The sequence below is a fragment of the Xenopus laevis genome, chromosome 6S (genome assembly GCF_017654675.1).
Source record: "Xenopus laevis strain J_2021 chromosome 6S, Xenopus_laevis_v10.1, whole genome shotgun sequence".
Lineage (NCBI taxonomy): Eukaryota > Metazoa > Chordata > Amphibia > Anura > Pipidae > Xenopus > Xenopus laevis.
Genome location: NC_054382.1, coordinates 125,552,576 through 125,674,471, shown reverse-complemented (window position 1 = coordinate 125,674,471; position 121,896 = coordinate 125,552,576). Strand labels below are relative to the sequence as shown.

Below are 121,896 nucleotides of genomic sequence, written 5' to 3'. Positions count from 1 at the left end.
AGACTTATTAATATTACTAACTGGGCAATGGGCAGAGTCCCCCCTCCTCCTATTTCCTCGGGAACCAAGGGTTTCAAGCTGGGCCACATTCATATGCATCCTGGGCCGCATGTGGCCCTCAGGCTGCAGTTTGGACACCCCTGATTTAAACAATATTTAATAATATACTGCCATAAATGAGCTGCTAAAACAGCTTCTGTTTTTTTAACCAGTAAATAGTTACTTAAAATCATTATCCAATACAAAAAGTGATAAAAATCCTTCGTTGGGTGTGATCTAAAAAGTAGCTATTGCTTCCCCATCTGTGATCCATCAGTGATGATGTCATGACTGTTACTGAATCAGTTACTGAATCAGTTACTTGTGAGCAGCCGTTATCTAGTTCAGTTGTCAGTCGGACAGGGAGAGAAGAAACATGTCGTCCAGCTTTTTCCTCATTTTTACCTTATTTTTTGTATTTTCACTAACAAGAGCATTTCCCATCAAAACACTAAAAGCAGGTAGGGAGTCTTTAGTGTTTTTTTATTAATTATCATAAATATTACCCAGATATTATTTTGTATATGATTTGCAAGTACAGTGGGAAGTCCTGTGTGTGCTGAATATTCCTCCATAAAATGCAATACAGGCATGGGATCTGGAAACCCATTATCCAGAAAGCTCAGAATTACAGAAAGGTCATCTCCCATAGACTCCATTTAATCCAAATTCTTAAGAATTATTTCCTTTTTCTCTGTAATAATAAAACAGTAGCTTGTACTTGATCCCAACTAAGATATAATGAATCCTTATTGGAAGCAAAACCAGCCTATTGGGTTTATTTAATATTTACATGATTTTCTAGTAGACTGAAGGCATGAAGATCCAAATTACAGAAAGATCTGTTATCCAGAAAACCCCAGGTCCCGAGCATACTGGATAACAGGTCCCATACCTGTAAATGTAAAGTGCTGGGATTTTATCTGAGTTTGAGTAAGGATAGTCCTTACAAATAAAAGTAACTGTAAATAAACTGTTTTTGTTTTTTTTGATAACCTCAGAAATATAATCTTGTGTTTGACTTGTGATGGTGCTGGTTTTCCAGTTGTTGGTGTATAGGGATGTTTTAAAGAAAGATTTTTAATAGAAAACCTTATTTACCTTCCCTTTATCATTTAGAATCTGAATCTGCTGTTTATGTGATAACTGAGCCCTGTGTATTTGATCTTCAGGCCACTTGTGTAATTGGTAAGTGAGTTATTTCTATATGAGTTGCTTTAGTTCTGTTACAAGAGGGGGGTTGTGGGTGCACTCCTAAGGCCATATAAAAAAATATATAAATACAATAATCCTCACACACATACACACACAAGTGTGCACTTATATATACAACTTTACTTTTCCTTCATTATAGTCTCTTCACAATCACATTTTTTTTTTTAAATGGGTGTTGGTCTGGGCAGTCTCCCCTTCAAAAGCCGCATATGCAGGTGGCGGGGGAGGATCTAGTCCAGATTGAAACCAAGGTTTTAAATTTTGATCACAGGTAAACAGGTTAGGGACCGCCGTATGGGGTTTACCTTGACGTGGTATGGTGGCTTACCAATTTTATGATCATAACTTTGTAACAAAAAACCCTGTTTTTCTCTTTTTAGACAGGGGATTATTGTATTTAAATATTTTTTATATGGCCTTAGGAGTGCACCCACAACCCCCCTCTTGCTTTAGTTCTGTGCCTAGAGAAGGCTGGAGCCCAGGCTGAGAGTCAGTCTTATGTTGCCCTATAATATTACAGGGGGATATTTAGCCTCCAATCGGGCTTAGTGCTCTGTTATTTACACCCTCTATGTTCCAAGCTTGTCCTTCTGGGCAAATATACTTATTGGGGTTTTATTGACTAATGTTCTCTGTCTTTCTGCAGCTGAAACAAAGCAATTCCTGCAGGAGATATTAATCATCTTTATAGTGAGCGGACTCCTGGGACTACCGGCATTTGTATTCTATTGTGTCTGGTGAGTTCTATATATGTCACATCCCATATTTAAATGAAACAAAAGGGCTGGCTCTATGTATATCTCTGTATTTAAATATATCCCATCACTGACTGTTAAAAGATATACTGTGTAATATACATTTCAAGTCTTCTAGGCTGCATGTATCACTAAAATAAAATATATTTTATATATATATATATATATATCTGGAGAAACTGCACATCACAGGTCTTATACAAAATGTAAGTATTTTTATTTTGGCACATACTGATGGTTTGCTGCATCTTCAGCCTTTCTCTGAGTACAAACATTGTATAAAAACACTCTACTAAATATCCAGTTTGGCGTGAACCTCCAGTGACGTGTATATATATATCTATATCTATACATACCTCCAGAGAAGAATCTGCACTTGCAGGACTTAAAAAAACGTCACTTTATTGTAGAGCAAAAGGACTGATGTTTCGACCCTCACTGGACCTTTCTCAAAGTTTGAGAAAGTCTCTCACTTTGAGAAAGTCCTGCGAGTTTCTCTGGAGCTATGGATAAGTGATGATAATTCTGCACCCAGGCGCACCAATGAACTTTATCAAGAGTGCCGGTAACTCTATGAAATATATAATAATAAGCGCTCGCACTCTAATCCAGTCTTAATCGTCCGAACTCCCAAATCCTTCACAAAATATTCTGCAAATTAGGGATGGGAAGGGGAACATTTTTTTACTTTCTTGTTTTGTGACAAAAAATCATGCAATTTCCCTCCCTGCCCCTAATTTGCATATGCTAATTAAGATTTGGATTTGATTCAGCCGGGCAGAAGGATTCGGCCGAATACTGGATTTCCTATTATCCCTATTATCTTATATAGCATTTCACTTCCAGCCCCAATTGGTATTTCGATTGATTTCTATGTTTATAGTACAATCTGTCAGTGCATCTCAGAACAAGTCCAAACAACTTGCTGCCATACAAGACAGACAACTTTACAATTAACGACTCGGTTTATATAGTAACTGAGGCAAAGTTTCCCCCTACACCAATAAATAACAGATCAGCCAATGAACAATGAGCTTCTACTGGTTCAATTCTGTTGCTGAAAACAATTTCTCTTCTTTGTAATATCAGGAAAATCATTAAGAAGCACAAGAAAGAAGAGGATGTGGAGAAACAAGAAAACTCTAATGTTTTATGTAAGTTAAAAGTGGGCAGTTTCCTTATGAAGGACAAATCTCATTTTTATTTCAGTGTGACGTGTTCATATATTGGGGCAAGACAAGAATGATTTCGATTGAAAAACAAGCGGCATTTGCACTTGAAGCCCTTAAAGGGATTATTCCGTTTTAGCTTAACTTTTGGTATGATGTGAGATTCTGAGACAATTTGCAATTGGTTTTCATTTTTTTTTATATTTGTGGTTTTTGAGTTATTTAGCTTTTTATTCAGCAGCTCTCCAGTTTGCAATTTCAGCCATCTGGTTGCTAGGGTGCATATTACCCTAGAAACCATGCATTGATTTGAATAAGAAATAGGAGAAGCCTGAATAGAAAGGCAAGTAATGCAAAGTAGCAATTACAATAAGGGGGTTATTTATTGAAGTTCTTTTCATTGTAAAATCAGAATTTTTAGTGGGAAAAAAAACTTGAATTTTTCAGAATTTATTAAACCCTGAGGGTGTTAAAAGTCAGAATAAAGAAGTACTCCAAATCAGACCTGCCGAGTTCATGTAGAATTCAATGGGGTATATTTATCAAAGAGTGAAGTTAGAGATCGCCACTGTCCTCTAGAATGAAATTCCGCCTCTCTCCATCATTTCTATGGGATTTTTAAAAGCGTATTTATCAATGGGTGAAAGTGAAAGTTCATCCTTTGATAAATACACATTTCAAAATCCCATAGAAATGATGGAGAGAGGCGGAATTTCATTCTAGAGGACAGTGGCGATCTTTAACTTCACTCTTTGATAAATATACCCCGATGGGAGGAATCCCAAAGATTTCCTGATCTGCACTGGGTTTCATGCAATAATCCGAAGATTTTGTGGAATTCAGGCAAAAATTCAAAAAAAAAAAATCTGAAAAAATGCGTATGATTCGAATTTTTCATGAAAAACCTGTGTGGATTTGGCTGGAGTAGCTTTCAGAAAATAATGAGATATTTTGGGATTTTAATAAATAACCCCCTAAATGTATGGCCTTACAGAGCATCTGTTTTACATGGAGTCAGTTACCCCCATTTCAAAGCTAAAAAGAGCCAAAAGATAAAAGCAAATAGTTAAAAAAAACTATAAAAATCAAGTCCAACTGAAAAGCTGCTTAGAATTAGTGATTTTATAACATACAAAAAATTAACATAAATATAAACCAGAATGCTCCCTGTAAATACTTTAGCGTGTCTCCTATTACAGGTATGGGACCGGTTATCCAGAATGCTCGGGACCTGGCGTATCTTTCCGTAATTTGGATCTTCATACCTTCTACTCGAAATTCATTTAAACATTAAATAAACCCAATAGGCTGGTTTTGCTTCCAATAAGGATTAATTATATCTTAGTTGGGATCAAGTACAAGCGACTGTTTTATTATTACACAGAAAAAGGAAATCATTTTTAAAAATTTGGATTATTTGGATAAATTGGAGCCTATGGGAGACGGCCATTCCGTAATTCGGAGCTTTCTGGATATCGGGTTCCGGGTTAAGGGATCATATACTTGTATATCGATATCACTGTGTATCAGTCTCAGCAAATAATAAGTAAAACTCTTCATTTGCAGGGGAATCTCCCACTGAGAAGCAAACTGTCATCTTAATGCCAGGTAAACATTTTCTCATACGTCATTTTGTGCCTGACTTTAAATCTTAGTTTAATATAATTGCTTGAAATGAATGTGCATGTGACAATGACCTGATCTCCATACCTAGCTACTAAATATAATCAGAAACGGATAGCACACCCAATTAAAGGAAAATTGATTTCTTACAAAAAAATAAAAAATTTAACAAAAATTAACAGAATAATATTTGTTGAGCCCAACGCGTTTCGACTTTAGGGGTCTTCCTCAGGGGCACAAATGATAAAAGGATCAAAAAAGCATTTTTTTTTATCATTTGCACCCTGAGGAACAAATGCGTTGGGCTCAGCAAATATTATTTTGTTGATTTTTGTTATATTTTTCTTTTTTTTGTAAGAAATACATTTTCCTTTAATTGGGTGTGCTATCCGTTTCTGATTATATTTAGTAGCTAATTTTTGAGACCCTGATGGGGAGTGTCCTATGGACATTCCTATTGAGGTTGTGCTTAGTGATGGGCGAATTTATTCGCCAGGCACAAATTTGCACCGAATTCCCGCGATTCGGCGCCAGCGAATAAATTTGATTTCGCCGTTGCATTTTCACCAGAGAATCAAAAAAAACGGACACCGGCGGCGTTTTGTGAATTTCTCACCGTTTCGCTGGAAATTCGCAAATTTTTTGGCAGAGCAAAACGCCCCAAATTTGCCCATCACTAGTTGTGCTCCGTCTCTCCTAATTCTGCTGATCTCCATACCTGTCTGTTAAATACAATGATTTGTTTCATTACACAAATAATTCATTCATTAATTCATTTATTTATTTCAATATGGAACAAACGATATAAGGGAATAAATCTCTTGGCCCCAGTAATAAAAGAGTAATAAATGTTCACAACATTGACTACAGGTAAGGGATCCATTATCCGGAAACCTCTTATCTAAAAAGCTCTGAATTACAGAAAGGCTGTCTCCCATAGACTCAGTTTTATCCAAATAATCCAATTTTTGTAAAATTATTTCCTTTTTCCCTGTAATAATAAAACAATAACTTGTATTTGATCCCAACTAAGATATAATTAATCCTTTTTGAAAGCAAAACCAGCCCATTGGTTTTACTTAGGGGCAGATTTACCTAGGGTCGAATATCGAGGGTTAATTAACCCTCGATATTCGACCATCGAAGTTAAATCCTTCGACTTCGAATATCAAAGTCTAAGGATTTAGCGCAAATATTTCGATCAAGCGATCGAACGAAAAACTGTTCGATCGAACGATTAAATCATCCGAATCGTTCGTTCCGAAGGATTTTAATCCATTGATCGAACGATTTTTCTTCGCCCCAAAAAAAGCTACCAAAGCCTATGGGGACCTTCCCCATAGGCTAACATTGACTTCGGTAGCTTTTAGGTGGCGAATTAGGGGGTCGAAGTTTTTTCTTAAAGAGACAGTACTTCGACTATCGAATGGTCGAATAGTCGAACGATTTTTAGTTCGAATCGTTCGATTCACAGTTGTAGTCGAAGTAGCCCATTCGATGGTCGAAGTAGCCAAAAAACACATTTGAAATTCAAAGTTTTCTTCTTCTATTCCTTCACTCGAACTAAGTAAATGGGCCCCTTAATGTTTAAATGATTTTCTAGTAGACTTAATTTAAGAAGATCCAAACTATGGAAAAGATCCGTTATCCATAAAACCCCAGGTCCTGAGCATTCTGGATAACAGGTCCCATACGTACTTTACAAGAGGGGATATGAAATGTGTGAGTGTTTATTATTTCAAATGCACTGTATATAATAAAGATGTAATGTGTAATTAATACATTATTATAAGGGAAAATTCCTGCACTCATTTATATTTTCTAAATTGTAGCTACAGAAATAAACACAGAAATAGTTAAAGCTGAGGAAGCGCAACCTCACGTGAATGTGATCTGTGAAGAGCCGGAGCAGAAATCTATTGAGCCAAAGAATGAAAAGTTAATTGGGAACATCAAAAAAGAAAAGAGGAAATATTTTCCTTTTCGTAGAAAAAAAGAAAAAAGAGTAAATGAAAAGAAAAACAAAAAGATAAAGAAAAGAGCAAAGTGGTACAGAAATGAATGGAAATGATCGTCCCAGAGGCAGAGGAAGGAATATGAGCTTTTGAGACTGTGATATTCTCCAATTGCTGCAAAAATAAATAAATAACTAAGATGTAATATCTTAATAAATTAGCCTCATAGTGTCTGAGGTTTTACTTTGCAGGTTACATTAGGTGCACAGTTTTATAATACAAACAGTTATCGTATACAGTGGAAGCCTTATTTTACGTCCCTGCATTGTACATATTCCTGGATATAGGGTTGACGCCTGTCTGGTTTTGACCCGGACAGCCTGATTTTTGAAGGACTGCCTGGGTCCAATTTCCTATGATTGATGTGGCGATCAGCCAATCAGTAATCGTCACATCATCGCTCATCCCCTAACATCACGGACCCGCCTCCATTATATCATGGCTCTGCCCCCTTCCCAGAGTTCCATGGGACAGAATGTGGCAACCCTACCTGGATATGATGTATTTTTCTTGCGGCCCCACGCGCGTGGCCCCCTGGGAAAGTCAAATCAGGGTTCCATTGTATTTTTCAAGAGGTTGAAAGGACAAATCATACCTGATTTACTTTAAAAAGTACTCCTTGGGTGTATTTTTTCTGCTAATTTTGCAGAGAATTATTTTTATTTCATCCATAGATAAATATTTCTTGATTTCATTTAAAGGGGAACTATTGTTAAGCATTAGCATACTGAAGAAAGAAACTTTCTAAATAGAATCAATTAAATATTCTGCATTGCTTCTGAAATAATCAAGTTTATCTTCACTATTCCTCTCTCAGCATCTGTTTCTCTTCATTCTCTCTTCATGCAGCAGTTGGGTGTCAGATAGTCATTGACAGTAAGATCCAATATATCTTATAGGGGGGCTCCTTTCCTAGCAGATGAATTAGGGCTCACTCAAATAACTGATTCCAGTACAAACAAGATCTAACAAAATAACTGCCTTTTGCACAAATCCCACATGTAGAGAGACATGATGTCTGGTGAGTTTAATAGAGTGAGCTCTAATACATCTTCTAGGCAAAAGGAGCCCCCCTATAAGATACATTGGATCTAACTGTCAATGAATATCTGACACCCAACTGCTGCATGAAGAGAGAATGAAGAGAAACAGATGCTGAGAGAGGAATAGTGAAGATAAACTTGATTATTTCAGAAACGGCACAGAATTTTTAATTGATTGTATTTAGAAAGTTTCTTATTTCAGAATGAGAAAGCTTATATTACATATTAATTTTAACGATAGTTTCCCTTTTAAAATACAGACACTGGTACTCCCTAACTTCAAGAAAAGCATTTTAGGGATCTCACTTTGGACTACAATACTATGTGCCTACATTCCAGCTGGGACGGTCCTCTGAGATCTATGGGGAAACCAGTTATAGTTGAAAGAAAGCTGAAAAGTTCTCATTAGCGGGGCAAGATTATCTCAGGCTTTTGTCCTTGATTCACTTATTATGAATCCATTGGTTATGGACTTTGAAGCCAGCAGAGAAAACAGTATTTATTCAATGTAAATATATCCAGGCTTACAGACTTAGGTTTCCACTCTACAGACAGAGGCTCATTTTTGAACACAGGGCAATATAGCCCAATGCACAGCAGCTACACACGTATTCAGACCCCTGACCAGTCCTTGGATTTTGCTAAATAACAAATCGCACCCGAACATTTTATTTTCTGATATTTTCAGTTCAAAACACTGAAACACTTAATTGGTTTTATTATGATAAATTGTTTTACGTTAGGAAAAAATAAGAAATAGTAGATCAAAATGTGCTATTTGCAAATATTTTGAATCCCTGTGTTATCAAAGCTTTTATTTTAAAATTAAATATAATTGCCCTAACAAGAACAAATGACCTTGCAGTTGCACCCCACCGCTGAATCATTCACATACTTGCCCCAGTTTCTGGGTAAAAAGCCCGTGGGCAAGGGATCATTATTCAGGTTGGGAATCTGAAGGGTATCGGTGAAACTGAACAGTCAGGGGCATTGCAAGAAAGGAGCAGATAAGGTAATACAAATGTAATGCTACAAAACAATATTCATGGCTGGAGATCTGTTAGTCAGAGCTGGGCCAAGCCGGCTGGGTTGCCTTGGGCGCCCCCCACCTCACGTGCGCTCCTTAATGTACCTTCGCAAGCTATCAGGAGGGGGCGCCAAAGAGAGCACAAAGGGGCAGATTTACTAAAGGGCGAAGTGACTAATGCTGGTGACGATTCACCAGCGTTACCGCTTTTAGGCACTTCGCCGATTTACTAACAGGCGCAGGCGTAACTTCGCTAGCGAAAGAGAGCTCATTCGCGCTCTATCGCCAGGCGAATTTTTGCTCTGGCAAATGGACGTTACTCCGCAAATTCACTAAAATTTTACTGAACATTACCTCTTTTGCCAGACTTGCCTTCGCCAGCTCAGACCAGGAGAAGTGCATTGAAGTGCATTGATCTTCCTCAATCTTCTGTTACTCACATCATATTTTTAGTGGAAAAATGTTCTAAGTCCTAAAAAACGCTGGCGTCTTTTCCTTTTTTCAGAGTGATAGCTTACAAAAGTCCTTACATTTTTTGGGGGTAACTGGGTTCCCCCATACATTTTCTAACATATGGAACATTAACTATACAGTAGGCTCATGTGTAGGGCATTATAAAAACTCTATTTTATTTATTAAAGGGATACTGTCATGGAAAAACATGTTTTTTACAAAAAGCATCAGTTAATAGTGCTACTCCAACAGACTTCTGCACTGAAATCCAGTTCTCAAAAGAGCAAACAGATTTTTTTATATTCAATTTTGAAATCTGATACGGGGCTAGACATTTTGTCAGTTTCCCAGCTGCCCCAGTCATGTGATTTGTGTCTGCACTTTAGGATGGAACTACTTTCTGGCAGGCTGTTATTTCTCCTACTTAATGTAACTGAATTGGTCTCAGTGGGACTTGGCTTTTACTATTGAGTGTTGTTCCTAGATTTATCAGGCAGCTGTTATCTTGTGTTAAGGAGCTGCTATCTGGTTATCTTCCCATCGTTCTGTTGTTAGGCTGCTGGGGAGGAAAGGGAGGGGCTGATATCACTCCAACTTGTACAACTAGTACAGTAGTAAAGAATGACTGAAGTTTATCAGAGCACAAGTCACATGACTAGGGGCAGCTGGGAAATTGACAATATGTCTAGCCCCATGTCAGATTTCAAAATTGAATATAAAAACATCTGTTTGCTCTTTTGAAAAATGGATTTCAGTTCAGAATTTTTCTGTATTAGCACTATTAACTGATGCATTTTGAAAAAAAAACATGTTTTCCCATGACAGTATCCCTTTAAGGTCCCCTGGACTTGAGTAATGTAATGTATTTGCTGCAACATATACGTCCATTCAACTTTAAATTCCCAGTCGTATGCAAATTAGCCTGAGCAAAGAGCTCTAACGAAGCGCTCGGCATAATTGAACGCTAGGGCATCCTCGCTTTGATTGCCGAAGTAACGCTAGCAAAAGTTCGCCAGCGTTCGGCGCCCTGGACGCCACTTCGCATTTTAGTAAATTGGTGTTGTCTGAGCGAATTGTAGCGATGGGTGCGGTCGTCGCTGGCAAATTTCCGTAGGTTAGTAAATACGCCATAGTGTGTGTGGAAGAGGGCCCGAACAAGGGGTAAGTGGTTGGAAGAGGTACATGCTCAGTGCCCCCTTCATCTTTGCACCCTAGGCACGTCCCTCTTCTGCCTACCCCTAGTTCCAGCCCTGCTGTTAGTTCAATCAACCTGAGGTAGAGGCTATGTTAAACCAGCCAGACTCTTCTAAAAAGTTGTCCCCTTCACAATTATCTGTGCAAACAAGAAGGATGCTTTTGAGAGATGCTAAAGAGACACCAACAATTACTCTAAAGGGGCTAAAGAGTAAAATAGTGGAATCTGGGGGAAAAGGTGTATCAAGACCTCTGCATGGTCCAGGGCCCAACATGGCTGTGGCTTCAAGCCCCCCCCCCTTGTTAACTCAAGAGCCCCTGTCCCAATGCCACACCCAACCCCTTACCTCCTTCTTAACTCTCCACCCGAGGGTCCGGTTGGAGGAGTGAGTCTGGATCCAAGTGGTGCCCATGAAGGTTGGGGTCCACCATGTTTTTTCCCCAGTGTTCCACCAGCCCAGTCTGACACTGAATAGCGTTGATTATCACCCAGTTTGATAAGAACCCTGTTAATACCTGGTTACACACTAAAGGGAGCTTCAAGTGTGGTTCGACTAAATGTATTACGTGCAAATATATTTCTCTAACTAAATCTTTTACTTTTTACTGCAATACTAAGAATGTAATTTATTTCCTCACTTGCGAAAAAAATGTAAAAAACAATACGTAGAACAGACTATTCGCAAATGAAAAGACAGGATCAGAGAGCATATACTTCTTATTCATAATAAAGAATCCCAAACACCTACTGCCAGACACTTTGAGGAATGTAATAATAGAATTTCTTCCTTTTTGAAGGTTATTGGTATACAGTGGTGTGAAAAACTATTTGCCCCCTTCCTGATTTCTTATTCTTTTGCATGTTTGTCACACAAAATGTTTCTGATCATCAAACACATTTAACTATTAGTCAAAGATAACACAAGTAAACACAAAATGCAGTTTTTAAATGAGGGTTTTTATTATTTAGGGAGAAAAGAAATCCAAACCTGTGTGAAAAAGTAATTGCCCCCTGAACCTAATAACTGGTTGGGCCACCCTTAGCAGCAATAACTGCGTTTGCGATAACTTGCAACGAGTCTTTTACAGCGCTCTGGAGGAATTTTGGCCCACTCATCTTTGCAGAATTGTTGTAATTCAGCTTTATTTGAGGGTTTTCTAGCATGAACCGCCTTTTTAAGGTCATGCCACAACATCTCAATAGGATTCAGGTCAGGACTTTGACTAGGCCACTCCAAAGTCTTCATTTTGTTTTTCTTCAGCCATTCAGAGGTGGATTTGCTGGTGTGTTTTGGGTCATTGTCCTGCTGCAGCACCCAAGATCGCTTCAGCTTGAGTTGACGAACAGATGGCCGGACATTCTCCTTCAGGATTTTTTGGTAGACAGTAGAATTCATGGTTCCATCTATCACAGCAAGTCTTCCAGGTCCTGAAGCAGCAAAACAACCCCAGACCATCACACTACCACCACCATATTTTACTGTTGGTATGATGTTCTTTTTCTGAAATGCTGTGTTACTTTTACGCCAGATGTAACGGGACGCGCACCTTCCAAAAAGTTCAACTTTTGTCTCGTCGGTCCACAAGGTATTTTCCCAAAAGTCTTGGCAATCATTGAGATGTTTTTTAGCAAAATTGAGACGAGCCTTAATGTTCTTTTTGCTTAAAAGTGGTTTGCGCCTTGGAAATCTGCCATGCAGGCCGTTTTTGCCCAGTCTCTTTCTTATGGTGGAGTCGTGAACACTGACCTTAATTGAGGCAAGTGAGGCCTGCAGTTCTTTAGATGTTGTCCTGGGGTCTTTTGTGGCCTCTCGGATGAGTTGTCTCTGCGCTCTTGGGGTCATTTTGGTCGGCCGGCCACTCCTGGGAAGGTTCACCACTGTTCCATGTTTTTGCCATTTGTGGATAATGGCTCTCACTGTGGTTCGCTGGAGTCCCAAAGCTTTAGAAATGGCTTTATAACCTTTGAAATTGAACTCAGGTGTGATAAACCACAGTTAGGTTATTTTTTAACAAGGGGGGCAATCACTTTTTCACACAGGCCCATGTAGATTTGGAGTTTTTTTTCTCCCTTAATAACGTAAACCTTCATTTAAAAACTGCATTTTGTGTTCAATTATGTTATCTTTGACTAATAGTTAACGGTTTTTGATGAGCAGAAACATTTAAGTGTGACAAACATGCAAAAGAATAAGAAATCAGGAAGGGGGCAAATAGTTTTTCACACCACTGTAGATGAGGTCATCCCTAACATAATGGGGGGGGGGAATATTCATTTAGAATTACTAAGGATAGAAACCAAATGGAAATTCTATTTAGGTACGAGACAGCCGCTTGGTTTAAATTTTGATGTCTCCTGTTATATGTTACTGCCATATTCCTTGTTTTCCTCAATTAAGTCATTATTGTACCTTAGCCTTGGGGGTGGGTTTAATTTTGCTCCATTGGACATTCCATGATTGGTACATTGGTAGCTCCACCCATACCTTTCCCATTGGCTTGTTCTCCTTTAAATCCCCCGATTGTCGTACCCAGTGTTCAGCCTATGACTTTGTGTCCTTGGAGACACAAAACGCGTCAGGCTGTTTTTAATTTTGGAAAATAAAATGTGATCTTTTACTACTTTTACAACCCGGGACCTGCTTTTCGACCCTGTGTGTGGTTTGGTTTGTGCCAGCCTGCTTTGATGTTTCCTGGTGCATATCGTTGACCTGTACAGAGATTCGGCATGGAGACTTACCTTCAAATGAACCAATCTGGGGTTCTTCAGAAAGCTTGACCGTGACTCAGTTGCTGTGCGGCTGAAAAGGATTCTGCAAAATATGGGGAAATGCAGCAAGAGTCCATTTCAGCTGCTAGAAAACTTGAGTTTGAGTCATCTGCAGCACAATGATCCCAAGCACAGGGCAACATTAACAGAGAGGCCCAGGAACAAAAAGATGAATGCGCAACAATGGTCTTCTTGAGTATCTGTGGCCCTATTTGAAAAGTGAGGTGCACAAGTGTCATTGGCTGAAGAACCTGGAGCAAATCTACCTGGGCCAAAGAAGGCCAATTGGTTTCCCCTGCCTTCCCTTACTTTCACTTGCACTCTGAGCTTGTAGTCACTGCTTGGCCACCCAACCACGCTGGTTCCAGTACTTGAGAAAGGGATGCAGGCCGAGCTGATGGCATCCGCTGAACATTTGTCTCTTTATACAGTTGTGCTCCGAATAATAGCAGTGTGTTTAAAAGTGAATGAAGCTGAAAATCCTTATAATAGGTTTTGTTTCCATCCATGCAAATGCACCGGGAACACTGCACATTATATTCCAAATCACAACATGTATCAAATTTGTTTTATTCTTTTACAGAAAGTGAAGAAAAGGGAATATTAGGCTGTTCCAGAAAATATCAGTCCCAGCATTCTTCTTTACAAACGCAAACATTCACTGAACTGAATATATACAGTGTCGGACTGGGAGTGTGCGCACAAACAATACGCCACGCATGTGTGTACTGACGTGATGCCGTGCGCGCACACACAGAAACGCGGCGCGCCGGAGCAGCAGCGGGGCCGGAGGGGGGGGCCCCCAAGCCCCTTAGTCCGACCCTGAATGTGTGTGTGTGTATATATATATATATACTGAAATGTTTCAAGATTTTGCTTTCCTTTGAATGACTGAACTAATATTGAGTTGTATAATCAGTGTTTCTGAGAACTGCAGCACATATGTGTTACAAGGAGTCCACCAACTCCCAACAACAATTCTTCTGCATTTCTTGCTTTTGACTCACAAACACCACAAGTTTTCTATTGGATTAAGGCAGAGATCCCCAACCTTTTGAACCTGTGAGCAACATTCAGAAGTAAAAGGAATTGGGGCGCAACACTAGCATGAAAAATGATCTTGGGGTGCCAAATAAGGGCTGTGATTGGCCATTTAGTAGCCCCTATGTGGATTGGCAACCTACATTGAGGCTCTGTTTGGCAGTGCACCTGGTTTTTATGAAACCAAAACTTGCCTCCAAGCCTGGAATTCAAAATAAGCTCCTGCTTTGAGGCCACTGGGAGCAACATCTGAGGGGTTGGAGAGCAACATGTTACTCACGCGCTACTGGTTGGGGATCACTGGATTAAGTTGTGGGGATTGGGCCACTCCATTACATCAATCTTGTTGGCGTGGAACCAAGATGTTGCTCATTTACTGGTGTGTTTGGGGATGTTATACAAATATGTGACCAGTATATGCTAAGTTTAGATGCATTCATTAAATGAGCTTACCATTATGTACGGTGGGCCTGGATGCACACGCCCTAGACCTTCAGCATGGGGAGTAGATACCAGGAAATTTGAAAAAAGGCTGGCACAGGCCTGGACCCATGAAGTAGTAAAGCCAGAGTCAGATTGTAAAAGGATTAAAAAAGCTTACATTTTATTTTCCACAATTAAGAACCATGGCCTAACGCGTTTTGTGTCTACCAGGGACACTTAGTCATAGGCCTATGTGACTATGACTAAGTGTCCCTGGTAGAGACCAAATGCGTCAGGCCTGTGGTTCTTAATTATGGAAAATAAAATGTAAGCGTTTTTTAAATCCTTTTACAATCTTCATGGGTTCAGGCCTGTGTCAGCCTCTTTTCAATTTCCCGTTTGGGGTCGTTGTCTTGTTGAAACCCTCATTTCAAGGGCATTTCCTCTTCAGCATACCATGATCTCTTCAAGCATGTGGATGTATTGAAACTGATCCATGATCCCTGGTATGAGATAAATAGGCCCAACACCACAGTATGAGAAACATCCCCATATCATGATGCTTGTGCCCCCGGCTTCACTCTGTACTGTGACTTCAATTCAGTGTTTGGGGCTCGTCTGACAAACTGTCTGTGGCCCCTAAACCCAAAAAGAACAATCTTATTTCATCAGTCCACAAAATGTTGTGCCATTTCTCTTTAGGCCAGACAGTGTGTTCTTCGGCAAATTGTAAGCTCTTCAGCTCGTCTTTTTTTTTTTTTTTAACAATGGGACTTTGCGGGGGCTTCTTGCCGATAACTTGGCTTCACATAGTCGTCTTCTAATTGTAACAGTATCACAGGGAACTTTACTCCTTCTTTCATCTTCCTGGAGCTGATCATTGGCTGAGTCTTTGCCATTTTGGCTATTCTTCTGTCCATTCCAATAGTCGTTTTCTGTATTCTTCCACATCTTTCAGGATTTGGTGTCATTTTAAAGCATTTCAGATCATTTTAGCTGAGCAGACAATAATTTTCTGCACGTCTTTATTTGTTTTCCCCTCTCCCATCAACTTTTTAATCAAAGTTCTCTGTTCTGAACAATGTCTGGAACGAGCCATTTGACTCAGAGAGAAATACACTATAACCAGCAGCACAACATTTGCTCCTTCCTTAAATAAGGACTGGAATTGACTCCAGTTTTGTCACAGAATGAATAAGCTCACTAAATGAACTCCACACTGATATTATTTGGAACAAGCTATTATTATGTGGAACACTGCTATTATTTGGAACAAGCCTCAATGAATGATTCAATGACACAGAATCAGCAGCAGGTCATGACTGTTGGGTTTCTATTTCTCTACTTCATCTACTAGTAAATTATTTGCCATATAGAAATATAATTTCTACCAAAAACAGTGATTGATCAGGTTAGTGATGTCGGACTGCTGTTATTCTGAACACAACTGTATATTTTGGTGGTGCGGCTCTTTTTAACATCCGCAAGATCTCGACAGCCATGAATATGTGACTAGTGATTGGACAGAGCACAAAGCTGCTAATGAAACTAAATCACAAACTGAAATCGATCCATTAAACTGTTCCCTTCTTGCTCATTTATGTCACTACGTCTCTGATCTTGGAAAGAAGAGAATAACTTTGTTTTAGAAAAAAAAAACCTTTTTATTCAAACCTCCTATCATATCTGTGCAGTATACCGAAATAAAGATATTCCCCACCCCCCAGACACATCTATTCTTATTTCAACATATACAAATTCATTTTTAGAGGGGTTTAAAAAAAAATTCTGAAAGTGCACTAACTGGATCAGTGACGAGACCTAAAAATGAAGGGGAGGGGCAGAGGGATTGTTTGTTTCAGAGAAGACTCCTTTATAATGTTCAGTCTGAAAGGGATCCCCCCCCCTCCCACCAATTAAAATGCACATTTACTAAACAACCTTCCTCATCATTTCACTTTTCTTCGTTAAATGTAAATGTTCCAAAAATTCTCAAGCTGCATTTTTTTTTTTTAGAGGTCCATTAAATTTTCAGCCAAGCAGAATAAAACGAGTCATCCTCTGAACACAGGAGAGGTGCTTGTCGAAAAAGGAGGGGAAATCCCTAAACCAGAAGTTGAAGGGGGAGAAGGGTCATTGCTATATAAAACTGCAATCACAACTGGAGTTTCTCTTCTATGAAAGATAAATTCTTGGATTTATACCAACCATTAAAGGGATACTGTCATGGGAAAAAAAAATTCAAAACGCATCAGTTAATAGTGCTGCTCCAGCAGAATTCTGCACTGAAATCCATTTCTCAAAAGAGCAAACAGATTTTTTTATATTCAATTTTGAAATCTGATATGGGGCTAGACATTTTGTCAGTTTCCCAGCTGCCCCAAGTCATGTGACTTGTGCCTGCACTTTAGGATGGAACTACTTTCTGGCAGGCTATTTCTCCTACTTAAGGTTGGGGCACACTGGGAGATTCAGGGGAGCTGCTAATCAACCTCAACTGCTTCTCCCTGTCAGAAAAATCGTCTGCGGCATGGCACTCGCAGCGCATAGTTTTCCGAAGTCGTCTGAAGTTTCTTCGTGAGGCAACTTTGGAAAACGAAGCGTCGCAAGTGCCATGCCGCAGGCGATTTTTCATTCTAGCAGGCGGAAGACAGGGTGAAGCAGTTCGGGGAGATTAATCACCTAAAGAACAGGCGATTAGTCGCCAGGCGACAATCTCCCATTGTGACCTTACCCTTAGGGTTAGGCAACACAAGCAGATTCGGGGAGATTAGTCGCCCCAGCGACAAATCTCCTCTTCTTTGGGGCGACAATCTCTCCTCGTGAGGCAACTTCGGAAAATGAAGTGCCGCGTGTGCCTTCCCCCAGGCGATTTTCATTTTAGCCAGCGGAGGGCAGGGGGAAGGCAGTTCAGGGAGATTGTCGCCCGAAGAAGAGGAGATTTGTCGCTGGAGCCAGACCCACTGTAACTGAATCAGTCTCAGTGGGACCTGGATTTTACTATTGAGTACTGTTCTTAGATCTACCAGGGAGATGAAATCTTGTGTTAGGGAGCTGCTATCTGGTTACCTTCCCATTGTTCTGTTGTTTGGCTGCTGGGGGGGAAAAGGGAGGGGTGATATCAGTCCAACTTGCAGTACAGCAGTAAAGAGTGACTGAAGTTTATTAGAGCACAAGTCACATGACTGGGGCAGCTGGGAAACTGACAATATGTCTAGCCCCATGTCAGATTTCAAAATTGAATATAAAAAATGTGTTTGCTCTTTTGAGAATTGGATTCCAGTGCAGAATTCTGCTTGAGCAGCACTATTAACTGATTGAAAAAAAAACAAAAAAAAAAAAATGTTTTCCCATGACAGTATCCCTTTAAGAGGCAGTGGTCCCACAATTGAATGGACGGACCACAAAGAAGTAAAAATATATACACAGGCAGGGGCAATAGAACAAGTTAGTGGTCACTATTTCTAAACAATTCCATGGTTAAAAAAGAAGAAAATAAAAATGCAAATGTATAATCTGTCAAATAAAAAGGGGAACCCGACTTGTTTTTCAATTATTTCAGAATTCAAAATGATTCCAGGATTAGCACAAAAAAAAAAAAAAAAAAGAAAAAAAAAAAAAAAGAAAATGTACAATGGTCTTCTAGAACATAGTTCTTTGGCAAAAAGAACTTCATTAGAATCCAGGAATTCTGGGTCAGGGTTTCACCAATAATCTTGATTTTTTTTCTTTTCTTTATCAGTTCTTGTAGGAAAATATATCTCTATATTATCTGCAAAGACTACAACCATCCCAGATACTGGACAGGATCCGATAACCTGAAAGAGAAAAAAATAAATAAAAAATCGGAATTATCTTTTAATCATTTCTAGACACTTAGCGGCCCATTTATCAAAGGTCGAATATCAAATTTGTGTTAATATACACATAATTCGATCAAATGGGTCCGACCTAAAATTTGGAATCATATTCAATTCGTACAAATCAAATTTTTCTCTAGAAAAAAAACCTTGAATGTGAGGAAGGCTATTAACATCTCCAAATGGCTCAACGGACCTCTGATATTAACTTGTACATGAACTCGGCAGGTTTTAGGTGGTGAATATTAGAATTAGGACTGTTTCCACGGTCGAGATGTGATAATTTTACATTCGAATAGAGGGGTTACAAAACAAATGTGTGAATTTTTGAACATGACAATTCAAATTGTCTATTCGACCCTTGATAAATCTGCCCTTTTAAAAATATTTTACTGAGAAGCAATGTATGTGGAGTATGTGGAACATGAAGATAATTTCATTTGCGTGTTTCTCAGATTTGGCATATTATGGTATCTACTGAATTTATTTCGAATATGCAAAATTATTGAGACCCCTCTAGTCAAATTCTCTGATTTTAATGAACATTCTAGGCTGAATTGTTATCCAGGAGCCATCTTTGGCCCATTTCTTCCAGAAATATTTGCTCCATGTTGCTCAGGTAGAATTACTTTTTGTCAGCTGTATTGAGCACAAACGCATTTTAATGATTGAGCTGCTCCAATGATAAACTACTCTTGTATTTGGGATGATTGTCCTGCTGCAAGATGAACGTTCGTCCAAGTTTTAGTTTAGACTGGAAAGGGTTCTCATGGCAGCATTTTACACAAACTATTCATGCCCTTATCTTATCCCGTTTAGACTATTGCAATCTCCTCCTTACTGGTCTTCCTGACTCCCATCTCTCTCCCCTCCAATCTTACCAGGATCCTCCTGCTCTCTCCTAAAAGAGAACCTGCTCATCCCCAACTAAAATCCCTCGCATGACTGCCTGTTAAGCAAAGGATATAAACTCCTTCTATTAGAAAGGATATTACTGCAGCATCTCTTTGTTGCAAAAGTTGTGTTTATTTGGTCAGTAAACAACAGGCAACGTTTCGGGCTTAATCTTGCTCTTTCTCAAGCTTGAGAAAGGGCAAGATTAAGCCCGAAACATTGCCTGTTTACTGAGGAAAAAACACAACCTTTTCACTTTTGCAACAAAGAGGTGCTGCAGTAATATATTTTCTACTATATGTTTTGCCCCTGGCAGACCCTGCCCGAAAGGGTTTTGAAAGGTGGTTGAAGCACACACATCCTTTTACTACTTGGATAAACTCCTTCTACTAACATTCAACGCCCTTCACTCCTCTGCTTCTCACATTTCTTCTCTTGGCTCATTGGACTTTCCTGGTCATCTTCTCTGCTCCTCTCAGAGCCACCTTCTCTTCACACAATCCACTGCCACCTCTTCTCTCAACCCCTTCTATTTTGCTGCTCCTCGAATTCCATCCCTTCATTCCTCCGCAAGGAATCTCTCAATCTCCTCGTCTACCATTTGGAGCACTAGAACATTAGCCTAGTCCTGTGCCTACTGACTATGCCTTGCCTTGTGCACTTTTCCCCTCCAATTTGTGCCTGTGTGTTAGCCTCCCATCCACTTAGACTGTAAGCTCTACAGGGCAGGGACCTCCTTCCCACTATGTCTCTAACCACAGATCACTTAAAGGGATACTGTCATGGGAAAACATTTTTTTCCAAAATGAATCAGTTAATAGTGCTGCTCCAGCAGACTTCTGCACTGAAATCCATTTCTCAAAAGAGCAAACAGATTTTTTATTTATATTCAGTTTTGAAATTTGACATGGGGCTAGACATATTGTCAGTTTCCCAGCTGCCCCCAGTAATATGAATGAACAGTGCCACCTGCTGGTCATTTTCCCACCAGTTTGACCACCAAGTGGTCAAGGAAGTTGTCAGGAGAAAGAGGCTGCTTTGATGTTCTTCTGCTTAGGAAAGATTTGAGAAAGGTTTCTAATTTTTTATTAATATAGTAGGAAAAAAATGTCATTTTCAGACTTGCACAGGGCTGCATGAAGCGAAAAAGAGCATTTGGGGGGGGGGGGGGGTCAACAATAACCCTATTATGAAGTTTCCCTACTCCACTCCATCCTATAGATCGGGTAAGGCTTTAGGGGAGCCCTAGTAATAAATATACAGGTATGGGATCCGTTATCTGGAACCCCTTTATCCAGAAAGCACCGAATTACGGAAAGCCCGTCTCCCATAGACTCAATGTTATCCAAATAATCCAAAGGCTTAAAATTGATTTCCTTTCTCGATTTAAAAACAGTAGCTTGTACTTGAACCCGACTAAGATATAATTATTCCTTATTGGAGGCAAAACCAGCCGATTGGGTTTACATAATGTTTATATGAACTGGGGGAATGTGGGGAGAGCAGTGACAGGAAGTAGGAAGTGCTGAATGGAAAGTGAAAGTTGTTGCCTATGGCATAGAGGAGGGGCAGACAATATTTGATTGACATCTGAGAATTTTAAAAAAGTTTACAACTATGAATGCTTAAATAAAAAAATAATAATTTGGGTTTCATATTTAAGTTGAACAGGACCTTTATTATACAGCTTTTTATGTCTGGGTGACAGGTCCACTTTAAAGCACTAATTCAGAGTTCCAACAAACAGTACCAAAACCTCCTGAACCTCTTGCCCTCTGAGTAGCTTTAGGATTTCTTTCTACATATGGCCTGAAAAAAACACCTCTGCTTAAACCAGGGGGAGTTCCTCGGGGCTCTGTATTGGGTCCACTTTTATTTAACTTGTTCATTAATGACTTAGGGGAGGTTATTGCAAATAATGTATTTTGCAGAACTATCCAGCCCAATTAATTCCATCCAGGATGTGGCACTTGCAGCAGGATCTTGACAAACTGGCAATCTGGGCAGCTAAGCGGCAGATGAGATTCAATGTTGATAAATGTAAAGTCCTGCACCTGGGATGTAAAAATATCCACTTATACCCTTAATGGGACTGCACTAGGCAAATCCATTATGGAAAAGGACCTTGGAGTCCTTGTAGATGATAAACTTGTCTGTAGCAAGCAATGCCAGTCAGCAGCATCAAGGGCAAATAAGGTCTTGAGCTGTATTAAATGGGGCATAGAGTCACGGGAGGAGGGGGTCATTCTTCCACTGTATAGAGCACTTGTAAGGCCCCATCTAGAATATGCCGTACAGTTTTGGTCTCCATCACTCAAACAGGACATTATTGTATTAGAGAGGGTACAGAGAAGGGCAACTAAGCTGGTGAAAGGTATGGAAAATATTAGCTATAAGGAAAGACTGGCCAAATTGGGGATGTTCACGCTGGAGAAGAGGCGCTTAAGGGGTGATATGATAACTATGTATAAATATATATAAGGGGATCATATAATAATTTCTCTAATGATTTATTTACCAGTAGGTCTTTCCAGCTGTGACAAGGTCACCCATTCCGATTAGAAGAAAGGAGGTTCCAGCTAAATATTCAGTAGGGGTTTTTTACAGTGAGAGCTGAAATCAGTGGTACAGGCCGATACCTATAGTAGATCACGTCAGCGCACTGCCAAGCTTTAAATGTAGTGGTGCTTCCTTCCTCCAAGACTTCACCGCAAGTCTTCAATATAAGTACACAGTCAAAGGAATGAGGAGAGCAATCCAAAAGCAGAGTAACTGCTACAATGTGATTTATTAGCAACTACAAAACACTTATAAATCACATTGTAGCAGTTACTCTGCTTTTGGATTGCTCTCCTCATTCCTTTGACTGTGTACAGGCTGATACATTAGATAGCTTTAAAGGAATAGTTCAGTGTGAAAATAAAAACTGGGTAAATAGATAGGCTGAGCAAAATAAAAAACATTTCTAATATAGTTAGTTAGCCAAAAATGTAACGTATAAAGGCTGGAGTGACTGGATGTGTAATACAGTAGCCAGAATCCAACTTCCTGCTTTTCAGCTCTATAACTCTGAGTTAGTCAGTGACTTGAAGGGGGGCCACATGGTACATTTCTGTTCAGTGAGTTTGCAATTGATCCTCAGCATTCAGCTCAGATTCAAAAGCAACAGATATGACCCATGTGGCCCCCCCTCAAGTCTCTGATTGGTTACTGCTTGGTAACCAGGGTAACCAGTCAGTGTAAACCAAGAGAGCTGAAAAGCAGAAGTAGTGTTCTGGCTATTATGTTACACATCCAGTCACTCCAGCCTTTATACATTACATTTTTGGCTAACTAACTATATTAGAAACATTTTTTATTTTGCACAGCCTATCTATTTACACAGTTTTTATTTTTATACTGAACAATTCCTTTAAGAAGGGGTTGGATGGTGTTTAGCAAGTGAGGGAATACAGGGTTATGGGAGATAGCTCATTGTACAAGTTGATCCAGGGACTGGTCCCATTGACATCTTAGAGTAAGGAAGAAACGTTTTTCTCTCGGAGGCCAATTTGAGAGGCTTCAAACGGGGTTTTTTTTTGCCTTCCTCTAGAACAACTGGCAGTTAGGCAGATTATATATAGATTTAAAAGGTTGGACTTGATGGGCATGTGTCTTTTTTCAACCTAACTTACTATGTTACTATGTAACATTAAAGAGGACCCCTTTCCTCTCAAAATATGTATTTCTTCCCATCAGTTCAAGAGGATAATATGGACACTGCTTGTTAGAGATCAAAATATACTTTATTATTATCATCATTATCATCATCAAACGGGCTTATCCCTATCAGCACAATCAGTTACAACAGAATGTGCAAGAACATTACCTTGACTAACCATCATTATCTTAATTAGGCGTATCTTCTGGAGTGTCCGCTGCTGCCTGTCCCCAGCTGTCTGCACCATCAGAAATAGCCTCATCATCTGCCAGAGGTCCACCGGCCCAGTCTTTGCCTGTGAATTCATTTTCTGTCATGGCGTCTTCATCTTGGCTACTGCTCTCCATTTGATCGAATGCTGCTTGTTGCTGCCATTCCACAAAGTATACTCTTATGTCATCTGGACTTATCTGTAACCTTGAACTCAAGAGCTCAATGTCCTCTTCGTGTAACTGGTTGTACTCTTGGAAATACCTTGTTAGAGTGTCCTTTCCGACCTCGGTGGCTGAAATCATCTTTATGTATTTTCTTCTCTCGTCTAGAGAGCGCTCATAATGTTTCCTGTATTGTTCCATCCACCTTAGGCTCCCCGTTTTTAGAACACACCTATTGTCCTTAAACCACTTCACTATTTCAGTCCGAACAAGACCAGTCTGCAATGCCAACTGGTCGTAGTCTTGTGGGGAAGGCCACTGGGTTCTTGCAAATGTACTTTTTAGTAAATGGAGCTGTTCCTGCTTAGACTTGCATGGTGCTGTGGTTTCTGGCCAAGAACCAGATACATTTCCCCTTTGAGGAGAAGCCCCATTCATGGGCATGGTATCATTTTTGTCTGAGCCCATAGAATCCAACACAGCTTGCTCCATGGAATCCCTGATTTTTCTTCTTTCTGAAAACCACAAGTCTAATTCTTTTCGAGTCATTTTAGTCTCAGCTTTTAAATGATCCATTTCATTTTGAGTTGGATACGAACTTTTAAGAAAACTGCTTTCGAGACAAGCAAGCTGTTCTTCCGTCGTCTCGGTGACCTTCTGAGGAGTGAGGTCTCTGTATGGATGGTAACCCCGGGTAGACCTAGATGTTACTTTGTCTTTAGCTATGGATTCACTCGTGATATGAACTATTCCTCTCTGACTCCTGTATCTATGATCACTGAACCACTTTTTAATTTCACTTCTGGACAGCCCAGTAACATCAATTAGTCTATAGATTTCAGTGTCGTCAGGAAACTGGCTTCGAACAAAACTGGCTTTCAGCAACCCGATCTGCTCCTTTGTCTTTTTACGTTCATTTAGCGGTGTGGCATTCAACTTGGGTTGAATTGCTGGTGGCTTGTGTGTAATTATTTGCCGTTTGGACTCTGGTGTGTCTTGTTGCATCTGCTGTTTTTGGGTTTGATTAGAAATAGCACCAGTATTAGCTGAAAATGGATGGACAGTTGCAGCGGGTGAATTGGCCACCTGAGTAAAGACTAGCCCAGTTTGACCAATTATCTGACACGGCAAAGCAGTCTGGATAAGAGGCTGAGAGATTTTCGTTGAATTGGTTATGGGGGTTGGTAAGACAGTAATTGTTTGGGGGACAGACTGTATAGTGCCATTGAACATTTTTGTCCTTGCCTCTTCAACTTCCTCCGGAGACCAGCTGATGCCATGTTTTAACCGCTGAGTAGCAAACCATATTCGAATCTGTTCCTCTGGGTGTTTGGACACAACAGTCAAACAAGACAACTCCGCTTGGGTTGGGTAAGGAAATTTATTGAACGAGTTGATCAAGGTCGTGTTTGTGTCAAGAGCAGAATTGTATTTGGTGCTGTTCAGAGGCACTGGGACTTTTGGAAGAAGGTTAATATTGGGCGGAAGCTGAACAAAAGGGGAAACGTGAGTCAAAATATCCCCACGCAGGTCACTGGAAATACCATTTGTTTCTGTAATGTTGCTTCCATCATAAAAGTTATTGTGCAACCTTGTTGCTTTCTTACCCTCCATCCGTGCTTTTCCGAACTTCATCATTGGCATTTTGCTTACGGAAATCCCGGACGGGCTGTCGTCACCGTCAAAGTTTTCCTGAGCAACGCTGATGTTAACGCTTCCCTCGATCGACTGCTCTAGGATAGTTTGATTATTGCGTTTCATCAACTTTAATTTGAAGTTGTTTTCGCCGGGATGAAATTTCGAGTTGTGATCGGACAAGGAGTCGTATTTTTTGGTTGTGAAGTTACATTCGGCGCAGACATAAAGTGGGTTGAGAATTACGTTGGGGTGCTGCATATCAACGTGTTCAGTAAATTCATTGAGATTTTGGGTGACGTAGGGGCAGTATTTACACTCATAACCCCCTTGAAGTTTTTTGGATTGATTTTCAGCAGAGGGCTTATCGTTTTCCGTTTCCTTCACAGGTTTGTCTTTGTCTCCTGACCAGTCGTCATTTGGGTCTGGGCCAGGCGTGACAGAGTTTTCGTCGACATTATCGAGATCGTTGTCCTCCTGGTCGATAATTTCAGAAGCTCGCACCATACACGGGGTGGTTGACTTCCTTTTGCTAGCCATGCTGAGGATGGACTAGGAGAGTCTGCAGTAGCTGGATGCAGAGTTAATTCACTCAGGTAACAATAGTCTTTAAACCCCGCAGGTTTTCCAAGGCCAGTGCTGTCTGTTGCTATGTATCAGCATAGGGATGGATTTAATTGTAAGCCTGCAAACCAAATAAAAAAGGGAAGAATTAAAAACATGCAAATTTCCACATAAACATCAGCTTTCAAATATGATATAGTGAATTCTAATACAGGTAAGGCACCGGTTATCCAAAATGCTTGGGACCGGGGGCACCAAATCTCTTCTTCGGGGTGACAATTTCCCCAAACTGCCTTCCAACGGCTAGAATGAAAAGTCTCCAGCGGGATGGCACTTGCGGCGCTTCATTTTCCGAAGTTGCTTCACGAGGAAACTTCGGGCAACTTTGGAAAATGAAGCGCAGCAAGTGCCATCCCGCTGGAGACTTTTCATTCTACTCGGTGGGAAGGTAGGGAAAGGCAGTTCGGGGAGATTGTTGCCCCGAAGAAGAGGAGATTTGTGACTAATCTCCCCGAATCTGCCCGTGTGCCCTTACCCTAAGGGTATTGGCAGAGGGGGAGATTAGTTGGCCAGCGAAAAATCTCCCCTATTTCAGGCGACTAATCTTACCAAATTTCTTCCTGCCGGCAAGAATACAAATCGCCGGCGTGATGGCATATTTCCGAAGTCACCCAAAGTTGCCTCACGAGGAAACTTCAGACGACTTCGGAAATCGGAAGCGATACGTATGCCATCCCGCTGGCAATTTCTATTCTTGCTGGCGGGAAGGCATATCGGGAAGATTAGTCGCCCCAAGTAGGGGAGATTTGTCGCTGGGCGACCAACCTCCCCATCTGCCACTACCCTGAATAGTAAAAATCGTTGTCCCACTGCGACTCCTTTAGTTTCATTGAGTAGGAGAAACGACAGCCGCCACAAAGCAGTTCCATCCTAAAGTGCTGGCTCTTTCTGAAAGCACATGACCAGGCAAAATAACATGAGATGCAGCTACACACCAATATTACAACTAAAAAAAAATATATACCTGTTAGTTCAGGAAAGAAGTTTTACATGGTAGAGTGAATTATTTGCAGTGTCAACAGTGTAATTTAGAAATAAACTGCACCATAAAAATCATGACAGAATCTCTTTAACAAGCCTTCGCTTACAGAACTGGTTAAGAGGGAGGAAAATGAAACCAATTCATTTTTGAAACCTATATTTAAGGGAAAAAAAAAAAAGAAAACAGGGAGCAATTTAAAAATTCGCCATTTGAAAATGCTAAAAAGTGTTTTGAAGGTGAACTGTCCCTTTAAGTAGCAAGTAGCTAAATAATTCCTCCCCGTGCCAGCTTGATCACTATGCATACAATTAGCGGCTAACGACCAGCTCCACTGACAATCAGCAGAAATCAAAGTGTTGTTACAAATCGTTAAACCAGCGGCGCAACTAAAGTGAAAAGAAGGGGGGGGCATTGTCTGCCGAGGATAATGTCATAAAGCAACAATTGTAACGTCTTCAGAGTAAATGTGTCGGTGCAATTCAAGCTGGTTTCACATGTAAGAGCATGCAAGATAACGAAATTTCCGATTTGTGGTTTCCAAGGAGACAGCACTACCGAGAAGCACCTTTATATAGCGCTGAGGTTGAAAAAAAAAAAAAAAAAAAGACTCGCAGCCATTGAGTTCAACCTGAAAATGTTTCTTTTTGCTCTAAAAAAAATTCTAATGTGGCTGTTGGCTGACTTTGCAAAACATGAATAATTTCTTACTGGAGAAGGCGGTTCTACTCTGTATTTGAACATGATGGTACAGGTATGGGATCCATTATCAGGAAACCCATTATCCAGAAAGCTCCGAATTACAGAAAGGCCTTCTCCTATAGACTCCATTTTATCCAAATTTTTTAAAATGATTTCCATTTTCTCTGTAATAATAAAACAGTAGCTTGTACTTGATCCCAACTAAAGCTGGCCATAGACGCAAAGATCTGATCGTACGAATCGAGGATTCGTACGATTTTCGAACCGTGTGTGGAGAGTCCCGACATTTTTCGTCCGGCAGAGATCAGTCGTTTGGTTGATCGGACAGGTTAGAAAATTTCTGTCGGCTGCCGATAATATCTCTGCGTGTATTGCCGATCGTACGATTTTCAGTGGGAGACTGTCACTGGCTTTGGTTGGACATAGATATCGTACGATTGCTGTCAGGGGCAGAACATTGCTGATCTGTTCTTTAACTAATCTGACTGGTAAGACTTTGATCTGAATGGTTAGTGGCGGGTCGGGAGATGGGAAAGTCCGATCGTACGATGATTCGTACGATCGGATCTTTGCATCTATGGCCAGCTTAAGATGTAATTAATCCTTATTGGAAGAAAAACCAGCCTATTGGGTTTATTTAACGTTTACATGATTTTTTTTAGTAGACTTAAGGTATGAAGATCCAAATTATGGAAAGATCCATTAACTAGAAATCCCCAGCATTCTGGATAACAGGTCCCATACCTGGATTTATTCAAGCTCAGTTGCTACAGTAATGCCATATTGTTCTTTTAATAAACAAGGGCTGACCCCTGAGGTTGGCGGTTGTCATTCTGTAAAGAGAAATGTAGCTGAAGTGTGAAAACCACAACAGATGGCTCATCCGCTACCTTGCTGATCCAGTACGAGAACATCATCCGCACACTCGAACACCCACAGAAAGTGTGACTGCTGAAGCAGGTCTGACTCAACACCCAGACGAAAGCAGATCAATGTCACAATCATTCTGCAAAGTCCGGACGAACATCTTTAAAGGGGTTGTTCATCTTCCAAACACTTTTTCAGTTCAGTTGGTTTCAGATTGTTCCCCATAAACAAAGACTTTATTCCGATTGCTTTTTTATTTTTTTTTTATTTTTTACCGTTTTCCAAAAATGTAAGTTTGATGTTTCTGTCTCTGGTGTTTCAGCTCAGTGATCCAGGCGCAATCTAAACTGTTACAATTTGCTACATTTAGTTGATATAATTAACTGATCCATTTAACTATCCATTTGCAACTATTGTATCAATTCTACTTTTTTTCTGTGTTTAATAAAGCTCAGGGATATTACTCAGCAGGGCTAAATATAACAAATGTATAAACTAAATTAAGAGTCGGCGACCCCCCCCCCCCCCAGAGCTGCTTTAGGGCAGAGACGCATGCTCAAATTTTGGGCGATTTAGTCGCCCAGAGATAAATCGCCTTTTTTTCATGGTGACTAATCTCCCCAAACTGCCTCCCGTCGGCTAGAATCTAAATCACTCGCTCAATGGCACTCAGAGCACTTGCTTTTACGAAGTTCGGAAAACGACGCCCACCGTTTTCCATCCCGTCTACGTTTTACATTCCAGCTGGTGGGAGGCAGTTCAGGAAGATTAGTCGCCACGAAGAAGAGATTAGTCGCTGGGCGACTAATCTACCCGAATCTGAGCGTGTGTTAAGAGTCCTGCGCGAAACCAAAGACCCGGACCTGCAGCCCGAACCGCAACCTGCATATTTACCCACTTTGATCCGCTACCCGCCCAGGACCCGCAAATGCCTTATCTGCAACCCCCCGACCACCAAACAGGAAGTGATGGTGCTGCAAACCGGAAGTGATGTCATCAAAAGTGGGCGGGACAGAAACAAGTTTTGTAAAACTTTAAAAGCAGTAAAATATAGACAATATTACATAAGATAAGAAATTTAGATGAGACCAGCAACCCGACTCGCGAAACGCAGACCCGGAGGTATACCGGCACCTGAAAATCCTCCCCTCATTGCACAGGGTGCTCGCTTTTTTGCAGGTAACCCAAGGGTACCCGACCCACTGCAGGACTCTAGTGTGTGTCTCTGCCCTTAGGAGATGAAAAATTACGCTTTACACTTACGGTCACACATAGAAAATAGAAAGTATTTGGATAAAGTCTTTATTTCTGGTGAAACCAACTGAAGTGAAAAAAAATGTTTGAGGGTGAACAACCCCTGTAATGAAGTAGCCTTAATAAGAAAATGGGAGAAATGCAACACTCCTTTCTGTAACCTTTCTGAATGGTTTAAGCCATCAACAAGGCCAGAAATCTTAACTCGGTGTTCCCCAACCAGTAGCTCATGAGCAACATGTTTCTCACTAACCCCTTGGTGTTGCTCCCAGTGGCCTCAAATCAGGTGCTTATTTTTGAATTTCTGGCTTGGAGGCAAGTTTTGGATAAAAACAGAGTCTCCTGTAGGCTGCCAGTCCACATAGGACCTACCATTACCCAATCACATCCCTTATTTGGCACCCGTGGGACTTTTTCATGCTTGTGTTGCTCCCCACTTCTTTTTACATAAATGCGGCTCACAGGTAAAAAAAAAACCAAAAAAAAAAACCTCAATCCATCATAAATCTGTCAGTTCCAGGAAAAAGAAAGTCAGTAAATAAACATACATTCTCAACATTCACCCTAATTGTCCTTCGTCCTGGGACCCTCTTTTAATGGTTTAGTCTCCCCCCAAGTTTGGAAACCACTGCTTTATAGGATGCTAAAAGTTTTAGTTCATCTTAAGATGTAAAGGCTTAGCTTTTCTCAAAAAAGTGATCACTGTCATGTGTTTTTAGGTGATGCACTCAGTGGGGATCATCTGCTAAAAGACCGCAGCCATTACAGAGACATATCAAATTGCTGGCCTGCTACATGGAAATGCTTGGGAGCACTGGCCTAGTATACAAATCTCAACATTATTTTATAATCCAATTCCTCTTTGTATCAGCTTTTTCTTGAACATTAATTAAGGATAATATGCTGGTGTTATATGGAAAAAAATATGATTAAAAGGGTTAATAGTGGGTTGAGTGCCCCTAGTGGTCATCTGTACAAAAAGTAAGCCATATTCAAAAGGTGGTTTTTGTATGTTTTAAAATATCCTATAGCGTTGCAAATTGGTGTGTGGTTTAGTTCTCCTTTAATATAAAAACAAGGGGGGCAACATTTCACTTCAGCAAAGTAAATTGAATTGTGTTGTTTGCTTAACAGTTAAATGAAACCAAAACCTCCCCTCAACCAATCTTCCTCCCAAGGCAGCTTTCTAGGAGATGTGTCTCTCAATATAAGCGAGAGAGAGAACACAGGAGCTGACAGCGAATCCTAGCAGCACTAATGAGGCGTTGTGCGTCCATGCTGGCTCCGGAGCAGGGAATGATGTCATACTGCAGTTTCAGCTGCGCACCTGCTACTGGCACAGTCATCATGTCCTACTAACCAAGTAGTATATAGGCTGTATATATAGTAGGGAGAGATGGTGCTTATAGTAACAGTGAATAATAGTCTCTGGGAAAGGAGTGTGACTGTGGGATAGCAGGTATAGTAGGGAGAGATGGTGTCTATAGTAACAGTGGATAATAGTCTCTGGGAAGGGAGTGTGACTGTGGGATAGCAGGTATAGTAGGGAGAGATGGTGCCTATAGTAACAGTATGATAATAGTCTCTGGGAAGGGAGTGTGACTGTGGGATAGCAGGTATAGTAGGGAGAGATGGTGCCTATAGTAACAGTGGGATAATAGTCTCTGGGAAGGGAGTGTGACTGTGGGATAGCAGGTATAGTAGGGAGAGATGGTGCCTATAGTAACAGTGGATAATAGTCTCTGGGAAGGGAGTGTGACTGTGGGATAGCAGGTATAGTAGGGAGAGATGGCGTCTATAGTAACAGTGGATAATAGTCTCTGGGAAGGGAGTGTGACTGTGGGATAGCACGTATAGTAGGGAGAGATGGTGCCTATAGTAACAGTGGATCATAGTCTCTGGGAAGGGAGTGTGACTGTGGGATAGCAGGTATAGTAGGGAGAGATGGTGCCTATAGTAACAGTGGATAATAGTCTCTGGGAAGGGAGTGTGACTGTGGGATAGCACGTATAGTAGGGAGAGATGGTGCCTATAGTAACAGTGGATCATAGTCTCTGGGAAGGGAGTGTGACTGTGGGATAGCAGGTATAGTAGGGAGAGATGGTGCCTATAGTAACAGTGGATAATAGTCTCTGGGAAGGGAGTGTGACTGTGGGAAAGCAGGTATAGTAGGGAGAGATGGTGCCTATAGTAACAGTGGATAATAGTCTCTGGGAAGGGAGTGTGGCTTTGGGATAGCAGGTATAGTAGGGAGAGATGGTGCCTATAGTAACAGTGGATAATAGTCTCTGGGAAGGAAGTGTGACTGTGGGATAGCAGGTATAGTAGGGAGAGATGGTGCCTATAGTAACAGTGGATAATAGTCTCTGGGAAGGGAGTGTGGCTTTGGGATAGCAGGTATAGTAGGGAGAGATGGTGCCTATAGTAACAGTGGATAATAGTCTCTGGGAAGGAAGTGTGACTGTGGGATAGCAGGTATAGTAGGGAGAGATGGTGCCTATAGTAACAGTGGATAATAGTCTCTGGGAAGGGAGTGTGACTGTGGGAAAGCAGGTATAGTAGGGAGAGATGGAGCCTATAGTAACAGTGGATAATAGTCTCTGGGAAGGGAGTGTGGCTTTGGGATAGCAGGTATAGTAGGGAGAGATGGTGCCTATAGTAACAGTGGGATAATAGTCTCTGGGAAGGGAGTGTGACTGTGGGATAGCAGGTATAGTAGGGAGAGATGGTGCCTATAGTAACAGTGGGATAATAGTCTCTGGGAAGGGAGTGTGACTGTGGGATAGCAGGTATAGTAGGGAGAGATGGTGTCTATAGTAACAGTGGATAATAGTCTCTGGAAAGGGAGTGTGACTGTGGGATAGAAGGTATAGTAGGGAGAGATGGTGTCTATAGTAACAGTGGATAATAGTCTCTGGGAAGGGAGTGTGACTGTGGGATAGCAGGTATAGTAGGGAGAGATGGTGTCTATAGTAACAGTGGGATAATTGTCTCTGGGAAGGGAGTGTGGCTGTGGGATAGCAGGTATAGTAGGGAGAGATGGTGCCTATAGTAAATAGTCTCTGGGAAGGGAGTGTGACTGTGGGATAGCAGGTATAGTAGGGAGAGATGGTGCCTATAGTAACAGTGGATAATAGTCTCTGGGAAGGGAGTGTGACTGTGGGATAGCACGTATAGTAGGGAGAGATGGTGCCTATAGTAACAGTGGATCATAGTCTCTGGGAAGGGAGTGTGACTGTGGGATAGCAGGTATAGTAGGGAGAGATGGTGCCTATAGTAACAGTGGATAATAGTCTCTGGGAAGGGAGTGTGACTGTGGGAAAGCAGGTATAGTAGGGAGAGATGGTGCCTATAGTAACAGTGGATAATAGTCTCTGGGAAGGGAGTGTGGCTTTGGGATAGCAGGTATAGTAGGGAGAGATGGTGCCTATAGTAACAGTGGATAATAGTCTCTGGGAAGGAAGTGTGACTGTGGGATAGCAGGTATAGTAGGGAGAGATGGTGCCTATAGTAACAGTGGATAATAGTCTCTGGGAAGGGAGTGTGGCTTTGGGATAGCAGGTATAGTAGGGAGAGATGGTGCCTATAGTAACAGTGGATAATAGTCTCTGGGAAGGAAGTGTGACTGTGGGATAGCAGGTATAGTAGGGAGAGATGGTGCCTATAGTAACAGTGGATAATAGTCTCTGGGAAGGGAGTGTGACTGTGGGAAAGCAGGTATAGTAGGGAGAGATGGTGTCTATAGTAACAGTGGATAATAGTCTCTGGAAAGGGAGTGTGACTGTGGGATAGAAGGTATAGTAGGGAGAGATGGTGTCTATAGTAACAGTGGATAATAGTCTCTGGGAAGGGAGTGTGACTGTGGGATAGCAGGTATAGTAGGGAGAGATGGTGTCTATAGTAACAGTGGGATAATAGTCTCTGGGAAGGGAGTGTGGCTGTGGGATAGCAGGTATAGTAGGGAGAGATGGTGCCTATAGTAAATAGTCTCTGGGAAGGGAGTGTGACTGTGGGATAGCAGGTATAGTAGGGAGAGATGGTGTCTATAGTAACAGTGGATAATAGTCTCTGGGAAGGGAGTGTGACTGTGGGATAGCAGGTATAGTAGGGAGAGATGGTGCCTATAGTAACAGTGGGATAATAGTCTCTGGGAAGGGAGTGTGACTGTGGGATAGCAGGTATAGTAGGGAGAGATGGTGCCTATAGTAACAGTGGATAATAGTCTCTGGGAAGGGAGTGTGACTGTGGGATAGCAGGTATAGTAGGGAGAGATGGTGCCTATAGTAACAGTGGATAATAGTCTCTGGGAAGGGAGTGTGACTGTGGGATAGCAGGTATAGTAGGGAGAGATGGCGTCTATAGTAACAGTGGATAATAGTCTCTGGGAAGGGAGTGTGACTGTGGGATAGCACGTATAGTAGGGAGAGATGGTGCCTATAGTAACAGTGGATCATAGTCTCTGGGAAGGGAGTGTGACTGTGGGATAGCAGGTATAGTAGGGAGAGATGGTGCCTATAGTAACAGTGGGATAATAGTCTCTGGGAAGGGAGTGTGACTGTGGGATAGCAGGTATAGTAGGGAGAGATGGTGCCTATAGTAACAGTGGATAATAGTCTCTGGGAAGGGAGTGTGACTGTGGGATAGCAGGTATAGTAGGGAGAGATGGTGCCTATAGTAACAGTGGATAATAGTCTCTGGGAAGGGAGTGTGACTGTGGGATAGCAGGTATAGTAGGGAGAGATGGTGCCTATAGTAACAGTGGATAATAGTCTCTGGGAAGGGAGTGTGACTGTGGGATAGCAGGTATAGTAGGGAGAGATGGTGCCTATAGTAACAGTGGGATAATAGTCTCTGGGATGGGACTGAGGCTACATTGGTACAAAACAGCAACAGTGGTTGGCGTTGTCCATCATTGGAGATCTTTCATTATCAGTGAAATTAAGATTTACATCACCTGTCAACATTAAAAATGAAGGGGTGCTGGCAGCTGTAGACTGACAATCAGAAAGGCCAGAAGTTGACTAAATAAATAAATGGGCCACATATAGTCTATTTTAGCAGCTGTTCCTGGAAACATATTCCACATTCAGGCATCTCCATTCTCCATGGCTCGGTTTGTGTCAGAGCCGCGTGTGTTTTACCAGAAGAGATTGGATTAAACAAATGTTCATTCTAGGGCATGTGAAGGGCAGTTCCAGCATGAGCAGCGTGTGGTGAGAGATGTTTGTTGCTAGAATCCTGGCAGCTTAGTCTCTGGGGACTTTACACGGATGACCCAGAATTAATGGGAAAGCAGTCTCAATAAACAGCCTGGACTTCATTATATGGAAGCTGCAGGTCCGTCTATCCACTGACCAACCTATGTATTTTCTTCTATCATTCAGTTCCATGTAGCTGCTCACAGAATCTGATCAGCAGACCAATAAGGTAAAGTATATCTGGTTTTCCTATTTACCAGTATCCCAGTTTCAGCTCCTATATAGGGGATTTCTTTAAATGAGAATGAAAGGCTAATATGAAGTAAGCTTTATCAGAAAGATCTATATAAATACACCAATAAACCCTCAAAGTAATGCTGCTCCTTCTATTATGTACTCATGGGCTTCTGTATCAGACTTCCTGTTTTCATCTTAAACCTCTAGGGCTAGGGCTTGAGCATGCTCAGTTTGCTCCTCTCTCCCTTTCCCTTTCCCCCCATCCCCCCCTGCTATAATCAAAGTCCAGAGCTATGAGTGAGCAGAGATACTCAGGCAGGAAGTGATTTTCACAGCAAGCTAATATGGCAGCTGCTATCCTTAAACGGAGAGCTTCTACAGCTGTTTACTCAAGTATGGTAAAGCATTCTGCAGAATAAATAGTGTTATAGCTTGTACTATTGCGTCTAATCTATTGACAATAAACTGCTCCAGTAGATTTCCTTCTCTTTTAAGGACCATTCTATTAAAGCACAGATATGACTATGGATATTAATACAAAGCTAGATGTCAAAATATCCCCCTACTCATTTATTACAATGTATAAGGTATTTCTTAATATAAATAAGCATATTAGTAGTCAATAAGGTATTCTGCGACCATATTAAGACACAAGGGTGCAGTTATACAGGCAATTCTGAGTATCACTCTTATTATAAGATATAATAAGGATATTAGAAGTCATGGAGGCGTTGTTCTGTGACCATATAAAGGCACAAGGCTGCAGGCTGAGTTATACAGGGAACTCTGAGTATCACTCACTCAATCACATAGCTCATTGTTATTAAGGCAACGTACAATATTCAATATGTAATGAAGCGGAATGTCATCTCAAAACTAGGCAGTTGCCTGTGAGTTCAAGGGTAACTTATAGGTCCTGACAGAACACCTGCAATGCTCCAGTCTAGCCTGCAGCAGGATCCCAAAAAAATCTCCTGAGCTGAGTAACCATGGCTGTTGTAATGAGGCTGCCAAAGGCCTACAAGACTAGTATAGCTGGACTTGAACAGAGGTAACCTTTTTAAAGGGCATCCGGCTTTCTGCTGACTCGGCCCTCTTGTACATTATTTCTGCATCAGAAAACTTGATTCAAGGCACAATATCTGCTCGGGGGGTTCATTTACGAGATTTTAAGTGCACATGATAACTGGCAAGTAACCTTATTTACCAAAAACCCTTCCATTAACGAGCAAGAAAAGCAATTTTATTGGTGAGTAAGAAGTTTAAAGGAAAACTATACCCCTAGCGACAGATTCTATTTATGATTACCCAAAGGCACATACTACTTAAAGGTAAATTATGAATATGGTTTCGGCTTTACATGTGAGCTGTTTTATCCAATATCTTTTTATAGAGACCTACATTGTATGGAGGGGGGTATAGTTTTCATTTAAAGGGTAAAATAAGTTTCAACTGTCATTGGAATAAGCACTGCCAAGGGGTCTATTTATCATGCTCTGTAAAACATCAGAGAAAAACATCACCGCAGAGGTTTCATGGAACAGCTAACCAAATCTTTACTTTTGTTTTCCAACTTGTAGACTGTTGAAATCTAATTGTTCATTGGTTGCTATGGCAATATCACCGGTGATGTTTTTCTCCAATGTTTTACACAGTATGATCAACAGGCTCCTTAGCAATGATTATATCAATTCCATTTGCTATGGTTCCAGATCTGTAACCCCCCCCCTCCCATTGTTTGTGGCACCAGTTACATAAATTATATATTACTCAGATGTATTAATTGATATATTTCTCACCCAGAATCATGGAAAACACCTAAATACCTTCTCTTAGAGCAGCTGCCACAAAAGCAAGATAAAAGCATGGAAAAGTAGCGATGGGCTCAGCTGGTTAGTACTAATGACAGAAATCAAGAATAGTAAATAAAATAGCTGTACGGTAGTGGGAAATGAAATGGAAAAATATATAAGCTATTTTCAGACTGTGTTTATCTAAAATATTAATATATATCTAAATCTATATCTAAGCTAGATCATCTAAATACATAGCTTATTGGATGTACAGAAAGCTTGTTCTCTTCATGTGAGGGAGCAGCCATATAGCTCTCTATCTTGAGCAATTCCTAAAACATCCATCTGTTTATAAGAAACCTGACTGTATGCAGTGAAATTCTCCCTTCATTTACTGCTGTGGATAGGAATTGTCAAACGGTCCCTAACTGCTGAGCAGGGAAACAATCATACTTATGTACAGCAGGGGGAGCCCCCGCCTTACTTCCCAGCCATGCAGAACTCAAGCAGCTTTGTTTATGATGATCCCTAAGCAGCCCAGACCACACTGAGCATGTGCACAGTCTTAGTCTTGCAAAGATGTTTAACAAAGTTACAAGATGGCGACCCCCTGTAGCCAACTTTGAAAGCATAAATTATTTGTTTTATTAGGCTTGTGGTGCAGTAAGTCCATGTTTATATTTAGTATACAAAATACAGCATTTCTAGCTTTTTAGACTTTACATGCCATTTAAGGTATGAAAATCCAAATTACAGAAAGATCTGTTATCCGGAAAACCCCCGATCCTGCACATTCTGGATAACAGGTCCCATACCTGTACTATCATAAAAAAAAAAAATTTAAATAGATTTTTTTTTTTTTCAACCAAAAATGAAATTAAGGTTACTGAAAGTCTTCTCTTAGTCTATGCACATGTATGAGATCATCTGGTGACATAGCTAATGTGATGAAGATTTAAAGAAACAGACATACCAGAGATGACTTACTTTCAAAGGACATTAACATCAAAATAGGGGGAGGGGGGACATTTGCTTAGGGATGCACTGAATCCAGGATTCGGTTCAGGATTCAGCCCGAATCCTTCTGCCCAGCCTGAACTGAATCCTAATTTGCATATGCAAATTAGGGGCGCAGAGGGAAATCACGTGATTTTTTGTCACAAAACAAGGAAGTTAAAAATGTTTTCCCTTTCCCATTCGGATTCGGGAATTTGGCCGAATCTTTCGTGAAGGATTCAAGGGTTCGGCAGAATCCAAAATAATGGATTCGGTGCATCCCTAGTTTGCATACATTTATGAACAATAATATTCCACAATTCAAAAAACACATGTCACACCTCGGTTAAGATGGAGCCCTCTTCTCAATCATGTCAAGCCACATCCCGAAGTCCTCCCATCTACTGCCCGAACCTAGAAATAAAGGCAAGAAAACAAGCATGAAATAACAAGCGGAAAAATTCTTCAATTCCTAGTCCTCCACTTGCTGAAATGGTATGGAAGGTACCCCAGTTGCCTCACATTCACTTTCTCTCTCCCAGTGTCAGAGCCAATCAGCAGCTGCTCAAAAAGATAAAAAATACAGTTGTAGCAAATATATGTCCTGCTGTCCTTAGCCACCAGTAATAGTACACAAACAGAGCCGTGAATATCTCGGTACTAAGACTTTTTCAACAGGATTCGGCCGAATCTTTCTGCTAGGCCAAACTAAATCCTAATTTGCATATGCAAATTAGGGCCGGGGAGGGAAATCATGTGACTTTTTGTCACAAAACAAGGAAGTAAAAAAATGTTTTCCCCTTCCCACCCCTAATTTTCTTATACAAATTAGGATTCGGATTAGTATTGGCTGAATCTTGCATGAAGCATACCTCCCAACAGCTCAACCTGCAGTCCCTGATTTGTACTGGAAAATCCGTTTTTCTCCGCACTGAACAGCCAGAAAAAGAAACAAAGTCTTTAACTCAATTGGCTTTTGGCAGAGAGCCCAGAACTGCCACAGCAAAAAATAAGCTACTTTTGTAACAATTTCAAGATACGGAAATAAGTAATTGTAACAATATAAGATAACAGCTCCCTTGGGAAAAGTTAGACTCACAGCTTAAAGGGCATGTAAAGGCAAAAAAAAATATCCCATTTTTACTTTCTTTAATGAAAAAGAAACCTATCTCCAATATACTTTAATTAAAAAATGTGTACCATTTTTATAGGAAACCTGACTGTATGCAGTGAAATTCTCCCTTCATTTACTGCTGTGGATAGGAATTGTCAGACGGTCCCTAACTGCTGAGCAGGGAAACAATCATACTTATGAACAGCAGGGGGAGCCCCCGCCTTACTTCCCAGCCATGCAGAACTCAAGCAGCTTTGTTTATGATGATCCCTAAGCAGCCCAGACCACACTGAGCATGTGCACAGTCTTAGTCTTGCAAAGATGTATAACAAAGTTACAAGATGGTGACCCCCTGTAGCCAACTTTGAAAGCATAAAAATTATTTGTTTGATTAGGCTTGTGGTGCAGTAAGTTCATGTTTATATTTAGTAAACAAAATACAGCATTTCTAGCCTTGTTCTATTTTACACTTTACATGCTCTTTAAAGGGCAATTCATTTTCATTAGCAAGACTGTAATAATGGGAAAAAACATATGTTCCAACTTTCATAACCTAAACATGGTAATTTGGGTTTCTGGCCAGAAAAATGGGCGTGGTCATAAAATTGCCGCACTACGCAATCTACTTTTTGTCCCTCTTTTTAATTTAAACCATTTTGGGAGGTATGCGTTAAGGATTCAGGGCTTAGGTTGAATCCAAAATAGTGGATTCAGTGTATCCCTAATTATAATAAAGTACCCACCATTGAAAAACGAGGATATTAGAAGTCACCTCAGAGTTCCATGAACTGTATAAAAAGTCAGCCTTCGGCCTTGTGCTTTTATATGGTCATGGAACTTATAATATCCTTATTTTACATTATTCACTATATATATTGTACATCATTTTTTTGCTGGATAAAACAAGTAGCTGTGGCAGAAATGCTTCTTTCACAATTCTATCATAAAACCAAAGTTGGAAAGTGCACACATTTTCATGATTATTTATATCTATCTATCTATCTATATATATATATAAAGCACTGCGTATCTTGACAGCGCTATATAAATAAATGATGAGATATATATATATATATTCATAAAGGGCATGTAGATACACAAACCATTTTATTAGTGAGCAGTATATGATCTAAACGATCAGTATAAATGTACGTAGCATTTCTATACAAAGAGCCCAGTTCCATGTCCCTGTATACTTCAGTACCACCATTTTCCCCTCCCCCTCCCCTTTTGATGTCATATTTAAGCACAGCATGGGCACCACGACTGCCGGTTACACTCCCCCACTGCTCCCCCCTACATGAGCACAGCTGCCAGTGCCAACCCCTGTAAGAAGGATCTGGGTGGGGGGGCGGGAAGGCACCTTTCAGTTCCCCTTCCCAACACAGGGGAAGGGTTTTGCGCCCAGGGGGTTTCCTTCTCCTTTAAGGATGCAACGCAAAGGATGCATTCAAACTAACTGTCATTCAAAAACTGACTCCACCTACTGCATGAAGTCAGAATGAAGAGAGACAGTGAAGAGTAACTTGATTATTTCATAAATGGTACAGAATTTAGAAAGTTTCTTATTTCAGCCAGATGAAGCTTATATTAAATTTTCATTTTAGCGATAGATCCCCTTTAAGGGGCTGGGAACAGGCTGCCCTTCCCTGATTCCCTAAACTAATACAAATATAACGTACATTGTGACTTTAAGAAAATAAGCAGCATAAATATCGCTAACCTGTGTTGCAAACCCTGTATCGCATTATTTCCACACTACACTGTGTTTCTAGCTTGTTACACAGGCCAATCTCTCCTGCGCTGTGATACACCCCGATGGTATACTCCTGATGCACGCTGGTTAATCTTTCCGGTCAGAGCAGAGTAAGAAAACCACAAATCCTTGTTAACTCTACGTTTGCCCCTGTCTTAGTTACTCATTTTAATTCTATGGTTTCCTTTATTATTCCCGGTTTTAACTGCCTTTGACTCTTGAAACAATGTAGAAGAAATTTCACCTCCAGCTGAAAAAGGTACAGGATACACAGCAGATAACAGATAAGCTCTGTATTATATAATGGGATATATACTGTGTATCCTGTGCTTGAATGGTTGCCCCCATGGTTACACAGCAGCTTGTTTATATAAACTATAGTAGTACTTATCTGTTATCTACTGTGTATCCTGTGCTTGAATGGCTGCCCCCATGGCTACACAGCAGCTTGTTTATATAAACTATAGTAGTACTTATCTGTTATCTACTGTGTATCCTGTGCTTGAATGGCTGCCCCATGGCTACACAGCAGCTTGTTTATATAAACTATAGTAGTACTTATCTGTAATCTACTGTGTATCCTGTGCTTGAATGGCTGCCCCCATGGTTACACAGCAGCTTGTTTATATAAACTATAGTAGTACTTATCTGTTATCTACTGTGTATCCTGTGCTTGAATGGCTGCCCCCATTGCTACACAGCAGCTTGTTTATATAAACTATAGTAGTACTTATCTGTTATCTACTGTGTATCCTGTGCTTGAATGGCTGCCCCCATGGTTACACAGCAGTTTGTTTATATAAACTATAGTAGTACTTATCTGTTACCTACTGTGTATCCTGTGCTTGAATGGCTGCCCAGCAGCTTGTTTATATAAACTATAGTAGTACTTATCTGTTATCTACTGTGTATTCTGTGCTTGAATAGCTGCCCCCATGGCTACACAGCAGCTTATTTATATAAACTATAGTAGAGTTTCTGAAGCAAACACACCAGTTTTATCAGTGCAGGGCAACAGTACATTATATTGTCAAAAAAACAAAAAGCTTTCATTTATTGGTTACTGTTCTTTTAGGCTTAAAGCCAACCACCTGCTAATTAAAGTCCCAGAATCTTAAGAGCTGGAAAGCAAAGCATGAATGACCGCTGTATAGCTAATAACCCAGCTGATATTTATCCTACTGCCGAGTTCAGCTTTTATATAGATATTATTACTATTAAAACATCAACTATATGCTTTTTTTTTTTTTTGGTACAGGTTTTCTAAAAGAAAAGGAACATATGCCCTTGGGAAAGAACACCTGGGGGATATTCCAAAATAAAGATGCAGTTCTGCAGCAGTAACCCATAGCAACTAGACTCCGGCTTTCATTAGCCTCCGCAGACCATCAGACCTACTTTCTGACTGGCTGCTATGGCAGCTACATCAGCACAAAATTGTATCCATGTGAAAAAAAGACTGTCCCCGAAAGAGTAATTAAAGCGGTGTGCAATGCAGATTACTGTATTCTTAAGAGAGAGGATTTTTCTAGCAAAAAAAAAAAAAAAAAATGTAAATATACAATCCCCTGTTTTCTTTGGCAAATGAATCCCTTCTGTCAGTCGCAATAATAATCAGCAAGGGACCATACTCTCACTAAGATCCTTCTCAAAACAGTGCTACTGGCTCCCCAATGGGGGCACAGAACAGGTTAAGTCCTAAAAAATTCCCATAATAAAATATACAGTAACGCAACAAGCACTGGCCCAAAAAAGAATTCTATTATATTACAGTACTTTTCTTTCTGGATAGGTATGGTTACCAAGGTTAAAGTGTTTAAATACCTGAGACGCTGCAAAATAGAAACAAAGACCATTTGCAACTTGTCAAGAGTGGACTGGCAATTCATATGAAAAATCCAGTGGCTGACATTAGAACATGCACCCTTCGGTGCTTAAAGGGATACTGCCGTGGGAACATGTTTTTTTTTTTTTTTTTCAAACTGCATCCGTTAATAGTGCTGCTCCAGCAGAATTCTGCACTGAAATGTTTTTACATTTCATTTTGAAATCAGGCATGGGGCTAGACATAGTCAGTTTATCAGCTGCCCCCAGTCTTGTGACTCTGAAAAACTTCAGTCACTCTTTACTGCTGTACTGCAAGTTGGAGTGATATCACCCCCCCCCCTCTGAGCAGCCTAACAAAAGAACAATGGGAAGGTAACCAGATAACAGCTCCCTAACACAGGATAACAGCTGTCTGGTAGATCTAAGAACAGCACTCAATAGTAAAAATATTTCAGTAACAATCGGGACTGCAGGTTGAGTTGTCAAAATCAAGACTGTTCCCTGAAAAATGGGACAGTTGGGAGGTATGCTTTGCCCATTTATTTCTCTGGTATGGACCCCTTTATTCCCCCCCCCCCAATCTCCCAAACATTCAGTACAGAAATAACTGCTTTAATAAGAACATGCAAATCTCATTAAACCACTAAAGGACAACCGGAAGTCAGGAATTTGTTTATGAAACAAGAGGAATGATGCTGGGAAATGTTTATTTTGAAACCCATTATCCAGAAAGCTACATATTATGGAAAGGCCATCTCCCACAGACTCCATTACAATCAAACAATTCCACATTTTCAAAAATATTAGGGTTCTTTGTAGTAATAAATCCGTACCTTGTACAGGTATGGGATCCGTTATCCGGAAACCCATTATTGAGTTATCCAAGTTCTGAATTAGGCCTATGAGTAAGTGCCCTGACAGGCACAAAATGCGGCAGGCCTTCACCTGTATGTCCTAATAAATTTTTTAATCATATTTTTGGTTATTACTTTTTGGAGAAAAACCAATATCCAAATTACAAAAAGACCCCTTATATGGAAAACCCCAGGTCCAAAGCATTCTGGATAATTGGTCCCATAACTGTACAAAACAACCATGTTTTTATAGATATTCAGTTAAAATATCTACTATACTTATGAACAATTTTAACAACAAGGACCCCCATGACCCTGGGCCCCGCAGTAAATTTTTTCCTTCCTACCCTCAGTACACACTGTGTAGACAAACAAGAGCTCGAATGTGACGCTTGCTCAGCTCTGCCACTCACTGCGGGGACGGCCCCATTCCAGAAGAGAAAGCGTGAAATGGCTGCCGCACACATTCCAGCAAAACTCAGCAAACCCTTCAGAGCTGCCAGCGGAGTCTGTACACTGCACGGCATGCTGGGTAATCAATGGCCTAGTTGTTTTTTGCAGCATTCGCAGTGTAACAGCACAATGCTGAGCTCCAGAGAAACCTAAAGATATCTCTCCCTAGCAATGAATAAAAGATTAAAAGTGTTAATAGAATGTATCATCAGACCAACAGCATGATATCCTGAGACAATTTGCAGTTGTACTTGTTATTTGTGGGTTTTTTTTCAGTTATTGGTCAGCTCTCCAGTTTGCAGTTTCAATCTGGTTGCTAGTGTCCAAGTGACCCTAGCAACCATGTATTTTAGGAGAGGCCTGAATAGAAAGATGAGTAATTAAAAGCAGCAACAATAAATTTGTAGCCTTCCAGAGAATTTGTTTTTAGATGGCGTCAGTAACCCCCATTTGAAAGGTAGAAAGAGTCAGATATGAAGGCAAATCATTCAAAAACATTAACGAAGTTCTATAACACATTAAAAGTTAACACAATGGTAAACCACACCACACAGAAAACACAGGCCAAGCTTGCACCCACTTGTGTTTATTTACATTCCAGCTTGCACCTACTGTAGCACACGGGGTGCAAGGTAGGCACCTGCAGGGTGAAGGTGTGGACACCCGATGGAAAGACAGGTAATTATTGATGCATTTTAAACTAATAGAAGTACGCAGATCTCCCTGGGAGATTGGGATCTACTGGTAGACCGCAATTGACGTCCTGGGTGACCCTGAACTAAATGATCAAAACAGGGGCCACCCGTTCTGGTATCCAGGACAAGCGGATGCAAAAGACTATAAAAATGGACTGTACCAAAAGATAAGGTACATGGGGATGACGACTGACTGTTTGAGTAATATCCCCTTGTTGTTCACAGATCTCAGCACAGGGATGTTAAAGGAGAAACAAACCCCTTATTAAAGAAATCCCTACTTCTTTCCCCACCCCCAGCCTAGCTGCTACCCCAGGCAAATGCCCCTAACTTTTTACTTACCCTCCGTGCAGATTCAGGGATCGGAGTTCACGGCAGCCATCTTCCGGGTCTTGGGTAATGTAAGAATGAGACCGGCGGAGCGGCACATGCACAGTTGGAGCAATTTCTCGGCGACACATGCGCATGTGCTGAAATGGACGGAAATTGTCAAAGCGCCGGAAGAAGACACGAAGACCTGGAAAATGGCTGCTGTGAACTCCGATCCCTGAATCGGCAACTAAAAATTTAGGGCATTTGCCAGGGGTAGCAGCTAGGCTGGGGGTGAGGAGGGAGGGGGGTCTATGTGGGGTAGGATTTTTTTTTAAACAAGGGGTTTGTTTCTCCTTTAAAGTCTAATAAATATGATAATGGTTATTTTTATAGCACCGACTCATTTTACACAGCACTTTACAGTGGGACTATATCAATATATAGTCCCTATTACAGTCACGCAATACACTAGGGCCAATGTTTTCAGGAGCATATTAAAGGAACAGTAACACCAAAAATATGTGTTTTAAAGGCATTACAATATAACATACTGTTGCAGTGCACTGGTAAAACGGCTGAGTTTATTTCTGAAACACAACTATAGTTTATAAACATGCTGCTGTGTAGCCATGGGGGCAGCCATTCAAGCACAGGATACACAGTAGATAACAGATAAGTACTACTATAGTTTATATAAACAAGCTGCTGTGTAGCCATGGGGGCAGCCATTCAAGCACAGGATACACAGTAGATAACAGATAAGTACTACTATAGTTTATATAAACAAGCTGCTGTGTAGCCATGGGGGCAGCCATTCAAGCACAGGATACACAGTAGATAACAGATAAGTACTACTATAGTTTATATAAACAAGCTGCTGTGTAGCCATGGGGGCAGCCATTCAAGCACAGGATACACAGTAGATAACAGATAAGTACTACTATAGTTTATATAAACAAGCTGCTGTGTAGCCATGGGGGCAGCCATTCAAGCACAGGATACACAGTAGATAACAGATAAGTACTACTATAGTTTATATAAACAAGCTGCTGTGTAGCCATGGGGGCAGCCATTCAAGCACAGGATACACAGTAGATAACAGATAAGTTCTGAAGAATCCCAGTGTATACTACAGAGCTTATCCGCTATCTTCGGTGTATCCTGTTCCTTTTCTCCCTTTTCAGCTTGGACTAGCTGCCCCCAAGGCTACACAGCAGTTTGTTTATAAAAACTATAGTAGAGTTTCTCAAGCAAACACAACAATTGTACCAGTGCAGCACAACAGTACATTATATTTTCATTACTTTAAGACACTCATTTTTTGGTGCAGGACCCCCCGCACTGCAAGGCATGGGTGCTAGTCACTGAGCTTCCCACCAACGGTACCCTATGAAATGCAACGTTTGAACCTCACAACTGTGATAGAAAAAAAAAAAATAATAATCTTGCATCTTATTCATATTCTAGATAACAGGTCCCATACCTGTACAATGTACTGTTACAATATTACAGAGAAAAGGGAAATCATTTTTTAAAAAATATAATTATTTGATTAAAATTGAGCCTTTCCGTAATTGGGACACACACTAAAAAAATCACAAACTCCCCCAAAGTTTCCACAGAGGAACTAAGATTTTATTTAGTCATTTTCCTCTGCTCCTTACAGTCATGCGAATTATCCAAAATAGCAATCAGATCTTACAGACTTCCCACAGAATCACAGATATGATTTCCAGCTGAAATTTAGAAAACACTGCCAAAAAAGCAGGCCGCCTACAGCCCAGCACCTGACATAAATCCGTTGGTGCAGCGGACGGCTCGAGCCAATGAAACTGACAAGAAACAACTGGGTGCACCAAACAGGAAGTCATGAGCAGTGAAATGGATTCTTATTCAGTACAACCACACACGTTGTCTGGTGCCAGAGAAACAACGTGACCAGTGCACTAGTAAGATGGAGGTCAGTGGAAAAACATCGACTTAAAACCACTTTGTGAAACAGACACTTCGTCAGTACGTAGGCTGCTGCAATTTCTCTCCCGCTGCCGCCTACATAAAGCAACCAGCCTGAGGTATTGCACAATCCTCCATCTTTAACAGCTGCCAAGGGTGCTGCTGGGTAAATAAAGAAGGCACTGAAGTGAGAAGCCATTTTGATTAGCAACAGGCCACTACAGCAGGAGCTAGGACTGCCAGTCGCCTTTTCTGAAAATAAAAATACCAGCCTTCATTTTCTATCTTTCTTCCCTTTTAATAACAGAGCACAATTTTTTAGGGATGCACCGAATCCACTATTTTGGATTCGGCCGAACCCCTGAATACTTTGCGAAAGATTTGGCCGAATACCAAACCGAAATGTAATTCGCATATGCAAATTAGGGGTGGGAAGGGGATAACTTTTACTTCCTTGCTTTGTGACATAAAGTCATGCGATTTCCTTCCCCGCCCCTAATTTGCATATGCAAATTACAATTCGTTTGGCATATGCAAATTACGATTCGGTTCGTCAGGCAGAAGGATTTGGCCGAATCTGAATCCTGCTGAAAAAGACCGAATCCTGAACCGAATCCTGGATTTGGTGAATCCCTAGCATTTTTACCAATCAGGTGGCAACTATAGCAGGAGCTACCGTATATACTCGAGTATAAGCCGACCCGAGTATAAGCCGAGGTACCTAATTTTACCTACGAAAACTGGGAAAACTTATTGACTCTAGTATAAGCCTAGACACAACTACAGCCCTGTCTCCCAGCAGCGCACATTCTGCCAAAGCGACCCCCCCAGCGATCAACCGGACTTCTTTGCAAAGTTGATGGTGACAGAGAATTGCCAAACGGATTACTGTGTGCATTGTCCCACTGTCACACTACCATGTGCAGAGGGTGCTGTTTGATATTGCCATCACTGTTAATCTTTCGTATAACCAACAGAGGGTGCTGTGGGATATTGCCATCACTGTTAATCTTTCATATAACCAACAGAGGGTGCACTGTTATTCTTTCATATAACCAACAGAGGGTGCTGTGTGATATTGCAGTCACTGTTATTCTTTCATATAACCAACAGATGGCGCTGTGTGATATTGCAGTCACTGTTATTCTTTCATACAACCAACAGATGGCGCTGTGTGATATTGCAGTCACTGTTATTCTTTCATACAACCAACAGATGGCGCTGTGTGATATTGCAGTCACTGTTATTCTTTCATTCAACCAACAGATGGCGCTGTGTGATATTGCAGTCACTGTTATTCTTTCATGCAACCAACAGATGGCGCTGTGTGATATTGCAGTCACTGTTATTCTTTCATATAACCAACAGAGGGTGCACGGTTATTCTTTCATATAACCAACAGAGGGCATTGTGGGATATTGCAGTCTCTCCCCAAGTGTACTGTTGGTATAGGAATGATTAAAAGTGACTGCAATCTCAGCCACTGGGGTCGGGTACCGCTGACTCGAGTATAAGCCGAGGTAGACTTTTTCAGCACATTTTGGATGCTGAAAAACGGCTTATACACGGGTATATACGGTAAATTCTGAAAAAAATGCTCTAGACAACTAAAATTAAAGGGGTGATTCACCTTCAAGTTAACTTTTAGTATGTTATAGAATGGCCAATGCTATGCAATTTTTCAACTGGTCTTCATTATTTTTTTTTTTTATAGTTTGGACTTTTTGCAGCTTTGAAATGGGGTCACTGGCCCCTTCTAAAAAAAGTGTTCTGTAAGGCTACACATTTATAGTTATTGCTACATTTTATTACTCAGGCCTCTCCTATTCATATTCCAGTCCTTTATGGTGCATGGTTGCTAGGGTAATTTGGACCCTAGCAACCAGATTGTTGAAATTGCAAACTTGGGAGTTGCTGAATAAAAATCTAAATAACGCAAGATAAAAAAACCCCAAAAAAACCAATTGCAAATTGTCTCAGAATATCCCTCTCTATGTCATACTAAAAAAGTCAACTCAAAGGTGAACAACCCCTTTAAGCTTGGGACCCATTATGCATCATGCTTGAATTACTATTGTGTATTACAAGTACAGGCAAAGCATCTGTTTTTACCGTTGCATAAATCTAAAGGCAGCCATAGAAGTTAAGATTTTTCTCTCTCTAACGACCAATTTTAGTGCAATCTGACAAATTCTCGTGAGGTTAGTGGGCACCAAATGATCTTTAAAAAAATCTCAACGTCTATGGCAACCTTTATAGAAGATGTTTATCTGCAGACCAAGAATCAGCCCCTACACTGGCATTAGCCTTTTTCTGTGCTGGGACCCAGATCCATTGCATCGCCCTGGGTGCAGGCAGATTTGCAGACTTCATTGCGAAGTCCTCTCTGTGTGCCTGCACCTGAGCTGACACAATGGATCGGGGTGCAGACACAGGGAAAGGTAGATGTCAGCTTAGCGTAGGGATCAGCCTAGACTATATAGGAGCAAAGCTGTATTTACCATATAGGCACTCAAGGGCCCTTGCCTAGAATGCCAGCTTTAAAGGAGAACTAAACCCTAAAACTGAATATGGTTAAAAATTCAATATTTTATATAATGACATAATTGCACCAGCCTAAAGTCTCAGCTTGTCAATAGCAGCAATGATCCAGGACTTCAAACTTGTCACAGGGGGTCACCATCTTGGAAAGTGTCTGTGACACTCACATGCTCAGTGGGCTCTGATTGGCTGTTGAGAAGCTAAGCTTAGGGCTCGTCACTAATTATCCAGCAGAAAATGAGCTTCCCTGGCTGTAATATAAGCTGATGCTACAGGTTTGCTGGTTATTAAATTCTGATGCTAATTGCACTGGTTTCTGTGCTGCCATGTAGTAATTATGTGTATTAATTACTAATCAGCCTTATATTGTGACATTTCTATTCTATGTGTACTGTATATTGTGAGTGGGTCCTTAAGCTCAGCAGAAAAGAAGATGGGGAGCTTCTGGGGCATCTTTGGAGACACAGACCCAAAACATAATGCACAACATTTCTGCCTACTTCTTTAGTTAAGCTTCAGCTCTCCTTTAAAGGAACAGTAACACTAAAAAATGAAAGTGTATCAATGTTATTACAATATAATGTACTGCTCTGCACTGGTAAACCTTCTGTGTATGGTTTATATAAAGAAACTGCTGTGAAGCCATGAGAGCAGACATTCAAGCTGGAAAAAAAGGCACGGGTCACATAGCAGATAACAGATAAATCACCATTGTATTCTACAAGTCTCATCTGTTAAATGCTGTGTATCCTGTGCCTTTTCTCCTTTTCCCATAGGTGCCCTCAGGGCTACACAGTGGCTTTTTTTTAAATATAAACTATAGTCATGTTTCTGGAGAAAATGCAGAACTTTGAATAGTGCAGAGCAATAGTAAATTACATTATAATTACTTTGCTACACTTTCATTTTTCGGTGTTACTGTTCCTTTAAGGTGGTGGCCTTAGGATGCCTATAAAAAAAGAAAAGATTCAGGGGGGGAAAGCCACTTCCTCAAATATGTTATTAACAAAACCAGCAGTGGAAATGACATCACATTCATGCACATTGTGCCATGACATCACATCCTCTGACATCACATGCATGTCCAGATAGGGGTGTAGGGCAGCACCGTACCCAATATTGTTGTACAAAAGATGGCCTTCCAGTTAGCTGGCGCCCTTCTCAATAACAGGTTTCCAGATAAGGGATCCCATGCGTCAGCAGTGGGATCATGGGCACCAACATTAACATCTTGGGGATGGATCTTGTGAGGAAGGAATAGGAAATTAGGGGAAATGGCAAGACAGACCCCATCACAATAACTGCAAACCCACCCTACACAAATGCAGTGAGATATGACTCCACAGTCACTGCACACCCTTAAATAAACAACTATTAAATCACTTGTGTGCCCTGTTATGGCGGTTGGTACAGTCCATTCAGCTATAGCCAACTTCCTAGTCACTGGGTGCAATGGCGGAGCTGCTGTGAGAAAGTTACTTTGCAAGTGGCTGTTCCCACATGGGCGCAGGCTGGCATTTCTTTCCTCACCGGATTGTGGCTACAAATCAGCAGCCCCCCATGGCCACTTGCACAGGAGAAATAACCTACGTTAAGTGCAGTTCTACATTCTAGGGACGTAAAGAGAGCTGCTAATCTCCACATGCAAATGAATAAATTAAAGCGTGACTCATAAAGGGCCAGTGATGTCAGAATTGGCATGGGATCAGCGCAGCTCTGAGCAGCGGGCAAAGCTGGGCTTGTTCTCTGTTGAGAGCGAGAGAGGGGGAAAACTGCCTTCACAGCACAGATGCAGTCTCGGGAGCGAGCCAAGAATTCCAGTCAACGATCATGCCATATAAACTCGGCCGGAAATTGGTAACTGGCAGGAGCTTTCTGCAAATCTCGTCCATGCCCCCAGTACTCTCAGCCAGAAACCCTGGCAGCAGCAAGAGCTCTGTGCCCCTCCTTCTACAGCAGACTCCATTTATGCTGCCATTAACCACTCTCCTCTAACGATTAGCTAGCTGCTAGAAACCAGGGTCTGAAATGAGAATTCGGAAAGATCTGCACGAAAGCAGCAGATCACATTAAAAAGAACTTCTAGAGGTATGGGATCAGTTATCCAGAAAGCTCTGAATTACGGAAAGGCTGTCTTCCATAGACTCTATATTATCCAAATAATCCACATTTTTACAAATAATTTTCTTTTTCTCTCTAACAATAAAACAGTAGCTTGTACATGATCCAAACTAAGATCTAATTAATCCTTAATGGAAGCAAAATCAGTCTATTGGGTTTATTTTAGGTTTACATGATTTTCTAGCAGACTTAAAGGGCATGTAAAGGCAAAAAAATAAAATCCCATTTTTACTTTCTTTAATGAAAAAGAAACCTATCTCCAATATACTTTCATTAAAAAAATGTGTACCATTTTTATAAGAAACCTGACTTTATGCAGTGAAATTCTCCCTTTATTTACTGCTGTGTATAGGAATTGTCAGACGGTCCCTAACTGCTGAGCAGGGAAACAATCATACTTATGAACAGCAGGGGGAGCCCCCACCTTACTTCCCAGCCATGCAGAACTCAAGCAGCTTTGTTTATGACGATCCCTAAGCAGCCCAGACCACACTGAGCATGTGCACAGTCTTAGTCTTGCAAAGATGTTTAACAAAGTTACAAGATGGTGACCCCCTGTAGCCAACTTTGAAAGCATAAATTATTTGTTTGATTAGGCTTATGGTGCAGTAAGTTTATGTTTAGTATACAAAATACAGCATTTCTAGCCTTATACTTTTTTAGACTTTACATGCCCTTTAAGGTATGAAGATCCAAATTACGTAAAGATACATTATCCAGAAAACCCACAGGTCCCAAACATTCTGGATAACAGGTCCCATACCTATATTATAATCTAATGAGATATCTGACAAAGATTGCACTTGACCTTTATTATAAGTGTCTGATTACTTCTGCCATTCTTGATGGGTCAGAATGGTTAGTCATTTTTTGGTTAAAGTGTTCCTTTAAGGAGGTGGCCTTAGGATACCCACATGGTAAAAAAAGAAAATAAAATTTGGGGGGGGTGGAAGAACCAATTTCCCCAAGTATGTTGTTAACAAATACAGCAGTGGAAATTACATCACATGCGCGCACATTGTGCCATGACATCACATCCTCTGACATCACATGCGCAGATAGGGGAGCTCAAAGGTCCGGTGTCTATGGCAGCACCTATTCCTGGCGACAGATTATTATTTATAGCTATCCTATTAATTTTTTAATTTCCATTCAAGGTTATGCTACGTTGCTATGAGACCCTAGCAACCATCCAATAACCGGAAATCCATCCATCCATATATATATATATATATATATATATATATATATATATATATATATATATATATATATATATATATATATATATATAAATATAAATATATAAATAATATCTATAGATGTGACCTTAATTGTGATTTTGCTAGTGATGTGTCAAATTGGCAAGGCCAGTGTGAAAAAGAATGAATACTTAATCCCAACTAAAATATACTTAATCCTTATTGGAAGTAAAAACAGCTGACTGGGCTTATTTAATATTTTCATGATTTTCCAGTAGACTTACGGTATGAAGGTCCAAATTACAATTATCTGGAAAGCCACAGGTTCCGAGCATTCTGTATAACTTGTCCCATACCTGTACTAAATTGCCCCAATTGGAAATGTATAATGCTATGGGAGTCACCTTTAGGTAGCAGTGCAGGAAGATTTCAGGTGCATTTTTTTGCAGTCAGAATCCTAAAATGTGGCCATTACAATTGATAACTGATCATGACATTGACATCACTAATTCTTTAGAATCCTACACAGCAGGCATAGCAGTCAATAACTGATCATGACAGTGACATCACTAATTCATCAGACTCTTATAATCAGTTTCTTGACTCATTCCTCCAGAGTTGGATTCTGAAGAATTAGTGATATCACTATCATGGTCAGTTAATGATTTTTATGCCTGCTGTGTAGGAATCTGATGAATTAGTGATGTCACTGTCATGATCAGTTTATGATTGGAATGCCTGCTATTTAGGAATCTGATGAATTAGTTATGTCACGGTCAGTTAATGATTAGTATGCCTGCTGTGTAGGATTCTAATGTATTAGTGATGTCACTGTCATGGTCAATTATATCGCAGGCATAATAATTAAGAAAGTGATCATGACAGTGACCTCACTGGGATGCCACTTCCCTTGTATTTACAGGTAGCATGGGAACCACTTCCCATCAAAGTCCTGAGCGTTTTACAGTTATGATTATAAATGAGAGGCAGTTGAAGAGTTTACAGTAGAGAGAGATAATTATAGCAGAACAGGGCCGGGACTAGGGCTAGGCAGAAGAGGCACGTGGCTAGGGCGCAAAAATAGAGGGGTGTCAGGAATGTACCTCTTCAGAAGCCTACCCCTAGTTCCAGAAGCTGCGGCAGCAGTCTTTTCCTCTTGCGAGTGTGTGCGTCTTCTGAGCACGTTCTCTTCCATTCATTCGCATGTCACCGGCGCATGCGCTCTTCCCTACGGTGGGGGGCATCATAGTCGGCCGGGTTGCCTGGGGCGGCCAGTCGACTTGGCCCAGCACTGTAGCAGAAGCCCAAAAATGCCTGTAATTGTGGCCCTAGAAAGAGCCAGAAAGTTTATCTAAGCATAAATGCTTGAATAAGGCCAAACAGGGCCTTAGGGCCCAATGTAGCACTCCGATCCCCATCCTCCTGCCCACTTACTGCCCCGCCTCCACCTTGCTCTCTTCCCGGCCTGACTACGCCCAGCCGCGCCCGACTTGCGTCCCAGGTAAGAAAGCGGCTGGGGAGGAGGGTTTTTTTTATTAGCTATAGAAGAAGCAGACCCCACAATCCAGGTCCCCCTGTAACTTCCTCTATAGTTACGTAACTGCTCTCTAGGTTTCTCTAACTGCCCCTATAACAATGGAGGGGCCCTATGCAGGAACCTATGTAATCTGCCTCTAAGAAGCAGCCACATCCACACCACCTGCATCACAAATACAACTTACACACATGCCCTTGGGGGTTGGCAAATAGAAAAATAAGCCACCCCTTCTTTACAAACCCCTAGCATTGGGAGCCTTAAATTTCCCGATGGACTTGGGTTGGGCTGCCTGATACTGCTGACAGTTGTTGGTTAGTTGGCACAATGTCATCTAATAGCTTTTACTTAGCTTTGAATTCCTCTAAAGCTTCTTAAATCCTGTATCTTTTGTGTTAAAAGCTCAAATCGCACAACAAGAAGCACTAAGTAATCAGTACAGGTATGGGATCCGTTATCCAGAAACAGGTTATGCAGAAAGCTCAGAATTACAGAAAGGCCTTCTTCCATAGACTCCATCTTTTCCAAACAATTCAATATTTTTCAAAATATTTCCTTTTTCTCTGGAATTATAAAACAGTGCCTTGTACTTGATCCCAACTAAGATATAATTAATCCTTATTGAAAACAAAAAACAGCCTATTGGGTTTATTTAATGTTTACATAAAGGTAGACAAGGAATGAGGATGCAAGTTACAGAAAGATCCGTTATCCGGAAAACCCCAGATCCAGAGCATTCTGGATAAGAGTCCTGTACTTTTTCTATTGCTTTCTATCTCTTATTTTTTACCGTTTACCCAAAATTGATGTTGAAAGTTCAATGTAGGTGTCTCAGTCTGGCAGCTCAGTGATCCAGGAGCATCTGAACAAATTTAGTAGATACATTTCTCAACAGTATCTATAGAATATTATATCAATTCCAACAGCTGCCTTAAAGGATAAGTAAACCTTTAAAATAAGTGAATGTAAAATTGATGAGGGTGCTATTCTAAGAAATTTTGCAAAATTTCTTAGAATAGCACTCATCAATTTTACATTCATTTATTTTAAAGGTTTACTTATCCTTTAATAAAACTCAGGGATTCTGCTCAGCAGGGACAAAGATAACAAAATGTATCAATTTAGAACAATTAAAGAGTCCGCAAATCCCGTCCCCCTTCCCAGAGCTGCATTAGAAGGTGAAAAATGTAACTTTATACTGCAATATTAGAAAAACGGTGACAAATAGAAAGCAATCAGAAAAAAAATATTTCTGGGGAACAATCTGAAATCAACTGAACTGAAAACAGTGTTTGAAGGTGAACAACCCCTTCAATGTATCAATTTAGAACAGTTAAAAGAGTCAGCGACCCCTCCTTCCCAGAGCTGCTTTAAAAGGTGAAAATTAAACTTAACACTTCAATATTAGAAAAACGGTCACAAACAGAAAATAGAAAGTAATTGGAAAAAGTCTTTATTTCTGGTGAACAATCTGAAACCAACTGAACTGAAAAAAGTGTTTGACAGTGAACAACCCCTTTAACAGCTAGAAGCTTGGGCCCTGCTGTGCTTTTACATCAGTGATGCCTTGTACTGAAACAGGGCACATTTAATTCTTGTTAAGTATATGGCATTCCAGTTATTTACTTCCTGTCAAAGGTATTGTACACTTGCAAACAGCAGGCTTGTTTTTATAAGTGGCCAGAAAGATTTGCAATTAGCTGGATAGAATCAAAGAGCCAATGAGTAGGCGATGTCTAACATCCTGTTACTGCAGTCGGATCTGTAACGGCTGAATATACACACGCTGTTTTCTAACATGGTTTCACAAATAAAAAAATAAAAAAACATTTAAAAAATACAATTAATAAGACTTAGTCAGCCATTTTTTGCTGCAAATTTGTAACTCACTTAGGGCTTTAGCACACGGCAGATTCGGGAGATTTAGTCGCCTGGCGCATTGCCCACAGGCGATTTTTCATTTTAGCAGGTGGAAGGCAGTTTGGGGAGATTGTCGCCCCGAAGAAGAGGCAATTAGTCGCCAGGCGACTAAATCTCCCCAAATCTGCCCGTGTGCTAGAGTCCTGCGCGGGTCCATTTTTTGGAACCCGGACCCGCAACCTGTAATCCGCAACCCGGACCCGCAAGTACCTTATCCCCAACCTGGACCCGCGGACCATCAAGAATCAGGAAGTGCTGTCATTCTAAACCGGAAGTGACATCATCAGAAGTAGGCGTGATCAGAAAAAAGGAGTAAAAATCATTATTGAGAAGACCCAGGGCCCGACCTGCAAACCCGCAGAATCGCCGACCTGCATTTATACCCGCACCCGGAACTTCTACCCGCAAGGGTACCGCAGGTTTTTGTGGGTACCCCGACTCTACCATATGCTGAAGCCAGGCGACTAAATCTCCCCAAATCTGCCCGTGTGCTAGAGTCCTGCGCGGGTCCATTTTTTGTACCCGCAACTTGTAATCCGCAACACGGACCCGCATTCTTACCCCGTTTGGACCCGCAAGTACCTTATCCCCAACCTGGACCCGCGGACCATCAAGAATCAGGAAGTGCTGTCATTGTAAACCGGAAGTGACATCATCAGAAGTAGGCGTGATCAGAAAAAAGGAGTAAAAATCATTATTGAGAAGACCCGCGGGCCGCCCGGCAAACCCGCAGAATCGCCGACCTGCATTTATACCCGCACCCGAAACTTCTACCCGCAAGGGTACCGCAGGTTTTTGCGGGTACCCCGACTCTACCATATGCTGAAGCCCTTAAAGTAACCATTCTGTGGACCAGCTCTAGAACGTTTCAAACATGGAATAAGTTAGATAAATGTTTAGAGATAACACCATGTGTGACATTCTACAAACGACACCTAAGTGTTTCACACAAAAACATTTCAAGCATGACTGACATTCTTAAAAAAAGATTACTGTACCAAGCCAATATTTCACTCATCACTTAGTAAATGAATCCAGAGATAGCTCCTATTTGCCATCCTTAAAGGAGAACTAAACCCTAAAAACGAATATGGTTAAAAATGCCTTTTTTTATATACTGGACTTATTGCACGAGGCTAAAGTTTCAGCTTGTCAATAGCAGCAAAACTTCAAACTTGTCACAGGGGGTCACCATCTTGGAAAGTGTCTGTGACACTCACATGCTCAGTGGGCTCTGATTGGCTGTTGAGAAGCTAAGCTTAGGGCTCGTCACTAATTATCCAGCAGAAAATGAGCTTCCCCTGTAATATAAGCTGATGCTACAGGTTTGCTGATTATTAAATTCTGATGCTAATTGCACTGGTTTCTGTGCTGCCATGTAGTAATTATGTGTATTAATGACTAATCAGCCTTATATTGTGGCATTTCTATTCTATGTGTACTGTATATTGTGAGTGGGTCCCTAAGCTCAGTAAGTGATAGCAGCACAGAGCATGTGCAGTGAATCAGCAGAAAAGAAGATGGGGAGCTACTGGGGCATCTTTGGAGACACAGATCTTTACTGCTAAAGGGCTGTGGTTGCCTTGGGCTGGTACAGAAGCACAAAACATAATGTACAACATTTCTAGCTACTTCTTTAGTTAAGCTTTAGTTCTCCTTTAAAGTAGCCAGTCTGCCAACCAGCTATAGAACGTTTCATACATGGCACTAGTGAGATAAATGTATAGAGACAGCAACACCATTAGTGACATTCCATAAACGGCACCTTAGTGTTTCACACAAAAACATTTCAAGCATGACTGACTTTCTTAAAAAGATTACTGTACGGAGTCAAGATTTCACTCATCACTTCGTAAATAAATCCGGAGCTAGCTCTTATTTGCCATCCTTTACTCCCATGAAAAGGGACTTTGGCAGGACATGAAAGTGGTTTGTGAAATGCTCTGCAATAGGGACACACAGATCCTGAAACTGGCCAGCTGGTACTTTTCAGACCACAAAATTAGGAACATGGCCTTAAAATCTTATACTAGTTGCTGTCCCGGAAAATGTAGAATGAATGAATTACTCACAACTTACTGTGATCTCTTTGGTAAGAACTGCAGATGCACTGAATCCTATTTTGGGGTTAGGCCAAATCACTCACGAAAGACTTAGCCGAATAACGAACCAAATCCAAACTCTAATTCTAATATGGAAAAGGTTTAGCATCCTTGTGGGACGAAAATCACTTGATTTTAAGGATTCGGCTTTGGAACATGGATTTGGCCGATTCCTGCTGAAAAAGGTTGAATCCTGGCCGACCCTTGAACCAAATCCTAGATTTGTTGCTTTCCTAAGAACTCAGAACTCACAAGGGTTTAGGCCTCATTAACACAGGGAATCGACCATGTGAAACAGTATTACATCACAGTGATTAATCAACGTTAATGGCATTTACAGGCCAAGGGATAGGGCTCAAAGTTCAATTTTGGGGAGCCCTTTCAAGTAGCTGCAACAATTCTGCTCATCAGCAACAGATAACAACAGCTAACTGGCCATGCGGCTAGTCAGACGGACATCTGCCGTTTTGGGCTCGAATTTCAGAATGTGACTTGGCTTATCTGCAATTGGATCAGCACGTATAGAGTTAAGGAGGCCATAAACAGGCCAATAAAAGCTGCTTATGGGCCTTATATGGGGCCCTTTGGCAGGCTGCCCTGTAGATAAATTGGGCAGATATCGATCAGGCAGGTTTAAATATCCTGTCTCAATGGGGACAGCATGAGCTTGTTGATGTGATCGTTGCTCCGACTACCTGTTTCTCCTTCTTAAAGGAGAAGGAAAGCTACGGAGGCATTTTATTGCCAATAGATTAGTTGCAATAGTGCAAGCTAGAATGCTATATTTATTCTGAAGAATGTTTTACTATACCTGAGTAAAAGGCTTTAGAAGCTCTCTGTTTGTTTAGGATAGGAGCTGCAGTATTAATGTGGTGTGACATCACTTCCTGCCTGGGTCTCTCCCTGCTCTGGGCTCAGATTACAGCAGAGAAGGGGGGGGGGAGGAGCAAACTGAGCATGCTCTTGCCCAGGGCAATGAGGTTTAAGCTGAAGGCAGGAAGTCTGATAAAGAAGCCCATGTGTACACAATAGAAGGAAAGAAATGCAGTGTTTCTTTTGACAGGGGACTCAGAGCAGCACTACTTTGAGGGTTTACTGGTGAATTTGCATGGACCTTTCTGATAAGGCTTACTTAGTTTCTACCTTTCCTTCTCCTTTAAGATCCTCAAGGTAGGCATATCGTTAAAAGATTTTGGGGACCTTGCCAAACAATCAATTGTTTGAGCAACTGCAACAAGCCAAGCACCTGTACTGACCCACAAAGCAGTCAAAGAGTGTAAGTAAAGTGGCCGATGGTCAGCACAAAAAAATGATTTGTAGCTGTGACTCGGACGAATCTCGTTTTGATTGGTTAATTGAATGCCAACATTGTGAGTCACATCCATACCTAATATTACTTCCTGAAACAAAAATCAACCATCAAATCTGCAATGTTTTTCTCCCTTTTTCTCTGGGCTCTATAAATGAACATGAACCACAGGACAACACTCTCCCCAAAAAGTACTTGCAACAACAGTGTTACAAAAGCATTCAAGAATGGTCGCACAAGAGTGACAGGAATAGATCCTGGACATTGCACTTTCCACTTCCAGGAAGTCATTTACAAACAATTTTATAAGAAATTTTCCACTATACATTCATTAAAGATGGTTTTCGATTTATTTGTAAATGTACTGTAACTGCAGCCGAAAGCAGCATCGGTTTTTCTCTTTCTGCACTTTTGGTTCATACTCTTGAAACAATGTAGCCAACACCTTCACTTCACAGCAATCATAGCACAAGATGTATTTTTAGACCATAAACCTATAGATTGACAAGGTGTTTTATTAGGCTTGCTTCTTCTAAAGCAGTTGCCTTACAAACACTATAATGAAATCACAGAATTTTCTTCTTCATCATAACCTCAAAATAGGCAAAAATATAATGTTCTTTATACAACCCATTTAAAGGGGTTGTTAACCTTTAAATTAACCGTTAGTATGACGTAGAGAGTGATATTCTAAGGCACTTTGCAGTTAGTTTACATTTTTTATTATTTGTGGTTTTTGAGTTATTTAGCAGCAGTTTGCAATTTCAGTAATCTGGTCTCTAGGATCCAAACTACCCTAGCAACCATGCATTGATTTGAATGAGAGACTGGAATATGAATAGGAGAGGTCTGAATAGTAAAATGAGTAATAAAAAGCAGCAAAACAAATACACGTGTAGCCTTATGTGTGTTTTCTAGATGGGGGTCAGTGACTCCCCCACATTTGACAGCTGGAAAGAGTCAGAAGACGCGGCAAATAATTAAACTACAAAAAAAGAAAAATGAAGACCAATTGTAAAGTTGCTTAGAATTTGCCATTCTGTAACATACCAAAAGTTACCTTAAAGGGGATGTTCACCTTTAAATTAACTTTAAGGGGCTGATTCACTAAGGGTCGAATATCGAGGGTTAATTAACCCTCGATATTCGACTAGGAATTAAAATCCTTCAACTTCGAATATCGAAGGATTTAGCGCAAATACTGCGATCGTACGATCGAAGGATTATTCCTTCAATCGAACGATTAAAGCCTTCGAATCGAACGGTTCGAAGGATTTTAATCCAACGATTGAAGGAATATCCTTCGATCAAAAAAACTTAGGAAAGCCTATGGGGACCTTCTCCATAGGCTAACATTGACTTCGGTAGCTTTTAGCTGCCGAAGTAGGGGGTTCGAAGTTTTTTTTAAAGAGACAGTACTTCGACTATCGAATGGTCGAATAGTCGAACGATTTTTAGTTCGAATCCTTCGATTCGAAGTCGTAGTCGAAGGTCGAAGTAGCCCATTTGATGGTCGAAGTAGCCCAAAAAATACTTCGAAATTCTAAGTTTTTTTACTTCGAATCCTTCACTCGAATTTAGTGAATCGGCCCCTAAGTATGACACAGAGTGATTTGCTGAGGCAATTTGCAATTGGTTTTCATTTTTTATTATTTTTGAGTTATTTAGCTTTTTATTCAGTAGCTGTCCAGTTTGCAATTTCATCAGATTGCTAGGGTCCAAATTACCTTAGCAACCATGCATTGATTTTAAAAGAGACTGTAAAATGTATAGAAGAGGCTTGAATAGAAAGACAAGTAATAAAAAGCAGCAATAAGAATACATTTGTAGCTTTACAAAGCATTTGTTTTTTAGATGGGTGACCCCCCATTTGAAAGCTGGAAAGAATCTGAAGAAGGCAAATAATTCAAAAACTATAAAAAAAGATAAACAAAGACCAATTGAAAAGTTGCTTAGAATTGGCCATTCTATAATATACTAAAAGTTAACTTAAAGGTGAACCGCCCCTTTATAGGTTGTTTACAGAAAATTAATGTTACATATTATTAAAAATTCTGACATTGCAAAAAGCAAAACACTGCTAAGAAGATACATTTGTATCAGTGCAACTGCAGTTTTTCCTTCCTACGTGGAGAAATTGTTCTGCGGAAAAAAGAAAATGTATTTCCAATCTATAAGCCATATGTCTACCGCCCATTCATTTTCAACTGTGACTATAAATTGTCAGCCTATAGATGCCTAACTATTTACAAGCCATAGGGCTGATGATTAAAGACTATGAGGCTGCTGCAGTCTCTTCCCGGGGGGCACAAAGTTGAGTATGGAAGGGGAAAGGAGTTCATCTGAGAGTGGGTGTTTGATATTGGCAGACGGGCAGCAATGACTTTGTTATGAGTAAAGGAAACATATTGTGGCTTGAGCTAAACCGATCTGCAAGCCAATGACTGAGCGCACTTCTGTAGCCGAATTAATATAGAAAGAACATGAGCTCTGCCTTTCAGTTAAGCACCCTGCATTTCTGACTCAGTAACCTGTGACTCAAAGCAAGATGAGATGGCACCGTGTAAAAGGTTTCAGGAGTCAGAACTAGACAACATAAAGAAAATACAGGTATGGGACCTGTTATCCAGAATGTTCGAGACCTGGGGTTTTCCAGGTATAATGGATCTTTCCATAATTTGGATCTTCTTAAGTCTACTAGAAAATCATATAAACATTAAATAAACCCAATATGCTTTAACCCATCTCTGTTTGAGGGCTGATGCCTATAGCATTGTGAAACTACTACACTCCATTATGTTTACAAAATAGATTATAAGCCAGGGCCGGAACTAGGGGTAGGCAGAAGAGGCACGTGCCTATGGCACAAAGGAAGAGGGGTGCCAGGAACGTACCTCTTCCGTCGCCTTCCAATAATTCAAGAAGCTGTGGTAGCAGTTTTATCCTCGTGCATTTTCTCTGTGCATGTGCACCTGCTTGTGCTCTGCGAATGTGCACTCGTGCGTCCCCTGGGAATGTGCACCCGCACGTCCTCTGGGCATGCGCAACCGCAATTTCTCTGCGCATGCGCAACCTCTGCGCATACGCAAACAGGGGGAGCGCTGTAGTTGGCCAGGTAGCCTAGGGTGCCCATCCGACTTGGTCCGGCACGGTTATAAGCTCTTCAGGCCAGGGGAACTTCCTTCCTCTTGTTTCTCCAGAAATCTTGTACAGGTATGGGATCTGCTATCCAGAATGCTATAATATAAGTTGTCTACTAGAAAATAATGTAAACATTAAATAAACCCAATAGGCTGGTTTTGCTTCCAATAAGGATTAATTATATCTCCGTTTGGATCAAGTACAAGCTACTGTTTTATTATTACGGAGAAAAAGGAAATTATTTTTATAACATTTGGATTATTTGGATAAAATTAAGTCTATCCTTCTGGCAGGCCAAACCGAATCCTAATTTGCATATGCATAGGGGCAGGGAGGGACATTGCGTGACTTTTTGTCACAAAACAAGGTATTAAAAATTGTTTTCCCCTTCCCACCCCTAATTTGCATATGCAATCGAATCTTTCGCAAAGGATTCGGCCGAATTGAAATTAGTGGATTGGGTGCATCCCTAGTTTTTAGATAAGGGATCCCACAACTATACTTTCACCTTTACTTTAAAAATAACTAGAAAAGGTTCAGGCTAAGGTACCTACTAAAGATATAGGATTGGAATCTTCACCTTTACCTGGGTGCTGCCCCGCCTCATATTCAAACATTCAATATTACTATTAATATTACTATGTGCTGCTACACTCTGGTCTTTAGGTGATAGGACCAAGGTACTGATAGGCTGCAACACTGTACCTACCCCAGGCCCATGTGAGAGCGGAAAGACAAAACAGACTGGGACATGCAGGAGGGCCAGAGTCCAACACCGCAATTTAACAACCAGCTGGGGGAGGAGAAGGAAGACTATTTATTTTTACATGCCAGGATCTGATTAGAATAGTGACCGGATTCCAACACATCACAACACACTGGATTAGTGCCTGAAAACAATATGTAGTGTTTTGTAGAGCAGTTTGGGGACAAATGATTTTAGGGTTTGTCACACAAGGAGATTCGGGGAGATTTTGTCGCCTGGCGACTAATCACCTAGTCTTCTGAGCGTCAATCTCCCCGAACTGCGTTTTCCATAGTCGACCAAAGTTGCCTGACTTTTCATTATAGCCTATGGGAAAACAAGCTGTGGCAGTTCAGGGAGATTGTCGCTCAGAAGACGAGGCGTTTAGTCGCCAGGCGACAAAATCTCCCGAACTTCCACATGTGAACTAACCCTTAAGAGTATTAAAATGACTTTTGTGCTTGCACAGGGACGTGCAGTGAAATGGTTAAACAGTCTCTCTCTTACAAACCAGCAGTAGTGCCCTGCTTTATGGCAGCTGAGATTCTAGCTATCTATATAACAGAGCATTCTGTCCCAGTGGCTGCACAGATCCAATCTGATCCCCATTGTAAGCAGCAGTCCTGTCCTGCTTTATGGCAGCTGAGATTCTAGCTATCTGTATAACAGAGCATTCTGTCCCAGTGGCTGCACAGATCCAATCTGATCCCCATTGTAAGCAGCAGTCCTGTCCTGCTTTATGGCAGCTGAGATTCTAGCTATCTGTATAACAGAACATTCTGTCCCAGTGGCTGCACAGATCCAATTATACAACCCCTGACCTACTGTTTGTGCCGTGAAGGTGGCCATACATGCTACAATTTAAATCTTCCTCACAATCATTGGTCATACTTAAGATCTTTAATCCACTCTACTAATGTTAAGAGCTGAATCGTCAGATATGCAGGGAAAAACAAAAATAATTCTTCAGCTCTATCGGACTCAGCATTAATGTTATGATATTCGGGCACCTTAAAATTTTCAGTCCTGCCCGACGAGACGTCCAAAAGGCTTTTTACTGATATCAGTCGCTTTGTTTCCCACATACACACACTGATTATTGTAGGAAGGATCTTTCGTACAGTAATTTCAGTGCATCTATGGCCTCCCCAAATCTCCTTTGTGGACATTTGGGGAGATTAGTCAACCGGCGGCAAATAGATTTTTCATTCGAGCGACTAATCTCTGCAAATTGCCTTCCCGCCGGCTAGAACCGAAATCACAGGCGGGATGGCACTTGGAGCATTTCGTTTTCTGAAGTTGACTCGGAAACTTCAGGCGACTTCGGAAAATGAATCGTTCCAAGTGTCATCCCGTCTGTGATTTAGATTCTAGCCGGCGGGAAGGCAATTTGGGGAGATTAGTCGACCAAAGAAGAATCGATTTGCCGCTGGGCGACTAATCTCCCCGAATCCCCACGTGTATCTTTGCCCTAACAGACTGTAATTCAATGTGTAACGCAGGTTCAAGAGTGCAGTATAATGCAGCAAGTCGTGTTTACACTTGGAAGAACACAAGATAACGGCACTGCCCAAAGTACAGGAGGAATCCGATTCCCACACTTCTAGCAAACAAAAGGAAATCAGGAAATAGTTTTGAGCTGCCCCCCCCCCACAAATTTCTTTGAAGCAACTTAATGTGGTGGAACAGAAGAGTCTTCAGCGGTTGCAGAGCCTCTCAGACTCAGATGCCACATTATTTCTAGGCAGGAATAGTCAGCCCTTCAGGTGCTTCAACGACAGCTAAAAAAGGCTGCAGGTTACTGTACGTTTAATGTTGCCCCTGCTGCTATGTGTACTGTGCCCAAATCTCACTACAGGTATGGGATCCGTTATCCATAAACCCATTATCCAAAAAGCTCCAAATTATAAAAAGGGTGTCTCCCATAGACTCAATTCTATCCAAATTTTTAAAAACAATTTTCTTTTTCTCTGTAATGATAAAACAGTACCTTGTACTTGATCCCAACTAAGATTTAATTAATCCTTATTGGAAGCAAAACCAGCCTCTTGGGTTTATTTAATGTTTACATGATTTTCTAGTAAACTTAAATGATAATCAAACCCTTTATATTAAAACCCCCTACCTTAGATATAGCCCATCCCTGCTCCCCCCCCCCCAGCCTAGGCATTACCCTTGATAAATGCCCCTAACTCTTTATCCTTGTTGCAGATTCAGCGCATCTGAGTTCACGGGCGCCATCTTCTTCTCTTCGGTAATCTTTGTGAAGTAAGCGCTGTATTGGCGCATGCGCAGTTGGAGCAGTCTGCCGGATTTTTAACAACTGCGCATGCCCTAAAGGTTTCGGAAATTGCTGAAGCCCCCGACAATTACCTTAGAGAAGAAGATGGCGCCCGTGAGCTGTGATGCGCTAAATCTGCAATGAGGGGTAAGTAAAGAGTTAGGGGCATTTATCGAGGGTAACACCTAGGCTGGGGGGGGGAGAGCAGGGAAGGGTGGTCTATGTAGAGTAGGGGATTTTAATAAAAAGGGTTTGGTTCTACTTTAAGGTGCGAAGATCCGTTATCCGGAAAGCCTCAGGTCCCGAGCATTCTGGATAAAAGGTCCCATACCTGTAATAATAAAACAGTACCTTGTACCTTGATCATAACCGATATATAATTAATCCTTATTGACAGCAGAATCAGTCTATTTGGGTTTATTTAATGTTTATATGATTTTCTAGTAAACTTACGGTATGAAGATCCAAATTACAGTAAGACCCATTATCCAGAAAGCCCCAGGTCCCAAGCATTCTGGATAAAAGGTCCCATAACTGTAATAAGAAAACAGTACCTTGTACTTGATCCAAACTAAGATATAATTAATCCTTATTGGAAGCAAAACGAGACTATTGGGTTTATTTAATGTTTACATGATTTTCTAGTAGACTTAAGGAATGAAGATCCAAATTAGGGAAAGACCCATTATCTGGAAAGCCACAGTTCCTGAGCATTCTGGATAACAGGTCCCATAACTGTAATAAGAAAACAGTACCTTATACTTGATCCAAACTAAGATTTAATTAATCCTTGTTGGAAGCTGAATCAGTCTGTTGGGTTTATTTAATGTTTACATTATTTTCTAGTAGATTTAAGGTATGAAGATCCAAATTACAGAAATATCCATTATCCAGAAATCCTACAAGTACCTTGTAATTGACCCAAACTAAGATATAATTAATTCTTATTGGAAGCAGAATTAGCCGATAGGATTTATTTAATGTTTACATGATTTTCTAGTAGACTTAAAGCATAAAGATCCAAATTAAGCAAAGATCTGTTATCTAGGAAACTTCAGGTCCCGAGTATTCTGGATAATAGGTTCCATACCTGTACCTTTTTTTAAGGCACAAAGGAGTGGCTTCCTTTATGGATCCCAATTAAGATAATGGAAGTCACAACTGGATTTCTTATTCAATTCAATAAAAAGTACTAATATTTGGGGAGGGGGGGTAGCAGTAAATCGCAAAACACGACATTCTCAGAAACACTGACTGATCAAACAGGTTTGGGTGAGACAAAAGGACGGGATTTGTGGGAAGAGCGCCTGTGCTTCCAGCAATGGCCCAGATGTTGTTTTGTATGAGACTGGGAAAGGGAACACGGTCAGCAATTTCCCAACTGCCACAAGAACGGATCACAGTGTCCCAAAGGATTATGCGCAGACTTTACTCGCACATTAAAGGACAAGAAAGCCCTCAAGTACACGCAGGCTTGTTTCATTAGCATAAGAATAATGGCACGAGGTATTTTTTTTCTGTTGATGCCCACGGGGTAAACAGCAGGGGTTCAAATATTCCATGCGTCAATGCAACTCTTCTGATGGAAAGCTACATTTTGTCTTTTTAAAGGGATACTGTCATGGGAAAACATGTTGTTTTCAAAATGCATCAGTTAATAGTGCTGCTCCAGCAGAATTCTGCACTGAATCCGTTTCTCAAAAGAGCAAACAGATTTTTTTATATTAAATTTTGAAATCTGACATGGGGCTAGACATTTTGACAATTTCCCAGCTGCCCCGGGTCATGTGACTTGTGCTCTGATAAACTTCAGTCACTCTTTACTGCTGTACTGCAAGTTGGAGTGATATCACCCCATTCCCTTCCCCCCCAGCAGCCTAACAACTAGGGATGCCCGAATCCACTCAACTCGAATACTCAACCGAATCATTATTTGCATATGCAAATTAAGGGTGGGAAGGGGAAAACATTTCTTACTTCCTTGTTTTGTGACAAAGAGTCACGCAATTTCCCTTCCCGCCCCTAATTTGCATATGGATTTGGTTAGCCTGGCAGAAGGATTCGGCCGAATTCGAATCCTGCTGAAAAAGGGCGAATCTCAAACTGAATCCTGGATTCGGTGCATCCCTACTAGCTTTGCCACCTGGCTGGCATTTTACCGGCCTGGCCAGTAAAAATGATGGCTGATCCCAATATTATTAGTCGGGAAAGAAGATAAATATATAGGAAGGCAAGTATTTTTTTTTCAGAAAACGTGGCAACTCTAATCCCTACTAACAACAGAACAATGGGACGATAACAGCTCCCTAACACAAGATAACAGCTGCCTGGTAGATCTAAGAACAACACTCAATTGTAAAATCCAGGTCCCACGGAGACACATTCAGTTACATTGAGTAGGAGAAACAACAACCTGCCAGAAAGCAGTTCCATCCTAAAGTGCTGGCTCTTTCTGAAATCACATGACCAGGCAAAATGTCCTGAGATGCACCTACACACCAATATTACAACTAAAGAAAAATACACTTACTGGTTCAGGAATAAAATTTTATATTGTAGAGTGAATTATTTGCAGTGTAAACAGTGTCATTTAGAAATAAAAACGACATCTTCACCTTTAAGGTAACTATTATAAATTATATTATAAAGGCAGAGAGAAAGAATACGGGAGCACCCTGATCTTGTCGATAATTGTCCTGCTATTATATTATAGAATGGCCAATTCTAAGCAACTTTTCAATTGGTTTTCATTATTTTTTTTTTTATAGTTTTATAGTCATTTGCAGCTTTCAAATGGGAGTCGCTGATTCCCTTCTAAAAAGCAAATACTCTGTAAGGCTACAAATGTATTGTTACTTTTTATTATTGGTCCTTCTATTCAGGCCTCTCCTATTCATGTTCCAGTCTCTTATTCAAATCAATGCATGATTGCTAGGACCCTAGCAACCAATGTGTATTGCCATTTAGATTGCAAGTTCCTGGGGACAGCACTTTCCCTCAGCATCCAAGGAAATGTTCTTTTCAGTATAACATCCATAAGGCAGTTCTGCCCACAAGAATTGACACCACACATAACACCCACTGCTCCAAACATCAGGGACCACATTACATCATATTATGATTATGATGTCATGATTATGATGTCATACTAAATCCTTAATTCCAATGAATTGCAAAATCCAGCCCATGGGCCCTTTACCAAACACTAACAGCCCTACTATAAAGGAGAAATAGCAGCAGCATCAAGACTTTTAACACAGTACTAAGTTCATGACTATAAAGATTTCTATTCATCCAGGTCATGGTATATCTAGTGTAAATAATTGTAAAACAACTGGACTTACTTAGTAATCAGGAATTACTTATACTAGATACCACACTAAGTTCAAATCCCTGCCTCGCACTACCTTAAAGGGCAAGTCAACACCAAAATAAAAATTTGCCTAATAAAAGAAAACATAATTCTAAGTAACTTTCCAATATTCATTTATTAAAAAATAGTCAGCGGTTTTAAATTTGCAAAAAAGTTTGCTGTTAAAAGCAGCATTTGCTTAACTCCTGCTGGTTACTTTTTAAATAATGTTGCAAAAGTCTTGGTTCCCCATCAAAGGTCTGGTCTGTTAATCTGCTGCTTGCCTTAAACTGGCCATAGATGTAAAGATTTTTAAAAGATCCAATCATTATGGTGAGACCACGATTATTTCGAAACAATCATTTAAATGTACGATGTGTCCATCAACTAAAAAGACCATTTCAGGCGATATTGCCAGCAAAACTGATGGGTAGCTGCCTGCTTGTCCCTGCAGACATAGATAGATTGCACTGGGACCGATAAAGATTTTTTATCCTGTCCGATCAATCTTCTGACAGATGTCGGCCGAAAAATCGTAAGATATACGATCGTTCGAATATCACTAACCGCTCGATAATTTCTAAGGATTGGTCGGGCTTCGCTATAATCAATCGTTCGGCAAGAAAAATCTTTGCGTCTATGGGGAGCTTTGTATAAACAGTCTTAAAGGACCAGTAACGTCAATTTTTTTTCAAAAAACAAAAAACACGAAAAAACATTTAATTTTAAAATCTTAACTTTAAAAAATAATTGCCCTCCTCTTCAGAAAAGGCAACAGGGCGACGATCCATTCCTCCTCCCTGCCTTCTATAGGCTATAGCCAGGGAGGAGAAATTTGAAGAGGAGCGCAAGCGGAGTTTCAGTAACTTATTTTTTAATAAAGACTTTGTGATTTTAAAGTTAAATATGTCTTGGTGTTTTGTTTTCGTTATATACAAATTTTTTTTAAAAAAAAAAAAATTGGCGATACTGGTCCTTTAAGGTGGCCATACACTGAGAGATCTGCTCGTTTGATGATGTCGCCAAACGAGTGGATCTTTCCCCGGTATGGGGGGATATTGGACTGATATGATCGTGGGCCCACGATTGAATCAGAATGGACGCCGTACGGGCGGTTGGATCACGGGACCGAATCAACAAACAGATGCGGCTGTGATCCAACGGGATATTTTACCCCTGTCCGATCGGCACGGCCAGATATCGATCGGGGAAGCCCGTCGGATGGCCCCACACATGGGCCAATAAGCTGCCGGCAGCTTTTTTTGGGCCATGTATAGGGTTGCCACCTTTACCAGAAAAAAATATTGGCCTTCCTATAGATTTAACTTTTTTCCCTATTAATAACATTGGGATCAACCATCATTTTTACTGGCCAGGCCTGTAAAATACCGGCCAGGTGGCAACCCTAGCCGTGTATGGGCGGCTAAGTGCTGGAGGGTACGAAACGCGTAAGGTGGACTGTGTGGGGTCAGTATGTATCGAATTTTTTAATGCAACTTTAAATAAATATTTTGTTTTACTAATGAAAAGCCTGGGGACACATAGGGGCGAATTTACCTAGGGTCGAATATCGAGGGTTAATTAACCCTCGATATTCGACCGAAGTAAAATACTTTGACTATCGAAGTCGAAGGATTTAGCGCAATTCGTTCGATCGATTGAAGGATATTCCTTCGATCAGAAAATTGTTAGGAGGCCTATGGGGACCTTCCCCATAGGCTAACATTGGCCTTGGTAGGTTTTAGGAGGTGAACTAGGGGGTTGTAGAATTTTTTAAAGAGACAGTACAGATTATCGAATGGTCGAACGATTTTTAGTTCGAATTGTTCGATTCGAAGGTCGAAGTAGCCCATTCGATGGTCGAAGTAGGCAAAAAAAACATTCGAAATCCGAACTATTTTTCCTCTATTCCTTCACTCCAACTAAGTAAATGGGCCCCATATCTTTAGATGTAACCTTTTGTATAGAGAGTAGAAAAGGACAGACACTGCTTTCAATAGCAATACAAACATTTAAACCCATAGGAAATGTATAATGAATGTATATTGCAAAGTTGATTCAAATAATATTGTAATTTTGGGGGTTGACTCGCCCTTGAAGTTGCTGTTGAGTAACTGCAGTTCCCACACACTACTAGCGCCTCCAAAGAAGTTCTGCAGCAGCAGTACCAGTAATAATGTTTCAGTTTCTCTTTCTGTCCCTGAATAGACTGAACACCCGGCGGATCATTGCTGCTGCTCATCATGAGCTCAGTAATCCGAATGTATCAGAGTCAGTCCGACTACAACTCTCAGTGTAACACACACAGCAGCCGAGTTACAGTTGAACAAGAGCTGGAGAAACATTGCGATCGCCCCGTCATTATTCCCGCGGCATGGGGGAGGGGGGACTTTTTTCTTTTTTAGGGAACACGCACCTTCCGCCCAGCGATCAGCGCAAACACCCGGCTGAAACTTTAGCGCGCGATCCCTCATTTAATCCCCGGTGTGTCTGTAAGTAACGCCCCGCCGCCATGTTTGCTGGAGATTGTGTCGCCATCAGAAACGTAGAAATGTTTTCCTACAGGGCAGCGACCCCCTCCTGACGCACGCGACCCCAATAGCCAAACAACTCCCCCCCTATAAACCCCACAAACTTACCCTCCCTGGATAAAAAGAAAAGGGGGCTCGGTAGGACTCCCCCTTCCCAGAGCTGCGGAATCGGAAGAAAACGCCGCGTTTTTTTTTTTCTCTTTTCCAGTCGCTCTGCGCTTTTTCGCCCGTGGGAAGTTTCTTACCTGCTCGGAAGGTTTCTCTTTGTGACGTCACAGCGGGACAGAAACCCGGAGACTCGCGAACACTTCCGATCTCGCACCCGCAAACAGCGCAACGGTGGGAGCAAAAAAAAAAAAAAAAAACCGTCGATCAGTGGGGAATCTACGCCAAAACCCACATGATCTGTAACGTCAGCGTGCGCATTTGCATACGATTCCTCCCGCACTTCAGCCGCCGCACTCTTCTTGCGCAAAGTTACTCCGCGGAAAGAACGTCATTGTCTGTGGCAGGACGGCGGCTTCTCCATTACATATTCAATAGGAGCCGATAAAAGAGAGAGAGAAACACGATTTACTGTGGGGGAAGTTCCGCAAACTGTTGATATTGCTGATCACGTGCCCCGCTGAACTGCTCCCACGTCACTTTGCAAATAACTAAATGTGGTTTTCTTGTTGTCCGGCTGAGTAGCGTCACTCGGGGACATTCTCCCTCTCTCTTCCCACTCATTCTTCTCTTTCCAGGGTCACCAAGTCTCATTTTCCAAAGTCAACTACAAAACCAGCCCCAAAAACTAACCAAGAGGCACTTTATAATGTCACAAAAATAGCACAATAGGTGCAGTGAGAAAAAGTCTCTGTTTTGCAAATTATTCCTTGAAACAAAATGTTTATATAAACAAGCTGCTGTGTAGCCATGGGGACAGCCATTCAAGCACAGGATACACAGTAGATAACAGATAAGTACTACTATAGTTTATATAAACAAGCTGCTGTGTAGCCATGGGGGCAGCCATTCAAGCATAGGATACACAGTAGATAACAGATAAGTACTACTATAGTTTATATAAACAAGCTACTGTGTAGCCACGGGGGCAGCCATTCAAGCACAGGACACACAGTAGATAACAGATAAGTACTACTATAGTTTATATAAACAAGCTGCTGTGTAGCCAGGGGGGCAGCCATTCAAGCACAGGATACACAGTAGATAACAGATAAGTACTACTATAGTTTATATAAACAAGCTGCTGTGTAGCCACGGGGGCAGCCATTCAAGCACAGGATACACAGTAGATAACAGATAAGTACTACTATAGTTTATATAAACAAGCTGCTGTGTAGCCATGGGGGCAGCCATTCAAGCACAGGACACACAGTAGATAACAGATAAGTACTACTATAGTTTATATAAACAAGCTGCTGTGTAGCCAGGGGGGCAGCCATTCAAGCACAGGATAAACAGTAGATAACAGATAAGTACTACTATAGTTTATATAAACAAGCTGCTGTGTAGCCACGGGGGCAGCCATTCAAGCACAGGATACACAGTAGATAACAGATAAGTACTACTATAGTTTATATAAACAAGCTGCTGTGTAGCCACGGGGGCAGCCATTCAAGCACAGGATACACAGTAGATAACAGATAAGTACTACTATAGTTTATATAAACAAGCTGCTGTGTAGCCATGGGGGCAGCCATTCAAGCACAGGACACACAGTAGATAACAGATAAGTACTACTATAGTTTATATAAACAAGCTGCTGTGTAGCCAGGGGGGCAGCCATTCAAGCACAGGATAAACAGTAGATAACAGATAAGTACTACTATAGTTTATATAAACAAGCTGCTGTGTAGCCACGGGGGCAGCCATTCAAGCACAGGATACACAGTAGATAACAGATAAGTACTACTATAGTTTATATAAACAAGCTGCTGTGTAGCCATGGGGGCAGCCATTCAAGCACAGGACACACAGTAGATAACAGATAAGTACTACTATAGTTTATATAAACAAGCTGCTGTGTAGCCAGGGGGGCAGCCATTCAAGCACAGGATAAACAGTAGATAACAGATAAGTACTACTATAGTTTATATAAACAAGCTGCTGTGTAGCTATGGGGGCAGCCATTCAAGCACAGGATACACAGTAGATAACAGATAAGTACTACTATAGTTTATATAAACAAGCTGCTGTGTAGCCATGGGGCAGCCATTCAAGCACAGGATACACAGTAGATAACAGATAAGTACTGCTATAGTTTATATAAACAAGCTGCTGTGTAGCCACGGGGGCAGCCATTCAAGCACAGGACACACAGTAGATAACAGATAAGTACTACTATAGTTTATATAAACAAGCTGCTGTGTAGCTATGGGGGCAGCCATTCAAGCACAGGATACACAGTAGTTAACAGATAAGTACTACTATAGTTTATATAAACAAGCTGCTGTGTATCCATGGGGGCAGCCATTCAAGCACAGGATACACAGTAGATAACAGATAAGTACTACTATAGTTTATATAAACAAGCTGCTGTATAGCCACGGGGGCAGCCATTCAAGCACAGGATACACAGAATAACAGATAAGTACTACTATAGTTTATATAAACAAGCTGCTGTGTAGTCATGGGGGCAGCCATTCAAGCACAGGATACACAGTAGATAACAAATAAATACTACTATAGTTTATATAAACAAGCTGCTGTGTAGCCAGGGGGGCAGCCATTCAAGCACAGGATACACAGTAGATAACAGATAAGTACTACTATAGTTTATATAAACAAGCTGCTGTATAGCCACGGGGGCAGCCATTCAAGCACAGGATACACAGAATAACAGATAAGTACTACTATAGTTTATATAAACAAGCTGCTGTGTAGCCATGGGGGCAGCCATTCAAGCACAGGATATACAGTAGATAACAGATAAGTACTGCTATAGTTTATATAAACAAGCTGCTGTGTAGCCACGGGGGCAGCCATTCAAGCACAGGACACACAGTAGATAACAGATAAGTACTACTATAGTTTATATAAACAAGCTGCTGTGTAGCCAGGGGGGCAGCCATTCAAGCACAGGATACACAGTAGATAACAGATAAGTACTACTATAGTTTATATAAACAAGCTGCTGTATAGCCACGGGGGCAGCCATTCAAGCACAGGATACACAGTAGATAACAGATAAGTACTACTATAGTTTATATAAACAAGCTGCTGTGTAGTCATGAGGGCAGCCATTCAAGCACAGGATACACAGTAGATAACAAATAAGTACTACTATAGTTTATATAAACAAGCTGCTGTATAGCCACGGGGGCAGCCATTCAAGCACAGGATACACAGTAGATAACAGATAAGTACTACTATAGTTTATATAAACAAGCTGCTGTGTAGTCATGAGGGCAGCCATTCAAGCACAGGATACACAGTAGATAACAAATAAGTACTACTATCAGGGCCACCATCAGAAATCACAGGGCCCCATACGACAAAATTTCCTGGGCCCCCTGGGCTGCGCCCACTACAAGCACCACCTACAGGTCCGCCCTCCCCACCCCATCCCATTTTTTTATTTTTTGACCATTTTTCCAAAATCTAAGTTTACAGTTGAATGTTTGTGTCTCTAGAGTTTGAGTCTGGCAGCTCAGTGATCCAGGAGCAGATTCTGAACTGTTACAATCTGCTCCATTTAGTTGACACAATTAATTGATCCATTTCTCAGCAGTATCTCTGGAATATTAGCAACTATTGTATCAATTCTAACAGCTGCCTTTAAAGGGGTTGTTCACCTTCAAACACTGTTTCCAGTTGAGTTCGTTTCAGATTAGTGTTGTGCGGGCCGACCCGATACCTGCGGGTTTACCCGCACGTCGGGCGGGTTTGGGCCGACCTCGCACGCTTCTTCGCAAGTGGAGATACGAGTGGCATCCTCAGGCCCGGATTTGCAGCAAGGCCGCATAGGCCCAGGCCTAGGGCGGCAAAAAAATTGGGGCGGCATGCCGCCCAGCCGCATTTTGGGGACGTGTGCGTCCCCATTCAATTACAGTAGCTGTGCCAGCGTTTTTTCGCCAACGCACTGGGAAGGAGAGGTGAGGTGGGCGCTAGGACCGCGTGGTCTGACCAGGCGCCTAGGGGCGCCCCTCATTGAAATCCGGCCGGCGATTTCGATTCTAGCCGGGAGGTGGAGATTATTTGCCCGAAGAAGAGGCAATTTGTCGCCGGGCAACTAAATCTCACCAAATCGTTGTGTGTTTCTCTGCCCTTAGAAGATGAAAAATGAAACTTTACACTTTAATATCAGAAAAATATTCATATAAAGAAAGTAGAAAGTAATTGGAATATGTATTTATTTCTGGTGATCTATCTGAAATAGTGATGTGCGGGTCGGATTTCCCCGCCCCTAACCCGCTCTCCCATAGCCTGCGCCCGCCGTGCTTCCGGGTTGCTTTTATAGACCCGCCCCACCGATGACATTACAAAAGGGGCGGGTGAGCAGGCGCAACGTCTATAAAAGACGAACCTGGAAGCCGGCATTTGACGGTGACGGGTGGGGAGAGCAGGAGAAGAGATCAACCCGCACCCGCCCGCCACTTCCGACTTCCAGGTTTGATTTAGATTGTAGCCGGCGGAAAGGCAGTTCAGGGAGATTAGTCGCCCGAAGAAGAGGCGATTTGTTACGGGCCGACTAATCTCCCCGAATCTTCAAGTGTGTCTCTGTCCTTAAGCAGCTCTGGGAGGTCGGGGTCGCCGACTCTTTAACCGTTTAAATTGATACATTTAGTTGATACATTTCTTATCTTTGTCCCTGCTGAGCAGAATCCCTGAGTTTCATTACAGGCAGCTGTTAGACTTGATACAATAGTTGCTGATATTCCACAGATACTGCTGAGAAATGTATCAATTAAATATATCAACTAAATGGAGCAAATTGTAACAGTTCAGATACTCCTGGATCACTGAGCTGCCAGACTGAAACACCAGAGACTCCAACATTCAACTGTAAACTTAAATTGTAGGAAAACGATAAAAAATAAAATATGGAAAGCAATTGAAAAAAGTAATTGTTTATGGTGAACAATCTGAGAACAACTCGACTGAAATAAAGTGTTTGGAAGGTGAACAACCGAAACTCTTTTTCCAGTTCAGTTGGTTTCAGACAGTTCACCAGAAATAAAGACGTTTTCCAATTACTTTCTATAAGGGACTGTTTTTAAAATATTGAAGTGTAAAGTTAAATTTTTCACCTTCTAAAGCAGCTCTGCGGGGAGGGGGGTCGCCAACTATTTAACTCAGGGGTGTCCAACGAGGGCCAGGTTTGGTGAGGTGAAAATGTGTGGGGGATCGAACATTCAGACCGCACCGGACCAGATCAGACAAATGAGGGCAGCAGCCAGGCCCGGACTGGCAATCTGTGGGTTCTGGCAAATGCCAGAGGGGCTGCTATAAGGTGCCATAGAAAATCAGTATTTAGTGGGCTGGTGGATCTGTTTTGGCCTCTATGTTGGCTGATTGGGCCTCTGTGTACCTGAAATGCCAGGGCCTATTTTAATTCTCAGTCCGGACCTGGCAGCAGCAGGAGAGAAGTGGGAACTGACTGAAGGGGCATTACAAACACATATTTACACTATTGTCACCAGTGTCAGACTGGGATGCCAGGGGCCCACCAGAAACATTAGACCGTGGGGCCACTTTCCAAACTATTATTCCTCCTCTCCTCACTCGACCTCTTTATTCTCCTAGTCCTTTATATTTACTTAGTCTATTCTTCCATTATTAAGCATTTTTTCCCATGAAAAATTAAGGAAAGACCATGAAATTGGCCACATAGTTAGAAGCAAAAGGGCCCACTGACTCCTGGGCCCACCGGGAGTTTTCCTGGTATCCCGGTGGGCCAGTCATACACTGATTGTCACAAGCAAGTTCTTTTTTACGTTAACCGCAAACTTTATTTTATGGGCCGTGTACTGTACACAGACCAATGGCTTGTCAATTTGCTCAAAAAAATTTGAGATCTGGCTGCCAATTAGGCATGTGCATGACTAAAAGGATGTGATTTCTGTACAACTTGTTGCATTGATTTGTCCCGTACAAGTTGGATCACAACATTTCCATAGTGGGCATAACCCCCAATTCAGGGGAGCATGGATAAGGACACAGGACTCTTATGTTCCACATCACCACCTCAGGATTTGCCACAAGATCCTTGCAGTTGCAGAAGAGGTGTTGGTGTGTTCTACAAAATACAAATGAAATGCCTTGCCAGCCACAGACACCTATCTATTGTACCATGCACATTGCTAAACAGGTGCCAGCCTGACACAGTGATCCATAAAGCCACTGGAGGTAGAGTCCTGCAGCGGGTCGGGTACCCACGGGTTACCCGCAAAAGCCTGCAATACCCTGCGGGTTGCGGGTATAGACGTGGGTCGGCGGTTCTGCGGGTCGCGGGTTTTCTGAATAGCGATATTTACTCATTTTTTCTGATCATGTCTTACAATGACAGCAGTTCCGGATTCTTGATGTTCAGCGGGTCCGGGTTGTGGATAAGGTACTTGCGGGTCAGGTAGCGGGTCCAATCGGGTAAGAATGCAGATTGCAGGTTGCGGGTACGGGTTCCAAAAAATGGATCCGCGCAGGACTGGAGGACTATGAAGCTGTGATTGTCTAGTTATAGTTGTACTAGATATTCCAGCACATACAGTATATTCAGTCATGCTTGGATGCTGTGAAATTTACTCAGCAATGTCCAGTCTGTAACCACATAAACAAGGAAGCGTGTAAGATCCCCAACATCCTCCGTCCCCTCCATCCTCCTTAACTGCAAAGCCCCCTGCATATGAACTGCAGTACAATCCCACCGTCTAAATCTCAACATTTACCCCCGAACCTGGGTCCAAAGTGCAGAACTGCATTAGGGGGGATCCCATGTTTGCCTGTGTCACTTCTATGGCGCTAATCATTAGTGATGGGTGAATAAATTTACCTGTCACGAATTTGTGGCAAATTTCCGCATTTTGCCATCAGCGAATAAATTTGCAAATCGGTGAAAATTCGCCAGCATCAAAAAGCTTTGGACACATGTCCGAAAAGTCGATTGCGTCAAAATCGCCGCACGTCAACAATATTCAGATGCTCATTGACGCAGGCGTCCATTTCGATTTTCACGATTTTTTCACTAATTTTTCTTTTTACGGGAGAAATTCGCCCGTCACTGCTAATCATGTCTATCAATAGAATTACATTTGGTTTACTGAAGTTTTGATTTTCATATTTGACATTTTAAATCGATCAAATGAAATAGTACACTTAGCTGATGTTTTCTGACTTCACACGTTTAGTATTGCCTTTTTGCTTGCCTTGGATAATATGGACCTGAAAATTTCACCTAAAAAACAGTAGTGTCAGCTCCCCTAGTGGCCATTTATGTGTATAGCTCTGTCATTATTAATCTGTTTAGAAAGGCAAATCAGGAGATATGTTCACACATACGTTCTACCTTCTGCTTGTAAATTTTTTTTTTAATTAAAACTTTTTACACTGAAGAGCATAAAATTATTCATTTACATCAATTGGGAGACTGGAACGCGACACAGTTCAGGAGGATTCTGGTAGTTAAACAACAGCTGTAGGCTGCAAGTGTTATTATGTTATTATGATACACTATATATAGTGACGTATCTAATTACACATTATAATACACTATATATAGTGACGTATCTAATTATACATTATAATACCCTATATAGTGACGTATCTAATTATACATTATGGATAAACAATTGCAGCAGCACTCCGATATGTGAAAAAAACTTTTTTATTCGTGCAACAACGGCAATGTTTCAGACTATTCCAGTCCTTTATCAAGCCTGGCTTGATAAAGGACTGGAATAGTCCGAAACGTTGCCGTTGTTGCACGAATAAAAAAGTTTTTTTCACATATCGGAGTGCTGCTGCAATTGTTTATCCACGTGTAGAGAACCTGTGCAGAGAGGAGTTCAGCGTGCACCCGAGACTGCAAACAGTGAGTTGTGTGAGTGTGGCACTTTACCTCTGACTTTGTATAGATTGTAATTATACATTATAATACACTATATATAATGACGTATCTAATTATACATTGTAATACACTATATTAGGGATGCACCGAATCCAAGATTCTGCCTTTTTCAGCAGGATTCGGATTCTGCTTGAATCCTTCTGCCTGGCCGTACCAAACCCGAATCCTAATTTGCATATGCAAATTAGGGGCAGGGAGGGAAATCCGTGACTTTTTGTCACAAAACAAGGAAGTAAAAAATGTTTCCCCATCCCACCCCTAATTTGCATATGCATATGCAAATTAGGATTCAGTTCGGTATTCGGCTGAATCTTTCGCAAAGGATTCGGGGGTTCGGCCGAATCCAAAATAGTGGATTCGGTGCATCCCTACACTATATATAGTGACGTATCTAATTCTACATTGTAATACACTATATATAGTGACGTATCTAATTATACATTATAATACACTATATTAGGGATGCACCGAATCCAGGATTCTGCCTTTTTCACATTATAATACACTATATATAATGACGTATCTAATTATACATTGTAATACACTATATATAGTGACGTATCTAATTCTACATTGTAATACACTATATATAGTGACGTAACTAACGAAACATTATAATACACTATATATAGTGACATATCTAATTATACATTATAATACACTATATATAGTGACGTATCTAACTATACATTATAATACAGTGTATATAGTGACGTATCTAACTATACATTATAATACACTATATATAGTGACGTATCTAATTCTACATTATAATACACTATATATAGTGACGTATCTAATTCTACATTGTAATACACTATATATAGTGACGTAACTAACTAAACATTATAATACACTATATATAGTGACATATCTAATTATACATTATAATACACTATATATAGTGACGTATCTAATTCTACATTGTAATACACTATATATAGTGACGTAACTAACTAAACATTATAATACACTATATATAGTGACATATCTAATTATACATTATAATACACTATATATAGTGACGTATCTAACTATACATTATAATACAGTGTATATAGTGACGTATCTATATACATTATTATAATAGTGACGTATCTATACATTATAATACACTATATAGTGACGTAGCTAATTCTACAGTATAAACACTATATATAGTGACTATCTAATTAAACATTATAATACACATATATAGTATTGTAATACACTATATATAGTGACGTATCTAACTAAACATTATAATACACTATATATAGTGACATATCTAATTATACATTATAATACACTATATATAGTGTCGTATCTAACTATACATTATAATACACTATATATAGTGACGTAACTAACTAAACATTATAATACACTATATATAGTGACGTATCTAATTATACATTATAATACACTATATATAGTGACGTATCTACTATACTATAATAGACTATATAGTGACGTATCTAATTTACATATAATACACTATATATAGTGACGTAGCTAATCTACAGCATAAACACTATATATAGTGACGTATCTAATTCTACTAATTATAGTGACGTATCTAATTCTACATTGTAATACACTATATATAGTGACGTATCTAACTAAACATTATAATACACTATATATAGTGACATATCTAATTATACATTATAATACACTATATATAGTGACGTATCTAACTATACATTATAATACACTATATTTAGTGACGTATCTAATTCTACATTATAATACACTATATTTAGTGACGTATCTAATTATACATTATAATACACTATATATAGTGACGTATCTAATTAAACATTATAATACAATATATAGAGTGACATATCTAATTATACATTATAATACACTATATATAGTGTCGTATCTAACTATACATTATAATACACTATATATAGTGACGTAACTAACTAAACATTATAATACACTATATATAGTGACGTATCTAATTCTACATTATAATACACTATATATATAGTGACGTATCTAATTCTGCATTATAATACACCATATATAGTGACGTATCTAACTATACATCAGGGATCCCCAACCTTTTGAACCTGTGAGCAACATTCAGAAGTAAAAGTAGTTGGGGAGCAACACTAGCATGAAAAATGTTCTTGGGGTGCCAAATAAGTATGTGTGATTGGCCATTTGGTCTCCCCTATGTGGATTGTCAACCTACATTGAGACTCTGTTTGGCAGTACACCTGGTTTTCATACGACCAAAAGTTGCCTCCAAGCCTGGAATTCAAAAATAATCACCTGCTTTGAGGCCACTGGGAGCAACATCCAAGGGGTTGGAGAGCAACATGTTGCTCACGAGCTACTGGTTGGGGATCACTGCTATACATTATAATACACTATATATAGTGACGTATCTAATTCTACATTATAATACACTATATATAGTGACGTATCTAATTCTACATTGTAATACACTATATACTGTATAGTGACGTATCTAATTCTACATTATAATACACTATATATAGTGACGTATCTAATTCTACATTATAATACACTATATATAGTGACGTATCTAATTCTACATTGTAATACACTATATACTGTATAGTGACGTATCTAATTCTACATTATAATACACTATATATAGTGACGTATCTAATTAAACATTATAATACACTATATATAGTGACGTATCTAATTCTACATTGTAATACACTATATATAGTGACGTATCTAATTATACATTATAATACACTATATATAGTGACGTATCTAATTATACATTATAATACACTATATATAGTGACGTATCTAATTATACATTGTAATACACTATATATAGTGACAAACTTAGAGGGTTACAGGTCCCTGTGCCCCACTTTTGTACCAGGCCTCCTCCCCCCCATGTAAGAAATGTACAACTGAAGCTCCCACCCAGTTTCATTGAAGGGAGGGTCCTTGGTGCAGTTGTAGCAGTTACAAACAATGGGGCAGTGGATACATATAACCAAGTTAAAATTGCCTAACAAATAAAATTTGCCAGATTCAAGGGGAAGTAAACCCTCAGACTGTTTTCCATTGCCAATCTTTTTTTTTCAGATTATTTTCTACTAGGAATTTTATCTTGAGTGGGGCCGTGGAGCAGCCATCCTTGATATCCCACCTCAATGATATCTCTGATTGCTGCAATGCTGTGTGTTTATTATCATACATATCATACCCTGCACTGTCAAAATCTAGGGATGGCCTTTCTGTGAGTCAAAGCTACAAACTGAAAGTTATGTTTGGGGACTCGACTAGTAGATAAGTTTCCATTGCAGTTATTTATGTATATATATATATTTATTTATGTATATATATATATATATATATATATATATATATATATATATATATATCAGGCAATCTTTTTTTGGGGTGCCCATGCTCATTAGAACTACAAGCAGGTCCAGCAGGACACTATAGGGCCTTCATATACAGGTACATATAAGCCTAGACTCCCCAACTGGGCTTTCCTGTAGGTTCTTGCGTATCGTTCCATTATTTTTTTGTGTTCTGTTGCCACTTAGCCGTAATTGTGATTGTTATGCTTAGGGCCACAAAACAAGCCCTGAATTGCATTGAAATGCCTTCTGCCTGTGTTTGTCTCAATATAAACATTATGTTAAGTCCCAGGGCGGCAGCCAGTGCTACATCTAGTAATGGGGCAGGATCATCACAGACCAGTAATATCTGCAGGGTATTTACTACAGTGTCGCTTTCATACAATGGTTTCTTTTCAGTGGCAAATGACAAGATTTTGTTTTGGTCCTACTCACTAGGAATGGAATTTAAATGCCAAGCTACAGTCCTGCGGAGAACCAATTTAGCAAACACGCAACCCGAACTGCAACCCACATATTTACCCACTTTGATCCGCTACCGGACCCAGACCCGCAACTGCCTTATCCGTAACCTGCTGACTGCCATTAAACAGGAAGTGATGTTGCGGCAAACTGGAAGTGATGTCATCAAAATATTTATAGACAATATAAAATAAGATACAAAATTTAGTTGAGACCCACAACCCACAGACCCTCAACTGGCAGAGCCGCATCTATACCCGCACCAGAAAATCCCACAGGGAACCCGACCATGGAAGCAAAGATAAGATATGATTTTCGGACCGTGTTTGGACCGTCCGAAAATTTTTCGTACCATGGCGACCAGTCGTCCGACAGGTTAGAAGATTTCTGTTGGCTAACGATAATATATCTGCATGTATTGTTAATCTGATGATATCAATGGGTGACTGTCACTACTAATTGTCAGACATAACTTATGTACGAAAAATGAAAATCGTCTGATTTGTTGTTTTACTACTTTATTTAATCTGAATGGTTAGTGGCAGGTCAGAAGATACAAGGCAAAAATCTGCATGTCTATGGCCGGCTTTACTGAGTAGTATCTGGGTGAAGAAACCTAGAATTTAAGAAATTAAGAGATGAATTTTTAGTTTTAACAAGTATCAGTATCCCTTTAAATACGACACTAGCGGGGAATGTGGTATTTCTCAGCTCTCTGCATAGCAGGTTTCTGGAAAGATGTGAGCAAGGTTTCTGATTTGTTTTTCCTAAGCAGAAGAACATCAGAGCAGCCTCTTTCTTTCTCCTGACAACTTCCTTGACTACTTGGTGAACTGGCTGGTGGGAAAATGACCAGCAGGTGGCGATGTTGAAACTAAATGCATTCATATTAACAGCACATGTATAACAATAGCAGCCTCATCAATTTGACATTCGTTTATTTTAAAGGTTTACTTATCCTTTAAAGAAAATAGTTTGCAGCCAACTATGTTGGGTTGCCTGAAATAACCAGCAGGTAGTGCTGTTGTTTCAGATTCATTTTAGTAACAGTGTAAAAAAAAACTATGATATCAGGAAAACGAGGAAAAAAAATCTAGAAATTTTGAAAGTACTCAGATGAGCTCTGACCAATTGCACATTCATTTGTTAGGGTTTAGATTTCCTTTAAACTGCATTGGTGCAGCAATTTCTGTAGGTTGTAGTTTAAAAAAGCGCCGGAAGGATCCTGATGAAACATCTGTGACATCCAAGTTGATTCTGTTCTGTGTAACCGTTTTCTTATATTTAAGATTGTTAAACAGATTGTAAGCTCCACTGGGGCAGGGACTGATGGGACTGGTGTATAATGTCTGTGGTGAAAAAAAGAAAAAATGTATTTAACGTTTTGGCCCCTGTTTGTGGGCCTTCTTCAGGAAACTAAAAGGTTTTAGTTTCCTGAAGAAGGCCCGCAAATGGGCCGAAACGTTGAATAAATGTTTTTTTTTTTTCACCACTATGAAAGACCTATTATTTTGTTAATTATTTATATATAATCGACAGTCTGGTCATTTCCCTATGGGACCAGACTGTAAATGATATCCTTATAAACAGCGCGTTCTGATGTCAGAATGCGCCGTTTATAACAGGGGCCCCCAGGCTGCCGAATTTTGACGCAGCGCATCCAAAACGGACGTTGGCGCGCCCAAAACGGACGCCGGCGACCAAAATTTCAACGCCGACCCCTCCGACCCCCCCTCCCGACCCCCCCACAAAATGTAGATTACAATGCATAATGTACCCCCTACTAGAAATTTATAAAGATATCAGAAGTCACCTCGGAGTTATGTGACCTGTATAAAAGCACATGGTTATACGGTCACATAACTCCTCGGTGACTTATTGTCATGGCCGGCACCCAATACCAGAACAAATGCCAAGGACCCTGGTCTCGGCTTCACCAGTAGTGTGACCACCTTTGGGCTTCGGGAGGAGCCCTCAGCTTAATTGGGTGCCACCTGGACTTAACGAGGGGTACAAGGTGAGGTGTTCTGGCTGGCAAAGGGGCACGGCTGTTAGCAGAGGCTTTGGGCAGAAGGTCAAGGACAAGGCGTCTGGTGGAAACGGAACAGACCGGATCAGGACAGGCAGATAACAGAATTGTCAGGCAGGCAAGGGGTCAAAACCAGATAATCAGACAGGCAGAAGGATGGTCGGACAGGCTGGGTCGAGGCAGGCGAATATCAGAATCGTCAGGCAGGCAAGGGTCGAACTGGGTTGTCAATCAAGGGATTAAGCAGGAAGAGTAGTCGTAGGCAGGCAAGGGTCAGGATACAGAATGCAGAGTAGTCAGGAACAGGCAGGGTCAAACACGGATAATCAGTCAGGATAGCAAATTCAGGAACAGGTAGCAAAAAGCTCAGGAAACCACAGGATATGATCCTATAACGGGCACTGGCTACAGGTCTGAATGGGCCTTAAATAGGGTCCCAATTCGTGCCAAATCGTGCGCAATTTCGCGCCAATGCGCGCTGGCGTGATTGAGAGACTCGCAGGCGCGCCCTAGGAAACCAAGATGGCGCCGGCAAAGGAAGGTTAGGAGCGGCGCAGCGGGCGTCCATGCCAAGGACGCGGCATGGACCCCGCTGCCCACTAGACCACCAGGGTAGGTTCCTTACACTTATAATATCTTTATAAATTACAGTAGGGGGTACATTATCCACTATATAAATTTCAGTCTAGCCCAGGGGTGCCCAAAAGGTAGATTGGGATCTACCAGTAGACCACCAGTAGGGATCAGTAGATCTCAAGAAATTTTGAACAAACAGCTTGTCTAAATCACCCTCCTGTTTCATGCTTTTCATTCAGATATTTATTAAAGTTACATAATAAATAGTTGTTAGTTAAACAGCAATATACATTTGCTCATAAATCAATATAATAGTTAAGTAATGTTTTCAATGGAACAGAATGCTAACATTGCTATTATGGATGTAGATCATAATGGGACAACATCACACTAAAAGTAGACCTCGTATTAGTAAAGTATGGGCACTCCTGGTCTAGCCCATAGGGAATTAGCTGATTATATAGTGAATAAAGTACCCCCTCTTGTAAAATATAAGGATATTATTAGTTACCGAGGAGTTTCATGACCATATAAAAACACGAGGCCGAAGGCTGAGTGTTTTTATACAGGTCATGGAACTCCGAGGTAACTTCTAATATCCTCATATTTTACAACTGGGGGTACTTTATTTATTATAATACACAAATTTTAGTAAGAAATGTGACAGAAATGACATCACTACTCACCGTTTATAACTGATGACATCACTACTCACCGTTTATAAGGATATAATTTAAAGGATATTGATGGCTTTTGTGTATTATATATAAATAAAGGATAATAATAAATGCCTCCACTCTCTCCTCATTGTGGGACAGGGGAAAAGTAAAGCTTCTGTCTATTTCTTAAGAAACTAATCCTCATTACATTCAGTGGATTTAGCATTGTGGGTTTAAGCCCTACAGAATGACTATTCGTATGCAAAAAAACCCAAAAAAACATGGGGGGGCCTTATTTATCAAAATTTATCTAAACTAGAATCCATGGTTGGACCTTATTTATTACAAAAAAGGAAGATTTAATCGGATTAGGGACAGACTAGATAAAATCGAGCGAAAATCCAAATCATGTTTGCTCGATTTTTTCAGGCTTTTTCCCAAAAAGTCAGAATTTTTCAGATTTTTGCCCAAAATAGTCGGATTTTTGGGCTAATCCCAGCGCAGACCACAGAAACTTACAAATAGGATAGGAACCTCTCCCTTTGCATTACATACAACCTCAGCAGGTCTGAGTTGGAGGATTTTTGGATTTGGTATTTTTCCATCCTTGGGGTATAATAAATCTCTTTTTTTTGGCATTTGGACTTTAATAAATAACTCCCTAAGTGTATATAGTGTATACTGTGTGTATATAGTGTATAGAGTATATTCAGTATATTCAGTAACCAGCTGCTGATGTACTCTGTGGCACAGTTATGGATAACAGGGACACTCACATCTCTTATGCCTGGAAACAATATTTGGGGAAAATATAACATTTTCATGAAATTGTAGTCACTTTTGTGCTTGCCTTTGTAGAGTCTAGCTTTTATTTTAAAGGAAATCCTGCCCTCTAGTGACCACATGAAGTATAACAAGTGTGCTAATCAGTTATCTAAGGCAGCAGTCACTGACTTTTTCAGTTCAAGCCAGGCCCACGGCCCTCTTCGTCTTAGATCATAATAATTCATTCAGGCTGGACTTTCAGGGGTATATGGGACAGCAAATAGGCATTCTTCTTATATCTGGCCTTTCGGGGTGAGCCCCCTTCCACTGCTCCATGCCCCCCAGGGGGGATCACTGCTCTATTGTGTTTATAACATTGGCTGCAGCTGTAGGGCCCATACACAAAATAAAGGCCAATATATTTGGAAATCCTTTTAGTTGCTTTTAGAATGCCGGAGACCATTTCTTTTATCTCAATAATTTTATTCAGTTTTACAAAATACACAGGATATACAATGGCAGTCGTCAAACAAAAAAGAGCTGGAGATCATTTCTAAGGGGGGGGGATGATGTAAATCAAAGATGTGCAAACTATGACCTGTTATTTAAATGTCAACTCCCAGTAACCCATCAGCAACCAAGATGGGTATTTGGGCTCTATCCCATTATGCTTTAACCCATCTCTGTTTAAGGGCTGATGCCTAGATAATTTACAAAACTACTACACTTACTCCATTATGTTTGTAAAATAGATTATAAGCTCTTCAGGCCAGCGAACCTCCTTCCTCTTGTTTCTCCAGAAATCTTGTACAGGATCTGCTATCCAGAATGCTAGATCTCCATAATTGACACAACATTTTTGAATAGGGTTTATTTACCTGCACACAGGCTGGTACAGATATACCAAGGATATCCAGATGTATGTGTAAAGTGTAATGTAGAACAAGGAAACTATCTGCATGTGTTCTGGGAATGCAACGCTTCTGGACTTCAATACTCCTTGGGCCTACCTAACATCTGGACTCCGGAATTTTGTTTATAGGGATAAGTTAGTGACTTAAGGGGCATGTAAAGGCAAAAAAATAAAATCCCATTTTTACTTTCTTTAATGAAAAAGAAACCTATCTCCAATATACTTTAATTACAAAATGTGTACCGTTTTTATAAGAAACCTGACTGTATGCAGTGAAATTCTCCCTTCATTTACTGCTGTGGATAGGAATTGTCAGATGGTCCCTAACTGCTGAGCAGGGAAACAATCATACTTATGAACAGCAGGGGGAGCCCCCGCCTTACTTCTCAGCCATGCAGAACTCAAGCAGATTTGTTTATGACGATCCCTAAGCAGCCCAGACCACACTGAGCATGTGCACAGTCTTAGTCTTGCAAAGATGTATAACAAAGTTACAAGATGGTGACCTCCCTGTAGCCAACTTTGAAAGCATAAATTATTTGTTTTATTAGGCTTGTGGTGCAGTAAGTTCATGTTTATATTTAGTATACAAAATACAACATTTCTAGCCTTATTCTATTTCAGACTTTACATGCCCTTTAAATCTCCCCTCCAGTGACAGATTATGCCTCCATCAACTTCTCCATTATGCCAAAAAAAAGCTATACTCCTGACATGAAAATCTATGAAACCACCTACTTTGAGCTTCTGGATAAAACGAATAGATGATATTCTATCACGACAGAAATTAATTTACTTAGCCCGGGTTTGTCCGGAAAAATTTGGGAAAATATGGGACCGTTGGATGGACAATGCACAACTGGTTTTGATATAAGTGAAATTGCACTGGGTATACCCATCATTTCTTCCTCTTGTCTTTACGTTTTATTTCTTTAACTAAAATCTAAAAGAAATGGGAAAAAAGTTAATAAAAAAACATTAAATAGGCTGGTTTTGCTTCCAATAAGGATTAATTATATATTAGTGGGGATCAAGTACAAGGTACTGTTTTATCATTACAGAGAAAAAGGAAATCATTTTTAAAGATTTGGATTATTTGTATAAAATTTGTATAAAGTCTATGGGAGGCGGACTTTCCGTAATTCAGACCTTTATGGATTATGGGTTAACAGATAAGGATTTGTTATCCAGAAAATTTGGGACCAGGATTACAGATCTTTCCATAATTTGGATCCTCATACCTTAAGTCTACTAGAAAATCATTTAAATATTAAATAAACTTCCAATAAGGATTAAGGATTCACCGTCAGAAGATACTTTAACTAAGCCTGTTGGGCGCTGTACATTTTTGTTTTATATATACTGTATATATACTGTGTGTGTATATATATATATATATATATATATATATATATATATATATATATATATATATATATATATATATATATATATATATATATATATATATATATATATATATATATATATATATATATATATATATATATATATACACACACACACAGACTACTTGGCCCATCTTGTGGAACAGGAATGTGTGGGAAAGGGCTCCTACCTACACAAATCGCTGGGCCCAAATGGAAAAATAAACTGGAAACTCAGCTTTAAATAACCTTTTCCCATATAACCATTTGTGGCTCACTCCATATATGTCGGAGCTACAAACGTTTAGAAACGTAAACGCCATATATTCCGATAAGCCGGCAATTTTCCTGCTATGCACGATAAGTCGTAGAGGGGTTTGAAATCCGTTGGGGACTCTGGGGGAGTTCTAAAACGTCTCTGTTTCATGTAATATCAACCAGAATTCTCACTGCCGCCCAACTTGATCTGTGACCAGATGACCCTGGGTGAATTCCTGGCTGGCCCCCTGCTGGGATGGAAATGGATGGAGTGTTCCTATGTAGAGAGGACTCTGGGGGAAAGAATATTTGTTAAACAATATAATGTCTGTATGGAGAGAGGTTCATAGATATAACTGAACAGAACTTGCTCTTGTCTGGCCTCACAGTTTATTCTAGATATTCTATGACTTGCTTCTGCAATGAGAAGGAGGGTAACACCTCATGTTACTGCTGGCAGATATTCACATGCTAGCGACATGCTAGGGCCACATTCCTATTTGAAAATGGCAAACGGTGGTTGGCACATGGCCAGAGAAGTGACCCCCCAAATATCATTCTTAGAGGAGACTGCAGGTACCGGGGGGAACAGGAACAAAACTACAAAGGAAGTAGACTCTGCAGCTGCAGGGGCACAGAAGGTACTAATTCATATGCAATTTAAATAAATATTGGTAAAACTGCTCCTCCTTCAGGGACTGAAAAATAATCTGCTGTGGGGCCCAGTAATATCTAGTTACACCACTGGGAGGAACAAGAAAGTTGTTTTCTCTACTGAGCTTGGTTAAGAGAAGAGGCCTGGGGTGCCTAAATGCATTGGAGAGAAGCTTTGGCCAGAAGTTGGGTGCCCATGTTGAGTGTCTTGTCCTAAAAACCCAAAATTCTCACCCTGCCCCTCTTATAGGGATGTGTGAAAGTCCTAGAACTGGTGCCTTTCAGGTGATTCCCTTCTAAAATGCTCTTGTGACTTTTTTTTAACGGTAAGAAGTTGACTCTTTCGTATTTTCTCATTAATGGGTGATTTTATGCTTTTCTTGCGTATTTTTAAGCCATATTAAGTTTCTCATATGCCTGCCACCTTATTTATGGTTTCAGCTTGACATGGTGCAACATGGCAGTGGTTTTGCATTGCAGGGAGGAGTGTACCTATGCAACATGTTGTACCGTATTGAGATGCAAAGCACCAAATAATCCTCCTTTATATGTACACCATGGAACTGCCTGACTATAATTTTATGGCATACTTAGAACCCACTGTGGTGTCCTCATCATGAAGTTGACATGCCATTGTTTCCCTAAAAGTGCCTCGCTGCAGCCCGACTTCTGAGTTACTATGGGAATATGTCTATTGCTATATTTAACAACCTTAACATAATAAGTATCAGAATGAAAAGAATGAAACAGGAGTGTGACATAGACAAGCTGTTTGTTGACAGTGTCTTGAGATCTACTGATCACCAACTAAAGGTCTACTGGTAGATCCCGATATACCTTTTGGGCACCCCTGCTCTAGTGCTTTGGTTCCTAACCTGGTTCCATTGGGAGGACATAAAAAAGTGGTAGTTTAGAGCTCAGCCTAAAGACCATATAGGGTGGGATTTTGGAAGATTTCCTAGATATACTTAAAAGCCCACCTTAAAGGTCGTGGGCAGAGATATTTGAGTTGCAAATATATTTGCCCTAAATATTCTTAGAATTTTGGCTGATACACTGTTATTTTCCTTTATGTTCAATCCTGTTATGACCTTAGAGCAGCAGTCTAACCAAAGGCTGGAACTCCAATTGGGGCTTGAGCTGAAAAAGCCAGAATTCTTTACATAATAACCATCTTCTCACGAGCTACATCAGAGCTTGTCTACTCATCTAACATGATCACTGGTGTAGCACAAACCTTTCATTATTTTGGCAGTTCCTTATACATAATGTGAGACATATACACAAACTCATGGTTCATAGACATCTCATTCTCAATCTGGCAATACAGTCTGGGTTTTCAGGTACCCTGCCAGGTATCTGGTACAGCTTTGAGAGGCATCTAGAATATCTAGTCCTGTCTTCATATTTAATGTTCTGTACTTTTGTCTGTTCTAGAGGCCCATAAGAGCAAGTTGAACCATCCCTCAAATAAAATGTTTAATAGTTAATCAAATATTTAAATATTTAAGAGGAAAGAAGTCTGCTACTTGTCTTTCATGATCAACTGGACACATAGAGACACCAGCATTTATACGTGTCCTTGGGTAGAAGGAGATAATGTCGGAAAAGCCATTAGCACAGGTGTAAGGAATATTCAGCAATCTGTCTGTGCTACAAGTGTGCAAGTCAGGGACCAGCTGAAGGATATATTATCAGAACAGAACTTTGGTTCTGGCCCCAGACCTCCTACATGGATGAAACAAGTTGCCGGATGTCCTGTATCCAGTAGAAATCCACAGGGGTGCCCATTCAGCAAAGGCCACAATAGAAATGTCTGGCTACGAATTTGAGGAATTTTATGGTAGATGAGAAAAAATAAAATGTTTGGGACATTGGGATGGAACAGAACAAGAACAACAGCTGATTATTTTGGCTTGTGCCTACCACACCTGGAGACGTCCCTACTAATCCATTTATTAGACGCCACTTATTGCAGGGAGCTTTAACCCAGCTGCACAATCTGGATCTGACTCCTTCCTGTGATTTCCTCTTTCTTCCCTGAGTTTGCTTTTCCTTGACTATTTTTTGCAGAAACCAGTAAGTAATACTATTTTTCACTTTACGTTTCTAATCTTGACCTCCCAGCTCGTAATTGCAGGGATTTCAGTGATGTGCTTCCTTGTCATGCTGATTTATAAACATGCAGCCGGCAGCTCTTACATTGGATCACATTAATCCCCTTCATCTTCCTTTATATAGGTTTTTTCTACCCCTGTGTCGGATTAATTCACCATCTGGGTAGTTTGACATACCTGCGGTAGCCCTGATTTACATGATAATATCACAGGGGAAATGTTGCATTTAATAAAATGAATCCCTGATTATGCGGGCAATTATCAATAATTTAAGGGGCCTGATTTAAATTATCATTATATTTAAAAACTGCATTTACACTATAGGGGTCAATAACTTGTGTCAAAAGGTGCACTTGCAGTTCAGCAGCACTGCCTTTCGCCTGCCTCCTGTTCTTAATCAAACCGTTAGTTACTGCCACCTCCAAACTAGGTTGTACCTACTGAAATCCTACTAGGATGCACACGTCACTTGCATGTCAACACCAGATATGATTCCAAATGAACATAAAACACTTTCAGCGCAATTGCAACCAATTCATGTCAAAGTGCAAGCTCAGTTGCATTCATTTTAACACATCACCTGCAATTACATTAGGCGCATCCCCCCCTAGTGACTGCTGGAATCATGGAAAAAAAACACTCTATTGTGGGTAAACAAACATGGTGATTGTTCTTTTCTAGATGGCACTTTTAGGCAGGGAATCCTCTCGAGAAGGTTCTAGAGCAGGCTTTTCTCCTTGGCACTCAGGAAGGAATTTCCTTGGGGAGACTACATAAAGTGGAGAGCAGTGGGCTGATGCAAAGAAGATTAGATGGGTGACAGTGGGGATCTTGAAGTTTGTTACCTTAGAGGTGTGCCAAGGTGAGTGTCAGCTAGTTGATTAGGACCCAAGTGGTACCTTGTGGGTTACGGACCTTGTGCATAGGGTGCTAGCTCTAGGAAGGTCCCGTTGTCAAGTGGAGAGCACCCTGAGATGCAAGCCATATTCTTTACTAGAAAACTTGGGAGATGTAGAGCCAGCAAGGCTCTGGAGAGCAACACAAGCATGCAAAAAGCTCCTGGGGTGCCAAAAAAGGGCTGTGATGGCTATTGGTAGCCCCTATGTGGACTAGCAGAGGCTCTGTTTGGTTTTGAGTCATCTACAGCTTGCCTTCAAGTCAGGAATTCAAACTGTAAGGACCACTGGAGTTAGTGAGCGAGCCACAGGTTGGGGATCACTGACGTAGCTGAGACTCCAGATCAGTGATCCTGCACAGGCCTGGGGTTCTTCTTACCCACTAGATAATGTTCTTCTTCTTCTGCTTCTTCTTTTTTCAATGCTCGGGTCAGACACATAAAGCCTAACATTTGACCCCCCCGGTGATATACACTTTTCTTCTCCTTTAAATGCAGGTGCACATTTCCCTCTTTAGATACTACACTTGTAGGAGGGCTTCCTGCTTTTTAAAGGGACAGTATCCAGGGTCCACAACCCCTTGTGTGACTTCAGAGGGCCACACACTGGTACTCTGTGTCAGTGAAACTGTGTCAGGTTTCACCAGCAGACTTAATTCACTGAAACACACCAGAGTCTTTACATTCAGGCACATGTTCCACACATTGTCATTTTCCTTCAAACACAGCAAACGTATAACACTTCTAGAAAACCAGTTTCCATTGGGTAGGCACACCTTCTCCCCTGTTCCTTAGAAAATTGGCTCCCACCTAACCATCTAGTGGTCCAGTATATGCTACACTCGTATCCCTCCTCTCCAATAGTGGTCCGATATCTTCAGGGTGATAACCCTCCACTCATCCATGGTTAGGCCTTTTTATCCAAATCTTGGCCTGAAGCCACACAATACTCTTCATCACTTTCCACCCCCTTACACACTGTTTCTGTTTCCTGTAAAGTAATAACATTTCTGTGCTCCGGTTGCTCTATACAAATGAAAAGTCCTTGTGTCATTTGCCCTAGTTCCTTCCACAGATAAAGGCATCCCCAGATCAAGTAAATCTGATTAAGCCTGAAGGCCCAAAGTCAACTCTCCCACACATGAAAGCTCCCCATAATGATACAGTACATATGCACTTCTGTGCCTCATCAATTATACAAGAAATGAGAACAGACTGCAAGACAAGCTGAGACTGCAGAAGTTCAATGGTGTCCTTACTTCACCTCACTGGGAAATTATGAACCAGAAGAACAATGTAGAAGTATCATGTATAGAAGTAGGGTATGGTGTACGAGCGAGAGCTCATGTGGCCCTCACCTGATGGAAATGTCTTACCTGAATATCCGGATCAAAATCTGGCCAATTTTTGACTGAATAACGGGTATTCAGGATGTTCAGGGGGAGCCCTACTAAGCTGTTGACTCAGTCTGGAGAAGCCCCTTGTATGACTTTTATTAGAAAATTTGCACTGTATGATGTCAGAATTTGCCTAGATTCCCATGTGATAGACATGATCACAGTTCTTCAGAGTATATATATATATATATATATATATATATATATATATATATATGGGGGTATAGATTTTTTTGAATCATCTCCATTCTTGGTTGCTTGGACCCCCATCATGTAGGTGGGTTTATCTATGTACAATACCTGGGTGAGAATTGCCCAAGAAGCAAAAAACATTGTGCTCAGTACCTCCTAATGAGGCCACTGGACTCCCCTGTTGCCCTATACACAATTAAAATAAATAGATAAAAATGTGCACTAAATTATTTCAGCCCAGTTCCACAATAAGGAAACAGAGGTCAAGGTATCCGAATAGAATTAAGCTCCACCATGGAATTGCCAGGCTGTAGACCCACCAGTATAGGAACCCCAAGTAATAGGTGTAAGCATAGAGAGTATCTCCTTGAAGTGGTCCAGCTTTGCTAGAACCTATGAGAGCACTGCATTAATTACTGCCTTAGTGTACTGTTACGTATATAATATAGTGTCCTAAATCCCCCCTGTCTAGCCATGAAAAAAACTTCTTTTCTCAATCAACCAGATTGGGGTGTGCAGTATAAATAATCAACAACTGCTCTCTGATCTCATTGGGTGCAGGCCCCGGCCACCTCGGCCCCCGAGCCCCACCCCAGATCCCGCCCACTTCACATCACAGTTAAAAGACCACACAGACATCAACGCTAAAAAAAGTTAACCCCCCCCCACTCACAAGTTATAAAAAGCTATTGGGGACCAGGGCCCTCCTATAAGTTAAAAAAAAAAAACATTGGCGCTACGTCCCCCTTTAAAAGTTTTTTTTAAAAAGCATTGGTGCCAGGGCCCCAAAGAATATTTTTTAAAAAAAATATTGGTAGCAGGGGCCTATAGAGTAATAAAATAATACATTGGTGGCCAGGGGATTAAAAAATAAATAAAAAACACACATTGGTGTTCAGAGGAATTGAACTTTTGGCTTCAGGACTTCAACTTCGCCTCCTTTCGTGACTTTGGGTCTTTTCGATGCTTCAAGACTTCAATTTCGGCTGTTTTCGTGATTTCAGGTCTTTTCGCCACTTGCGGACTTCGGCTGTTCGGCACTTCCGCATTTCAGCTATTTCAGACTTCGCAAGGAGGCGGCACGGCTTCAGCGCTGTCAAGGGGGGCCCAGCTCTTTTAAAAAGTTCAGCACTGCGGGCCCCCCTTCAGGCCCGGGTCCCGGTATAATTGTCCCCCTGATGGCGGCCCTGGGTGCATGGTGAATACAACAGGGAGCATAAAAAAAAAATCAAAGGGTGCAGATATGACTCCCATAGCATACTCTTACACAAAACATACATGAACATATGAAATCCTCTGTACTGCCCCCAATGAAACAGTTTACTTTTCTTTAAGTAAATGGTCTGCTCTTGGCGAGGCGTAACTATAGAGACAGCAGACCATGAGGCTGTAGGGGGCCCCAGGAGGTATAGGGGCCCCATGAGATCCTCATTCATATACAGTTTCAATAAATACTGGTAAAGCAAGTCAACCTCTAAACATTTTGGGGGCCTGAAAAATAATTTACTGTGGGGCCCAGTAATATCTAATTACTCCACTGGCTCTTACCCAATCAGAGAATATTTTGTAATTATCCTATGTAATTCTGTTACATTATACAATCTGCCATGATCCTGTGAGCAACATCAGACCAGACCATTATGTAATACTGTCTTGTTTTTTTGGGGGGGGGGGGTGGGATCCACTTTGGACACAATGGTTTCATTAATGGGCCGCTTAATGAGCTTTCAAATATATTGCAATTCATTACAGCGGTCCCCATGTCAAGGTTGGCGACTAATGGTCGCCCAGAGAAAGATTAGATTCACTTTGCTCTCTGGAGCATGCCGAAGAAAAAATTGGAGTCTTAACCTAATGATGAAGAAAGGAGGCTGACAATCGTTGATTGCCAATTTAAACCATTCTGGAATAAGAAGAAGAAAACATTGTGCTTGGCCTCGAGAGGGGGGGCTAAATTTATTAGAAATATAGAGGATTTCAAAGAAGAATTAAAAAACAAAACAAAAAACTGGTGGGTGGGATTGTGAAGCCCCCTTGTTCATTCATTCAGAATTGGACTCATTCCAGGCCATGTGTTTGGTGCATGTGAGGGTTTCACGTCGGTGATTAAGTGTATTTCCTGCGTTCGGTTTCCCTCGCTCCACTTTGAAGAGGGGCTCAGTGCTTTGTTGTTCCCTGTAACGAAAGCAAACGCAGTCATTTCAAGTTGATTAAATGGTCGAGAGCATCAATTACGCCCGAGGACAGCATCATCCTAGAAACTAGAGTAAATAAATAGATTTCAGAGACCCCTGGTCTAACAGATGCCGTTTGTGCTGCGCTCCTGTATTGGCCTTGTGCGAGGAACTTCTCTTTAATGCTGTGTATTGCTTCCCAAATAAACAGGGGATAATGCCCCGGCGTAATACTTACCCTCTTTGTCTTGCTCAGAAGAATCTTTGGATTTAGGAAACCACAATGACCTCCAGAGACTTCCTCTTTCCTTACGGGTTAAGCGGTTGGTTAAGTAGAAATGTTAAACACACTTTATGGGCTCGGGGGCAGCGCACAAAAGCCTCTTGTAAGAAGCAGGCAAGAATTTATTGTCCCTGCCCGGATCCAGCTGATATTTCTAAAGCATAAGGTTCTTGTTTCCTGAGTGGCCTTGATTGGAGTTGGGTCATTAAACGTAATGGAATTATAACAGCTGGTTGAATCCAACGGAGCTTTAAACTTTAATAAGTATAGGGACCACTAGGGGGCAGTGTTGTGTCTAGTGATCAATGTGCATTTTTGCTATAGTCTCATGGCATTCACTGTATAATGGGATTTTGTCACTAAGGCCTGTATAAGATCCTTTCCATCCCCAAGGCTAGTTGAGACTAAAGCAGGGTTGGCCATGCCCTTCACAGTATGCAGACAAGTGATGGATTGTTTATGTTGCTAGGTGCAATGCTGTGTGCAAAAGTGTGTGCCCATCAAAGTGCCATATACAATGAGCTTGCCAGTTGCACTCCCTGTGGTGCATAAGGAGCAATGATTAACATGAGGGCTCCCACTAGGGGTAGGCAGCAAAGGAACCAGCCCATGCTTCTACAAGGAGAGGGCCCCAATTATAGACTCAAGTTGTTTATTGAGTTATACCCAGGAGCATAATATTAGACCAGCTCCCTGTCTGTATACATAATTTCTTTGTCAGTTGCCCACCACTAACTCTAATAGTGCAGTGGGACCATGGGAGGGTACATATGGCCATCCTTCCCTTGGGGGCCAAAGTACTTTGAATCTGCTCTGTCTGGCCCAAGAGAAACCCATACCTGCCATGACCAGGAGCTAAGTACAGACCTCTCTTTGTTTGCTGCAACTATAGGAGCTCATGTTGCCCCAGTGAAATCCCATGCAATTGAGTAGATTGCATGAGCACCAGTTACTCTATAGATGTTGAGGTTCCTAGGAAACTATGATGGTGACTTGATGGTGTCTTTCTTTATTTTAATAGAACTGCAAGAAAGAAAATAGTTAAGGACTGGTGTCTTCTTAAGTATTTTGTGCAAGGCAGAGCACATTGGGACATAATTCACTACAAAATGTCCCCACTGTGGACAGCAGTCCCCAACATGTATCTGTGTCATGTGGACTTTTGAGAACTGTATGCTGTAGCCCCAGTGAGCCATGCCTGGACCATACAAACCCCAAAGAATGATGAATTGTGCACAAGCACTTTTACTGACACAGGAAATCCATGGAGCGCCCGCCACCTCCAACATGGCGGTAATTCCATGGTTCCCACTGAAGGTTGCATCTAGAGGTGCAGCAGACTTACACCTTAAAGAAGAAGGAAAGCCACCAAAGCAGTTTATTGCCAATAGATTAGCCACAATAGCAGAATGCTTTTCCATACCTGAGTAAACGGCTCTAGACACTGTCTCTGTTTGTTTAGGATAGCAGCTGCCATATTAGCTTCGTGTGACATCACTTCCTGCCTGAGTCACTCCCTGCTCACTCATAGCTCTGGGCTCAGATTACAGGAGGGAGGGGGAGAGGAGCAAACTGAGCATGCTCAAGCCCAAGCCCTGGAGGTTTATGCTGAAAACAGGAAGTCTGATACAGAAGCCCATGAGTACACAATAGAAGGAAAGAAATGTGGTGTTTCTTTTGACAGAGGACTCAGAGCAGCATTACTTTGAGGGTTTACTGGTGTATTTATATAGAACTTTCTGATAAAACTTACTTAATTTTAGACTTTCCTTCTCCTTTAAAGGGGTTGCTCTTATCGCTGAAACCCCAGTTTGGTGCTCCTGCATTGGACGGGGGTTCTTCTTAGCAAACACCACAGAACATTTGGCACCCCCCAGTGATTTACACTTTCCTTCTCCTTTAAAGAGGCGATTCACCTTTAAGTTAACTTTTAGTATGTTACAGAATAACCCAATTAATATGTAATGGATAAAATTGAGTGGTCACTGAATCATAAGAATTATGAATACGTTGCTGGTATGAAGCATTAAATGTCTGTGGGATGAACAAACTGCTCGCACTATGAATGGATTCTTTGCATGATAAATGATGGTTGTGCATAATGGACGGCGCATGTGCATGGTGATGATGAATGAAGGATTTGCATGATGAATGGGCTGTGTGCATGTCGAATGAATTGTGTGTGTGGTGGATGGAGTCTTTGTTGATGAATGAAGTGTGCACATGAAGAACGGACCTTGCTTGTTATTAATGAGTAGATAAATAGGAGCACGGCAATGGAATGTATGTCTGTGATGAATGAGCTGTGTGCATGATGAATGCATTGCTTGTATGAAGAACCAAATGACTGTATGGTACATGACGAATGGATTTTTTGCATGGTGAATTAAACATGTGCATGGGGAAGGCAGTGTGTGCATGATGTAGGAGCAGCACACATAATGAATGAGGAGAAATTAATTATGTACATAGATGGTTTGCACAACACATATGTTCCAGACTGGAAGGTCCAAGGAAGAGTCAGAGTCAGACTGGAAGGTCCAAGGAAGAGTCAGAGTCAGACTGGAAGGTCCAAAGGAAGAGGCAGAGTCAGACTGGAAGGTCCAATGAAGAGTCAGACTGGAAGGTCCAAGGAAGAGTCAGACTGGAAGATCCAAGGTAGAGGCAGAGTCAGACTGGAAGGTCCAAGGAAGAGTCAGAATCAGACTGGGAGATCCAAGGAAGAGTCAGACTGGAAGGTCCAAGGAAAAGTCAGACTGGAAGGTCCAAGGAAGAGTCAGAGTCAGACTGGAAGGTCCGAGGAAGAATCAGAGTCGGCTAGAAGATCCAAGGAAGAGTCAGACTGGAAGGTCCAAGGAAGAGTCAGACTGGAAGGTCCAAGGAAGAGTCAGAATCAGACTGGATGGTCCAAGGAAGAGTCAGGCTGGAAGGTCCAAGGAAGAGTCAGACTGGAAGGTCCAAGGAAGAGTGAGAGTCAGACTGGGAGGTCCAAGGCCCAAAGGGGCCCCCTGCCCAATACGCAACTCCCCCTCTGGGCACCCTGGCCCAGCTGCAACCTAACACCCACCATGCATACTGTACCTGTTCTTTAGTCGGAACCACAATTAGGGCTGGGGGGAAATCAGGGGGTGGCACAAGGTCTCAGAAGGGTATGGGTCTAATTAAGTGCCTTTGGGTACAAAACACTTAAGGATTATGGGAGATTTGTATTTTTTAATTATACCAATAAATAGTGTTTTTACTTTTATGTCTTTGTCCCTGTGGATTTCTTTGAGTGTCAGATGGCCCGTCTTCTGTCTATATCGGCCCACCGGGTTTTTACCCAGTGTCCCGCCAGCCCAGTCTGGTGGATCACAATCATTTCAACTAGTGATGGGCGAATTTGTCCCGTTTCGATTCGGCGAACACATTGAAGTCAATGGGAGTCAAAATTATTTTGACGCCCACGACAATTGTTATACGCCTACCTACCTAAGTAAAGAGTAAGTAAAAAGTAATAGGGCTACCTTGCCCTTTTGGGATTCTGACTTTTTTCATCCTCGGAGTATAATAAATTTCTGAAACTCTAATTTTTTGACTCTTTGGCATTCAGACTTTAATAAATAACCCACTAACTCACTAATGTGGTCAAAATAAGAGAGCTCTATTTAAGCTTATGCACAAAGTTAATTGGCAATGTAGTAAAAGGGGGTAATTATGTGCTGACAGTTTCCCTTTCCACTGTAAATACAGAGAAAAGAAACGCTGGCTGTGTAGCCCGAGGATAAGGAACTACTTAATGATCTTGACAGATTATTATTTAAACAGGGCAAATCATGTTGAAAATCCATTTTGGCTCAGCAATATATTATACCAAAACAAATTCCTAGGGGTCTTCGGATCCAGGTATTTCCTACATCTGAACTCCTTCACACTGAATTACGGGACCACTGGGGAAAAACTATTGACTAAACGATCCTGCTAAATAATGGAGATCCATAATAATAATAAATAGCTTTGAGACAGAACTGGATAATTTAGATCCTGGGGGAGAATTATCACAGAGAGACAAATAATTTATTAGGAAATATGAGTTATATATGATATATATATATATATATATATCGTATAGCTGAAGGTAGGATAATAGAGAGACAGTGAACAGAGAATATATTAAAGGCCACACGCTAGGAGGAAGAAGGCAGCCAAAGAAAATACAGGTATGGGACCCGTTATCCAGAAAGCTCCGAATTACTGAAGGGCTGTCTCCCATAGACTCCATTTTATCCAAATAATCACATTTTTAAAAATTATTTTCTTATCCCCTTATTTTCTTTTATATAATAATAAAACAGTACTCGATCCCAACTGAGATATAATTAATCCTTATTGGAAGCAAAACCAGCCTATTGGGTTTATTTAATGTTTACATGATTTTCTAGTAGACTTAAGGTATGAAGATTCTATGGAAAGATCCCTTATCCGGAATACCCCAGGTCCCGAGCATCCTGGATAACAGGTCCCATACCTGTGCATAGTCCTTTGGGTTAAAAAAGACAATTATCCATCAAGACTGTTTGCTTATATATCTATATATATATATATATTATATATATATATATATCTATATATATATATATATATATATCTATATATATATATATATATATATATATATATATATATATATATATATATATATATAAATATATATATATATAAATATATATATATATATATATATATATATATATATATATATATATATTGCACACACACACATATATGGACACACATTCACGTACATACATAAAAATTAATATAACTCTGTCTTTTTGTTCTGTTCTTTAATAGACATTGGCTGCCACTGCCTAGAATTGCAGTCTGTTGGTCACAAGTAGGCTCCTAATAGAATTCCATTTAATGTAAAATTCAAAATTCAAATTCAGTTATCAATGCTGAATTGAATTGGATAGTTTGCTGCTCAAGGCTAAATTTCATTTAAAAGTCAGAAACTGATGGGAGAGTAGATAATTTTGGACACAAACATGGCTAAAAAGATTGCCAACTTGATGAATAAAGACCCACGCCTCATTGAGACACCAGATTCTAATACAAAAATCACATATAATACTCAAGGCTTGGCCAACTGCGAAAAAGGAATCATGTTCCTTTTATTGACTTTGCCAAAACATTGCTTCTCAAAAAACTTTCTTCTCCAGAGTGATTATTAAGCTAGAACCTCAGGAAACCAGAAGCTCTTGGATACATAAAGACCCTCCTTTGGCAGTCCCCAAATGTTGGCGAAAATGACAACTGAAATTAACATCAACTTTCACCCTAGTGAACGTTTTATTTTGCCTAAATCCATAAAAATGGCTGCAAAGGGACTACTTAGTCCTTTATAAAGGCCAGTTGATTACAGCTTCCAGTCTAAGTCACTGAATATACTGTATTAATAGTTTATCAATAACACTAGGAGCATGTATTACTCAATTCATACTTATGTCATTCATATATAATGCACATAAAGGTTTATTGTTGTTATAGATGTAGAATCATCTTTCACCTTTATCATTGTGCTACTGGTTTTATTCTACATGGATTGCAGGACCTGAAAGGCAGGCAAAGGTCATCCAGTTTGAGCACCTGACACCTTAATTGGGGGCATAGCAAAGGTTTTTTGGCACTCCATAATTGCTAAGTATTGTTGTTATAGATGACACCATGACTGATGAAATTACCAAAGTTGGGCCAAGCCGGACGAGCTCCCTAGACAACCCGGCCGCCCACAACCTTGTGCCCGTGCGGATGTGCGGCACATTCATGATTATGTCACAGGGGGTTGGTTGGGAGTGGAGGGACGAGGGTCTGGACTAGTGGTAGGCAGATAGAGGAGGTATACTAAGTGCCCAGCACCCCTACAGCATTGAGCCCTGATTACGTGCCTATTCTGCCTATCCCTAGTTCCGTCCCTGGGAATCATCATTTAATGGAAACTGGTGCCTCAATTGCAATAACAGCCAAGATAACGTAAATGGGCAATTATGTCTTAACTTTAAAGTTGCAAGTATTACTGGCAGTTGGCATATTGTTGGAGAAAAGCCTTATAGAACATGAATCTCATAAACAGAGACCCCATCAGACCACAGTCTAAACATCTGCTCAACACAGTTAAACGTTCTCTTTGAAGACCACACAGAAAACTCAATTTTGCTCTGTTCAAGGAACATTAAACTCCCGTTTAACAGTTACCCCCGGATGCATTTGTTTCCACTGCTAATTTGCACATTACATGTTACCACGAGTCACTAAACCCTTTTGGAAATTGGACTTTGAAGTCTGGCGCTCATATTGCAGAGCTTATAAATTACTGTATTTGTTTGAATTGATTCCTTAGACATATTCAAGTGTAATTTGTTGCCGTCCAGGGCAGACATGATGTGCATTGCACCTAATTAAAATATATGCCTTGTGATTTAAACTAATTAAGCAGATGCAGCGCAGAAACTATTATTGGGGGAAGGCTTTATCTATCCGCCATAGCAACGCAAGGAAGGTCAAGGTAAAAACATTTAGGAAATCTTGATGTGGATTATTCTTCCATAAAATAAGGAACACGCAGACTTAGTAGAGGAAATAGCAATCTCTGTGTAAATACAAATAGTACTATACAATATTGGAAAGACTCACAACATCAATGTTTCCTTATTAAAGTGCCAAAAAGTGTCTAATAATATTAAACCATGAAAAAGGGGGCACAGGACACAATATATATTGATCACTCACCATGTGGAACAGGTTTTCTAGGTGCACCAGCAACTATAAAAACCTACTACATGGGAGGATAAGACAGCCCATTACTAAGTGCCCTGGGCAGGACCGCCATCAAAAATCGCAGGGCCCCATACACCCACCGCAAGCCCCACCTACAGGTCCGCCCTCCCCACCACACAGTAAAAAAAAACAAAGAAAATATTGGTGGCTAGGGTTCCCAAATGTTAATAAAAAATAAAAAGATATTGGTGGTCAGGGCCCCCCATAAAAAAACTTTTGTGGCCAGGGCCCCCGGATTTAAAAAATATTGGTGGCTAGGACTCCACATGAGAAAGAAAAATTGGTGGCCAGGCCCCCCCCCCCATTATAAGAAAATTGGTGGCCAGGGCCCAGTGGCGTAACTTCGGATGCCAGGGCCCCCCAGCAAAGAAATTTTCAGGGCCCCCCCTCTGTACAAAATAGTTGGAGAATTTCATGTATAATATCCCCAGAACTCAAAGAAGGCTGGTACAGTAGCAATTCCATGTATAAATACCCCATAACTATAGAAGGATGGCACAGTCGCAATTTCACATATAAATACCCCAGGAAAGTAAAGTTCCAACAACATGCCACCAAAAACAAGCACACTGCTATGAACACAAGTTACCCAGGGCAAATATAAAATATGTAAAAGCAACATAATACTAAACTTATGTTTTTGTCCCATGCACTGCTTTTATTTCACTTTTATTTTCTTATACATACATGCACTTCTTTACTTAATACAAATTGCTTTACCTTCCTGTTCTTCAGCTAGCAGTACCCCTCTTTTCTTTGTATCTCTAATTTATTATATGGCTTCCCCCATGGACCTAGTACAGGTATGGGAACCATTATCCAGAATGCTTGGGACTTGGGGTTTTCTAGATAAGAGATCTTTCCGTAATTTGGATCTTCATACCTTAAGTCTACTAAAAAATCATGTAAACATTAAATAAACCCAATAGGCTGGTTTTCCTTCCAATAAGGATTAATTATATCTTAGTTGGGATCAAGTACAAGCTAATGTTTTATTATTACAGAGAAAAAGGAAATTATTTTTAAAAACTTGGATTATTTCTATAAAATGGAGTCTATGGAATTTGGAACTCTCTAGATAACGGGTTTCCAGATAATGGATCCCATACCTGTATACACGTTTTTTTAAACACTTTTCACACACTTTTTTTTTTGGAGAAAAAAATAGGAATTCTGGTGGAAATCAACAAAAACACAAGTAGCATAGAAAAGCCAGTATAGTTAATGATCTCTGCCCCAGAATGGTTTATGGTCAGTTGACAGGGCCTTCTCCAATTAACTACGGTAACTCTAAATCTAACTTCCAGCACAGATGAAAGCTGATAGGAGCTTATATTGATTTCAGCAAAACTCTGAGTACCTGCACTGGATATGCCTTTTTCTTTCTTCTTGCTGTTGCCCTTGCTGCACTTTATGCCCCACTTTCATTCTCTCTCAATTTTATTTATTCACTCTATGGCATTTGTCTCTGCAAAAATCTTTACTCTTCTCTACAAGCATTTTTCTTGTGTCTGCGGGGTCTGCTTCCTCAGTAGTTACGCCACTGCCAGGGCCCCTTAAACGTCCAGGCCTTCCCGAAGTCAGCAGCTCTCAGAAAGATGGGGGGCCCAGCTAATCAAGTAAGTGTGGCGTGGCCAGGCCCCCCTTACCCTTGGGGCCACCTACAACTCTCCCCCCTGTCCCCCCTGATGGCTGCCCTGGCCCTGGGAGGCACGAAACGCGTAGGGCCAATGGAGTTACTGTTCATTTTTAAGTGAACATACAATAAATATCACATTTTTAACTTTATTTTTGATGGTCCTTGTGGAGTTTTTCTGAATGCCAGATACCCCTCTTTTTGTACTTTGCTGGTTTATTCTCTAAAAAAAGCTGTCAATGTTCGAATGGTTAGCACGTACTTGCACAACCACTACACGAGTGTGTTCATAAATCCTGTACTGTTCCATTTTTAGCCAATTGGATTTTCATGAATTTGACAAGGTAGGTATTGACTGTTTTTCCAAAAAAGTCAACACAAATTCATGTTGAAATAGAAAATGCAGAAAAAAATTTCTTCCTCACGGGCAAAATCATTATTCACCTTAAACTCAACTTAAAGTGAAGCTCATTTAATGGAGTTTTTTTTTCACTACAAAAACTTTTAGGCCAAGCTCAATTGGGCCTGCTCAGTCTGTCTAACCTCAGTCTGATCTTGATATATTTACATCAAGTGCTCAGGTTTGGAAATTTAAACTATTGCCTGGTTGCTTAGGATTAACTACTTAGGATTGACCGTGAGCAGTTTTGAAATCAAAATAGCCGATGACTAGTAGAAAGCCTGAAAAGAAAAGCTTTGCAATCAGTCTGATTTTGGTTGCTGGGGTCAGTGACCCCAGTGACTGTAAGCGAAGCATTTTTAGCTTCCTTCTTGAATAGGGATAGATAGGTGAAATGCAAAGTGCAAAGCTAAATCCACATACTTATTCTTTTACCAACATTTTCCTTTGAAGACTCGACACCTCTAGGCAGACGTAGATTATCAATCACATTGGGAAAAAGGGGAGCAGTATAATAAGGGAAGCTGATTGGTGAGTGAGTACCAGGGGGTGGGGGAAAAGTCTGGAAGAGGCAGGGTGATATTTTGGAGATATTGGAAGATAAAAGAGCCTAAATAATGAGAATGAAAAAGGATTAGGATTCATTGTGAGACCATGGTAGGAAACATATCTTACGTCTTGGTACAAATGTTTCTCTGGAGACACTGGAGAAACAGTTAATGCAACTCTAATGGAACGAAAAGACAAGACATTTATTTGGGAAATCGGGGTTTAATTTCCTGTAATAAATGGTAGAACTGGGATAAGAGCCAAATGAAGTCGTTTTCTCAGTAATATCAAATAGATGGCTGATTTCCCAGTGAAACATTCATTATGGAGTATTGTTTAGGAGGACATGGTACAGGATGAGAATTCTTACATAGTCACATATTATGAGAAGATTGTGTTACTTAGCCATAGTCGGCACTCTTCCATCATGTCCCTGTTTAGCTGCTAGTTTTACATTATCTACTTCATGTACGGGATTTCCCTGGAGGCTTCAGTACTTGTTAAATGATTAACCGGCCTCTAATGTATGAAGATATGCAGATAATTGTGCTTCTGGTTACTTGAGATGGAACCTACATGACTAGTGTGACTGTATCAATAGACATCCTTATGACACCATATATCATTGTGGTATAGGATGTAAGATATTAGCAGGTCTAGGTTTCATACTGACATTTGTAGTAAACCTCAATGGTTTGCTTGAAAATAGAAATGCACAAGATGAAATCCCTTGGAATCAATGTGACACCCCCCTTTGGTGATTAAATGGAAGAAAGTAACTGTACAGCTCCTAATTTAATCATAGTCCGGGACTCTAGGGCAGGGGTCCCCAACCTTTTTTACCCATGAGACACAATCAAGTATAAAATAATGTTGGAGAACAACACAAGTAAGCAAAAAGTTCCTAGGGGTGACAAATAAGGGCTGTGATTGGGTATTGGTAGCCCTTATGTGGACGTACAGACAACAGGAGGCTCTGTTTGGCAGTATACATGTTTTTAATGCAACTAAAGCTTGCCTTTAAGCCAGGAATTGAAAAAGAAGCATCTGCTTGGAGGGCACTGGGAGCAACATCCACGGAGTTGAAGAGCAACATGTTACTCACTAGCTACTGGTTGGGGATCACTGGTCTAGAGCAGGGGTGTCCAGTAGGTAGATCGGGATCTACCAGTAGACCTTTAGCTGATGATCAGTAGATCTCAAGAAACTGTCAACAAACAGCTTGTATAAACCACCCTCCTGTTTCATTCATATATTTATTACAGTTTATTTACTAAAGTTACATAATAAATAGTTGTTAAACATAGCAATATACATTTGCTCATAAATCAATATAATATTAAGTCATGTTTTCAATGGAACAGAATGATAACATTGCTTTTATCGATGTAGATCATAATGGGGCAACATCACTAAAAGTAGACCTCACATTAGTAAAGTATGGGCACTCCTGGTCTAGAGTGATTGGCATCCCACCAATTACAATTGTAAAACAGGGAATACAAAGTTACAGGGTATGTCTGACTAAGGGGCACGCCTCTGAAACATTGTATATTACCTAAAAATGGCAGGGTGGATACCCACAATGCATAAGTGGTGTTAGGGTTGGTACAGTACATGGGATGGACTTGATGTTCTTGAGAAAGGCAGGCTTACTGATACCATTCTTGATTTATACTACAGAGGTGCATCTTTAACCTTCTTTGTAGGCAAAAGTGACCAAACTTGTTCTGCTAGAGGGGCTTGAGCCCAGAACGTCTTAAGATACTTGGTCCTGATGGAAAATCACCTGTCTCTGGCATTTGTTCTAGAATCACTTTAGTGGTGTAACAAGGTGTAACAATGGAGTCAAAAGAGTAAGATGGAGACAGTAGAGCAAGATGGAGTCAGTGAGACAAGATGGAGAAAGCAGGGCAAGATGGAGTCAAAAAATCAAGATGGAGACAGCAGAGCAGGATGGAAACAGTCGGGCAAGATGGAGATACTAGGGAATATGGAGAAAGGAGGACAAGAAGCCACCACTTTCAGTGGCGTAACTAGAGATTACTGAGCCCTATATCAATTACTGTAATTTTAGGGCTCCCAACATATCCAGAGGTTGTCCTTTATTACCAATATATGTTGAAATTGCTCATTAATTAGAGCCTTATAGGGCCCCTATACCTCCTGGGCCCCCTGCAGCCGCAGAGTCTGCTTCCTCTGTAGTTACACCCCTGAATCTCTGGTATTTAGTGTCTTCTGTCTTGTAAGGTCTTGTGATGTTGCTTTGCTTAAAAAATGAAGTTAAACACCCATAGAAGAGTTATCTGACATTTGTCTGGTCAGTTTTGAGAAGCACAACATCACAAGACTTTTCTTTCTTGGAAACATAATATTTAAGTCCACCATATTGTCCAGTAGGTGGCCCTGTTGTTTCAAATGCATTATATAACTGGTGTAAAAACTGCTAACATCCTAACAATATCTTAATAGAAGCAAATCATTCATGTAAATTGCAGCAATTAGAACAGCAGTCTGAACAATTTTCCTTTTACATGTTTCAGATCCATTAAAGGGGAAACAAATAACGAAAACTATTTTGATAAATGAATTGGGCTTTGTACAGTCAAACACATAGTTGACATTGTTGTATTGTGTCTTCCTGTCCAGTGTATACGGTTGGGGTCTTGTTGCAGAAATGCTGGGTCTTTGACGTGTTCATTCACATAAAGATATCAATAACCCAATGCTGTTTTTTTCCGAGGTGCATCAAACTAACAGGAAGGCTTTGGCAGGAGATAATAAGCATTATGGAAACAAGATACAGACAATGACTGAAATAAGACAAAGAAGGATTTTCCTACTTTTTGCAATTTCTTATAAGGTTAAAAGTTTGGTTTTTAATCATTAAGTAGGATTTATAAAGGAGCTGCATGTTTGTTATCAATATTTTTTAACTTAGTCGACCTCTACAACTGTTTGTTGTAACCAGGGCCGCCATTAGAAATCACGGGGCCCCATACAACAGAATTTTCGGGGCCCCCTGGGCCCTGCCCACACCGCCGAAGCCCACCCACTCCAGTTACACAGTTAAAAGACCACACAGACATCAGCGACAAAAAAGTAACCCCCCACACACACAAGTTATAAAAAGCTATTGATGGTCAGGGCCCCCTTATATAAGCTTAAAAAAAACATTGGCGCCAGGGCCCCCCGTACAAGTTAAAAAAAAAATTGGGGCCCCCAATTTTTTTTTTTAAAAAACATTAGTGCCAGGGCCCCCCTTACAAGTTAAAAAAATTGGGGTCCCAAAAAATATTTTTTTAAAAAAAAGATGGTGGCAGGGGCCTATAGAATATTAAAATAATACATTGGTGGCCAGGGAAAAAAAAAAAGAAAACACAATTTGGTGTAGAATTGAAGTCGTGGCTTCAGGACTTCAACTTCGCTTCTTTTTGTGACTTTGGGTCTTTTCGCCGTTTCAGGACTTCAATTTCGGCTGTTTTCATGACTTCGGGTCTTTTCGGCACTTCGGCTGTTTTCGGGATTCGGGTCTTTTTGGCGCTTCGGTACTTCGGCTTTGGCGGTTTTCGTGGCTTCATGTCTTTTCGGTGCTTCGGGAGTTCTGCTTTTTGGCACTTCCGCATATTCGGCTGTCCGGCTGGCCGCAGATCTTTGGCGCTGGCAAGGGGGGCCCGGCTCTTTCTAAACTGCAGCACTGCCGGGCCCCCCCTTCATGCCGGGCCTGGGACACTTGTCCCCCCTGATGGTGGCCTTGGTTGTAACAGTTCTTTAGTAATATTTTGTTATTGTGCCCTACTGTGATCTGAAAGGTTAAAGACACACCACTTTAAATGAGATGTTCACACTTGTTAAGTTAAAAAGTTGTTTGAGTTTCTCATTTGCTTTTTTCTGACCCATAAGAGGTCAGTTCAGTTTTGGCTACAGTCCCTCTTTTAGCATCTGCAGACTCAAATTCTCATGATGTTCTCAGACACAGCTTTTCCTCAGAGCAGCCAATATTAGATATAATTAATAAGGTCCCTGCTAAACTCTCAGCTAGCGGAAATTACTCCCTGTCAGATATGGTAAGAGACATAACGAAGTGGTCCCAAAAGGCCAATCACACTGGACATCTGAAAATCTCAGAGGACAATGCAGGTTTCTAATAAAACAATTATTGTATCAAACTGGTGAAGTGCAACATTTACATCTAACTTCTGCTAAAGATCATGTATGTGTGCAAGCAGAAATGACTGGCCCATATAGAGTAGAAAGGAATGGGCAAGATAGACAGTAGAGCAAAAAGAAAGAGTAGGCAATAGGCATGATGGAGATCTCAAAGCAAAATGGAGACAATAGAGTAAGATGGAGACAGTTGAGCTAGATGGAGATAGTAGAGCAAGATAGAGTCAGTGAGACAATATGGTGAAAGTAGGGCAAGATGGAGACAGAAAATCAAGATGAAGACAGTAGAGCAGAATGGAACCAGTAGGGTAAAATGGAGATACTAAGGAAAAATGGAGAAAGGAGGACCAGAGTTTACCACTTTCAGTGTAACTAGGTGTTTCTGGTTCCCACAGCAAATGAATTTTAGGGCCCCCAACATATCCAGAGATTGTCCTGTTTTACCAATATATGTTGAAATTACTCATTATTTGGGCCTCATGGGGCCCCTATACCTCCTGGGCCCCCTGCAGCCACAGGGTCTGCTTCCTCTGTAGTTACGCCCCTGATCACTTTAAATCAGTGCTACGCAACACTTTAGCTTTTGTTCAAGAACAACTCTTAACTAAAATACTGCAGATCAGACAGTTCTGCTATATATAAATAATAGGAAGATGGAGACAGTTGGGCAAGATGGAAACCAGGACTGTACATACAGACTAGGGTTATACATCTACACTCTCCTCTTGGATGAACATACAGTAGATGTAGAACTTCTACTCTGGCTCATATGGAGAATGGAGTCTTTGGCTTTCCTTTTCCCTTTGCCTCTACTAGTAATTTATAGAATTCCCACCTCCTCTATCCTCATAACTAAATAACCAAGAAACTTTATGAACAACATAAATGCAACTAAATAACTAAGGAAACAGCCTAACATTAATAACAGTTAGTAAACGTACCATATTCCATTCCATTGCAGCTCCAGGAGGTACAGGAGTCCTATGGACTTTTAGTTAGTGGTGCTGATACACTTGGGGAGCAGGAAGCTGGTAGGGTAAGTGGTGATTTCTGTAACTATTAACTTAATACCAAAACTAAAGAAACTTTTATATATTTTTTAAAATTTGGCAAATCTATAATTTGGTTATTAAATGACGATTCTATCCCATCAACTGTAAAAATCTGAACCATTATTTGATTATCATTGAAAAGGTAACATCTCAATGCATGATTAATAAAGTGCACCCCTTATTTAGATACCTAGATTACTTGTCTACAAGTTCCAGTTAAATCCTATGTGAACCTCCCCTTTAGAAAAGGAAAAAGCAGCGCAAATTCCCAGTGAACTGCATTTCACCCGGTTTAAGAGAAAACTGAAAATTTAGGACAGCGGAGATATATTATAAAGCATGTGAAAATCCTCTGGGGCATTTTGACATATATTAGATGTAAATGGAGTCGATGGGAGAAAAAGGCAGATCTGATGTTTGTTGCTGAAACTCAGAAAACACAATGTTCAATGTTCCACTTTAGAATGAGTTTGGTACCAAGTGAAAAATGATAGAGAATTTACAGCAAGAAAGATGCACCCGGGCGTTAAACTCCCAAAGTGCTGAATATTGTCAGATCTCATGGAGACAAATGAGAAGGAGCTCCCCAAATGACGTAGAACGGCATATGCTAGACATTAATGTAGATAAACATCGGCACTAATGATGCTTATTTGTTTGTGAGCCTCTCCATATGAAAATCATGCAAAGTAGGAATGTTGGTAAGGACCTGAGCCATAAGGGCTTTACAGGGCACCATAAGTTATATAAGATATAAAGCAGAATTGTCTGGGGTATTTCAGCAGTAGCTAAAGGTTTGCATGTTGGGTAGTATTGATATAAAGTGTTGGCAGCATGTCTCTTTCTTGTCGCACTGTCCCCATCTTGCTCTACTATATTTATTTTGCATTACTGTCTACATTTTGTGCTGAGATTCCATATTTCCCTACAATCTTTATATGGCTTTACTGTCAAACTTGTACTACTGTCTCCATCTTGTCCAATTGTCATCATCTTACTCTTTTGCTTCACCTTGCCCTATTATATCTATATCCATCTTGTCCCAATTTTGCTTTACTGTCTCTATCCTTCCCTACTGCCTTCTCCTTGACCTAATACACTACATGTGCCATATGCTTCCTACTTAGTTCTGCTGCTTTCCTAGCCCTCACTATGGACATGCCCGCAGACAGTCACATCTACTTAGATCCTCTAAAGGTAACGCTGACAGCATTTATTGTGTGTATTTAGCTGTGGCAAGACCTGGGGGAATAGGGCAATGCATGGAACCATGATTTGTAAATAGCAGAGTTTTCTGATCCAGGGCATTTCAAATAGTATTTGTTCTTCAACAACACCTAAAAGGTTTGCATGATGGATAACAACATTATAAAGCAATGGCCTCTTGACCTACTTTCTGTATCTTCTCCTACAGTCTCCATCTTTCCCTCCTCTATCCATCTTGCTCTATCATCTCTGTCTTGCTTAATTGTCTCCATCTTTCCCTACTATTGCCATATTGCTCTTGCTCGCTCTACCTTGCCCTATACTTCACTTTGACATACTACATACCTGCTATCCCACACTCTTCCTACAATAAATAGCTGATCTCCTGGGCCTCACTATGTGTAGAAACCCAGACAGTCAGAGCTGTTTGTAACCCTTAAAGGACAAGGAAAGTTAAACTAAAGAAGTAACTAGAAATGTTGTACATTATGTTTTGTGCTTCTGTACCAGCCCAAGGCAACCACATCCCTTTAGCAGTAAAGATCTGTGTCTCCAAAGATGCCCCAGTAGCTCCCCATCTTCTTTTCTGCTGATTCACCGCATGCTCTGTGCTCTTGTCACTTACAGAACACATAGAATATATATGTCACAGTATAAGGCTGATTAGTAACTTATACAGCTAATTACTACATGACAGCACAGAAACCAGTGCAATTAGCATCATAATTTAATAATCAGCCCTTTAGCATCAGCTTATATTACAGGGGAAGCTCATTTTCTGCTGGATAATTAGTGACGAGCCCTAAGCTTAGCTTCTCAACAGCCAATCAGAGCCCACTGAGCATGTGAGTGTCACAGACACTTTCCAAGATGGTGACCCCCCTGTGACAAGTTTGAAGTCCTGGATCATTGCTGCTATTGACAAGCTGAAACTTTAGGCTGGTGCAATAAGTTCAGTATATTAACTATGGCATTTTTAGCCATATTCATTTTTAGGGGTTAGTTCTCCTTTAAAGGTAACTAACTATGCTATATATACCAACAAACACAATTTACAGTGTAAGACCATTTGCCATATGGCATATACTGTATATGTAGAACTACCATATTGTTTATAAAAAAAGGTGGTAATTATTAATATTAGTGATGAAGAATTGTTTGAACAGGTTTCACCAGGAAACACAGAATCTATATCTCTGGCACTACACTCTTTTTATGGGGGGCAGCATAGATCCTACATTCTATGGCACTTAAAGAGTAATGCCATTTTCTGGACAAGGACACTCCTAAAGGGTTTAGAGCCAAGGGCAAGTACCCTGTCCTAAGGCAGATTCGTTATCTGGTGCAGCCAGGGAATACTGTGGCCTATATGTCTATGTTTGGCACATTCCCCCCTGGCTGTTCTTTTAGTTCTTCAGTAGCAGCTCATAGCTCAGCCGGAGAACTGATAGCCCCTAATTATAGATACCATTACAGTTTATTTTATTCTTCAGCCTTTCTTTTGATGATTGACTTTTCTAAGAACCCATTTATCTGTTTTGGGGGAACAAAGGGAAGTTGTCAAGGTTGATGGTATAAGGGCTAAAGGGTCAACCATCAGTTGACTGGTAAATTAGCATTCTTACTGCAGGAGAGGCAATGTCAGTGCTAGAGCATAGACATTCCTATAATAGTACATCACACCATCTAACTGCCCATACAAAGCAGCATTGACTAAGACTGACACTGCCCTCACTAGCTGACATTCATTTTGTTGCTATCTTCTACTCTCCTCCTGGTGCATCACAGTATCTCCATTTCTCAGTGCCCCCAGTAGTGCATCACAGAAAATGTTGACCCTGTACAGTGACCCTGACATCTTAGAGCCAGACAATGAAACTGATTACCCAAACTTTTAATAATCAGAGATGGTATTTACCCAGTCATGGTGCAGCGGCACACAGGTTTCTTTAGGTGGCCTTCCTAATCTATGAAACATATACAGACTTTACCGCCAGATTGTACTGTGTCTTGGCATTGTGGGTCACCCCCAGTCACGTACTTTGGTTATACAAACACAATGGATCAGTGTCAGGCTTGGCCACAGGTGAGTGGCTGGTAGTTAGGAGCCTTGGTGCTGTATAACACGAGTACAGCGGGTATTTGAGGTTTTGCCGGAAACATGTTATGCAGAATAGTATTTTAATAATGAAAAGTATGGCAAAATAACAGATGAACAAAAGATAAATAATATAAGTTCTTACACCAGGTTGGTGGTCAAGGGCAGGCAACAATAAAGCAAGTCCGAGAAACAGGCTGAGGTCGGGGGCAGGCTGATGGCAAAACAAGTCCGTATGGCAGGCCGAGGTCGGAGGCAGGCTGATGGCAGAGAGTAGTCCAGTAAATAAGCCGAGGTCAATTACCAGGAGGTCCAACAGAGAGCAGGTAAGGGGAACTATAGCAGAGAACAAAGGCACAGGGAACAAGGCAGGAATCTCAGGAACAAGCAGGAATCTCAGGAACAAAAGCAGGAATCTCAGGAACAAAAGCAGGAATCAGGAGTCACAGGAACAAGGAGTCACAGGATCTAGCTTGGGAGCTTCAATGATCAAGCACCGGGGTAACATTAGTAACAGGCTTATAAAGGCCCTTAATTATCAAATTACCAACACCTGGTAGAGCAAGAAGGAGGAGGAGGTGAGAAAACATAAAAGGTAGAAAGTCTTTCATCATACCAGTAGAATCAGAATCCAAAGGTCTCCAGTTGCTCAATGAGAAAATGCAGCAGCTTGTAAGTGTAAAGTTCTGAGTTCGATCCCAGGTAGCTCCTGACAGATCAGTGTTGGACTGGGACAACAGAGGCCCACCCAAAAACCTTTGACTAGGGGCCCACCAATTATTCTTAGACCAGGGGCCCACTCTTAGTACTATAATTCTTCCTCTCCTCACTCAACCTCTATTCTCCTAGTCTCTTTTCTTTACATACTATAATACTATAACCTGTTATTCCATCTATTTAGCCACTTTGTTCTCATAAAAATAGGGAATGACCATGAAATAGGCCAAATATTTAGCAGCATGAGGGCCCACTGACACCTTGGCCCACCGGTACTTTTCCTGGTATCCCGGTGGGCCAGTCCGACACTGCAATGGATACCTAGGAACTAGAAAGGTTTGACTATGGATTTGTTAATATGGCAGATCCTTTTGGTTATATATTTTGGTTTTGTTTATAGTGGACTTTGATTGGCATCACCTTGGTACCCTGCAATCCCAATCTTAGTCTACCCTAACTTTGTCTTCATTCAACTCTTACCCAGCCACATCCCTTTAGTTCAGTCCTGCACATGACCATCATTTAACCTGCCCATAAGGTCCACATCATTGCTGAACATGGACCACCATAGTGTTTCACTAATATTGCCAGGCATATTGCACATTCAGTCTCAACCCACCCCAAATTGTTTGCATGAGTTTAGGCTGAGTAACAAGGGCCACTAGAAGCTGCAGCACCCCACAAAAATTTTTTTTTTTAGGCCCAAACCTTAGGGAACATGATCTGCAAATGTTTACTCTTTCCTCCTAGTCCATACAGCAAAAAAAAAAAAAATTGTGGAAGGGGAGGTTGTTACAAAAACTACAGAACTAAAGAATTGTTGTTGTTGATAAGAAAAATTGGGCAGTTACACCAGAACAAGATGGCGCCAGTAGGAGAAGAGAGCAAAAGTATCACTTTACATTAGCATTGTCCATCTTATTGCCTTCCTTTAAAGCTGCAGTACCACTGGAACATTTATACACCAAATAGTCTAGATTTATGTAAATAACAGAAAACCGCAAATTCTGTTTTACCCATAGTCCGACTACAACTAAAGATGGCTCTGACCACAGAATGAGAAATTCCAATATTAAAAAAAGGATTACGATCTCAGACTGCCAATTATAGGCCAGTAAGTTTGACATCGGTGGCATCGGTGGTGGGCAAATTTTTTGAAGACTTGTTAAGGGATCACATTCAAAATTTTGTCCTAGTGAATGGCATTATGAGCAGCAATCAGCACGGCTTTATGAAGGATAGGTCATGTCAGACGAATTTGATTGCATTTTATGATGTGGTAAGTAAGATTCTGGATAGTGGGGGGGCAGTAGATGTGATCTATTTGGATTTTGCCAAAGCGTTTGATACTGTGCCCCACAAACCACTGCTTTCTAAACTAAGGTCTGTTGGGCTTAATGAAGTCGTTTGCACGTGGATAGGAAACGGGCTACAGGATCGGGTACAGTGAGTGGTTGTTAATGGGACATTCTCTACTTGGAGTAAGGTTCTTAGTGGGGTCCCTCAGGGCTCAGTATTGGGTCCACTTTTATTTAACTTGTTCATTAATGACTTAGGGGAGGGTGTTGTAAGTAATGTATCAGTGTTTGCAGATGACACAAAACTATCAGCCCAATTAATTCCATCCAGGATGTGGCACTTGCAACATGATCTTGACAAACTGGCAATTTGGGCAGCTAAGTGGCAAAATGAGATTCAATGTTGATAAATGTAAAGTCATGCACCTGGAATGTAACAATATCCACTTATACCCTTAATGGGACTGCACTAGGCAAATCCATTATGGAAAATGACCTTGGAGTCCTTGTAGATGATAAACTTGGCTGTAGCAAGCAATGCCAGTCAGCAGCATCAAGGGCAAAAAAGGTCTTGAGTTGTATTAAAAGGGGCATAGAGTCACGGGAGGAGGGGGTCATTCTTCCACTGTATAGAGCACTTGTAAGGCCCCATCTAGAATATGCCGTACAGTTTTGGTCTCCATCACTCAAACAGGACATTATTGTATTAGAGAGGGTACAGAGAAGAGCAACTAAGCTGGTAAAAGGTATGGAAAACCTTAGCTATGAGGAAAGACTGGCCAAGTTGGGGGTTTTCACACTGGAGAAGTGGAGCTTAAGGGGTGAGATGATAACTATGTATAAATATATAAGGGGATCATATACTAATCTCTCTAATGCTTTATTTACCAGTAGGTCTTTCCAGCTGACACAAGGTCACCCATTCCGAATAGAAGAAAAGAGGTTCCAGCTAAATATTGGGAAGGGGTTTGTTACAGTGAGAGCTGTGAAGATGTGGAATTGTCTCCCTGAATCAGTGGTACAGGCTGATACATTAGATAGGTATAAGAAGGGGTTGGATGGTGTTTAGCAAGTGAGGGAATACAGGGTTATGGGAGATAGCTCATAGTACAAGTTGCTCCAGGGACTGGTCCCATTGCCATTTTGGAGTCAGGAATGAATTTTCCCCCTCTGAGGCAAATTGGAGAGGCTTCAGATGGGTTTTTTGCCTTCCTCTGGATCAACTTACAGTTAGGCAGGTTAAAAAAAGTTAAAAGGTTGGACTTGATGGACTTGTGTCTTTTTTCAACCTAACGTACTATGTTACTATGATATCATAAATGGAGAGACCAGCATGGAGGTGAAGAACTAACGGGGTGGGGGGGGGGAGGTGCTGGTTTAACATGAACACAGCACAAAAATCCTACCTTGTTACTCAGGGAAATACTCTGCCACACACAAGAACATTCACTCAGGACACACAAGTTTACAGAACTTGAAGAAATGATTTACTGTGTTTAAGGCTGGAAACTGATACTCTTGCAAGAGCTAAAGTGGCCAAGAGGTTGAAGAAAAGAATGAAAATATATTATTTCCACCATATGTTTGCAGTTGTAGAAGTTTAAACAATCTCCCTTAATTACCTTGGACACACTGTTGGCTGCAAGTTCTCAATTTTTCATCCTAACTATCCTTCTGTATTAATGAAAAGCATATCTTCACTCTGTTGCCCTTATTGAAGTTCTTGATTGATTTATAGAAAATGAATCCCACAGTAGGACCTCTTACTTCACTTCTATGGGGGCTATAGAATTCGGGAATAATAAAATAAGGGCAAAGGACAGAGTAATTCCAGAAACCAGTCGGATTAGTTCTTTAACCCATTGGACTGCCAGACAATGGTTTATTTATAGAGCACAAGCAGCCCTGTGCAAAATAAAATAAATTGAATACACTGGGTTCCTCACAAGAGCTTACAGTTTAATGTCTTTATTTGGGGGCCCAAAGGAGTCCAAGCACTGCAAAGGGGGCCCACTTGAAGGATGAAGGCCTATTTCCTCTTCTAGATATTCCTGGAAACTGAACTTGAAGGCCAGTTAGGGTGAAATTAATAGTAAAAATGTACTCGCTGTCTGGGATGTTGGAACCTTCCAGAATAGAGGCGCAGAAACAGCTGTGGCCATATGTTGAGCCATCAAGTGGGCAGCTGGACACAAAAATTCTGAAAATGGTAAGGAAACAACTGAAACACAAATGGTGGCGCTGGTAGCACTTGCCTGTAAAAGTCTGAGAATTCTTCCATGTTTTAACCAGACTTCACCAGTCTTTGTAAAAGCCATAACAGTCTCTAAGAAGTGTAGGGCTATATATAACTGGAGTTCTACCCTACTGTAGAAATGTCCAATATGCATGTAATTCTTAATCTGCAGCTGTGAACCCTCGCATGTGTTGGAGGCAGGGTGTTGCAAAACCACAACCCTCTGGTTGTTATAAAGAAATGGCCGCTAGTGGTTCTTAACAATACAGACGTTAAAAGCTTTATTGACTGGATTTACTTAGGAGTCTTTTAGAGAAATAGGCCAAGAGATTAGGCTTCAATTGATCTGTATCTACTCATAAAAATAGATTCAAGCACCCATTAGGGGTCAACATGTAACAGTGGATGTTTTCAACCCAAACCCCCTCAAATTCTCCTTGGTGGCGCTCAGGTTGCTCACTTGCTACCCTATTCCTAACTATCATACCTAGTGTCATCTATGACAAAGGATTTCCTATCTCTGGCTCTCCTATCAGGCCTAGTTTATTATCTTGTCCCACGTATTTTCGCAGAAAGATGCCACAAAAATAAGAGCCCAGAGCACATGTGCTTTAGCTTATATACTTTAGAACATTTCCCCCCTCTGGTCAATTATAGAACTGCCAGGGGAATAGTTTAACCCAGAAAAAGGAAACTGTTTCCCCATCTACAACTAAGGACCAAACTTGGGTGTCAAAAATGAGGGGACTGAATGATTAAAGAGTATTATTATTAATAACATTTATTTTTTCTGCCCTGAAATATAACTATACCAGGGTAACTACACCAGTCCCCTACATTAGTATCTTTAACTCAGGCCCTGCAGGGCATATTCAGTAAAGGGGGATCCTACAACTGGCCACATCAGTGTTATCACAAGATATCTTGTTCACTAAAAGTCCTCACTGCAGCCTTGAAGACATTGTATCCCATTATTTAAGGGACTTTCAGCAACAAAATAAAAGTATAAGATCCCTTTTAGTTTTGGGAAAAAGACTCAAGGTGCAAACTGCATCATTTTCTTCCCCGGTTTCCAGTGTCATATTGGAGATCTGCAATCTAGAGCAGGCTACCCAATGCATTTGGTACTTACTGGAATGAGCACTAGGTTATGCAGCAGTTGCTTGATGGCTAGTGACCTGGACAGACCAAATCATGAACATGGAGTGATAGGAGATCAGCATATTGGTGATTATCTAGTATCAACCCTAGTGTTAAGCATAGGGGCATTGATTAATCTTCTGAAAAGTTTCATGGCTGCCTTGAGAGTTACAGCAATAAGAATTTATGTTCAATAAAAATGCATTGTGGTTTTAGAATCCCTGCCACTCATGTTACCTCTGCCATATCCGCTATATTGGAAATGGACCAATCCAATCCATGCCAACCCTAGCCATATATACATATATACAGCACATTATGTGGAGTCAGTTAATGCATCGAGTTACATGGGGCCATGGAAAATACTAGGATATAAATTATTGGGCTTTAGGCACTCAATATCTTCTTAGGGACTTTGGGTCTGTTTTTCAAACAATGGTAATTATACAGGATTCAGGATTGCCTAGGCCCACGCTGTCAGTCTTGTGACACTCCAGGTTTGGAAGACAAATGGAAAAGTACTTTACAGAGATTCACTAAGAAGAAATTTGTAGCACGACAAGCTGTTATCAGTTATCCAGAATCAGTTGTGACCAAGAAACCTTCTCTTGTTGACATAAGAGTGTGCTCCCAGGGCTTCCCTAAATTGTCTGACTGCTCCATCTGTTTGTCATCTGGGAATAGCAGACTGTCACTTTAAATTACTACACTGGGGATTAATTGTCCACCAGCAATAACAGGCTACAACCCCTGCCTTCCCAGTAAGCTGCAAATC

The 121,896-nt window shown here is 40.8% G+C and overlaps 1 protein-coding gene and 1 long non-coding RNA gene across 4 annotated transcripts; one reads left to right on the top strand and one right to left on the bottom strand.

Annotated features, from left to right (window-relative positions):
* Positions 1-18,505: 18,505 nt before the first annotated feature.
* On the bottom strand, positions 18,506-72,358 carry LOC108695431 (zinc fingers and homeoboxes protein 2). 3 transcript variants are annotated; one of them, XM_018223931.2, is made up of 4 exons: positions 71,869-72,358; positions 38,222-38,294; positions 23,400-25,915; positions 18,506-18,585 (listed from the first exon to the last, which is right to left on the bottom strand). In XM_018223931.2, exon 3 carries the CDS (start codon positions 25,768-25,770, stop codon positions 23,410-23,412), a length of 2,361 nt encoding a protein of 786 aa, XP_018079420.1. In that variant the 5' UTR covers positions 25,771-25,915; positions 38,222-38,294; positions 71,869-72,358; the 3' UTR covers positions 18,506-18,585; positions 23,400-23,409. The 3 variants fall into 3 exon arrangements, with proteins under 3 accessions (XP_018079420.1, XP_018079416.1, XP_018079419.1); XM_018223927.2 differs by having other exon boundaries at positions 23,390-25,915; positions 71,869-72,357; XM_018223930.2 differs by lacking the exon at positions 71,869-72,358 and adding an exon at positions 71,732-71,862 and having other exon boundaries at positions 23,390-25,915.
* On the top strand, positions 34,995-42,091 carry LOC121395177. The gene is made up of 3 exons (XR_005962321.1): positions 34,995-35,083; positions 40,770-40,860; positions 42,009-42,091. It is a non-coding gene; the product is annotated as an uncharacterized LOC121395177 (long non-coding RNA).
* Positions 72,359-121,896: the final 49,538 nt, after the last annotated feature.

Excerpts from the sequence above, each read along its gene's own strand:
- LOC108695431 (XM_018223931.2), bottom strand. The coding sequence starts at position 25,770 with ATGGCTAGCAAAAGGAAGTCAACCACCCCGTGTATGGTGCGAGCTTCT.